The sequence below is a fragment of the Pseudophryne corroboree genome, unplaced genomic scaffold, assembly GCF_028390025.1.
Source record: "Pseudophryne corroboree isolate aPseCor3 unplaced genomic scaffold, aPseCor3.hap2 scaffold_316, whole genome shotgun sequence".
In the NCBI taxonomy this organism is placed as follows: Eukaryota; Metazoa; Chordata; class Amphibia; order Anura; family Myobatrachidae; genus Pseudophryne; species Pseudophryne corroboree.
Window position 1 is genome coordinate 227,600 of NW_026969839.1, and position 133,948 is coordinate 361,547.

A 133,948-nucleotide genomic window follows, 5' to 3' on the forward strand; every position below is an offset into this window, starting at 1 on the left:
ATTAAAATCCAAGCCTCAGAGAATAAACGTAATTAAGTATATACATTTGTGTATGTGGAGCATTTACATTAAAGGCATCCACTATACACAATATGCATTTTTATGTATGTCAATTTTGCTGCAGCAATATATGTTAATAAAATATGATTTATATGTTTTAAAATTTAATAGTAATTAGCCATTTTTTAATTATTTAATGATTATCTCCGATAAATGGTGGGGACAGCGCTACTGATTTCCTACAGAGGGTCACACCTGTGTGGGTAGTTTTTGTGTTTTTTTGTTCAATATAGGGATTGCAATTATCCCTGTATCAGGAGCAGCAGTCTCCGCCATTGTCTAAAATCTCCTTGATCCAGCGGGTACTGGCGCCGGAGAGTGTATACTTCTGTCCACACAAGGTTGGTGTGTGGGCGGTTGTGTACACATCCAGTATCATCTATCCCAAATCATACTTATTTTGCATAGGAGATACTATTGTCATGAAGATTGTTCTCCCAGGGTGAGGTTCATTCATTGCATTCTGGGTATGCTGACCCCTGTGATTTCCCCAAATGTGGGAAACTCGACTGCATTATTTGTGGTAGTGGTGGACTGTGTTTGTGCTTTCCTCTGGTCAGCTCTGGTAAAAGTCAGATTTCTTTGTCTCAGATCTTCCTCTAGCCTTGTTCTTCTTTTGAGAGTTCCCTTGTGCTGCCTCAGTTGGATCTCCTTCACTTGAAAGGTAGTGCCCGAGCAGCGACCCTCCCCAGCTCTAGCCCAACTCCTACTAACCTGCCAGGTGAGATACTATGATCATGAAGGTGCTTCTCCCAGGGCAAGGCTCACCCATTGCACTCTGGGTGTGCTGCCCCTTGCGATTTCCCCAAATGTGGGAAACTTGACTGCATAATTTGTGTTTCCCCTGGACGGCTCTCGTATAATTCAGATCTCTTTGTCTCAGGTCTCTCTCCAGCCTAGTATGCTGTCTGTTTCCACTTCTCTTTTCTTGAGCCCATCCCTTCTATAACATTGTGCACTATCCTGACTTCTCCTCCCGTCTGCTTACTTTGTGCCTTCCAATGCACAATGCAAACTACAGGTAGTGCTGCAGGGCCCACACCCTTTTACTTGCCTTACAGAGCAGCTCTGGAGCTGTTACAGTACCCAGCTGCTGCAAGAAATCAGCTTGAATGCTTTAGGGGCTGGGGCATGGCCAACATGAGCCCCACACCGAAGGAGGGTGGGGGTGTTTATTGCGAACTAGGGGTCATCCAAGCGTCGCAAAAGGCCGCCATGCCCTGCATATCCCTTTTCTCTTTTCATAAGCAGACGAGGGATGAAGCCAACTTTGACCCACTGCTTGGATGACATCACTTGCTGCCTTTCCAATGAAGCAAGTTTAATTTAGTAATAGGTGAAAAACCATCCCTACAAAGGTGTTAATCAGATACTTGGCTTTGTGGACACTTTTCAGAGAACAAATTTGTTAGCATAAAAATAAAGCCAGAAAATGAAGAGCTGTTTAATCACTCAATTGGATTTTTCTGCAAGCGTATTTCTTTTTCTCTGCAACCCACTGCTAAGTTGTGCTTCCTAGCTGTTCTTTTATAAAATCACTTAATCAAATCTAACTCTGATTACATCAGAGAAGGCCAGGTACCCTACACCATAAGAGGGGGTTTGAAATTTTGACTTGTCTACTTAAAGATCACCAAAATCTGATAACAAAGTAAATTACGTCCCTGGGTAGGATTGAACCACCAACCTTTTGGTTAATAACCGAACACGCTAACTGATTGCGCCACAGAGACACATTGCAAAAGCATATACTGACAAAGGCTAATAAGCATTCATCTAGAACGTTTCCTAGAAAAACTTTAAAAAGTCAATAATCTGGAGAGTTTTTGTAAGATGTTTCTTCCATCAACCAATGAAGAAACACATTGGTACTTTCCCATGATGAGTGAGTGCTTCAGGATCTCTTGCACTTACATGTGCAGCAGAGTACTGCAATGGAAGCATGCTGGGCCCATAACCCAGAGGTAGGCAGATTGAAACTATCCTCTGCTATATGCATTTTTTTTTTGTTAATTAAAGTAATCCAAAACTGGGATTGATATTTTTGCTCTTTTATTTTTACTTAAAGTACAATAACTTTTATTATTTTAATTTGTTTTAATAGTATATTGACAGTATTGTTTTCTTTCAAAAATCCACTTAATTTTCTTTACCCTATTATTCAAATGGTAATTGACAAAAACAAACTACATTGTCACCAGAAGAGCAATACAAAATGTACAAGTGATATATTAAAATCATCTTTCCAGCTTGAATTTCAATGATGCATTGGGGCAACGATTTTGTGAGAAACCTCTTCACCCTTAAATAAAGATTTTCTTAATTCCTTACCTGTGTGCTAATTAGATATCACCTTGTTTTCACATTAAACAGACTTCCACATGAGAAAGCAGCAAGGATGCAGTGGCGTTAATGTTTCCTGGTGTCAACCTGTATTATTTCAGTAGATATTGAAATGAGGATGCATCTTGCTGCCTTTCCAATGAAGCATGTTTAATTTAGTAATAGGTGAAAAACCATCCCTACAAAGGTGTTAATCAGATACTTGGCTTTGTGGACTCTTTTCAGAGAACAAATTTGTTAGCATAAAAATAAAGCCAGAAAATGAAGAGCTGTTTAATCACTCAATTGGATTTTTCTGCCAGCATATTTCTTTTTCTCTGCAACCCACTGCTAAATTGTGCTTCCTAGCTGTTTTTTTTATAAAATCACTTAATCAAATCTAACTGATTACATCAGAGTAGGCCAGGTACCCTACACTATAAGAGAGGGTTTGAAATTTTGACTTGTCTACTTAAATATCACCAAAATCTGATCACAAGGTCAATTACGTCCCTGGGTGGGATTGAACCACCAACTTTTTGGTTAATAGCCGTACACACTAACTGATTGCGCTACAGCGACACTTTGTGAAAGTACATACTGACAAAGGCTAATAAGCATTCATCTAGAACGTTTCCTAGAAAAACTTTAAATAGTCAATAATCTGGAGAGTTTTTGTAAGATGTTTCTTCCATCAACCAATGAAGAAACACATTGGTACTTTCCCATGATGAGTGAGTGCTTCAGGATCTCTTGCACTTACTGTACATGTGCAGCAGAGTACTGTAATGGAAGCATGCTGGGTCCATAACCCAGAGGTAGGCAGATTGAAATTATCCTCTGCTATATGCATTTTTTTTTGTTAATTAAAGTAATCCAAAACTGGGATTGATATTTTTGCTCTTTTTATTTTACTTAAAGTACAATAACTTTTACCTTTTTAATTTGTTTTAATAGTATATAGACAGTATTGTTTTCTTTCAAAAATCCACTTAATTTTCTTTACCCGATTATTAAAATGGTAATTGACAAAAACAAACTACATTGTCACCAGAAGAGCAATACAAAATGTACAAGTGATATATTAAAATCATCTTTCCAGCTTGAATTTCAATGATGCATTGGGGCAACGATTTTGTGAGAAACATCTTACCCTTAAATAAAGATTTTCTTAATTCCTTACCTGTGTGCTAATTAGATATCACCTTGTTTTCACATTAAACAGACTTCCACATGAGAAAGCAGCAAGGATGCAGTGGCGTTAATGTTTCCTGGTGTCAACCTGTATTATTTCAGTAGATATTGAAATGAGGATGCATCTTGCTGCCTTTCCAATGAAGCAAGTTTAATTTAGTAATAGGTGAAAAACCATCCCTACAAAGATGTTAATCCGATACTTGGCTTTGTGGACACTTTTCAGAGAATAAATTAGTTAGCATAAAAATAAAGCCAGAAAATGAAGAGCTGTTTAATCACTCAATTGGATTTTTCTGCCAGCATATTTCATTTTCTCTGCAAACCACTGCTAAATTGTGCTTCCTAGCTGTTTTTTGATAAAATCACTTAATCAAATCTAACTCTGATTACATCAGAGTAGGCCAGGTACCCTACACCATAAGAGGGGGTTTGAAATTTTGACTTGTCTACTTAAAGATCACCAAAATCTGATGACAAGGTCAATAACATCCCTGGGTGGGATTGAACCACCAACCCTTTGGTTAATAACCAAACACACTAACCGATTGCACCACAGAGACACTTTGCAAAAGTCCATACTGACAAAGGTTAATAAGCATTCATCTAGAACGTTTCCTAGAAAACTTTAAAAAGTCAATAATCTGGAGAGTTTTTGTAAGATGTTTCTTCCATCAACCAATGAAGAAACACATTGGTACTTTCCCATGATGAGTGAGTGCTTCAGAATCTCTTGCACTTACATGTGCAGCAGAGTACTGCAATGGAAGCATGCTGGGCCCCTTAACCCAGAGGTAGGCAGATTGAAACTATCCTCTGCTATATGCATTTTTTTTTTTGTTAATTAAAGTAATCCAAAACTGGGATTGATATTTTTGCTCTTTTATTTTTACTTAAAGTACAATAACTTTTACCATTTTAATTTGTTTTAATAGTATATTGACAGTATTGTTTTCTTTCAAAAATCCACTTAATTTTCTTTACCCTATTATTAAAATGGTAATTGACAAAAACAAACTACATTGTCACCAGAAGAGCAATACAAAATGTACAAGTGATATATTAAAATCATCTTTCCAGCTTGAATTTCAATGATGCATTGGGGCAACGATTTTGTGAGAAACATCTTCACCCTTAAATAAAGATTTTCTTAATTCCTTACCTGTGTGCTAATTAGATATCACCTTGTTTTCACATTAAACAGACTTCCACATGAGAAAGCAGCAAGGATGCAGTGGCGTTAATGTTTCCTGGTGTCAACCTGTATTATTTCCGTAGATATTGAAATGAGGATGCATCTTGCTGCCTTTCCAATAAAGCAAGTTTAATTTAGCAATAGGTGAAAAACCATCCCTACAAAGATGTTAATCAGATACTTGGCTTTGTGGACACTTTTCAGAGAACAAATTTGTTAGCATAAAAATAAAGCCAGAAAATGAAGAGCTGTTTAATCACTCAATTGGATTTTTTTGCCAGCATATTTCTTTTTCTCTGCAAACCGCTGCTAAATTGTGCTTCCTAGCTGTTTTTATAAAATCACTGAATCAAATCTAACTCTGATTACATCAGAGAAGGCCAGGTACCCTACACCATAACAGGGGTTTTTGAAATTTTGACTTGTCTACTTAAAGATCACCAAAATCTGATAACAAGGTCAATTACATCCCTGGGTGGGATTGAACCACCAACCTTTTGGTTAATAGCCGTACACACTAACTGATTGCGCCACAGCGACACTTTGCAAAAGTACATACTGACAAAGGCTAATAAGCATTCATCTAGAACGTTTCCTAGAAAAACTTTAAATAGTCAATAATCTGGAGAGTTTTTGTAAGATGTTTCTTCCATCAACCAATGAAGAAACACATTGGTACTTTCCCATGATGAGTGAGTACTTCAGGATCTCTTGCAATTACATGTGCAGCAGAGTACTGTAATGGAAGCATGCTGGGTCCATAGCCCAGAGGTAGGCAGATTGAAACTATCCTCTGCTATATGCGTTTTTTTTTGTTAATTAAAGTAATCCAAAACTGGGATTGATATTTTTGCTCTTTTATTTTTACTTAAAGTACAATAACTTTTACCATTTTCATTTGTTTTAATAGTATATTGACAGTATTGTTTTCTTTCAAAAATCCACTTAATTTTCTTTACCCGATTATTAAAATGGTAATTGACAAAAACAAACTACATTGTCACCAGAAGAGCAATACAAAATGTACAAGTGATATATTAAAATCATCTTTCCAGCTTGAATTTCAATGATGCATTGGGGCAACGATTTTGTGAGAAACATCTTCACCCTTAAATAAAGATTTTCTTAATTCCTTACCTGTGTGCTAATTAGATATCACCTTGTTTTCACATTAAACAGACTTCCACATGAGAAAGCAGCAAGGATGCAGTGGCGTTAATGTTTCCTGGTGTCAACCTGTATTATTTCAGTAGATATTCAAATGAGGATGCATCTTGCTGCCTTTCCAATGAAGCAAGTTTAATTTAGTAATAGGTGAAAAACCATCCCTACAAAGGTGTTAATCAGAAACTTGGCTTTGTGGACACTTTTCAGAGAACAAATTTGTTAGCATAAAAATAAAGCCAGAAAATGAAGAGCTGTTTAATCACTCAATTGGATTTTTTTGCCAGCATATTTCTTTTTCTCAGCAACCCACTGCTAAATTGTGCTTCCTAGCTGTTTTTATAAAATCACTGAATCAAATCTAACTCTGATTACATCAGAGAAGGCCAGGTACCCTACACCATAAGAGGGGGTTTGAAATTTTGACTTGTCTACATAAAGATCACCAAAATCTGATAACAAGGTCAATTACATCCCTGGGTGGGATTGAACCACCAACCTTTTGGTTAATAGCCTTACACAGTAACTGATTGCGCCACAGCAACACTTTGCAAAAGTCCATACTGACAAAGGCTAATAAGCATTCATCTAGAACGATTCCTAGAAACATTTTAAAAAGTCAATAATGTGGAGAGTTTTTGTAAGATGTTTCTTCCATCAACCAATGAAGAAACACATTGGTACTTTCCCATGATGAGTGAGTGCTTCAGGATCTCTTGCACTTACATGTGCAGCAGAGTACTGTAATGGAAGCATGCTGGGTCCATAACCCAGAGGTAGGCAGATTGAAACTATCCTCTGCTATATGCATTTTTTTTGTTAATTAAAGTAATCTAAAACTGGGATTGATATTTTTGCTCTTTTATTTTTACTTAAAGTACAATAACTTTTACCATTTTAATTTGTTTTAATAGTATATTGACAGTATTGTTTTCTTTCAAAAATCCAATTAATTTTCTTTACCCGATTATTAAAATGGTAATTGACAAAAACAAACTACATTGTCACCAGAAGAGCAATACAAAATGTACAAATGATATATTAAAATCATCTTTCCAGCTTGAATTTAAATGATGCATTGGGGCAACGATTTTGTGAGAAACATCTTCACCCTTAAATAAACATTTTCTTAATTCCTTACCTGTGTGCTAATTAGATATCACCTTGTTTTCACATTAAACAGACTTCCACATGAGAAAGCAGCAAGGATGCAGTGGCGTTAATGTTTCCTGGTGTCAACCTGTATTATTTCAGTAGATATTGAAATGAGGATGCATCTTGTTGCCTTTCCAATGAAGCAAGTTTAATTTAGTAATAGGTGAAAAACCATCCCTACAAAGATGTTAATCAGATACTTGGCTTTGTGGACACTTTTCAGAGAACAAATTTGTTAGCATAAAAATAAAGCCAGAAAATGAAGAGCTATTTAATCACTCAATTGGATTTTTTTGCCAGCATATTTCTTTTTCTCTGCAACCCACTGCTAAATTGTGCTTCCTAGCTGTTTTTATAAAATCACTGAATCAAATCTAACTCTGATTACATCAGAGAAGGCCAGGTACCCTACACCATAACAGGGGTTTTCGAAATTTTGACTTGTCTACATAAAGATCACCAAAATCTGATAACGAGGTCAATTACGTCCCTGGGTGGGATTGAACCACCAACCTTTTGGTTAATAGCCTTACACAGTAACTGATTGCACCACAGCAACACTTTGCAAAAGTCCATACTGACAAAGGCTAATAAGCATTCATCTAGAACGATTCCTAGAAACATTTTAAAAAGTCAATAATGTGGAGAGTTTTTGTAAGATGTTTCTTCCATCAACCAATGAAGAAACACATTGGTACTTTCCCATGAGGAGTGAGTGCTTCAGGATCTCTTGCACTTACATGTGCAGCAGAGTACTGTAATGGAAGCATGCTGGGTCCATAACCCAGAGGTAGGCAGATTGAAACTATCCTCTGCTATATGCATTTTTTTTGTTAATTAAAGTAATCCAAAACTGGGATTGATATTTTTGCTCTTTTATTTTTACTTAAAGTACAATAACTTTTACCATTTTAATTTGTTTTAATAGTATATTGACAATATTGTTTTCTTTCAAAAATCCACTTAATTTTCTTTACCCGATTATTAAAATGGTAATTGACAAAAACAAACTACATTATCACCAGAAGAGCAATATAAAATGTTCAAGTAATATATTAAAATCATCTTTCCAGCTTGGATTTCAATGATGCATTGGGGCAACGATTTTGTGAGAAACATCTTCACCCTTAAATAAAGATTTTCTTAATTCCTTACCTGTGTGCTAATTAGATATCACCTTGTTTTCACATTAAACAGACTTCCACATGAGAAAACAGCAAAGATGCAGTGGCGTTAATGTTTCATGGTGTCAACCTGTATTATTTCCGTAGATATTGAAATGAGGATGCATCTTGCTGCCTTTCCAATGAAGCAAGTTTAATTTAGTAATAGGTGAAAAACCATCCCTACAAAGATGTTAATCAGATACTTGGCTTTGTGGACACTTTTCAGAGAACAAATTTGTTATCATAAAAATAAAGCCAGAAAATGAAGAGCTGTTTAATCACTCAATTGGATTTTTCTGCCAGCATTTTTCTTTTTCTCTGCAACTCACTGCTAAATTGTGCTTCCTAGCTGTTTTTTTATAAAATCACTTAATCAAATCTAACTCTGATTACATCAGAGAAGGCCAGGTACCCTACACCATAAGAGGGGGTTTGCAATTTTGACTTGTCTACTTAAATATCACCAAAATCTGATCACAAGGTCAATCACGTCCCTGGGTGGGATTGAACCACCAACCTTTTGATTAATAGCTGAACACACTAACCGATTGCGCCACAGAGACACTTTGCAAAAAGTAAATACTGACAAAGACTAATAAGCATTCATCTAGAACGTTTCCTAGAAAAACTTTAAAAAGTCAATAATCTGGAGAGTTTTTGTAAGATGTTTCTTCCAGCAACCAATGAAGAAACACATTGGTACTTTCGCATGATGAGTGAGTGCTTCAGGATCTCTTGCACTTACATGTGCAGCAGAGTACTGTAATGGAAGCATGCTGGGTCCATAACCCAGAGGTAGGCAGATTGAAACTATCCTTTGCTATATGCATTTTTTTTTGTTCATTAAAGTAATCCAAAACTGGGATTGATATTTTAGCATTTATTTTTACTTAAAGTACAATAACTTTTACCATTTTAATTTGTTTTAATAGTATATTGACAGTATTGTTTTCTTTCAAAAATCCACTTAATTTTCTTTACCCTATTATTAAAATGGTAATTGACAAAAACAAACTACATTGTCACCAGAAGAGCAATACAAAATGTACAAGTGATATATTAAAATCATCTTTCCAGCTTGAATTTCAATGATGCATTGGGGCAACGATTTTGTGAGAAACATCTTCACCCTTAAATAAAGATTTTCTTAATTCCTTACCTGTGTGCTAATTAGATATCACCTTGTTTTCACATTAAACAGACTTCCACATGAGAAAGCAGCAAGGATGCAGTGGCGTTAATGTTTCCTGGTGTCAACCTGTATTATTTCAGTAGATATTGAAATGAGGATGCATCTTGCTGCCTTTCCAATGAAGCAAGTTTAATTTAGTAATAGGTGAAAAACCATCCCTACAAAGATGTTAATCAGATATTTGGCTTTGTGGAAACTTTTCAGAGAACAAATTTGTTAGCATAAAAGTAAAGCCAGAAAATGAAGAGCTGTTTAATCACTCAATTGGATTTTTTTGCCAGCATATTTCTTTTTCTCTGCAAACCACTGCTAAATTGTGCTTCCTAGCTGTTTTTATAAAATCACTGAATCAAATCTAACTCTGATTACATCAGAGAAGGCCAGGTACCCTACACCATAAGAGGGGTTTTTGAAATTTTGACTTGTCTACTTAAAGATCACCAAAATCTGATAACAAGGTCAATTACGTCCCTGGGTGGGATTGAACCACCAACCTTTTGGTTAATAGCCTTACACACTAACTGATTGCGCCACAGCGACACTTTGCAAAAGTACATACTGACAAAGGCTGATAAGCATTCATCTAGAACGTTTCCAAGAAAAACTTTAAATAGTCAATAATCTGGAGAGTTTTTGTAAGATGTTTCTTCCATCAACCAATGAAGAAACACATTGGTACTTTCCCATGATGAGTGAGTGCTTCAGGATCTCTTGCAATTACATGTGCAGCAGAGTACTGTAATGGAAGCATGCTGGGTCCATAGCCCAGAGGTAGGCAGATTGAAACTATCCTCTGCTATATGCATTTTTTTTTGTTAATTAAAGTAATCCAAAACTGGGATTGATATTTTTGCTCTTTTATTTTTACTTAAAGTACAATAACTTTTACCATTTTAATTTGTTTTAATAGTATATTGACAGTATTGTTTTCTTTCAAAAATCCACTTAATTTTCTTTACCCGATTATTAAAATGGTAATTGACAAAAATAAACTGATGAGGATACTACTGCAGTCTTTGTTTCGTCTGTACCCGCTGAAAGAGCAGCAAAAGGTGGAGATCTTGATGGGACAGTTGAAAGGGCTTGCACTTAGAGAGGTTACTTCCTGGCCTACTGAAGAGAAGAAGACTGTGGACCAGATCCTCAACAGGCTTGCTACCACATTTGACACAAGGACAGTGTCAGAACTTAAAATGCACTTCTTTGCTCGAAAGCAACAACCAGGAGAGTCACTCACGGGCTATGCCCTCAGCTTTCAGGAAGCACTCAGAGATGTTCAGCAAGCAGACCCTGAGGAAGTGCATGACAAAGAGAAAATGTTATTGGACCAGTTCACTGAAGTTGCAAGGGGCGAATTTGTAAAAACTCAGCTGCGACTATTGAGATTGCAGAAGCCTGGAAGCACATTCCTGGATTTTAAAGAGGCTGCGATTAAAGTTCTAGGCTCCAGTCTTACTTCAGGGGCTGTTCCACAAGAGTCTATTCCAGAGATGCCACGGTATCAAGAGAATTCTGATGCCCAGGAGTCAAGTTTTAAAGGAGCTACTTACCCACCTACAGTAAAAGGAGTGACAGTGCCATGTTCAAAGACATGCATATTTGACTCTTCTAGTGAGTTACGAAGTCTGCTGGCTGAACTGACACGTGGTGTGACAGAGATGCGCAGAGACCTGCAGATTCTGAAGAGACAGCAGGCACTGCTCCATGAAGAAATGGAATGGTGCCAGGAGAGGAGACCACTGAACAGTTCCCAATGGGACCTACATAGAAACAGGGAGACACTTTTTTCCAGCCACTTTGCCTCCCAAAGGCGACCCATTTTTCAAAGCTGTGAAGGAAGCGGACAAATTAAGAGAGAATTTGAGCAGCCAGATCATTTAAACTCCAAATTCATGTGGTTAACCCGTTATGTTAGCCAATGCCCGGTGGTTCAAGTTTGCATCAATGGAGTCTCAATGCCCGCTCTCTTAGACACTGGATCACAAGTGACCACAATACAAGCAACACAGTTTGAGCAGCATTGGACTGAGGAACAGATGTTTCCGTCAACTTCCACATTGATAAACCCGATTGCAAGCAATGGGCACTGCATCCCTTGCAAAGGATACTGGGAAGCTGAAATTCAAATCGGACGAACAGTGCTACCACAGCAAGGCTTCATCATCACCACTGCCCAAGATGATGGATTGCCTCCAGTGATAGTGGGCATGAATGTGTTGCGGAACTGCTGTGAGGAGCTCGTAGCAGCACTCCAAGGAGAGTTTCAAACTGACAAGCTCCAGGAGAAACAAGGCCTTCAACCTGGGATAGCCAAACAAAAGGGAAGAATGATAACAGAATTATCTGTAAGAGAGGAACATGAAAAAAATAAGGCTAGCCAAATAATGATAGAAATGCCCATCTCCAGTGTCCAGATTATCCGAAAGAATGCTTCAATGTTAGGCATGAATAATATAGCATCCAGTTCTAGAAACTGTGAGCAACCTATTCAAGGAACCAGTTTTGACCACCTGCAAGATAAAAGTCAGATGATAAGACACCTCAAAGCCTTACTGAAGATTGGGAAATACCTGACCAAGCGACAAAGGCAAGAATCCTCGCCAGAACTCCTGAAGTTGTTGAGACAGCGAGAAAGGCTGTTTGAAGAGAAAGGACAGTTGGTTCGATGTAGTGTGGATCCTAATACTCATTATAGGATCAGTCAACTTGTAATTCCAAGACAAAGTGCTTGTTATGTGCTTGAAGAATATCACGACAAGTCAGGTCACCCTGGGTGCAAAAGGATGGAAACAAGCATCTGGAAAAAGTTCTTTTGGGTTGAAATGAGGGAAGACATCAAGAGATGGTGCCGAAACTGTCCAACCTGTTCTGTAAGAAGAACCTTGCTGCCTCTTTCTCTCCAGAATCCATTGTCCCAAACCAGCTGTGATACTGAATCCCAAGATGGAATGGAAGAGGCTCATAAAATGTATTTACAGCAGACTAAGGTGGTTTGTCACCGACAAGGAGGCAAGAAGACTAGGGCTTGCAAAACAGAAAACCACCATAGTCAGCTGCAGTTTTGTACAGCATGTCCCAAAGACAGTTTAGAAAGAGTTCAATACTCATCCATGGCAGGGGGGTTGAGGTTTCCTAGACAAACTTTTCAAGACCATATACTGTCCAGATTTCAACCGATTGCTCCAGGAGCATGTGTTAATGTACTATAGCACAAAAGGAATTATACCTATCAGATACTGATGTTAAAAATGTTGATAAATGTTAATGTTTCAGACATAATCTGTGTTCACTAATGAATGTGACTGGATATAGTGAGAAGTTTATATAGGGATAAAACCAAAATGCGTGAGGACACGCATGTTTTTGGGGGGGGGCACGTGTGATATCCCATAACAACAAGGACATTTTTGACAACAGTGTAGTTGCCTGTGCCATTTTAAATAAAGTTTATTTAAAAGAAAATTGAACAGCAGTTTGAGAAGTCAGTTGGAGCCATGGTGAGGAAAGAGCTGGCGACGCCATTACGCAGAGATGAGCAGCTGAGAGAGGGGAGACAAATAAGCTGAAAATTGCATGAGAGAGTAAGCAGTAGTGCAAAATACAGCAGTGGAAGTGCAGCAATTAACAAGTAAGAACGCCATGACACTCTCAGCCAAGAGAGTGCACAGCAAGTGTCAGAGACAGGAGAGTATAAAGCCTTTATACCAATGCTGACTGGCCTACATCTGAGGGGAAACTGCCTCAGAAACATCTATTGACTGGGTGAGATAAATCCATATTTATACTGAAACCTACTCCACTGCAAAGGACATTATCCTATATTTACTATACCTATGCAGCGATTTACATGGGAAGCAGCTCCAGTTTGTTTTAAACAATCATCTTTACTACACAGAGCTACAATATTTTGTTCACAGCTAAAGGAGACAATAGCTGCATATAACTATGTAACAACATAACCGGGCCCCAACGTGCACATAGAGACTCCCTGCAGTGACACCAATGTTATCTGGGACTTAAATATTGTCTGCATAAGTTGATTTCTATTACTAAGCAACATAGTATTAATCTCAGATTTAGTTATATTACCATTTGTGTAATGACTTAAAGTGTATATGGTGTCTGTGTTTAAGTTGCTTGAATCAAATCTTTCCCTTCCCTACTGTAATCAGTTCCTTTTCTGAGTTATGTGGTAAACCATTTATTCTTTCATACAAAGCCCTGCCTGCCTTTCTTTGTGTCTGGGGAAACCTTGCCTCTCTGCCAGGAATAGAGAAGAGCTGCTGCTGAAGGAGGAATAGTCCATCAAGGTATCCCTGACCTGTTCCACATAGTTTACACACTTGTTATACCGGGGTGTTACATTGTGTGTGACTGACCTTAGGAAGAAACCGGAGCCTCCGCTGCAGTGACCCAGCAACCAGGGCACGGGAGTATACAGTGCCGCTGGGAGTGATGAAGCTGCAGTAAAGATGTCTATTAGACCTAGCCTGCTGCAGCCCTTGTAGATTCTCATAAAAAAAGTTCTTCTTTTCTTGTCAAAATTAATAGCTAAGAATAGGCTGCTTGAGGCAGGCCCCTGTTAAGTGGCCTGCTACTGAAGGCAACAACTACAAACTGAGCTCCCTGTTCATGGAAGCGGGGTTATAGAGGAGAATGCGCTGAGCATCTTGGGAACAGTCAAAAGCTTTGAGCCGGTTGGTGCCTCAGATCAAGATCCTACTCTACACCCCAATGTGAATCCTTGTGGAGTCCAGTGTACCCCACAGAAGAAATTAATGTGTCACACCCATTGGCAGCAACCTTAGAATAGCTGCTGATGGGCACAATTGAGAAAGGAAGGGGGGGGACATTTGAATCCAGCACATAGATGCAATTCAAATATGTAATTTGAACCTTCCTATTTTAAAATATAATGGATGAACCTCACCCTGTGAGAACAATCTTCATGATATAGAGATCTCATATGCAAAATAAGTATGAGTTGGGATAGGGCTGGGGAGGGTGGCTGCTCGGGCAGCCCCTCCCCCGTCAAGTTAAGGAGATTCAACTGAGGAAGCACAAGGGAACTCTCGTCTGGGGACAACAACTGCAGGGAGACCACATCTTTTCAGATGAACATGGGAGGGCGGAAGGCTGCCTAATACTGAAGCACCATCAAATATCAAACCATATGCAATAACTAGTACAAGCATTCCTGGGGGAAGGTCTGCAGGAGACGAATTTGCATACGGTGATGTCATCCAAGCAGTGGGCCAAAGTTGGCTGGAACCCTCATCTGCATATGAAAAGAGAAAAGGGTTATGCAGGGCATGGCGGCATTTTGCGGCGCTTGGATGACCCCTAGTTCGCATTAAACACCTCCACCCTCCTTCGGTGTGGGGCTCATGTTGACTATGCCCCAGCCCCTGAAGCATTCAAGCTGATTTCTTGCAGCAGCTGGGCACTGTAACAGCTCCAGAGCTGCTCTGTAAGGCAAATAAAAGGGTGTGGGCCCTGCAGCACTACCTGTAGTTCGCATTGTGCGTTGGAAGGCACAAAGTAAGCAGACGGGAGAAGTCAGGATAGTGCGCAAGGGCATAGAAGGGAGCGGCTCAAGAATAGAGAAGTGGAAACAGACAGCAAACTAGGCTGGAGAGAGACCTGAGACAAAGAGATCTGAATTATACGAGAGCCGACCAGGGGAAACACAAATTATGCAGTCAAGTTTCCCACATTTGGGGAAATCGCAGGGGCAGCACAGCCAGAGTGCAATGGGTGAGCCTTGCCCTGGGAGAAGCACCTTCAAGATCATAGTATCTCACCTGGCAGGTAAATAGGAGTTGGGCTAGAGCTGGGGAGGGTCGCTGCTCGGGCACCCCCCTGTCAAGTGAAGGAGATCCAACTGAGGCAGCACAATGGAACTCTCGAAAGAAGAACAAGGCTAGAGGAAGATCTGAGACAAAGAAATCTGACTTTTACCAGAGCTGACCAGTGGAAAACACAAACACAGTCCCCCACTACCACAAATAATGCAGGCGAGTTTCCCACATTTGGGGAAATCACAGGGGTCAGCATACCCAGAATGCAATGAATGAACCTCACCCTGGGTGAACAATCTTCATGACCATGGTGTCTCCTATGCAAAATAAGTATGATTTGGGATAGGGCTGGGGAGGGCCGCTGCTCAGGCACATCTCTGTCAAGTAAAGGAAATTCAACTGAGGCAGCACAAGGGAACTCTCATCTGGGGACAACAACTGCAGGGAGAACACATATTTTCAGATGAACATGGGAGGGCAGAAGGCTGCCTAATACTGAAGCACCCCCAAACAACAAACCAAATGCAACAACTAGTGCAAGCATTCCTGGGGGAAGGCCTGCAGCAGATGGATTTGCATATGGCGATGTTATCCAAGCAGTGGGTCAAAGTTGGCTTCAACCCTCATCTGCATATGAAAAGAGAAAAGGGGCGTGCAGGGCATGGCGGCCTTTTGCGCTGCTTGGATGACCCCTAGATCGCATTAAACACCCCCACCCTCCTTTGGTGTGGGGCTCATGTTGGCCATGCCCCATCCCATGAAGCATTCAAGCTGATTTCTTGCAGCAGCTGGGCACTGTAACAGCTCCAGAGCTGCTCTGTAAGGCAAGTAAAAGGGTGTGGGCCCTGCAGCACTACCTGTAGTTTGCATTGTGCATTGGAAGGCACAAAGTAAGCAGACGGGAGGAGAAGTCAGGATAGTGCACAAGGGTATAGAAGGGAGGGGCTCAAGAAAATAGAAGTGGAAACAGACAGCAAACTAGGCTGGAGAGAGACCTGAGACAAAGAGATCTGAATTATACGAGAGCCGACCAGGGGAAACACAAATTATGCAGTCAAGTTTCCCACATTTGGGGAAATTGCAGGGGCAGCACACCCAGAGTGCAATGGGTGAGCCTTGCCCTGGGAGAAGCACCTTCATGATCATAGTATCTCACCTGGCAGGTAAGTAGGAGTTGGGCTAGAGCTGGGGAGGGTCGCTGCTCGGGCACCCCCCTGTCAAGTGAAGGAGATCCAACTGAGGCAGCACAAAGGAACTCTCGAAAGAAGAACAAGGCTAGAGGAAGATCTGAGACAAAGAAATCTGACTTTTACCAGAGCTGACCAGAGGAAAGCACAAACACAGTCCACCACTACCACAAATAATGCAGTCGAGTTTCCCACATTTGGGGAAATCACAGGGGTCAGCATACCCAGAGTGCAATGAATGAACCGCACCCTGGGAGAACAATCTTCATAACAATGGTATCTCCTATGCAAAATAAGTATGATTTGGGATATGGCTGGGGAGGGCCGCTGCTCAGGCACATCTCTGTCAAGTAAAGGAGATTCAACTGAGGCAGCACAAGGGAACTCTCATCTGGGGACAACAACTGCAGGGAGAACACATATTTTCAGATGAACATGGGAGGGCAGAAGGCTGCCTAATACTGAAGCACCCCCAAACAACAAACCAAATGCAACAACTAGTGCAAGCATTCCTGGGGGAAGGCCTGCAGCAGATGGATTTGCATATGGCGATGTTATCCAAGCAGTGGGTCAAAGTTGGCTTCAACCCTCATCTGCATATGAAAAGAGAAAAGGGGCGTGCAGGGCATGGCGGCCTTTTGCGCTGCTTGGATGACCCCTAGATCGCATTAAACACCCCCACCCTCCTTCGGTGTGGGGCTCATGTTGGCTATGCCCCAGCCCCTGAAGCATTCAAGCTGATTTCTTGCAGCAGCTGGGCACTGTAACAGCTCCAGAGCTGCTCTGTAAGGCAAGTAAAAGGGTGTGGGCCCTGCAGCACTACCTGTAGTTCGCATTGTGCGTTGGAAGGCACAAAGTAAGCAGAAAGGAGGAGAAGTCAGGATAGTGCGCAAGGGCATAGAAGGGAGCGGCTCAAGAAAAGAGAAGTGGAAACAGACAGCAAACTAGGCTGGAGAGAGACCTGAGACAAAGAGATCTGAATTATACGAGACCTGACCAGGGGAAACACAAATTATGCAGTCAAGTTTCCCACATTTGGGGAAATCGCAGGGGCAGCACACCCAGAGTGCAATGGGTGAGCCTTGCCCTGGGAGAAGCACCTTCATGATCATAGTATCTCACCTGGCAGGTAAGTAGGAGTTGGGCTAGAGCTGGGGAGGGTCGCTGCTCGGGCACCCCCCTGTCAAGTGAAGGAGATCCAACTGAGGCAGCACAAGGAAACTCTCGAAAGAAGAACAAGGCTAGAGGAAGATCTGAAACAAAGAAATCTGACTTTTACCAGAGATCAGAGGAAAACACAAACACAGTCCCCCACTACCAACAAATAAAGCAGTCACGTTTCCCACATTTGGGGAAATCACAGGGGTCAGCATACCCAGAATGCAATGAATGAACCTCACCCTGGGAGAGTAATCTTCATGACCATGGTATCTCCTATGCAAAATAAGTATGATTTGGGATAGGGCTGGGGAGGGCCGCTGCTCATGCACATCTCTGTCAAGTAAAGGAGATTCAACTGAGGCAGCACAAGGGAACTCTCATCTGGGGACAACAACTGCAGGGAGAACACATATTTTCAGATGAACATGGGAGGGCAGAAGGCTGCCTAATACTGAAGCACCCCCAAACAACAAACCAAATGCAACAACTAGTGCAAGCATTCCTGGGGGAAGTTCTGCAGAAGACGGATTTGCATATGGTGATGTCATCCAAGCAGTGGGTCAAAGTTGGCTTCAACCCTCATCTGCATATGAAAAGAGAAAAGGGGCGTGCAGGGCATGGCGGCCTTTTGCGGTGCTTGGATGACCCCTAGTTCGCATTAAACACCCCACCCTCCTTTGGTGTGGGGCTCATGTTGGCCATGCCCCATCCCCTGAAGCATTCAAGCTGATTTATTGCAGCAGCTGGGCACTGTAACAGCTCCAGAGCAGCTCTGAACGGCAAGTAAAAGGGTGTGGGCCCTGCAGCACTACCTGTAGTTTGCATTGTGCATTGGAAGGCACAAAGTAAGCAGACGGGAGAAGTCAGGATAGTGCGCAAGGGCATAGAAGGGAGCGGCTCAAGAAAAGAGAAGTTGAAACAGACAGCAAACTAGGCTGGAGAGAGACCTGAGACAAAGAGATCTGAATTATACGAGAGCCGACCAGGGGAAACACAAATTATGCAGTCAAGTTTCCCACATTTGGGGAAATCGCAGGAGCAGCACACCCAGAGTGCAATGGGTGAGCCTTGCCCTGGGAGAAGCACCTACATGATCATAGTATCTCACCTGCCAGGTAAGTAGAAGTTGGGCTAGAGCTGGGGAGGGTCGCTGCTCGGGTACCCCCCTGTCAAGTGAAGGAGATCCAACTGAGGCAGCACAAGGGAACTCTCGAAAGAAGAACAAGGCTAAAGGAAGATCTGAGACAAAGAAATCTGACTTTTACCAGAGCTGACCAGAGGAAAGCACAAACACAGTCCCCCACTACCACAAATAAAGCAGTCGAGTTTCCCACATTTGGGGAAATCACAGGGGTCAGCATACCCAGAATGCAATGAATGAACCTCACCGTGGGAGAACAATCTTCATGACCATGGTATCTCCTATGCAAAATAAGTATGATTTGGGATAGGGCTGGGGAGGGCCGCTGCTCAGGCACATCTCTGTCAAGTAAAGGAGATTCAACTGAGGCAGCACAAGGGAACTCTCATCTGGGGACAACAACTGCAGGGAGAACACATATTTTCAGATGAACATGGGAGGGCAGAAGGCTGCCTAATACTGAAGCACCCCCAAACAACAAACCAAATGCATCAACTAGTGCAAGCATTCCTGGGGGAAGGCCTGCAGCAGATGGATTTGCATATGGTGATGTCATCCAAGCAGTGGGTCAAAGTTGGCTTCAACCCTCGTCTGCATATGAAAAGAGAAAAGGGGCGTGCAGGGCATGGTGGCCTTTTGCGGCACTTGGCTGACCCCTAGTTTGCATTAAACACCTCCACCCTCCTTCGGTGTGGGGCTCATGTTGGCTATGCCCCAGCCCCTGAAGCATTCAAGCTGATTTCTTGCAGCAGCTGGGCACTGTAACAGCTCCAGAGCTGCTCTGTAAGGCAAGTAAAAGGGTGTGGGCCCTGCAGCACTACCTGTAGTTCGCATTGTGCGTTGGAAGGCACAAAGTAAGCAGAAAGGAGGAGAAGTCAGGATAGTGCGCAAGGGCATAGAAGGGAGCGGCTCAAGAAAAGAGAAGTGGAAACAGACAGCAAACTAGGCTGGAGAGAGACCTGAGACAAAGATATCAGAATTATACGAGACCTGACCAGGGGAAACACAAATTATGCAGTCAAGTTTCCCACATTTGGGGAAATCGCAGGAGCAGCACACCCAGAGTGCAATGGGTGAGCCTTGCCCTTGGAGAAGCACCTTCATGATCATAGTATCTCACCTGGCAGGTAAGTAGGAGTTGGGCTAGAGCTGGGGAGGGTCGCTGCTCGGGCACCCCCCTGTCAAGTGAAGGAGATCCAACTGAGGCAGCACAAAGGAACTCTCGAAAGAAGAACAAGGCTAGAGGAAGATCTGAGACAAAGAAATCTGACTTTTACCAGAGCTGACCAGAGGAAAGCACAAACACAGTCCACCACTACCACAAATAATGCAGTCGAGTTTCCCACATTTGGGGAAATCACAGGGGTCAGCATACCCAGAGTGCAATGAATGAACCGCACCCTGGGAGAACAATCTTCATAACAATGGTATCTCCTATGCAAAATAAGTATGATTTGGGATATGGCTGGGGAAAGCCGCTGCTCAGGCACATCTCTGTCAAGTAAAGGAGATTCAACTGAGGCAGCACAAGGGAACTCTCATCTGGGGACAACAACTGCAGGGAGAACACATATTTTCAGATGAACATGGGAGGGCAGAAGGCTGCCTAATACTGAAGCACCCCCAAACAACAAACCAAATGCAACAACTAGTGCAAGCATTCCTGGGGGAAGGCCTGCAGCAGATAGATTTGCATATGGTGATGTCATCCAAGCAGTGGGTCAAAGTTGGCTTCAACCCTCGTCTGCATATGAAAAGAGAAAAGGGGCGTGCAGGGCATGGTGGCCTTTTGCAGCACTTGGCTGACCCCTAGTTTGCATTAAACACCTCCACCCTCCTTCGGTGTGGGGCTCATGTTGGCTATGCCCCAGCCCCTGAAGCATTCAAGCTGATTTCTTGCAGCAGCTGGGCACTGTAACAGCTCCAGAGCTGCTCTGTAAGGCAAGTAAAAGGGTGTGGGCCCTGCAGCACTACCTGTAGTTCGCATTGTGCGTTGGAAGGCACAAAGTAAGCAGAAAGGAGGAGAAGTCAGGATAGTGCGCAAGGGCATAGAAGGGAGCGGCTCAAGAAAAGAGAAGTGGAAACAGACAGCAAACTAGGCTGGAGAGAGACCTGAGACAAAGAGATCTGAATTATACGAGACCTGACCAGGGGAAACACAAATTATGCAGTCAAGTTTCCCACATTTGGGGAAATCGCAGGGGCAGCACACCCAGAGTGCAATGGGTGAGCCTTGCCCTGGGAGAAGCACCTTCATGATCATAGTATCTCACCTGGCAGGTAAGTAGGAGTTGGGCTAGAGCTGGGGAGGGTCGCTGCTCGGGCACCCCCCTGTCAAGTGAAGGAGATCCAACTGAGGCAGCACAAGGAAACTCTCGAAAGAAGAACAAGGCTAGAGGAAGATCTGAAACAAAGAAATCTGACTTTTACCAGAGATCAGAGGAAAACACAAACACAGTCCCCCACTACCAACAAATAAAGCAGTCACGTTTCCCACATTTGGGGAAATCACAGGGGTCAGCATACCCAGAATGCAATGAATGAACCTCACCCTGGGAGAGTAATCTTCATGACCATGGTATCTCCTATGCAAAATAAGTATGATTTGGGATAGGGCTGGGGAGGGCCGCTGCTCATGCACATCTCTGTCAAGTAAAGGAGATTCAACTGAGGCAGCACAAGGGAACTCTCATCTGGGGACAACAACTGCAGGGAGAACACATATTTTCAGATGAACATGGGAGGGCAGAAGGCTGCCTAATACTGAAGCACCCCCAAACAACAAACCAAATGCAACAACTAGTGCAAGCATTCCTGGGGGAAGTTCTGCAGAAGACGGATTTGCATACGGTGATGTCATCCAAGCAGTGGGTCAAAGTTGGCTTCAACCCTCATCTGCATATGAAAAGAGAAAAGGGGCGTGCAGGGCATGGCGGCCTTTTGCGGTGCTTGGATGACCCCTAGTTCGCATTAAACACCCCACCCTCCTTTGGTGTGGGGCTCATGTTGGCCATGCCCCATCCCCTGAAGCATTCAAGCTGATTTATTGCAGCAGCTGGGCACTGTAACAGCTCCAGAGCAGCTCTGAACGGCAAGTAAAAGGGTGTGGGCCCTGCAGCACTACCTGTAGTTTGCACTGTGCAATGGAAGGCACAAAGTAAGCAGACGGGAGAAGTCAGGATAGTGCGCAAGGGCATAGAAGGGAGCGGCTCAAGAAAAGAGAAGTTGAAACAGACAGCAAACTAGGCTGGAGAGAGACCTGAGACAAAGAGATCTGAATTATACGAGAGCCGACCAGGGGAAACACAAATTATGCAGTCAAGTTTCCCACATTTGGGGAAATCGCAGGAGCAGCACACCCAGAGTGCAATGGGTGAGCCTTGCCCTGGGAGAAGCACCTACATGATCATAGTATCTCACCTGCCAGGTAAGTAGAAGTTGGGCTAGAGCTGGGGAGGGTCGCTGCTCGGGTACCCCCCTGTCAAGTGAAGGAGATCCAACTGAGGCAGCACAAGGGAACTCTCGAAAGAAGAACAAGGCTAAAGGAAGATCTGAGACAAAGAAATCTGACTTTTACCAGAGCTGACCAGAGGAAAGCACAAACACAGTCCCCCACTACCACAAATAAAGCAGTCGAGTTTCCCACATTTGGGGAAATCACAGGGGTCAGCATACCCAGAATGCAATGAATGAACCTCACCGTGGGAGAACAATCTTCATGACCATGGTATCTCCTATGCAAAATAAGTATGATTTGGGATAGGGCTGGGGAGGGCCGCTGCTCAGGCACATCTCTGTCAAGTAAAGGAGATTCAACTGAGGCAGCACAAGGGAACTCTCATCTGGGGACAACAACTGCAGGGAGAACACATATTTTCAGATGAACATGGGAGGGCAGAAGGCTGCCTAATACTGAAGCACCCCCAAACAACAAACCAAATGCATCAACTAGTGCAAGCATTCCTGGGGGAAGGCCTGCAGCAGATGGATTTGCATACGGTGATGTCATCCAAGCAGTGGGTCAAAGTTGGCTTCAACCCTCATCTGCATATGAAAAGAGAAAAGGGGCGTGCAGGGCATGGCGGCCTTTTGCGGCGCTTGGATGACCCCTAGTTCGCATTAAACACCTCCACCCTCCTTCGGTGTGGGGCTCATGTTGGCTATGCCCCAGCCCCTGAAGCATTCAAGCTGATTTCTTGCAGCAGCTGGGCACTGTAACAGCTCCAGAGCTGCTCTGTACGGCAAGTAAAAGGGTGTGGGCCCTGCAGCACTACCTGTAGTTTGCATTGTGCATTGGAAGGCACAAAGTAAGCAGACAGGAGGAGAAGTCAGGATAGTGCACAAGGGTATAAAAGGGAGGGGCTCATGAAAAAAGAAGTGGAAACAGACAGCAAACTAGGCTGGAGAGAGACCTGAGACAAAGAGATCTGAATTATACGAGAGCCGACCAGGGGAAACACAAATTATGCAGTCAAGCTTCCCACATTTGGGGAAATCAGAGTGCAATGGGTGAGCCTTGCCCTGGGAGAAGCACCTTCATGATCATAGTATCTCACCTGGCAGGTAAGTAGGAGTTGGGCTAGAGCTGGGGAGGGTCGCTGCTCGGGCACCCCCCTGTCAAGTGAAAGAGATCCAACTGAGGCAGCACAAGGAAACTCTCGAAAGAAGAACAAGGCTAGAGGAAGATCTGAGACAAATAAATCTGACTTTTACCAGAGCTGACCAGAGGAAAGCACAAACACAGTCCCCCACTACCACAAATAATGCAGTCGAGTTTCCCACATTTGGGGAAATCACAGGGGTCAGCATACCCAGAATGCAATGAATGAACCTCACCCTGGGAGAACAATCTTCATGACCATGGTATCTCCTATGCAAAATAAGTATGATTTGGGATAGGGCTGGGGAGGGTCGCTGCTCAGGCACATCTCTGTCAAGTAAAGGAGATTCAACTGAGGCAGCACAAGGGAACTCTCATCTGGGGACAACAACTGCAGGGAGAACACATATTTTCAGATGAACATGGGAGGGCAGAAGGCTGCCTAATACTGAAGCACCCCCAAACAACAAACCAAATGCAACAACTAGTGCAAGCATTCCTGGGGGAAGGCCTGCAGCAGATGGATTTGCATACGGTGATGTCATCCAAGCAGTGGGTCAAAGTTGGCTTCAACCCTCGTCTGCATATGAAAAGAGAAAAGGGGCGTGCAAGGCATGGCGGCCTTTTGCGGTGCTTGGATGACCCCTAGTTCACATTAAACACCTCCACCCTCCTTCGGTGTGGGGCTCATGTTGGCTGTGCCCCAGCCCCTGAAGCATTCAAGCTGATTTCTTGCAGTAGCTGGGCACTGTAACAGCTCCAGAGCTGCTCTGTACGGCAAGTAAAAGGGTGTGGGCCCTACAGCACTACCTGTAGTTTGCATTGTGCATTGGAAGGCACAAAGTAAGCAGACAGGAGGAGAAGTCAGGATAGTGCACAAGGGTATAAAAGGGAGGGGCTCATGAAAAAAGAAGTGGAAACAGACAGCAAACTAGGCTGGAGAGAGACCTGAGACAAAGAGATCTGAATTATACGAGAGCCGACCAGGGGAAACACAAATTATGCAGTCAAGCTTCCCACATTTGGGGAAATCGCAGGGGCACCACACCCAGAGTGCAATGGGTGAGCCTTGCCCTGGGAGAAGATCCTTCATGATCATAGTATCTCACCTGGCAAGTAAGTAGGAGTTGGGCTAGAGCTGGGGAGGGTCGCTGCTCGGGCACCCCCCTGTCAAGTTAAAGAGATCCAACTGAGGCAGCACAAGGGAACTCTCGAAAGAAGAACAAGGCTAGAGGAAGATCTGAGACAAAGAAATCTGACTTTTACCAGAGCTGTCCAGAGGAAAGCACAAACACAGTCCCCCACTACCACAAATAATGCAGTCGAGTTTCCCACATTTGGGGAAATCACAGGGGTCAGCATACCCAGAATGCAATGAATGAACCTCACCCTGGGAGAACAATCTTCATGACCATGGTATCGCCTATGCAAAATAAGTATGATTTGGGATAGGGTTGGGAAGGGCCGCTGCTCAGGCACATCTCTGTCAAGTAAAGGAGATTCAACTAAGGCAGCACAAGGGAACTCTCATCTGGGGACAACAACTGCAGGGAGAACACATATTTTCAGATAAACATGGGAGGGCAGAAGGCTGCCTAATACTGAAGCACCCCCAAACAACAAACCAAATGCAACAACTAGTACAAGCATTCCTGGGGGAAGGCCTGCAGCAGATGGATTTGCATATAGTGATGTCATCCAAGCAGTGGGTCAAAGTTGGCTTCAACCCTCGTCTGCATATGAAAAGAGAAAAGGGGCGTGCAGGGCATGGCGGCCTTTTGCGGCGCTTGGATAACCCCTAGTTCGCATTAAACACCTCCACCCTCCTTCGGTGTGGGGCTCATGTTGGCTATGCCCCAGCCCCTGAAGCATTCAAGCTGATTTCTTGCAGCAGCTGGGCACTGTAACAGCTCCAGAGCTGCTCTGAACGGCAAGTAAAAGGGTGTGGGCCCTGCAGCACTACCTGTAGTTTGCATTGTGCATTGGAAGGCACAAAGTAAGCAGACGGGAGAAGTCAGGATAGTGCGCAAGGGCATAGAAGGGAGCGGCTCAAGAAAAGAGAAGTTGAAACAGACAGCAAACTAGGCTGGAGAGAGACCTGAGACAAAGAGATCTGAATTATACGAGAGCCGACCAGGGGAAACACAAATTATGCAGTCAAGTTTCCCACATTTGGGGAAATCGCAGGAGCAGCACACCCAGAGTGCAATGGGTGAGCCTTGCCCTGGGAGAAGCACCTACATGATCATAGTATCTCACCTGCCAGGTAAGTAGAAGTTGGGCTAGAGCTGGGGAGGGTCGCTGCTCGGGTACCCCCCTGTCAAGTGAAGGAGATTCAACTGAGGCAGCACAAGGGAACTCTCGAAAGAAGAACAAGGCTAGAGGAAGATCTGAGACAAATAAATCTGACTTTTACCAGAGCTGACCAGAGGAAAGCACAAACACAGTCCTCCACTACCACAAATAATGCAGTCGAGTTTCCCACATTTGGGGAAATCACAGGGGTCAGCATACCCAGAATGCAATGAATGAACCTCACCCTGGGAGAACAATCTTCATGACCATGGTATCTCCTATGCAAAATAAGTATGATTTGGGATAGGGCTGGGGAGGGCCGCTGCTCAGGCACATCTCTGTCAAGTAAAGGAGATTCAACTGAGGCAGCACAAGGGAACTCTCATCTGGGGACAACAACTGCAGGGAGAACACATATTTTCAGATGAACATGGGAGGGCAGAAGGCTGCCTAATAATGAAGCACCCCCAAACAACAAACCAAATGCAACAACTAGTGCAAGCATTCCTGGGGGAAGGCCTGCAGCAGATGGATTTGCATACGGTGATGTCATCCAAGCAGTGGGTCAAAGTTGGCTTCAACCCTCGTCTGCATATGAAAAGAGAAAAGGGGCGTGCAGGGCATAGCGGCCTTTTGCGGCGCTTGGATGACCCCTAGTTCGCATTAAACACCTCCACCCTCCTTCGGTGTGGGGCTCATGTTGGCTATGCCCCAGCCCCTGAAGCATTCAAGCTGATTTCTTGCAGCAGCTGGGCACTGTAACAGCTCCAGAGCTGCTCTGTACGGCAAGTAAAAGGGTGTGGGCCCTGCAGCACTACCTGTAGTTTGCATTGTGCATTGGAAGGCACAAAATAAGCAGACAAGAGGAGAAGTCAGGATAGTGCACAAGGGTATAAAAGGGAGGGGCTCATGAAAAAAGAAGTGGAAACAGACAGCAAACTAGGCTGGAGAGAGACCTGAGACAAAGAGATCTGAATTATACGAGAGCCGACCAGGGGAAACACAAATTATGCAGTCAAGCTTCCCACATTTGGGGAAATCGCAGGGGCACCACACCCAGAGTGCAATGGGTGAGCCTTGCCCTGGGAGAAGCACCTTCATGATCATAGTATCTCACCTGGCAGGTAAGTAGGAGTTAGGCTAGAGCTGGGGAGGGTCGCTACTCGGGCACCCCCCTGTCAAGTGAAGGAGATCCAACTGAGGCAGCACAAGGGAACTCTCGAAAGAAGAACAAGGCTAGAGGAAGATCTGAGACAAATAAATCTGACTTTTACCAGAGCTGACTAGAGGAAAGCACAAACACAGTCCCCCACTACCACAAATAATGCAGTCGAGTTTCCCACATTTGGGGAAATCACAGGGGTCAGCATACCCAGAATGCAATGAATGAACCTCACCCTGGGAGAACAATCTTCATGACCATGGTATCGCCTATGCAAAATAAGTATGATTTGGGATAGGGCTGGGGAGGGCCGCTGCTCAGGCACATCTCTGTCAAGTAAAGGAGATTCAGCTGAGGCAGCACAAGGGAACTCTCATCTGGGGACAACAACTGCAGGGAGAACACATATTTTCAGATAAAAATCTTGGTCATGCTCTGGTTTCTCTTCAGAACGAACAAATCTTTCGCCTCTTACTAAAGATTTCCGTGGAGAGGAGCAAAACCGAGTTTTATCTCAATTTTTGCATGCCCCATCTTTTTGGGGTTTCTTTTACCGGTTTAAAGATAGAATGAGTGTGCTTTAATGTAAGCTCATTTGCATAGAAATGACAGTAAATGTTTATTTATGTTCAAACAGAACTTTCTTGACCATGCTACTTGCTTTAAAGATCTGGGAGCACATGGAATACAGTACAAACCATGCTTATAGCAAGGAGAAGCCAGGTGAGAAATCTGCTTTCTTTCAAATTGGGCGCTCACTTTGATCTGAATGAGGACTGCTGGCACAGCACTCAGGCGACAGGTGGAATCTTGGTCATGCTCTGGTTTCTCTTCAGAATGAACAAATCTTTCGCCTTTTATTAAAGATTATCCGTGGAGAGGAGCAAAACTGAGTTTTATCTCAATTTTTGCATGCCCCATATTATTGGGGTTTCTTTTATCAGTTTAAAGACAGAACAAGTGTGCTTTCTTGTTAGCTTTAATGTAAGTTTATTTGCATAACAATGACAATAAATGTCTGTTTCTTTTCAAGCAGAACTTTCTTGACCATACTAATTGCTTGAAAGATCTGGGAGCACATGGAAAAGAGTACAAACCATGTTTATAGCAAGGGGAAGCCTGGTGAGAAATCTGCTTTCTTTCTTTCAAATTGGGTGCTCACTTTGAGCTGAATGAGGACTGCTGGCATGGCACTCAGGCGACAGGTGGAATCTTGGTCATGCTCTGGTTTCTCTTCAGAACGAACAAATCTTTCGCCTTTTACTAAAGATTTCCGTGGAGAGGAGCAAAACTGAGTTTTATCTCAATTTTTGCATGCCCCATATCATACCTCCCAACTGTCCCGATTTTCGCGGGACAGTCCCGTTTTTTGGGGACTGTCCCGCTGTCCCACCTGCGGGCCGCAGTGTCCCGCGGTGGGGAGGACAGTTGGGAGGCTCTGTCTGTCGCTGCCCTGCTTAGCAGAGCAGCGGTGAATAGTCGCTGTGCGCACAGCGTCTATTCACTGAAGTCAGAGGGAGAGGTGGCATGCCAGCGGCTCACAGAGCGCTGGGCATGCCCCCTCAGTGCCGAAAACGGGGGCGTGACTCGCGATCGCGGGTCCTCCCGCGAAGCCATGCCCCTTTTTACTTAGGCCACGCCCTTTTTGGGAGCGCGTGCGACTTCGCCGCGCGTGTGTCCCTCTTTGCGAGCCGACAAAGTTGGGAGGTATGCCCATATTATTGGGGTTTCTTTTATCAGTTTAAAGACAGAACGAGTGTGCTTTCTGGTTAGCTTTAATGTAAGTTTATTTGCATAACAATGACAGTAAATGTTTGTTTCTTTTCAAACAGAACTTTCTTGACCATGCTACTTGCTTGAAAGATCTGGGAGCACATGGAAAACAGTACAAACCATGCAGTATCACAAGAGCCTTTATTTGATCTTTCATGAAGATAGAGCAGAATTGGGGACACGTCAACAATTTCTGCCGAAGGTGGTTCATCTTTCCACATGGTGCCTTTGGCCACTGACACCTTCGTTGAGTCAAAGTCTCTGGCTGTGGTCAGAACTTTGAAAATTTATGTCACCAGAACGGTTCAGATTAGGAAAACAGAGGCTCTGTTTGTCCTGTATGCTCCCAACAGGATTGGGTGTCCTGCTTCCATGTAGACCATTATGCGCTGGATCTGTGGTAAGATTCAGCATGCTCATTCCATGGCAGGATTGCCGTTACTGAATTAGGTGAAGACCCATTCTACTAGAAAGGTGGGTTCATCCTGGGCAGCTGGTCGGGGAGTCTCGGCATTGCAACTTTGCCGAGCAGCTATTTAGTAAACACTTTTGCTAAGTTTTACAAGTTTGATACCTTGGCCGATGATAACTTCAAGTTGGGTAATTCGGTGCTGCAGAGTCGTACGCACTCTTCCACCCGTTCAAGAGCTTTGGTATAACCCCATGGTTCTTAATGTGACCCCAGCATCCTCTAGGTCGTATGAGAAAATAGGATTTTAATACCTACCGGTAAATCCTTTTCTCTTAGTCTGTAGAGGATGCTGGGCACCCGTCCCAGTCCATACTGTGTCTGCAGTTATTACTTGTGGTTATACACATGTTGTGTTATGGTTCTGGTCAGCTTTTTGCTGCAATTATTCATGCCGTTGGCTTGTGTTCTGTTGAATGCCACGTTCTGCGGCATGCTTAAGGTGTGAGCTGGTAAGATGCTCACCTTAGTTTAACAATAAATCCTTTCCTCGAAATGTCCGTCTCCATGGGCACAGTTCCTATAACTGGAGTCTGGAGGAGGGGCATAGAGGGAGGAGCCAGTTCACACCCTTTGATAGTCTTAAAGTGCCCATGTCTCTTGCGGATCCCGTCTATACCCCATGGTTCTTAATGTGACCCCAGCATCCTCTACGGACTAAGAGAAAAGGATGCCCTTGCGCACTATCCTGACTTCTCCTCCCGTCTGCTTACTTTGTGCCTTCCAACGCACAATGCAAACTACAGGTGGTGCTGCAGGGCCCACACCCTTTTACTTGCCTTACAGAACAGCTCTGGAGCTGTTACAGTGCCCAGCTGCTGCAAGAAATCAGCTTGAATGCTTCAGGGGATGGGGCATGGCCAACATGAGCCCCACACCAAAGGAGGGTGGGGGTGTTTAATGAGAACTAGGGGTCATCCAAGCACTGCAAAAGGCCGCCATGCCCTGCACGCCCCTTTTCTCTTTTCATATGCAGATGAGGGTTCCAGCCAACTTTGGCCCACTGCTTGAATAACATCACTGTATGCAAATCCGTCTGCTGCAGACCTTCCCCCAGGAAGGCTTGTACTAGATGTTGCATATGGTTTGATATTTGATGGTGCTTCAGTATTAGGCAGCCTTCCGCCCTCCCATGTTCATCTGAAAAGATGTGGTCTCCCTGCAGTTGTTGTCCCCAGACGAGAGTTCCCTTGTGCTTCCTCAGTTGAATCTCCTTAACTTGACGGGGGAGGGGCTGCCCGAGCAGCCACCCTCCCCAGCCCTATCCCAACTCATACTTATTTTGCATATGTGATCTCTTGATCATGAAGATTGTTCTCACAGGGTGAGGTTCATCCATTATATTTTAAAATAGGAAGGTACAAATTACATATTTGAATTGCATTTATGTGCTGGATTCAAATGTCCCCCCCCCCCCTTCCTTTCTCAATTGTGCCCGTCAGCAGCTATTCTAAGGTTGCTGCCAATGGGTGTGACACATTAATTTCTTCTGTGGGGTACACTGGACTCCACAAGGATTCACATTGGGGTGTAGAGTAGGATCTTGATCTGAGGCACCAACCGGCTCAAAGCTTTTGACTGTTCCCAAGATGCTCAGTGCATTCTCCTCTATAACCCCGCTTCCATGAACAGGGAGCTCAGTTTGTAGTTGGTGCCTTCAGTAGCAGGCCACTTAACAGGGGCCTGCCTCAGGCAGCCTATTCTTAGCTATAAATTTTGACAAGAAAAGAAGAACTTGTTTTATGAGAATCTACAAGGGCTGCAGCAGGCTAGGTCTAATAGACATCTTTACTGCAGCTTCATCACTCCCAGCGGCGCTGTATACTCCCGTGCCCTGGTTGCTGGGTCACTGCAGCGGAGGGTCCGGTTTCATCCTAAGGTCAGTCACACACACACCACCCTTCCGGATCACGAGGCCGCTGATGAAGGGGAGCGTGGCCGTAGGGGGTGGACCGTGTGCGCACTGGCGTGGACACTGATTACTGGGCAGCCGCTCCACTAGCCACCAGGTACAGTTAAGGAGCACAGGTCTGGGGGTTTTTCTCCTATATTAACCCAATTTTGTACTGCCCGCAGCGCATTGTGATAGGTAATAGGGCCTGATTCAGGTTGGATTGCAATCACAATAAGCGATCCAACTGCAAAAATTGCTAAGAGCATACGCATGTGCCTGCATTTTCTGCGGCACCGCGCAGAGAATGCGATCGCCTCTGCCTGTCAATCGGGGCGGGGGGGGATAGGTGGGTCAGCAACACTCCATTTCCAAGTCAGGGATGGAGCGGTGCGGGGGCAAGGCTTCAAAATGGGGTCTGCAACGGAGTAGACACAGGGGGCGTGGTCACAGCGGCTGTATGACATCACATTCAGCCGCTGTGATCACAAAAATGGTGGCGGCTTCCTGCGCGCACATACAGTCTGCACCAGCAGGAGGCTACACCATTTTTTATGATCACGCTGAACTGCAGTGCGACTGCAATTACAGCATGGTCAAGAAGGGAGGCGTCATGCTGGGTGGCCATGCCCTTTCACTGTGCAGGAGCCAGCACCGCTCACACACTAGTCCCCGGGTGCAGCCCCCAACCCCCGGGACACCCGGAGCAACAAAATGTAGATTCAGGCCACCAGGCCACGCCCCTACCTATGAAACCATGCCTCCTTTTTACCATTGCGCTGCTTATCTGCGCGCACTGCATTACAATCTCCCTCGCCACCTCTCTGGGTGTCACCAGTGATAGTGACACCTCTGCCATGCTTGTAGCAGCTGGTCCTAAGATCTACGCCTCAAGCCCTGAGTGTTTGCCCTTGTGACTTGTTGATCATCATAGCGAAGCAGATGCTTACAGAAAACTGCAGGGGCTTAGATTGAAAATAAAAAAAATTGATTGGTATAAGGTAGAGAGGAGCGGGTTCGGTTCTCCGAGAACCGAATTCCCCACGAACTCCACGTTGTTTACACTGGTCCGAGGCAGGCTCGGTTGTTCCCGCCTGACTCGCAAAACCTGAACAAGGGAAAATGTCATCATCCCGCTGTCGGATTCTCGCGAGATTCGGATTCCATATAAAGAGCTGCGCGTTGCCGCCATTTTTACTCGTGCATTGAAGAGAGAGCGGAATGGACGTGGCTATGTTCTCTCAGTGGAAATCTCAATATCAGTGCTCAGTATCAGTGGTTACTTATTGCTGCTCAGTAATACTAGTAGTGTGTCTCTCCTGCTCAGTGTCAGTTCTCAGTAGTATCCTCATCAGTGCTCAGTATCACTGCTCATTGTCTTGTGCTGCATTGTGGTGCTCAGCATACTACAGTACATTACTAATAGTCCAGTGCTGCATCTTGCTGCTCAGTGTCAGTTCTAGTATCCTCATCAGTGCTCACTATCACTGTTCATTGCATTTTGGTTTTCTGTATACTACAGTAACATAGTAATATAGTAACATATAGTAACATAGTTTTTGAGGTTGAATAGAGGCAAATTGCCCATCGTGTTCAACCTGTTTTAAGTTGTGATGATTCTACATACTTGCTGAATAATGTTTTATGACTAGTTAGCTACTATAACTCATGTTACCCCCGGATTAACCATGTTGATATTTTAAGTATTATAACCTTAGATAGCTTTTTCATTCAGAAATGTATCCATTCCTTTTTTAAATCCAATTACAGAGTCCGCCATTACCACCTTCCCTGGCAGGGAATTCCACATCCTGATTGCCCTAACAGTGAAGATCATAGTATCTCACCTGGCAGGTAAGTAGGAGTTGGGCTAGAGCTGTGGAGGATTGCTGCTCGGGCACCCCCTGTCAAGTGAAGGAGATCCAACTGAGGCAGCACAAGGGAACTCTCGAAAGAAGAACAAGGCTAGAGGAAGATCTGAGACAAAGAAATCTGACTTTTACCAGAGCTGACCAGAGGAAAGCACAAACACAGTCCCCCACTACCACAAATAATGCAGTCGAGTTTCCCACGTTGGGGAAATCACAGGGGTCAGCATACCCAGAATGCAATGAATGAACCTCACCCTGGGAGAACAATCTTCATGACCATGGTATCTCCTATGCAAAATAAGTATGATTTGGGATAGGGCTGGGGAGGGCCGCTGCTCAGGCACATCTCTGTCAAGTAAAGGAGATTCAACTGAGGCAGCACAAGGGAACTCTCATCTGGGGACAACAACTGCAGGGAGAACACATATTTTCAGATGAAAATCTTGGTCATGCTCTGGTTTCTCTTCAGAACGAACAAATCTTTCGCCTTTTACTAAAGATTTCCGTGGAGAGGAGCAAAACTGAGTTTTACCTCAATTTTTGCATGCCCCATCTTTTTGGATTTTCTTTTATCGGTTTAAAGATAGAATGAGTGTGCTTTAATGAAAGCTCATTTGCATAGAAATTACAGTAAATGTTTGTTTCTTTTCAAACAGAACTTTCTTGACCATGCTACTTGCTTGAAAGATCTGGGAGCACATGGAATACAGTACAAACCATGCTTATAGCAAGGAGAAGCCAGGTGAGAAATCTGCTTTCTTTCAAATTGGGCGCTCACTTTGATCTGAATGAGGACTGCTGGCATGGCACTCAGGCGACAGGTGGAATCTTGGTCATGCTCTGGTTTCTCTTCAGAATGAACAAATCTTTCGCCATTTATTAAAGATTTCCGTGGAGAGGAGCAAAACTGAGTTTTATCTCAATTTTTGCATGCCCCATATTATTGGGGTTTCTTTTATCAGTTTAAGGACAGAATGAGTGTGCTTTCTTGTTGGCTTTAATGTAAGTTTATTTGTATAACAATGACAGTAAATGTCTGTTTCTTTTCAAACAGAACTTTCTTGACCATGCTACTTGCTTGAAAGATCTGGGAGCACATGGAAAAGAGTACAAACCATGCTTATAGCAAGGGGAAGCCTGGTGAGAAATCTGCTTTCTTTCTTTCAAATTGGGTGCTCACTTTGAGCTGAATGAGGACTGCTGGCATGGCACTCAGGCGACAGGTGGAATCTTGGTCATGCTCTGGTTTCTCTTCAGAACGAACAAATCTTTCGCCTTTTACTAAAGATTTCCGTGGAGAGGAGCAAAACTGAGTTTTATCTCAAATTTTGCATTCCCCATCTTATTGGGGTTTTATTTTATCTGTTTAAAGATAGAACGAGTGTGCTTTAATGTAAGCTCATTTGCATAGAAATGACAGTAAATGTTTGTTTCTTTTCAAACAGAACTTTCTTGACTATACTAATTGCTTGAAAGATCTGGGAACACATGGAAAAGAGTACAAACCATGTTTATAGCTAGGGGAAGCCTGGTGAGAAATCTGCTATCTTTCTTTCAAATTGGGTGCTCACTTTGAGCTCAATGAGAACTGCTGGCATGGCACTCAGGCGACAGGTGGAATCTTGGTCATGCTCTGGTTTCTCTTCAGAACTAACAAATATTTCGCCTTTTATTAAAGATTTCCGTGGAGAGGAGCAAAACTGAGTTTTATCTCAATTTTTGCATGCCCCATATTTTTGGGGTTTCTTTTATCAGTTTAAAGACAGAACGAGTGTGCTTTCTTGTTAGCTTTAATGTAAGTTGCCATAGATGCAGTGAAACACACGTGTAGGGCACGGCGTGTCCGCGTGTATTTGACTCATGTGAAATGTTATAAAACAAAAATATATGATTATGATGTTAGCTGTTAGTCTCCACTAATAGGGAATAGAAGCTGAGCTATAAGAAAGGAATACACTAGATATGATGTCACTTAGCAGATACAATGTCTAAAGTGCATACAGATAGCTACTAATAACTCTTGATAAGAAAGTATATCAGTGTGGGTATATTTATATGATGGGATATTGGGACTAGTGAATATATATCACTCCTGCTGTCCAGATTGGCAATAACCAGACAATTATGATAAGAGTAGAGATGTCACATGGGCTGCTATAGATATTAATTTAATGCTGTATGTGTCATGTGTTACAAATGGATACATTTTCTATGAGTCAGCCTAGCAGCTGCATGTTCTAACAGAACACTATCCTCACACAGAATCTGCTAACCTTGAGATAACTAAATGACAGTGTGTAACAGTCTCTTTACTATAAGACTGTTACAAAGTAATATATATATTTGAAGTCAGTCTAGCAGCTGTGTGTTCCAGCAGTTTATAAGACAAAGAAAATCTCCTATTGTGGAATCTAGACACATGGGACTGCTGGCCTGTGTCATACTATTTCTATGTAATACCAGTAACATGTATATAACTGTTACATAATTGTTACAAATGGATAAATCTTTGAGTCAGCCTAGCAGCTGCATGTCCTAACAGGACACCATAAATCCTTTACAGTGTAACAAATTGATTGGTAACACTTAAAGGCTGGAGAGCAGTTATATGCCTTACTAGCATACTCAATATACCACATTATTACACCAGTTACCACGATTATTGACAGCGCATTTGATATATTATATTACCCTCACACTGAGTCTGTTTACCTTTAGATAACTAAGTGACCGAATATGTAACAGTTTCTCTATCATAAGACTGTTACAAAGTGAGATAGATATATTTGGAAGTCAGTCAAACAGCTGTGTGTTTCAGCGGTTTATAAGAAAATTCCTCATTGTGGAATCTGGACCACTAAGGGTTATTATATATATAGCACATGGAATTGCCACATCTCCCTATATGATAATTTCATTACACTGTAACATAATAAGAATTAACTCTTTAACAGTGTAAATAGAGAGTAATGAATCTCTGACACATGGAATATATTATTTCTTAGATGAATTGGATAAACCATTATGACAGACACTTTGCTTCCTAATAAGAATTGAGGTGGCTATACCTCTAAGGAAAGCATTATTGCCTACGCCTAGATCAGATTAAATAAGATCTGGCTGAATATATGAAGGAAGGTTGCTATTTATATGAGAATTGGAATTGCTATATTCCTTAAGGCAACCCCACCGATTGATATATGTTGTCAATTAAGTATATCTGAACGGCTATATCTGGACCAGATTTAATAAGATCTGGCTGATTATATGAAGGAGGGCTGCTATTTATATTGGAATTGCCATATTCCTTAAGGCAACCGCACCTGTTGGTATATCTCGCCAATTAACTATATCTAAACAGCTAAATTAAAGCTATTCATCATTTTTTTAGTTTGGATATTAATAAATATGATCTTTCCATGATGCATAGAGATTTCCCTATCAAGTGATTCCTTATCCGATATAGAAAGCTATCCCCCTGTGGTATTGAATTTAGGAATATAGTCTTAGGGGACACAGAGAAATAAGTGATCCCCATCTACCTAAGCACCCCACAAATTGGAGGTTAGCTTACCGGTTATACTCAATCACCCCCACAAATTCGCCAATGGGGATGGCTTCCCGGGAGGTAACCCCTATTGAGTGAAGGGAGTATATAGGATACGACCCAGTGGTACCTGACGACATAGATACTAACAGCTATTTAATAACATTACGCTAGAAAGTGATTATTAGCAACATATATATCTATATAAACAACCCCGCCAGGGTTGTGCCTTCAAAAATAATCACACACGGACACGCTTTTTAAACCTTTTTTTCACATCTCTTTATTCTTCTTATGCACATGTATGTTAGTTCTGTGATTTTAACCTTTATGTTTCACTGCAGTTTGGGATAATAATATTAATATTTATCCAATTTTAATACATACTTAATAAAGGTTATATTTTATGATTCATTCATTCTGTCCAGTGCGTCAACAGTGCAGATTTCTTCTTGTTTTTTCTCCCAAATTCTATAACAATGACAGTAAATGTTGTTTCTTTTCAAACAGAACTTTCTTGACCATGCTACTTGCTTGAAAGATCTGGGAGCACATGGAAAACAGTACAAACCATGCAGTATCACAAGAGCCTTTATTTGATCTTTCATGAAGATAGAGCAGAATTGAGGACACGTCAACAATTTCTGCCGAAGGTGGTTCATCTTTCCACATGGTGCCTTTGGCCACTGACACCTTCGTTGAGTCAAAGTCTCTGGCTGTGGTCAGAACTTTGAAAATTTATGTCACCAGAACGGTTCAGATTAGGAAAACAGAGGCTCTGTTTGTCCTGTATGCTCCCAACAGGATTGGGTGTCCTGCTTCCATGTAGACCATTATGCGCTGGATCTGTGGTAAGATTCAGCATGCTCATTCCATGGCAGGATTGCCGTTACTGAATTAGGTGAAGACCCATTCTACTAGAAAGGTGGGTTCATCCTGGGCAGCTGGTCGGGGAGTCTCGGCATTGCAACTTTGCCGAGCAGCTATTTAGTAAACACTTTTGCTAAGTTTTACAAGTTTGATACCTTGGCTGATGATAACCTCAAGTTGGGTCATTCGGTGCTGCAGAGTCGTACGCACTCTCCCACCCGTTCAAGAGCTTTGGTATAACCCCATGGTTCTTAATGTGACCCCAGCATCCTCTAGGTCGTATGAGAAAATAGGATTTTAATACCTACCGGTAAATCCTTTTCTCTTAGTCCGTAGAGGATGCTGGGCACCCGTCCCAGTCCATACTGTGTCTGCAGTTATTACTTGTGGTTATACACATGTTATGTTATGGTTCTGGTCAGCTTTTTGCTGCAATTGTTCATGCCGTTGGCTTGTGTTCTGTTGAATGCCACGTTCTGCGGCATGCTTAAGGTGTGAGCTGGTAAGATGCTCACCTTAGTTTAACAATAAATCCTTTCCTCGAAATGTCCGTCTCCCTGGGCACAGTTCCTATAACTGGAGTCTGGAGGAGGGGCATAGAGGGAGGAGCCAGTTCACACCCTTTGAAAGTCTTAAAGTGCCCATGTCTCTTGCGGATCCCGTCTATACCCCATGGTTCTTAATGTGACCCCAGCATCCTCTACGGACTAAGAGAAAAGGATGCCCTTGCGCACTATCCTGACTTCTCCTCCCGTCTGCTTACTTTGTGCCTTCCAACGCACAATGCGAACTACAGGTGGTGCTGCAGGGCCCACACCCTTTTACTTGCCTTACAGAACAGCTCTGGAGCTGTTACAGTGCCCAGCTGCTGCAAGAAATCAGCTTGAATGCTTCAGGGGATGGGGCATGGCCAACATGAGCCCCACACCAAAGTAGGGTGGGGGTGTTTAATGCGAACTAGGGGTCATCCAAGCACCGCAAAAGGCCGCCATGCCCTGCATGCCCCTTTTCTCTTTTCATATGCAGATGAGGGTTCCAGCCAACTTTGGCCCACATCTTGGATGACATCACCGTATGCAAATCCGTCTTCTGCAGACCTTCCCCCAGGAATGCTTGTACTAGTTGTTGCATATGGTTTGATATTTGATGGTGCTTCAATATTAGGCAGCCTTCCACCCTCCCATGTTCATCTGAACAGATGTGGTCTCCCTGCAGTTGTTGTCCCCAGACGAGAGTTCCCTTGTGCGTCCTCAGTTGAATCTCCTTAACTTGACGGGGGAGGGGCTGCCCGAGCAGCCACCCTCCCCAGCCCTATCCCAACTCATACTTATTTTGCATATGAGATCTCTTGATCATGAAGATTGTTCTCACAGGGTGAGGTTCATCCATTATATTTTAAAATAGGAAGGTACAAATTACATATTTGAATTGCATCTATGTGCTGGATTCAAATGTCCCCCCCCCCCCTTCCTTTCTCAATTGTGCCCGTCAGCAGCTATTCTAAGGTTGCTGCCAATGGGTGTGACACATTAATTTCTTCTGTTGGGTACACTGGACTCCACAAGGATTCACATTGGGGTGTAGAGTAGGATCTTGATCTGAGGCACCAACCGGCTCAAAGCTTTTGACTGTTCCCAAGATGCTCAGCGCATCCTCCTCTATAACCCCGCTTCCATGAACAGGGAGCTCAGTTTGTAGTTGGTGCCTTCAGTAGCAGGCCACTTAACAGGGGCCTGCCTCAGGCAGCCTATTCTTAGCTATTAATTTTGACAAGAAAAGAAGAACTTGTTTTATGAGAATCTACAAGGGCTGCAGCAGGCTAGGTCTAATAGACATCTTTACTGCAGCTTCATCACTCCCAGCGGCGCTGTATACTCCCGTGCCCTGGTTGCTGGGTCACTGCAGCGGAGGCTCCAGTTTCTTCCTAAGGTCAGTCACACACACACCGCCCTTCCGGATCACGAGGCCGCTGATGAAGGGGAGCGTGGCCGTAGGGGGTGGACCGTGTGCGCACTGGCGTGGACACTGATTACTGGGCAGCCGCTCCACTAGCCACCAGGTACAGTTAAGGAGCACAGGTCTGGGAGTTTTACTCCTATATTAACCCAATTTTGTACTGCCCGCAGCGCATTGTGATAGGTAATAGGGCCTGATTCAGGTTGGAATGCAATCACAATAAGCGATCCAACTGCAAAAATTGCTAACAGCATACGCATGTGCCTGCATTTTCTGCGGCACCCCGCAGAGAATGCGATCGCCTCTGCCTGTCAATCGGGGCGGGGGGGGGAGAGGGGGGTCAGCAACACTCCATTTCCAAGTCAGGGATGGAGCGGTGCGGGGGCAAGGCTTCAAAATGGGGTCTGCAACGGAGGAGACACAGGGGGCGTGGTCACAGCGGCTGTATGACATCACATTCAGCCGCTGTGATCACAAAAATGGTGGCGGCTTCCTGCGCGCACATACAGTTTGCACCAGCAGGAGGCTACACCATTTTTTATGATCACGCTGAACTGCAGTGCGACTGCAATTACAGCATGGTCAAGAATGGAGGCGTCATGCTGGGTGGCCATGCCCTGTCACTGTGCAGGAGCCAGCACCGCACACACACTAGTCCCCGGGTGCAGCCCCCAACCCCCGGGACACCCGGAGCAACAAAATGTAGATTCGGGCCACCAGGCCACGCCCCTACCTATGAAACCATGCCTCCTTTTTACCATTGCGCTGCTTATCTGCGCGCACTGCATTACAATCTCCTTCGCCACCTCTCTGGGTGTCACCAGTGATAGTGACACCTCTGCCATGCTTGTAGCAGCTGGTCCTAAGATCTACGCCTCAAGCCCTGAGTGTTTGCCCTTGTGACTTGTTGATCATCATAGCGAAGCAGATGCTTACAGAAAACTGCAGGGGCTTAGATTGAAAATAAAAAAATTGATGGGTATAAGGTAGAGAGGAGCGGGTTCGGTTCTCCGAGAACCGAATTCCCGACGAACTCCATGTGGTTTACACTGGTCCGAGGCAGGCTCGGTTGTTCCCGCCTGACTCGGAAAACCTGAACAAGGGAAAATGTCATCATCCCGCTGTCGGATTCTCTCGAGATTCGGATTCCATATAAAGAGCTGCGCGTTGCCGCCATTTTTACTCGTGCATTGAAGAGAGAGCGGAGAGGACGTGGCTATGTTCTCTCAGTGGAAATCTCAATATCAGTGCTCAGTATCAGTGGTTACTTATTGCTGCTCAGTAATACTAGTAGTGTGTCTCTCCTGCTCAGTGTCAGTTCTCAGTAGTATCCTCATCAGTGCTCAGTATCACTGCTCATTGTCTTGTGCTGCATTGTGGTGCTCAGCATACTACAGTACATTACTAATAGTCCAGTGCTGCATCTTGCTGCTCAGTGTCAGTTCTAGTATCCTCATCAGTGCTCACTATCACTGCTCATTACATTGTGGTGTTCTGTATACTACAGTAACATAGTAATATAGTAACATATAGTAACATAGTTTTTGAGGTTGAATAGAGGCAAATTGCCCATCGTGTTCAACCTGTTTTAAGTTGTGATGATTCTACATACTTGCTGAATAATGTTTTATGACTAGTTAGCTACTATAACTCATGTTACCCCCGGATTAACCATGTTGATATTTTAAGTATTATAACCTTGGATAGCTTTTTCATTCAGAAATGTATCCATTCCTTTTTTAAATCCAATTACAGAGTCCGCCATTACCACCTTCCCTGGCAGGGAATTCCACATCCTGATTGCCCTAACAGTGAACATCATAGTATCTCACCTGGCAGGTAAGTAGGAGTTGGGCTAGAGCTGTGGAGGATTGCTGCTCGGGCACCCCCTGTCAAGTGAAGGAGATCCAACTGAGGCAGCACAAGGGAACTCTCGAAAGAAGAACAAGGCTAGAGGAAGATCTGAGACAAAGAAATCTGACTTTTACCAGAGCTGACCAGAGGAAAGCACAAACGCAGTCCCCCACTACCACAAATAATGCAGTCGAGTTTCCCACATTTGGGGAAATCACAGGGGTCAGCATACCCAGAGTGCAATGAATGAACCTCACCCTGGGAGAACAATCTTCATGACCATGGTATCTCCTATGCAAAATAAGTATGATTTGGGATAGGGCTGGGGAGGGCCGCTGCTCAGGCACATCTCTGTCAAGTAAAGGAGATTCAACTGAGGCAACACAAGGGAACTCTCATCTGGGGACAACAACTGCAGGGAGAACACATATTTTCAGATGAACATGGGAGGGCAGAAGGCTGCCTAACACTGAAGCACCCCCAAACAACAAACCAAATGCAACTACTAGTGCAAGCATTCCTGGGGGAAGGCCTGCAGCAGATGGATTTGCATATGGTGATGTCATCCAAGCAGTGGGTCAAAGTTGGCTTCAACCCTCGTCTGCATATGAAAATAAAAAAGGGGTGTGCAGGGCATGGCGGCCTTTTGCGGCGCTTGGATGACCCCTAGTTTGCATTAAACACCTCCACCTTCCTTCGGTGTGGGGCTCATGTTGGCTATGCCCCAGCCCCTGAAGCATTCAAGCTGATTTCTTGCAGCAGCTGGGCACTGTAACAGCTCCAGAGCTGCTCTGTAAAGCAAGTAAAAGGGTGTGGGCCCTGCAGCACTACCTGTAGTTTGCATTGTGCGTTGGAAGGCACAAAGTAAGCAGACGGGAGAAGTCAGGATAGTGCACAAGGGCATAGAAGGGAGCGGCTCAAGAAAAGAGAAGTGGAAACAGACAGCAAACTAGGCTGGAGAGAGACCTGAGACAAAGAGATCTGAATTATACGAGAGCCGACCAGAGGAAACACAAATTATGTAATCAAGTGTCCCACATTTGGGGAAATCGTAGGAGCAGCACACCCAGAGTGCATTGGGTGAGCCTTGCCCTGGGAGAAGCACCTTCCTGATCATAGTATCTCACCTGGCAGGTAAGTAGGAGTTGGGCTAGAGCTGGGGAGGGTCGCTGTTCGGGCACCCCCCTGTCAAGTGAAGGAGATCCAACTGAGGCAGCACAAGGAAACTCTCGAAAAAAGAACAAGGCTAGAGGAAGATCTGAGACAAAGAAATCTGACTTTTACCAGAGCTGACCAGAGGAAAGCACAAACACAGTCCCCCACTACCACAAATAATGCAGTCGAGTTTCCCACATTTGGGGAAATGACAGGGGTCAGCATACCCAGAATGCAATGAATGAACCTCACCCTGGGAGAACAATCTTCATGACAATGGTATCTCCTATGCAAAATAAGTATGATTTGGGATAGGGCTGGGGAGGGCCGCTGCTCAGGCACATCCCTGTCAAGTAAAGGAGATTCAACTGAGGCAGCACAAGGGAACTCTCATCTGGGGACAACAACTGCAGGGAGAACACATATTTTCAGATGAACATGGGAGAGCAGAAGGCTGCCTAATACTGAAGCACCCCCAAACAACAAACCAAATGCAACAACTAGTACAAGCATTCCTGGGAAAAGGTCTGCAGAAGACGGATTTGCATACGGTGATGTCATCCAAGCAGTGGGCCAAAGTTGGCTGGAACCCTCATCTGCATATGAAAAGAGAAAAGGGGTATGCAGGGCATGGCGGCCTTTTGCGGCGCTTGGATGACCCTTAGTTCGCATTAAACACCTCCACCCTCCGTCGGTGTGGGGCTCATGTTGGCTATGCCCCAGCCCCTGAAGCATTCAAGCTGATTTCTTGCAGCAGCTGGGCACTGTAACAGCTCCAGAGCTGCTCTGTAAGGCAAGTAAAAGGGTGTTGGCCCTGCAGCACTACCTGTAGTTTGCATTGTGCGTTGGAAGGCACAAAGTAAGCAGACAGGAGAAGTCAGGAGAGTGCACAAGGGCAAGGGCAGGGGCTCAAGAAAAGAGAAGTGGAAACAGACAGCAAACTAGGCTGGAGAGAGACCTGAGACAAAGAGATCTGAATTATACGAGTAGCCGACCAGAGGAAACACAAATTATGTAGTCAAGTGTCCCACATTTGGGGAAATCGTAGGAGCAGCACACCCAGAGTGCAATGGGTGAGCCTTGCCCTGGGAGAAGCACCTTCCTGATCATAGTATCTCACCTGGCAGGTAAGTAGGAGTTGGGCTAGAGCTGGGGAGGGTCGCTGCTCGGGCACCCCCCTGTCAAGTGAAGGAAATCCAACTGAGGCAGCACAAGGAAACTCTCAAAAAAAGAACAAGGCTAGAGGAAGATCTGAGACAAAGAAATCTGACTTTTACCAGAGCTGACCAGAGGAAAGCACAAACACAGTCCCCCACTACCACAAATAATGCAGTCGAGTTTCCCACATTTGGGGAAATCACAGGGGTCAGCATACCCAGAATGCAATGAATGAACCTCACCCTGGAAGAACAATCTTCATGACCATGGTATCTCCTATGCAAAATAAGTATGATTTGGGATAGGGCTGGGGATGGCCGCTGCTCAGGCACATCTCTGTCAAGTAAAGGAGATTCAACTGAGGCAGCACAAGAGAACTCTCATCTGGGGACAACAACTGCAGGGAGAACACATATTTTCAGATGAACATGGGAGAGCAGAAGGCTGCCTAATACTGAAGCACCCCAAACAACAAACCAAATGCAACAACTAGTACAAGCATTCCTGGGGGAAGGTCTGCAGAAGACGTATTTGCATACGGTGATGTCATCCAAGCAGTGGGCCAAAGTTGGCTGGAACCCTCATCTGCATATGAAAAGAGAAAAGGGGTATGCAGGGCATGGCGGCCTTTTGCGGCGCTTGGATGACCCTTAGTTCGCATTAAACACCTCCACCCTCCGTCGGTGTGGGGCTCATGTTGGCTATGCCCCAGCCCCTGAAGCATTCAAGCTGATTTCTTGCAGCAGCTGGGCACTGTAACAGCTCCAGAGCTGCTCTGAAAGGCAAGTAAAAGGGTGTGGGCCCTGCAGCACTACCTGTAGTTTGCATTGTGCGTTGGAAGGCACAAAGTAAGCAGACAGGAGAAGTCAGGAGAGTGCACAAGGGCATAGAAGGCAGCGGCTCAAGAAAAGAGAAGTGGAAACAGACAGCAAACTAGGCTGGAGAGAGACCTGAGACAAAGAGATCTGAATTATACGAGAGCCGACCAGGGGAAACGCAAATTATGCAGTCAAGTTTCCCACATTTGGGGAAATCGCAGGAGCAGCACACCCAGAGTGCAATGGGTGAGCCTTGCCCTGGGAGAAGCACCTTCATGATCATAGTATCTCACCTGGCAGTTATGTAGGAGTTGGGCTAGAGCTGGGGAGGGTCGCTGCTCGGGTACCCCCCTGTCAAGTGAAGGAGATCAAACTGAGGCAGCACAATGGAACTCTCGAAAGAAGAACAAGGCTAGAGGAAGATCTGAGACAAAGAAATCTGACTTTTACCAGAGCTGACCAGAGGAAAACACAAACACAGTCCCCCACTACCACAAATAATGCAGTTGAGTTTCCCACATTTGGGGAAATCACAGGGGTCAGCATACCCAGAATGCAATGAATGAACCTCACCCTGGGAGAACAATCTTTATGACCATGGTATCTCCTATGCAAAATAAGTATGATTTGGGATAGGGCTGGGGAGGGCCGCTGCTCAGGCACATCTCTGTCAAGTAAAGGAGATTCAACTGAGGCAGCACAAGGGAACTCTCATCTGGGGACAACAACTGCCGGGAGAACACATATTTTCAGATGAACATGGGAGGGCAGAAGGCTGCCTAATACTGAAGCACCCCCAAACAACAAACCAAATGCAACAACTAGTACAAGCATTCCTGGGGGAAGGTCTGCAGAAGACGGATTTGCATACAGTGATGTCATCCAAGCAGTGGGCCAAAGTTGGCTGGAACCCTCATCTGCATATGAAAAGAGAAAAGGGGTATGCAGGGCATGGCGGCCTTTTGCGGCGCTTGGATGACCCTTAGTTCGCATTAAACACCCCCACCCTACTTCGGTGTGGGGCTCATGTTGGCCATGCCCCAGCCCCTGAAGCATTCAAGCTGATTTCTTGCAGCAGCTTGGCACTGTAACAGCTCCAGAGCTGCTCTGTAAGGCAAGTAAAAGGGTGTGGGCCCTGCAGCACTACCTGTAGTTTGCATTGTGCATCGGAAGGCACAAAGTAAGCAGACAGGAGGAGAAGTCAGGATAGTGCACAAGGGTATAGAAGGGAGGGGCTCAAGAAAAAAGAAGTGGAAACAGACAGCAAACTAGGCTGGAGAGAGACCTGAGACAAAGAGATCTGAATTATATGAGAGCCGACTAGGGGAAACACAAATTATGCAATCAAGTTTCCCATATTTGGGGAAATCGCAGGGGCAGCACACCCAGAGTGCAATGGGTGAGCCTTGCCCTGGGAGAAGCAACTTCATGATCATAGTATCTCACCTGGCAGGTAAGTAGGAGTTGGGCTAGAGCTGGGGAGGGTCGCTGCTCGGGCACCCCCCTGTCAAGTGAAGGAGATCCAACTGAGGCAGCACAAGGGAACTCTTGAAAGAAGAACAAGGCTAGAGGAAGATCTGAGACAAAGAAATCTGACTTTTACCAGAGCTGACCAGAGTAAAGCACAAACACAGTCCCCCACTACCACAAATAATGCAGTTGAGTTTCCCACATTTGGGGAAATCACAGAGGTCAGCATACCCAGAACGCAATGAATGAACCTAACCCTGGGAGAACAATCTTCATGACCATGGTATCTCCTATGCAAAATAAGTATGATTTGGGATAGGGCTGGGGAGGGCCGCTGCTCAGGCACATCTCTGTCAAGTAAAGGAGATTCAACTGAGGCAGCACAAGGGAACTCTCATCTGGGGACAACAACTGCAGGGAGAACACATATTTTCAGATGAACATGGGAGGGCAGAAGGCTGCCTAATACTGAAGCACCCCCAAACAACAAACCAAATGCAACAACTAGTGCAAGCATTCCTGGGGGAAGGCCTGCCGCAGATGGATTTGCATATGGTGCTGTCATCCAAGCAGTGGGTCAAAGTTGGCTTCAACCCTCGTCTGCATATGAAAAGAGAAAAGGGGCATGCAGGGCATGGCGGCCTTTTGCGGCGCTTGGCTGACCCCTAGTTTGCATTAAACACCTCCACCCTCCGTCGGTGTGGGGCTCATGTTGGCTATGCCCCAGCCCCTGAAGCATTCAAGCTGATTTCTTGCTGCAGCTGGGCACTGTAACAGCTCCAGAGCTGCTCTGTAAGGCAAGTAAAAGGGTGTGGGCCCTGCAGCACTACCTGTAGTTTGCATTGTGCGTTGGAAGGCACAAAGTAAGCAGACAGGAGAAGTCTGGAGAGTGCACAAGGGCATAGAAGGCAGCGGCTCAAGAAAAGAGAAGTGGAAACAGACAGCAAACTAGGCTGGAGAGAGACCTGAGACAAAGAGATCTGAATTATACGAGAGCCGACCAGGGGAAACACAAATTATGCAGTCAAGTTTCCCACAGGAGTATATAGGATACGACCCAGTGGTACCTGACGACATAGATACTAACAGCTATTTAATAACATTACGCTAGAAAGTGATTATTAGCAACATATATATCTATATAAACAACCCCGCCAGGGTTGTGCCTTCAAAAATAATCACACACGGACACGCTTTTTAAACCTTTTTTTCACATCTCTTTATTCTTCTTATGCACATGTATGTTAGTTCTGTGATTTTAACCTTTATGTTTCACTGCAGTTTGGGATAATAATATTAATATTTATCCAATTTTAATACATACTTAATAAAGGTTATATTTTATGATTCATTCATTCTGTCCAGTGCGTCAACAGTGCAGATTTCTTCTTGTTTTTTCTCCCAAATTCTATAACAATGACAGTAAATGTTGTTTCTTTTCAAACAGAACTTTCTTGACCATGCTTCTTGCTTGAAAGATCTGGGAGCACATGGAAAACAGTACAAACCATGCAGTATCACAAGAGCCTTTATTTGATATTTCATGAAGATAGAGCAGAATTGAGGACACGTCAACTATTTCTGCCGAAGGTGGTTCATCTTTCCACATGGTGCCTTTGGCCACTGACACCTTCGTTGAGTCAAAGTCTCTGGCTGTGGTCAGAACTTTGAAAATTTATGTCACCAGAACGGTTCAGATTAGGAAAACAGAGGCTCTGTTTGTCCTGTATGCTCCCAACAGGATTGGGTGTCCTGCTTCCATGTAGACAATTATGCGCTGGATCTGTGGTAAGATTCAGCATGCTCATTCCACGGCAGGATTGCCGTTACTGAATTAGGTGAAGACCCATTCTACTAGAAAGGTGGGTTCATCCTGGGCAGCTGGTCGGGGAGTCTCGGCATTGCAACTTTGCCGAGCAGCTATTTAGTAAACACTTTTGCTAAGTTTTACAAGTTTTAGAGTAAAGGAGATTCAACTGAGGCAGCACAAGGGAACTCTCATCTGGGGACAACAACTGCAGTGAGAACACATATTTTCAGATGAACATGGGAGGGCAGAAGGCTGCCTAATACTGAAGCACCCCCAAACAACAAACCAAATGCAACAACTAGTACAAGCATTCCTGGGGGAAGGTCTGCAGAAGACGGATATGCATATAGTGATGTCATCCAAGCAGTGGGCCAAAGTTGGCTGGAACCCTCATCTGCATATGAAAAGAGAAAAGGGGTATGCAGGGCATGGCGGCCTTTTGCGGCGCTTGGATGACCCTTAGTTCGCATTAAACACCCCCACCCTCCTTCGGTGTGGGGCTCATGTTGGCCATGCCCCAGCCCCTGAAGCATTCAAGCTGATTTCTTGCAGCAGCTTGGCACTGTAACAGCTTCAGAGCTGCTCTGTAAGGCAAGTAAAAGGGTGTGGGCCCTGCAGCACTACCTGTAGTTTGCATTGTGCATTGGAAGGCACAAAGTAAGCAGACAGGAGGAGAAGTCAGGATATTCCACAAGGGTATAGAAGGGAGGGGCTCAAGAAAAAAGAAGTGGAAACAGACAGCAAACTAGGCTGGAGAGAGACCTGAGACAAAGAGATCTGAATTATATGAGAGCCGACCAGGGGAAACACAAATTATGCAGTCAAGTTTCCCACATTTGGGGAAATCGCAGGGGCAGCACACCCAGGTGAGATACTATAATCAGGAAGGTGCTTCTCCCAGGGCAAGGCTCACCCATTGTACACTGGGTGTGCTGCTCCTACGATTTCCCCAAATGTGGGACACTTGACTGCATAATTTGTGTTTCCTCTGGTCGGCTCTCGTATAATTCAGATCTCTTTGTCTCAGGTCTCTCTCCAGCCTAGTTTGCTCTCTGTTTCCACTTCTTTTTTCTTGAGCCCCTCCCTTCTATACCCTTGTGCACTATCCTGACTTCTCCTCCCGTCTGCTTACTTTGTGCCTTCCAATGCACAATGCAAACTACAGGTAGTGCTGCAGGGCCCACACCCTTTTACTTGCCTTACAGAGCAGCTCTGGAGCTGTTACAGTGCCCAGCTGCTGCAAGAAATCAACTTGAATGCTTCATGGGATGGGGCATGGCCAACATGAGCCCCACACCAAAGGAGGGTGGGGGTGTTTAATGCGATCTAGGGGTCATCCAAGCACCACAAAAGGCCGCCATGCCCTGCACGCCCCTTTTCTCTTTTCATATGCAGATGAGGGTTGAAGCCAACTTTGACCCACTGCTTGGATAACATCACCATATGCAAATCCATCTGCTGCAGGCCTTCCCCCAGGAATGCTTGCACTAGTTGTTGCATTTGGTTTGTTGTTTGGGGGTGCTTCAGTATTAGGCAGCCTTCTGCCCTCCCATGTTCATCTGAAAATATGTGTTCTCCCTGCAGTTGTTGTCCCCATATGAGAGTTCCCTTGTGCTGCCTCAGTTGAATCTCCTTTACTTGACAGAGATGTGCCTGAGCAGCGGCCCTCCCCAGCCCTATCCCAAATCATACTTATTTTGCATAGGAGACACCATGGTCATGATAATTGTTCACCCAGGGTGAGGTTCATTCATTGCATTCTGGGTATGCTGACCCCTGTGATTTACCCAAATGTGGGAAACTCGCCTGCATTATTTGTGGTAGTTGGGGACTGTGTTTGTGTTTTCCGCTGGTCAGCTCTGGTAAAAGTCAGATTTCTTTGTCTCAGATCTTCCTCTAGCCTTGTTCTTCTTTCGAGAGTTCCATTGTGCTGCCTCAGTTGGATCTCCTTCACTTGACAGGGGGGTGCCCGAGCAGCGACCCTCCCCAGCTCTAGCCCAACTCCTACTTACCTGCCAGGTGAGATACTATGATCTTGAAGGTGCTTCTCCCAGGGCAAGGCTCAACCATTGCACTCTGGGTGTGCTGCCCCTGCGATTTCCCCAAATATGGGAAACTTGACTGCATAATTTGTGTTTCCCCTGGTCGGCTCTCGTATAATTCAGATCTCTTTGTCTCAGGTCTCTCTCCAGCCTAGTTTGCTGTCTGTTTCCACTTCTCTTTTCTTGAGCCGCTCCCTTCTATGCCCTTGCGCACTATCCTGACTTCTCCCGTCTGCTTACTTTGTGCCTTCCAACGCACAATGCGAACTACAGGTAGTGCTGCAGGGCCCACACCCTTTTATTTGCCTTACAGAGCAGCTCTAGAGCTGTTACAGTGCCCAGCTGCTGCAAGAAATCAGCTTGAATGCTTCAGGGGCTGGGGCATAGCCAACATGAGCCCCACACCGAAGGAGGGTGGAGGTGTTTAATGCGAACTAGGGGTCATCCAAGCGCCGCAAAAGGCCGCCATGCCCTGCATAACCCTTTTCTCTTTTCATATGCAGATGAGGGTTCCAGCCAACTTTGGCCCACTGCTTGGATGACATCACCGTATGCAAATTTGTCTCCTGCAGACCTTCCCCCAGGAATGCTTGTACTAGTTATTGCATATGGTTTGATATTTGATGGTGCTTCAGTATTAGGCAGCCTTCCGCCCTCCCATGTTCATCTGAAAAAATGTGGTCTCCCTGCAGTTGTTGTCCCCAGACGAGAGTTCCCTTGTGCTTCCTCAGTTGAATCTCCTTAACTTGACGGGGGAGGGGCTTGCCCGAGCAGCCACCCTCCCCAGCCCTATCCCAACTCATACTTATTTTGCATATGAGATCTCTATATCATGAAGATTGTTATCACAGGGTGAAGTTCATCCATTATATTTTAAAATAGGAAGGTTCAAATTACATATTTGAATTGCATCTATGTGCTGGATTCAAATGTCCCCCCCCCTTCCTTTCTCAATTGTGCCCGTCAGCAGCTATTCTAAGGTTGCTGCCAATGGGTGTGACACATTAATTTCTTCTGTGGGGTACACTGGACTCCACAAGGATTCACATTGGGGTGTAGAGTAGGATCTTGATCTGAGGCACCAACCGGCTCAAAGCTTTTGACTGTTCCCAAGATGCTCAGCGCATTCTCCTCTATAACCCCGCTTCCATGAACAGGGAGCTCAGTTTGTAGTTGGTGCCTTCAGTAGCAGGCCACTTAACAGGGGCCTGCCTCAGGCAGCCTATTCTTAGCTATTAATTTTGACAAGAAAATAAGAACTTTTTTTATGAGAATCTACAAGGGCTGCAGCAGGCTAGGTCTAATAGACATCTTTACTGCAGCTTCATCACTCCCAGCGGCGCTGTATACTCCCGTGCCCTGGTTGCTGGGTCACTGCAGCGGAGGCTCCGGTTTCTTCCTAAGGTCAGTCACACACGCACCGCCCTTCCGGATCACGAGGCCGCTGATGAAGGGGAGCGTGGCCGTAGGGGGTGGACCGTGTGCGCACTGGCGTGGACACTGATTACTGGGCAGCCGCTCCACGAGCCACCAGGTACAGTTAAGGAGCACAGGTCTGGGGTTTTTTCTCCCATATTAAACCAATTTTGTACTGCCCGCAGCGCATTGTGATAGGTAATAGGGCCTGATTCAGGTTGGATTGCAATCACAGTAAGCGATCCAACTGCAAAAATTGCTAAGAGCATACGCATGTGCCTGCATTTTCTGCGGCACCCCGCAGAGAATGCGATCGCCTCTGCCTGTCAATCGGGGCAGGGGGGGAGAGGGGGGTCAGCAACACTCCATTTCCAAGTCAGGGATGGAGCGGTGCGGGGGCAAGGCTTCAAAATGGGGTCTGCAACGGAGGAGACACAGGGGGCGTGGTCACAGCGGCTGTATGACATCACATTCAGCCGCTGTGATCACAAAAATGGTGGCGGCTTCCTGCGCGCACATACAGTCTGCACCAGCAGGAGGCTACACCATTTTTTATGATCACGCTGAACTGCAGTGCGACTGCAATTACAGATTGGTCAAGAAGGGAGGCGTCATGCTGGGTGGCCATGTCCTGTCACTGTGCAGGAGCCAGCACCGCTCACACACTAGTCCCCGGGTGCAGCCCCCAACCCCCGGGACACCCGGAGCAACAAAATGTAGATTCAGGCCACCAGGCCACGCCCCTACCTATGAAACCATGCCTCCTTTTTACCATTGCGCTGCTTATCTGCGCGCACTGCATTACAATCTCCTTCGCCACCTCTCTGGGTGTCACCAGTGATAGTGACACCTCTGCCATGCTTGTAGCAGCTGGTCCTAAGATCTACGCCTCAAGCCCTGAGTGTTTGCCCTTGTGACTTGTTGATCATCATAGCGAAGCAGATGCTTACAGAAAACTGCAGGGGCTTAGATTGAAAATAAAAAAATATATGGGTATAAGGTAGAGAGGAGCGGGTTCGGTTCTCCGAGAACCGAATTCCCCACGAACTCCACGTGGTTTACACTGGTCCGAGGCAGGCTCGGTTGTTCCCGCCTGACTCGGAAAACCTGAACAAGGGAAAATGTCATCATCCCGCTGTCGGATTCTCGCGAGATTCGGATTTCATATAAAGAGCTGCGCGTTGCCGCCATTTTTACTCGTGCATTGAAGAGGGAGCGGAGAGGACGTGGCTATGTTCTCTCAGTGGAAATCTCAATATCAGTGCTCAGTATCAGTGGTTACTTATTGCTGCTCAGTAATACTAGTAGTGTGTCTCTCCTGCTCAGTGTCAGTTCTCAGTAGTATCCTCATCAGTGCTCAGTATCACTGCTCATTGTCTTGTGCTGCATTGTGGTGCTCAGCATACTACAGTACATTAGTAATAGTCCAGTGCTGCATCTTGCTGCTCAGTGTCAGTTCTAGTATCCTCATCAGTGCTCACTATCACTGCTCATTACATTGTGGTGTTCTGTATACTACAGTAACATAGTAATATAGTAACATATAGTAATATAGTTTTTGAGGTTGAAAAGAGGCAAATTGCCCATCGTGTTCAACCTGTTTTAAGTTGTGATGATTCTACATACTTGCTGAATAATGTTTTATGACTAGTTAACTACTACAACTCATGTTACCCCCGGATTAACCATGTTGATATTTTAAGTATTATAACCTTGGATAGCTTTTTCATTCAGAAATGTATCCATTCCTTTTTTAAATCCAATTACAGAGTCCGCCATTACCACCTTCCCTGGCAGGGAATTCCACATCCTGATTGCCCTAACAGTGAAGATCATAGTATCTCACCTGGCAGGTAAGTAGGAGTTGGGCTAGAGCTGTGGAGGATTGCTGCTTGGGCACCCCCTGTCAAGTGAAGGAGATCCAACTGAGGCAGCACAAGGGAACTCTCGAAAGAAGAACAAGGCTAGAGGAAGATCTGAGACAAAGAAATCTGACTTTTACCAGAGCTGACCAGAGGAAAGCACAAACACAGTCCCCCACTACCACAAATAATGCAGTCGAGTTTCCCACATTTGGGGAAATCACAGGGGTCAGCATACCCAGAATGCAATGAATGAACCTCACCCTGGGAGAACAATCTTCATGACCAAGGTATCTCCTATGCAAAATAAGTATGATTTGGGATAGGGCTGGGGAGGGCCGCTGCTCAGGCACATCTCTGTCAAGTAAAGGAGATTCAACTGAGGCAGCACAAGGGAACTCTCATCTGGGGACAACAAGTGCAGTGAGAACACATATTTTCAGATGAACATGGGAGGGCAGAAGGCTGCCTAATACTGAAGCACCCCCAAACAACAAACCAAATGCAACAACTAGTACAAGCATTCCTGGGGGAAGGTCTGCAGAAGACGGATATGCATATAGTGATGTCATCCAAGCAGTGGGCCAAAGTTGGCTGGAACCCTCATCTGCATATGAAAAGAGAAAAGGGGTATGCAGGGCATGGCGGCCTTTTGCGGCGCTTGGATGACCCTTAGTTCGCATTAAACACCCCCACCCTCCTTCGGTGTGGGGCTCATGTTGGCCATGCCCCAGCCCCTGAAGCATTCAAGCTGATTTCTTGCAGCAGCTTGGCACTGTAACAGCTTCAGAGCTGCTCTGTAAGGCAAGTAAAAGGGTGTGGGCCCTGCAGCACTACCTGTAGTTTGCATTGTGCATTGGAAGGCACAAAGTAAGCAGACAGGAGGAGAAGTCAGGATATTCCACAAGGGTATAGAAGGGAGGGGCTCAAGAAAAAAGAAGTGGAAACAGACAGCAAACTAGGCTGGAGAGAGACCTGAGACAAAGAGATCTGAATTATATGAGAGCCGACCAGGGGAAACACAAATTATGCAGTCAAGTTTCCCACATTTGGGGAAATCGCAGGGGCAGCACACCCAGGTGAGATACTATAATCAGGAAGGTGCTTCTCCCAGGGCAAGGCTCACCCATTGCACACTGGGTGTGCTGCTCCTACGATTTCCCCAAATGTGGGACACTTGACTGCATAATTTGTGTTTCCTCTGGTCGGCTCTCGTATAATTCAGATCTCTTTGTCTCAGGTCTCTCTCCAGCCTAGTTTGCTCTCTGTTTCCACTTCTTTTTTCTTGAGCCCCTCCCTTCTATACCCTTGTGCACTATCCTGACTTCTCCTCCCGTCTGCTTACTTTGTGCCTTCCAATGCACAATGCAAACTACAGGTAGTGCTGCAGGGCCCACACCCTTTTACTTGCCTTACAGAGCAGCTCTGGAGCTGTTACAGTGCCCAGCTGCTGCAAGAAATCAACTTGAATGCTTCATGGGATGGGGCATGGCCAACATGAGCCCCACACCAAAGGAGGGTGGGGGTGTTTAATGCGATCTAGGGGTCATCCAAGCACCGCAAAAGGCCGCCATGCCCTGCACGCCCCTTTTCTCTTTTCATATGCAGATGAGGGTTGAAGCCAACTTTGACCCACTGCTTGGATAACATCACCATATGCAAATCCATCTGCTGCAGGCCTTCCCCCAGGAATGCTTGCACTAGTTGTTGCATTTGGTTTGTTGTTTGGGGGTGCTTCAGTATTAGGCAGCCTTCTGCCCTCCCATGTTCATCTGAAAATATGTGTTCTCCCTGCAGTTGTTGTCCCCATATGAGAGTTCCCTTGTGCTGCCTCAGTTGAATCTCCTTTACTTGACAGAGATGTGCCTGAGCAGCGGCCCTCCCCAGCCCTATCCCAAATCATACTTATTTTGCATAGGAGACACCATGGTCATGAAAATTGTTCACCCAGGGTGAGGTTCATTCATTGCATTCTGGGTATGCTGACCCCTGTGATTTACCCAAATGTGGGAAACTCGCCTGCATTATTTGTGGTAGTTGGGGACTGTGTTTGTGTTTTCCGCTGGTCAGCTCTGGTAAAAGTCAGATTTCTTTGTCTCAGATCTTCCTCTAGCCTTGTTCTTCTTTCGAGAGTTCCATTGTGCTGCCTCAGTTGGATCTCCTTCACTTGACAGGGGGGTGCCCGAGCAGCGACCCTCCCCAGCTCTAGCCCAACTCCTACTTACCTGCCAGGTGAGATACTATGATCTTGAAGGTGCTTCTCCCAGGGCAAGGCTCAACCATTGCACTCTGGGTGTGCTGCCCCTGCGATTTCCCCAAATATGGGAAACTTGACTGCATAATTTGTGTTTCCCCTGGTCGGCTCTCGTATAATTCAGATCTCTTTGTCTCAGGTCTCTCTCCAGCCTAGTTTGCTGTCTGTTTCCACTTCTCTTTTCTTGAGCCGCTCCCTTCTATGCCCTTGCGCACTATCCTGACTTCTCCCGTCTGCTTACTTTGTGCCTTCCAACGCACAATGCGAACTACAGGTAGTGCTGCAGGGCCCACACCCTTTTATTTGCCTTACAGAGCAGCTCTGGAGCTGTTACAGTGCCCAGCTGCTGCAAGAAATCAGCTTGAATGCTTCAGGGGCTGGGGCATAGCCAACATGAGCCCCACACCGAAGGAGGGTGGAGGTGTTTAATGCGAACTAGGGGTCATCCAAGCGCCGCAAAAGGCCGCCATGCCCTGCATAACCCTTTTCTCTTTTCATATGCAGATGAGGGTTCCAGCCAACTTTGGCCCACTGCTTGGATGACATCACCGTATGCAAATTCGTCTCCTGCAGACCTTCCCCCAGGAATGCTTGTACTAGTTATTGCATATGGTTTGATATTTGATGGTGCTTCAGTATTAGGCAGCCTTCCGCCCTCCCATGTTCATCTGAAAAAATGTGGTCTCCCTGCAGTTGTTGTCCCCAGACGAGAGTTCCCTTGTGCTTCCTCAGTTGAATCTCCTTAACTTGACGGGGGAGGGGCTTGCCCGAGCAGCCACCCTCCCCAGCCCTATCCCAACTCATACTTATTTTGCATATGAGATCTCTATATCATGAAGATTGTTATCACAGGGTGAAGTTCATCCATTATATTTTAAAATAGGAAGGTTCAAATTACATATTTGAATTGCATCTATGTGCTGGATTCAAATGTCCCCCCCCCTTCCTTTCTCAATTGTGCCCGTCAGCAGCTATTCTAAGGTTGCTGCCAATGGGTGTGACACATTAATTTCTTCTGTGGGGTACACTGGACTCCACAAGGATTCACATTGGGGTGTAGAGTAGGATCTTGATCTGAGGCACCAACCGGCTCAAAGCTTTTGACTGTTCCCAAGATGCTCAGCGCATTCTCCTCTATAACCCCGCTTCCATGAACAGGGAGCTCAGTTTGTAGTTGGTGCCTTCAGTAGCAGGCCACTTAACAGGGGCCTGCCTCAGGCAGCCTATTCTTAGCTATTAATTTTGACAAGAAAATAAGAACTTTTTTTATGAGAATCTACAAGGGCTGCAGCAGGCTAGGTCTAATAGACATCTTTACTGCAGCTTCATCACTCCCAGCGGCGCTGTATACTCCCGTGCCCTGGTTGCTGGGTCACTGCAGCGGAGGCTCCGGTTTCTTCCTAAGGTCAGTCACACACGCACCGCCCTTCCGGATCACGAGGCCGCTGATGAAGGGGAGCGTGGCCGTAGGGGGTGGACCGTGTGCGCACTGGCGTGGACACTGATTACTGGGCAGCCGCTCCCGAGCCACCAGGTACAGTTAAGGAGCACAGGTCTGGGGTTTTTTTCTCCCATATTAAACCAATTTTGTACTGCCCGCAGCGCATTGTGATAGGTAATAGGGCCTGATTCAGGTTGGATTGCAATCACAGTAAGCGATCCAACTGCAAAAATTGCTAAGAGCATACGCATGTGCCTGCATTTTCTGCGGCACCCCGCAGAGAATGCGATCGCCTCTGCCTGTCAATCGGGGCAGGGGGGGAGAGGGGGGTCAGCAACACTCCATTTCCAAGTCAGGGATGGAGCGGTGCGGGGGCAAGGCTTCAAAATGGGGTCTGCAACGGAGGAGACACAGGGGGCGTGGTCACAGCGGCTGTATGACATCACATTCAGCCGCTGTGATCACAAAAATGGTGGCGGCTTCCTGCGCGCACATACAGTCTGCACCAGCAGGAGGCTACACCATTTTTTATGATCACGCTGAACTGCAGTGCGACTGCAATTACAGATTGGTCAAGAAGGGAGGCGTCATGCTGGGTGGCCATGTCCTGTCACTGTGCAGGAGCCAGCACCGCTCACACACTAGTCCCCGGGTGCAGCCCCCAACCCCCGGGACACCCGGAGCAACAAAATGTAGATTCAGGCCACCAGGCCACGCCCCTACCTATGAAACCATGCCTCCTTTTTACCATTGCGCTGCTTATCTGCGCGCACTGCATTACAATCTCCTTCGCCACCTCTCTGGGTGTCACCAGTGATAGTGACACCTCTGCCATGCTTGTAGCAGCTGGTCCTAAGATCTACGCCTCAAGCCCTGAGTGTTTGCCCTTGTGACTTGTTGATCATCATAGCGAAGCAGATGCTTACAGAAAACTGCAGGGGCTTAGATTGAAAATAAAAAAATATATGGGTATAAGGTAGAGAGGAGCGGGTTCGGTTCTCCGAGAACCGAATTCCCCACGAACTCCACGTGGTTTACACTGGTCCGAGGCAGGCTCGGTTGTTCCCGCCTGACTCGGAAAACCTGAACAAGGGAAAATGTCATCATCCCGCTGTCGGATTCTCGCGAGATTCGGATTTCATATAAAGAGCTGCGCGTTGCCGCCATTTTTACTCGTGCATTGAAGAGGGAGCGGAGAGGACGTGGCTATGTTCTCTCAGTGGAAATCTCAATATCAGTGCTCAGTATCAGTGGTTACTTATTGCTGCTCAGTAATACTAGTAGTGTGTCTCTCCTGCTCAGTGTCAGTTCTCAGTAGTATCCTCATCAGTGCTCAGTATCACTGCTCATTGTCTTGTGCTGCATTGTGGTGCTCAGCATACTACAGTACATTAGTAATAGTCCAGTGCTGCATCTTGCTGCTCAGTGTCAGTTCTAGTATCCTCATCAGTGCTCACTATCACTGCTCATTACATTGTGGTGTTCTGTATACTACAGTAACATAGTAATATAGTAACATATAGTAATATAGTTTTTGAGGTTGAAAAGAGGCAAATTGCCCATCGTGTTCAACCTGTTTTAAGTTGTGATGATTCTACATACTTGCTGAATAATGTTTTATGACTAGTTAACTACTACAACTCATGTTACCCCCGGATTAACCATGTTGATATTTTAAGTATTATAACCTTGGATAGCTTTTTCATTCAGAAATGTATCCATTCCTTTTTTAAATCCAATTACAGAGTCCGCCATTACCACCTTCCCTGGCAGGGAATTCCACATCCTGATTGCCCTAACAGTGAAGATCATAGTATCTCACCTGGCAGGTAAGTAGGAGTTGGGCTAGAGCTGTGGAGGATTGCTGCTTGGGCACCCCCTGTCAAGTGAAGGAGATCCAACTGAGGCAGCACAAGGGAACTCTCGAAAGAAGAACAAGGCTAGAGGAAGATCTGAGACAAAGAAATCTGACTTTTACCAGAGCTGACCAGAGGAAAGCACAAACACAGTCCCCCACTACCACAAATAATGCAGTCGAGTTTCCCACATTTGGGGAAATCACAGGGGTCAGCATACCCAGAATGCAATGAATGAACCTCACCCTGGGAGAACAATCTTCATGACCAAGGTATCTCCTATGCAAAATAAGTATGATTTGGGATAGGGCTGGGGAGGGCCGCTGCTCAGGCACATCTCTGTCAAGTAAAGGAGATTCAACTGAGGCAGCACAAGGGAACTCTCATCTGGGGACAACAAGTGCAGGGAGAACACATATTTTCAGATGAACATGGGAGGGCAGAAGGCTGCCTAAAACTGAAGCACCCCCAAACAACGAACCAAATGCAACTACTAGTGCAAGCATTCCTGGGGGAAGGCCTGCAGCAGATGGATTTGCATATGGTGATGTCATCCAAGCAGTGGGTCAAAGTTGGCTTCAACCCTCGTCTGCATATGAAAAGAAAAAAGGGGTGTGCAGGGCATGGCGGCCTTTTGCGGCGCTTTGATGACCCCTAGTTCGCATTAAACACCTCCACCCTCCTTCGGTGTGGGGCTCATGTTGGCTATGCCCCAGCCCCTGAAGCATTCAAGCTGATTTCTTGCAGCAGCTGGGCACTGTAACAGCTCCAGAGCTGCTCTGTAAAGCAAGTAAAAGGGTGTGGGCCCTGCAGCACTACCTGTAGTTTGCATTGTGCGTTGGAAGGCACAAAGTAAGCAGATGGGAGAAGTCAGGATAGTGCACAAGGGTATAGAAGGGAGGGGCTCAAGAAAAAAGAAGTGGAAACAGACAGCAAACTAGGGCTGGAGAGAGACCTGAGACAAAGAGATCTGAATTATATGAGAGCCGACCAGGGGAAACACAAATTATGCAGTCAAGTTTCCCACATTTGGGGAAATCGCAGGGGCAGCACAGCCAGAGTGCAATGGGTGAGCCTTGCCCTGGGAGAAGCATCTTCATGATCATAGTATCTCACCTGGCAGGTAAGTAGGAGTTGGGCTAGAGCTGGGGAGGGTCGCTGCTCGGGCACCCCCCTGTCAAGTGAAGGAGATCCAACTGAGGCAGCACAAGGGAACTCTCGAAAGAAGAACAAGGCTAGAGGAAGATCTGAGACAAAGAAATCTGACTTTTACCAGAGCTGACCAGAGGAAAGCACAAACACAGTCCCCCACTACCACAAATAATGCAGTTGAGTTTCCCACATTTGGGGAAATCACAGGGGTCAGCATACCCAGAATGCAATGAATGAACCTAACCCTGGGAGAACAATCTTCATGACCATGGTATCTCCTATGCAAAATAAGTATGATTTGGGATAGGGCTGGGGAGGGCCGCTGCTCAGGCACATCTCTGTCAAGTAAAGGAGATTCAACTGAGGCAGCACAAGGGAACTCTCATCTGGGGACAACAACTGCAGGGAGAACACATATTTTCAGATGAACATGGGAGGGCAGAAGGCTGCCTAATACTGAAGCACCCCCAAACAACAAACCAAATGCAACAACTAGTGCAAGCATTCCTGGGGGAAGGCCTGCAGCAGATGGATTTGAATATGGTGATGTCATCCAAGCAGTGGGTCAAAGTTGGCTTCAACCCTCGTCTGCATATGAAAAGAATAAAGGGGTGTGCAGGGCATGGCGGCCTTTTGCGGCGCTTGGATGACCCCTAGTTCGCATTAAACACCTCCACCCTCCTTCGGTGTGGGGCTCATGTTGGCTATGCCCCAGCCCCTGAAGCATTCAAGCTGATTTCTTGCAGCAGCTGGGCACTGTAACAGCTCCAGAGCTGCTCTGTAAAGCAAGTAAAAGGGTGTGGGCCCTGCAGCACTACCTGTAGTTTGTATTGTGCGTTGGAAGGCACAAAGTAAGCAGACGGGAGAAGTCAGGATAGTGCACAAGGGTATAGAAGGGAGGGGCTCAAGAAAAAAGAAGTGGAAACAGACAGCAAACTAGGCTGGAGAGAGACCTGAGACAAAGAGATCTGAATTATATGAGAGCCGACCAGGGGAAACACAAATTATGCAGTCAAGTTTCCCACATTTGGGGAAATCGCAGGGGCAGCACACCCAGAGTGCAATGGGTGAGCCTTGCCCTGGGAGAAGCATCTTCATGATCATAGTATCTCACCTGGCAGGTAAGTAGGAGTTGGGCTAGAGCTGGGGAGGGTCGCTGCTCGGGCACCCCCCTGTCAAGTGAAGGAGATCCAACTGAGGCAGCACAAGGGAACTCTCGAAAGAAGAACAAGGCTAGAGGAAGATCTGAGACAAAGAAATCTGACTTTTACCAGAGCTGACCAGAGGAAAGCACAAACACAGTCCCCCACTACCACAAATAATGCAGTTGAGTTTCCCACATTTGGGGAAATCACAGGGGTCAGCATACCCAGAATGCAATGAAATAACCTAACCCTGGGAGAACAATCTTCATGACCATGGTATCTCCTATGCAAAATAAGTATGATTTGGGATAGGGCTGGGGAGGGCCGCTGCTCAGGCACATCTCTGTCAAGTAAAGGAGATTCAACTGAGGCAGCACAAGGGAACTCTCATCTGGGGACAACAACTGCAGGGAGAACACATATTTTCAGATGAACATGGGAGGGCAGAAGGCTGCCTAATACTGAAGCACCCCCAAACAACAAACCAAATGCAACAACTAGTGCAAGCATTCCTGGGGGAAGGCCTGCCGCAGATGGATTTGCATATGGTGATGTCATCCAAGCAGTGGGTCAAAGTTGGTTCAAACACCTTTGCAAAGTTCTATAAGTTTGATACCCTGGCTGAGGAGGACCTCCTGTTTGCTCAATCGGTGCTGCAAAGTCATCCGCACTCTCCTGCCCGTTTGGGAGCTTTGGTATAATCCCCATGGTCCTTACGGAGTCCCCAGCATCCTCTAGGACGTAAGAGAAAATAAGATTTTAAACCTACCGGTAAATCTTTTTCTCGTAGTCCGTAGAGGATGCTGGGTGCCCGTCCCAAGTGCGGTCTACTTCTGCAAGACTTGTATATAGTTATTGCTTACATAAGGGTTATATGTTAGTTTTCATCGGTCTTGGACTGATGCTATGTTGTTTTCATACTGTTAACTGGGTAGTATATCACAAGTTATACGGTGTGATTGGTGTGGCTGGTATGAATCTTGACCTTGGATTAACAAAAATCCTTTCCTCGTACTGTCCGTCTCCTCTGGGCACAGTTTCTCTAACTGAGGTATGGAGGAGGGGCATAGAGGGAGGAGCCAGTGCACACCCAGATCTAAAGTCTTTCTTAAAGTGCCCATGTCTGCTGCGGAGCCCGTCTATCCCCCATGGTCCTTACGGAGTCCCCATCATCCTCTACGGACTACGAGAAAAAAAAATTACCGGTAGGTTTAAAATGTTATTTTTTTCTCTGCAACCCACTGCTAAATTGTGCTTCCTAGCTGTTTTTTTATAAAATCACTTAATTAAATCTAACTCTGATTACGTCAGAGAAGGCCAGGTACCCTACACCATAAGAGGGGGTTTGAAATTTTGACTTGTCTACTTAAAGATCACCAAAATCTGATGACAAGGTCAATTACATCCCTGGGTGGGATTGAACCACCAACCTTTTGGTTAATAGCCCATGTAAGTGCAAGAAATCCTGAAGCACTCACTCATCATGGGAAAGTACCAATGTGTTTCTTACAAAAATTCTCCAGATTATTGACTTTTTAAAGTTTTTCTAGGAAACGTTCTAGATGAATGCTTATTAGCCTTTGTCAGTATTGACTTTTGCAAGGTGTCTCTGTGGCGCAATCGGTTAGCATGTTTGGCTATTAACCAAAAGGTTGGTGGTTCAATCCCACCCAGGGATGTAATTGACCTTGTAATCAGATTTTGGTGATCTTTAAGTAGACAAGTCAAAATTTCAAAAACCCCCCTTATGGTGTAGGGTACCTGGCCTTCTCTGATGTAATCAGAGTTAGATTTGATTAAGTGATTTTATAAAAAAACAGCTAGGAAGCACAATTTAGCAGTGAGTTGCAGAGAAAAAAAATTATGCTGGCAGAAAAGTCCAATTGAGTGATTAAACAGCTCTTCATTTTCTGATTTTATGTTTATGCTAACAAATTTGCTCTCTGAAAAGTGTCCACAAAGCCAAGTCTCTGATTAACACCTTTGTAGGAATGGTTTTTCACCTATTACTGAATTAAACTTGCTTCATTGGAAAGGCATCAAAGATGCATCCTCATTTCAATGTCTACTGAAATAATACAGGTTGACACCAGGAAACGTCACTGCATCCTTGCTGCTTCCTCATGGGGAAGTCTGTTTAATGTGAAAACAAGGTGATATCTAATCAGCACACAGGTAAGGAATTAAGAAAATCTTTCTTTATGGGTGAAGATGTTTCTCACAAATTGTTGTCCCAATGCATCATTGAAATTCAAGATGGAAGATGATTTTCATATATCACTTGTACATTTTGCATTGCTCTTCTGGTGACAATGTAGTTTGTTTTTGTCAATTACCATTTCAGTAATAGGGTAAAGAAAATTAAGTGGATTTTTTAAAGAAAACAATGCTGTCAATATACTATTAAAACAAATTAAAATGATAAAAGTTATTGTACTTTAAGTAAAAATAAAAGTGCCAAAATATCAATCCCAGTTTTTGATTACTTTAATTATAAAAAAAAAAATGCACATAGCAGAGGATAGTTTCGATCAATCGACCTCTGGGTTATGGGCCCAGCATGCTTCCATTGCACTACTCTGCTGCTCATGGAAGTGTCAGAGATCCTGAAGACTAAATTGATTAAAGGCCTTAAAGTACTGGACTATAAGGAAAGACTTACTAGGCTGAATATTTATACACTAGAAAAGAGGTGCCTAAGAGGAGATATTATTAATATCTTCAAATATGTAAAGATACATAACAAAGAGTTATCAGAGGAATTATTTATTAAAAGAACACGTGGTCACTCGCTGCGACTGGAGGAAAGTTCAGAACGCAATGGAGGAAAGGTTTCTTCACTGTTAGGGCAATCAGGATGTGGAATTCCCTGCCAGGGAAGGTGGTAATGGCGGACTCTGTAATTGGATTTAAAAAAGGAATGGATACATTTCTGAATGAAAAAGCTATCCAAGGTTATAATACTTAAAATATCAACATGGTTAATCCGGGGGTAACATGAGTTATAGTAGCTAACTAGTCATAAAACATTATTCAGCAAGTATGTAGAATCATCACAACTTAAAACAGGTTGAACACGATGGGCAATTTGCCTCTATTCAACCTCAAAAACTATGTTACTATATTACTATGTTATTGTAGTATACAGAACACCACAATGCAATGAGCAGTGATAGTGAGCACTGATGAGGATACTAGAACTGACACTGAGCAGCAAGATGCAGCACTGGACTATTAGTAATGTACTGTATTATGCTGAGCAACACAATGCAGCACAAGACAATGAACAGTGATACTGAGCACTGATGAGGATACTACTGAGAACTGACACTGAGCAGGAGAGACACACTACTAGTATTACTGAGCAGCAATAAGTAACCACTGATACTGAGCACTGATATTGAGATTTCCACTGAGAGAACATAGCCACGTCCTCTCCGCTCTCTCTTCAATGCACGAGTAAAAATGGCAGCAACGCGCAGCTCTTTATATGGAATCCGAATCTCGCGAGAATCCGACAGCGGGATGATGACATTTTCCCTTGTTCAGGTTTTCCGAGTCAGGCGGGAACAACCGAGCCTGCCTCGGACCAGTGTAAACCACGTGGAGTTCGTGGGGAATTCGGTTCTCGGAGAACCGAACCCGCTCCTCTCTACCTTATACCCTATCAATTTTTTTATTTTCAATCTAAGCCCCTGCAGTTTTCTGTAAGCATCTGCTTCGCTATGATGATCAACAAGTCACAAGGGCAAACACTCAGGGTTTGAGGCGTAGATCTTAGGACCAGCTGCTACAAGCATGGCAGAGGTGTCACTATCACTGGTGACACCCAGAGAGGTGGCGAGGGAGATTGTAATGCAGTGCGCGCAGATAAGCAGTGCAATGGTAAAAAGGAGGCATGGTTTCATAGGTAGGGGCGTGGCCTGGTGGCCTGAATCTACATTTTGTTGCTCCGGGTGTCCCGGGGGTTGGGGGCTGCACCCGGGGACTAGTGTGTGAGCGGTGCTGGCTCCTGCAAAGTGACAGGGCATGGCCACCCAGCATGACGCCTCCCTTCTTGACCATGCTGTAATTGCAGTCGCACTGCAGTTCAGCGTGATCATAAAAAATGGTGTAGGCTCCTGCTGGTGCAGACTGTATGTGCGCGCAGGAAGCCGCCACCATTTTTGTGATCACAGCGGCTGAATGTGATGTCATACAGTCGCTGTGACCACGCCCCCTGTGTCTCCTCCGTTGCAGACCCCATTTTGAAGCCTTGCCCCCGCACCGCTCCATCCCTGACTTGGAAATGGAGTGTTGCTGACCCACCTCTCCCCCCCTTCCCCGCCCCGATTGACAGGCAGAGGCGATCACATTCTCTGCGGGGTGCCGCAGAAAATGCAGGCACATGCGTATGCTCTTAGCAATTTTTGCAGTTGGATCGCTTATTGTGATTGCAATCCAACCTGAATCAGGCCCTATTACCTATCACAATGCGCTGCGGGCAGTACAAAATTGGGTTAATATAGGAGAAAAACCCCCAGACCTGTGCTCCTTAACTGTACCTGGTGGCTAGTGGAGCGGCTGCCCAGTAATCAGTGTCCACCGCAGTGCGCACACGGCCCACCCCCTACGGCCTCGCTCCCCTTCAGCAGCGGCCTCGTGATCCGGAAGGGTGGTGTGTGTGTGACTGACCTTAGGATGAAACCGGAGCCTCCGCTGCAGTGACCCAGCAACCAGGGCACGGGAGTATACAGCGCCGCTGGGAGTGATGAAGCTGCAGTAAAGATGTCTATTAGACCTAGCCTGCTGCAGCCCTTGTAGATTCTCATAAAACAAGTTCTTCTTTTCTTGTCAAAATTAATAGCTAAGAATAGGCTGCCTGAGGCAGGCCCCTGTTAATTGGCCTGCTACTGAAGGCACCAACTACAAACTGAGCTCCCTGTTCATGGAAGCGGGGTTATAGAGGAGAATGCACTGAGCTTCTTGGGAACAGTCAAAAGCTTTGAGCCGGTTGGTGCCTCAGATCAAGATCCTACTCTACACCCCAATGTGAATCCTTGTGGAGTCCAGTGTACCCCACAGAAGAAATTAATGTGTCACACCCATTGGCAGCAACCTTAGAATAGCTGCTGACGGGCACAATTGAGAAAGGAAGGGGGGGGGGGACATTTGAATCCAGCACATAGATGCAATTCAAATATGTAATTCGTACCTTCCTATTTTAAAATATAATGGATGAACCTCACCCTGTGAGAACAATCTTCATGATCAAGAGATCTCATATGCAAAATAAATATGAGTTGGGATAGGGCTGGGGAGGGCTGCTCGGGCAGCACCTCCCCCGTCAAGTTAAGGAGATTCAACTGAGGAAGCACAAGGGAACTCTCGTCTGGGGACAACAACTGCAGGGAGACCACATCTTTTCAGATGAACATGGGAGGGCGGAAGGCTGCCTAATACTGAAGCACCATATGCAACAACTAGTACAAGCATTCCTGGGGGAAGGTCTGCAGCAGACGGATTTGCATACGGTGATGTTATCCAAGCAGTGGGCCAAAGTTGACTGGAACCCTCATCTGCATATGAAAAGAGAAAAGGGGCATGCAGGGCATGGCGGCCTTTTGCAGTGCTTGGATGACCCCTAGTTCACATTAAACACCCCCACCCTCCTTTGGTGTGGGGCTCATGTTGGCCATGCCCCATCCCCTGAAGCATTCAAGCTGATTTCTTGCAGCAGCTGGGCACTGTAACAGCTCCAGAGCTGTTCTGTAAGGCAAGTAAAAGGGTGTGGGCCCTGCAGCACCACCTGTAGTTCGCATTGTGCGTTGGAAGGCACAAAGTAAGCAGACGGGAGGAGAAGTCAGGATAGTGCGCAAGGGCATTCTTTTCTCTTAGTCCGTAGAGGATGCTGGGGTCACATTAAGAACCATGGGGTATAGACGGGATCCGCAAGAGACATGGGCACTTTAAGACTTTCAAAGGGTGTGAACTGGCTCCTCCCTCTATGCCCCTCCTCCAGACTCCAGTTATAGGAACTGTGCCCAGGGAGACGGACATTTCGAGGAAAGGATTTATTGTTAAACTAAGGTGAGCATCTTACCAGCTCACACCTTAAACATGCCGCAGAACGTGGCATTCAACAGAACACAAGCCAACGGCATGAACAATTGCAGCAAAAAGCTGACCAGAACCATAACACAACATGTGTATAACCACAAGTAATAACTGCAGACACAGTATGGACTGGGACGGGTGCCCAGCATCCTCTACAGACTAAGAGAAAAGGATTTACCGGTAGGTATTAAAATCCTATTTTCTCATACGACCTAGAGGATGCTGGGGTCACATTAAGAACCATGGGGTTATACCAAAGCTCTTGAACGGGTGGGAGAGTGCGTACGACTCTGCAGCACCGAATGACCCAACTTAAGGTTATCATCAGCCAAGGTATCAAACTTGTAAAACTTAGCAAAAGTGTTTACTAAATAGCTGCTCGGCAAAGTTGCAATGTCGAGACTCCCCGACCAGCTGCCAAGGATGAACCCACCTTTCTAGTAGAATGGGTCTTCACCTACTTCAGTAACGGCAATCCTGCCGTGGAACGAGCATGCTGAATCTTACCACAGATCCAGCGCATAATGGTCTGCATGGAAGCAGGACACCAAATCCTGTTGGGAGCATACAGGACAAACAGAGCCTCTGTTTTCCTAATCTGAACCGTTCTGGTGACATACATTTTCAAAGTTCTGACCACAGCCAGAGACTTTGACTCAACGAAGGTGTCAGTGGCCAAAGGCACCATGTGGAAAGATGAACCACCTTCGGCAGAAATTGTTGACGTGTCCTCAATTCTGCTCTATCTTCATGAAAGATCAAATAAAGGCTCTTGTGATACTGCATGGTTTGTACTGTTTTCCATGTGCTCCCAGACCTTTAAGCAAGTAGCATGGTCAAGAAAGTTCTGTTTGAAAAGAAACAACATTTACTGTCATTGTTATGCAAATAAACTTACATTAAAGCTAACAAGAAAGCACACTCGTTCTGTCTTTAAACTGATAAAAGAAACCCCAATAATATGGGGCATGCAAAAATTGAGATAAAACTCAGTTTTGCTCCTCTCCACGGAAATCTTTAATAAAAGGCGAAATATTTGTTAGTTCTGAAGAGAAACCAGAGCATGACCAAGATTCCACCTGTCGCCTGAGTGCCATGCCAGCAGTTCTCATTCAGCTGAAAGTGAGCACCCAATTTGAATGAAAGAAAGCAGATTTCTCACCAGGCTTCCCCTTGCTATAAACATGGTTTGTACTCTTTTCCATGTGCTCCCAGATCTTTCAAGCAATTAGTGTGGTCAAGAAAGTTCTGTTTGAAAAGAAACAAACATTTACTGTCATTTCTATGCAAATGAGCTTACATTAAAGCACACTCGTTCTATCTTTAAACCGATAAAATAAAACCCCAATAAGATGGGGCATGCAAAAATTGAGATAAAACTCAGTTTTGCTCCTCTCCACGGAAATCTTTAGTAAAAGGCGAAAGATTTGTTCGTTCTGAAGAGAAACCAGAACATGACCAAGATTCCACCTGTCGCCTGAGTGCCATGCCAGCAGTCCTCATTCAGCTCAAAGTGAGCACCCAATTTGAAAGAAAGAAAGCAGATTTCTCACCAGGCTTCCCCTTGCTATAAACATGGTTTGTACTCTTTTCCATGTGCTCCCAGATCTTTCAAGCAATTAGTATAGTCAAGAAAGTTCTGTTTGAAAAGAAACAAACATTTACTGTCATTTCTATGCAAATGAGCTTACATTAAAGCACACTCGTTCTATCTTTAAACCGATAAAAGAAACCCCAATAAGACGGAGCATGCAAAAATTGAGATAAAACTCAGTTTTGCTCCTCTCCACGGAAATCTTTAGTAAAAGGCGAAAGATCTGTTCGTTTTGAAGAGAAACCAGAGCATGACCAAGATTCCACCTGTCGCCTGAGTGCCATGCCAGCAATCCTCATTCAGCTCAAAGTGAGCACCCAATTTGAAAGAAAGAAAGCAGATTTCTCACCAGGCTTCCCCTTGCTATAAACATGGTTTGTACTCTTTTCCATGTGCTCCCAGATCTTTCAAGCAATTAGTGTGGTCAAGAAAGTACTGTTTGAAAAGAAACAAACATTTACTGTCATTTCTATGCAAATGAGCTTACATTAAAGCACACTCGTTCTATCTTTAAACCGATAAAATAAAATCACAATAAGATGGGGCATGCAAAAATTGAGATAAAACTCAGTTTTGCTCCTCTCCACGGAAATCTTTAGTAAAAGGCGAAAGATTTGTTCGTTCTGAAGAGAAACCAGAACATGACCAAGATTCCACCTGTCGCCTGAGTGCCATGCCAGCAGTCCTCATTCAGCTCAAAGTGAGCACCCAATTTGAAAGAAAGAAAGCAGATTTCTCACCAGGCTTCCCCTTGCTATAAACATGGTTTGTACTCTTTTCCATGTGCTCCCAGATCTTTCAAGCATTTAGTATAGTCAAGAAAGTTCTGTTTGAAAAGAAACAAACATTTACTGTCATTTCTATGCAAATGAGCTTACATTAAAGCACACTCGTTCTATCTTTAAACCGATAAAAGAAACCCCAATAAGACGGAGCATGCAAAAATTGAGATAAAACTCAGTTTTGCTCCTCTCCACGGAAATCTTTAGTAAAAGGCGAAAGATCTGTTCGTTTTGAAGAGAAACCAGAGTATGACTAAGATTCCACCTGTCGCCTGAGTGCCATGCCAGCAGTCCTCATTCAGCGCAAAGTGAGCACCCAATTTGAAAGAAAGAAAGCAGATTTCTCACCAGGCTTCCCCTTGCTATAAGCATGGTTTGTACTCTTTTCCATGTGCTCCCAGATCTTTCAAGCAATTAGAATGGTCAAGAAAGTTCTGCTTGAAAAGAAACAGACATTTATAGTCATTGTTATGCAAATAAACTTACATTAAAGCTAACAAGAAACTGATAAAAGAAACCCCAATAATATGGGGCATGCAAAAATTGAGATAAAACTCAGTTTTGCTCCTCTCCACAGAAATCTTTAATAAAAGGCGAAAGATTTGTTCGTTCTGAAGAGAAACCAGAGCATGACCAAGATTCCACCTGTCGCCTAAATGCTGTGCCAGCAGTCCTCATTCAGATCAAAGTGAGCGCCCAACTTGAAAGTAAGCAGATTTCTCACCTGGCTTCTCCTTGCTATAAGCATGGTTTGTACTGTATTCCATGTGCTCCCAGATCTTTCAAGCAAGTAGCATGGTCAAGAAAGTTCTGTTTGAAAAGAAACAAACATTTACTGTCATTTCTATGCAAATGAGCTTACATTAAAGCACACTCATTCTATCTTTAAACCGATAAAAGAAACCCCAAAAAGATGGGGCATGCAAAAATTGAGATAAAACTCGGTTTTGCTCCTCTCCACGGAAATCTTTAATAAAAGGCGAAAGATTTGTTCGTTCTGAAGAGAAACCAGAGCATGACCAAGATTTTTATCTGAAAATATGTGTTCTCCCTGCAGTTGTTGTCCCCAGATGAGAGTTCCCTTGTGCTGCCTCAGTTGAATCTCCTTTACTTGACAGAGATGTGCCTGAGCAGCGGCCCTCCCCAGCCCTATCCCAAATCATACTTATTTTGCATAGGAGATACCATGGTCATGAAGATTGTTCTCCCAGGGTGAGGTTCATTCATTGCATTCTGGGTATGCTGACCCCTGTGATTTTCCCAAATGTGGGAAACTCGCTTTTATACCCTTGTGCACTATCCTGACTTCTCCTCCTGTCTGCTTACTTTGTGCCTTCCAATGCACAATGCAAACTACAGGTAGTGCTGCAGGGCCCACACCCTTTTACTTGCCTTACAGAGCAGCTCTGGAGCTGATACAGTGCCAAGCTGCTGCAAGAAATCAGCTTGAATGCTTCAGGGGATGGGGCATGGCCAACATGAGCCCCACACCGAAGGAGGGTGGGGGTGTTTAATGCGAACTAAGGGTCATCCAAGCGCCGCAAAAGGCCGCCATGCCCTGCATACCCCTTTTCTCTTTTCATATGCAGATGAGGGTTCCAGCCAACTTTGGCCCACTGCTTGGATGACATCACCGTATGCAAATCCGTCTTCTGCAGAACTTCCCCCAGGAATGCTTGCACTAGTTGTTGCATTTGGTTTGTTGTTTGGGGGTGCTTCAGTATTAGGCAGCCTTCTGCCCTCCCATGTTCATCTGAAAATATGTGTTCTCCCTGCAGTTGTTGTCCCCAGATGAGAGTTCCCTTGTGCTGCCTCAGTTGAATCTCCTTTACTTGACAGAGATGTGCATGAGCAGCGGCCCTCCCCAGCCCTATCCCAAATCATACTTATTTTGCATAGGAGATACCATGGTCATGAAGATTGTTCTCCCAGGGTGAGGTTCATTCATTGCATTTTGGGTATGCTGACCCCTGTGATTTACCCAAATGTGGGAAACTCAACTGCATTATTTGTGGTAGTGGGGGACTGTGTTTGTGCTTTCCTCTGGTCAGCTCTGTTAAAACTCAGATTTCTTTGTCTCAGATTTTCCTCTAGCCTTGTTCTTCTTTCGAGAGTTCCCTTGTGCTGCCTCAGGTGGATCTCCTTCACTTGACAGGGGGGTGCCCGAGCAGCGACCCTCCCCAGCTCTAGCCCAACTCCTACTTACCTGCCAGGTGAGATACTATGATCAGGAAGGTGCTTCTCCCAGGGCAAGGCTCACCCATTGCACTCTGGGTGTGCTGCTCCTACGATTTCCCCAAATGTGGGACACTTGACTGCATAATTTGTGTTTCCTCTGGTCGGCTCTCGTATAATTCAGATCTCTTTGTCTCAGGTCTTTCTCCAGCCTAGTTTGCTGTCTGTTTCCACTTCTTTTATCTTGAGCCCCTCCCTTCTATACCCTTGTGCACTATCCTGACTTCTCCTCCCGTCTGCTTACTTTGTGCCTTCCAATGCACAATGCAAACTACAGGTAGTGCTGCAGGGCCCACACAATCTTTTACTTGCCTTAAAGAGCAGCTCTGGAGCTGTTACAGTGCCCAGCTGCTGCAAGAAATCAGCTTGAATGCTTCAGGGGATGGGGCATGGCCAACATGAGCCCCACACCAAAGGTGGGTGGGGGTGTTTAATGCGAACTAGGGGTAATCCAAGCACCGCAAAAGGCCGCCATGCATTTTGGCTAAACCTCACCGAATTTTTTTTGTCGGATTCGGGTGTGTTTTGGATTCGGGTGTTTTGGGGAAATCACAGGGGTCAGCATACCCAGAATGCAATGAATGAACCTCACCCTGGGAGAACAATCTTCATGACAATAGTATCTCCTATGCAAAATAAGTATGATTTGGGATAGGGCTGGGGAGGGCCGTTGCTCAGGCACATCTCTGTCAAGTAAAGGAGATTCAACTGAGGCAGCACAAGGGAACTCTCATCTGGGGACAACAACTGCAGGGAGAACACATATTTTCAGATGAACATGGGGTGGCAGAAGGCTGCCTAATACTGAAGCACCCCCAAACAACAAACCAAATGCAACAACTAGTGCAAGCATTCCTGGGGGATGGCCTGCAGCAGATGGATTTGAATATGGTGATGTCATCCAAGCAGTGGGTCAAAGTTGGCTTCAACCCTCGTCTGCATATGAAAAGAGAAAAGGAGCGTGCAGGGCATGGAGGCCTTTTGTGGTGCTTGGATGACCCCTAGTTCACATTAAGCACCCCCACCCTCCTTCGGTGTGGGGCTCATGTTGGCCATTCCCCAGCCCCTGAAGCATTCAAGCTTATTTCTTGCAGCAGCTGGGCACTGTAACAGCTCCAGAGCTGCTCTGTAAAGCAAGTAAAAGGGTGTGGGCCCTGCAGCACTACCCGTAGTTTGCATTGTGCATTGGGAGGCACAAAGTAAGCAGACGGGAGGAGAAGTCAGGATAGTGCACAAGGGTATAGAAGGGAGGGGCTCAAGAAAAAAGAAGTGGAACCAGACAGCAAACTAGGCTGGAGAGAGACCTGAGACAAAGAGATCTGAATTACATGAGAGCCGACCAGGGAAAACTCAAATTATGCAGTCAAGTTTCCCACATTTGGGGAAATCGCAGGGGCAGCACACCCAGAGTGCAATGGGTGAGCCTTGCCCTGGGAGAAGCAACTTCATGATCATAGTATCTCACCTGGCAGGTAAGTAGGAGTTGGGCTAGAGCTGGGGAGGGTCGCTGCTCGGGCACCCCCCTGTCAAGTGAAGGAGATCCAACTGAGGCAGCACAAGGGAACTCTCGAAAGAAGAACAAGGCTAGAGGAAGATCTGAGACAAAGAAATCTGAATTTTACCAGAGCTGACCAGAGGAAAGCACAAATACAGTCCCCCACTACCACAAATAATGCAGTCGAGTTTCCCACATTTGGGGAAATCACAGGGGTCAGCATACCCAGAATGCAATGAATGAACCTAACCCTGGGAGAACAATCTTCATGACCATGGTATCTCCTATGCAAAATAAGTATGATTTGGGATAGGGCTGGGGAGGGCCGTTGCTCAGGCACATCTCTGTCAAGTAAGTTGCATTTGATTTGTTGTTTGGGGGTGCTTCAGTATTAGGCAGCCTTCTGCCCTACCATGTTCATCTGAAAATATGTGTTCTCCCTGCAGTTGTTGTCCCCAGATGAGAGTTCCCTTGTGCTGCCTCAGTTGAATCTCCTTTTGGAGAAGACCTCAATAAGATTGTAGCTGATCTGGCTACTGCTAAAACAGCTTGCCTACCTAGTATGACTCCTACCACGCAGAAGGCTAAAAGTACTTTTCTTGGCCCTTTCATCCTCCAGGTAAAGCGTACCCAAGGTCAGGCATACCCAAAGCAAGCTCATGTTTCCAGACCTGCCAAGCCCAGACTGAAGCAATCCTGGGCTGCCCATCAGCCTGCTTCCAAAACGGACAAGCCTGCCGCATGACGGTGCAGGCCTCCCTCTGGGGGATCCCAGGGTGGGGGACCCGACTTCTAGGTTTGGCAAAGAAAGGTATAATTCTAAGCTAGAGAATTCTGTTTGGAGCTCACCTTGTACTTTGTGAAGAAATAATCAGCATTGTGGCTGAGCAGATACATGTAGTGTGTGGCTGCAAACTGCATGGATCTGCTGCGTTGTAATGCTGATTCTTTTTTTTTGCAAAGTACCAATAGCTTCATATAATGTTCACAATTTTTATGCAGGATCAAATAGCTCAATAGGTAGGGTGTTTGATTAGAATTCAACAGGTTATAGGTTTGAATCCTGGGTATGGTAGTTTGAGATGTGTTATTTAATAAAGTATGTTGTTCTGACTGCCGGCATCCTATCACCTGGGATATCATACTAAATAAATGGAGTTGATCAAATTTTTTTTTTTTAACTAGGGACAATTTCCAGATACTTCCCTTTATAACTGAGATTGCCCCCTGGAACTTCACATCAGTTGACAACTATGCATGAGTGGGCAGTGCTTGCCCTGGATCTGTCCACCCATTTATGTGCCGCCATAAAATAAAGCATGACTAACAGTTATCCTGGGCGTACACTACACAATTATCTGTCAGGCTATCTATCCAGTCTGGATGGTTGGAATGAAAATCTGGTAATGTATAGGAGCAAATGTCAATTAACCATTTGCTCCCAAACACTAGAAAAGTGGTCAAAAATGGTCATTACACAAATTGGTTAAACCCAAAATTTAACCAATTTGTTTAGGGGACCATTTTTGTCCATTTTTTAGTGTTTGAGAGTAAATCGTTGATGGTCATTTGCTCACATAGATAACCGGATTTCTATTCCAACCAGCCAGTGTTGGAGAGATGGTCTGCCAGATTACATAATGCATACCAGAGCCATAACTAGACTTTTTGGTGCCCTGTGACAGAGAATTATATGCCCTCCCCCCCATTTTTGCAATATGGACAAAAGGCGCATGCCTTGTGGGGAAGGGGCATAACAAGATTGGTCTCAGAGAAAGCACATGAGATATGAAGATATATCTAGTATACTTGACACTCAATGGTTTGTGGTATTGCAGGGGTGCCCTCCTTAAATGCATATACAGTCACACATGGCATGTTTGTGTAAATGGCATATCAGCAGTCAGCACTAACTGGTGACATGCCATTTGTACAAGTAAGCCATGTGTGACTAATATATAAACATACTTTATTAAATAACACCTCAAACTATCATACCCAGGATTCAAACCTAAAACCTGTTAAATTCTAATCAAACACCCTACCCATTGAGCTACTTGATCCTGCATCTATTCTAACCTCCAAAAACAGATTCAGTTGCATTTTCCAGCGTGTTTTGTTTGCGCCTTTGCAAATGTCTTACATCGACAAACTTATTTAGTACTATTTTGCAAATAGGGTTACATTGTCGCAACATTGTGTTCCCTAATTGCTTGATTTTTTAAATGCAAAAATTGATAAAGACACCTGATAATTGCTCTGTGGAGTCTTCTTTTGTGTCTACTTCTTATCTACATTTAATTCCCTACCTATAATCAAGGCATTTTTAAATGCTGGGTGCTGCCAGGACGTGAGGCCTACCTAGTCTTTAGATCTGAATTTGAATGTACTTGTGAACTAACTTAATTTCCTACTTCTAAATTCATTCCTAAATTCACTACTTACATTAATCCTGTAGTTGGGCATTTTGAGCCTTCAATTGTGGGCATTGTTTTGTGTCCAGACCAGCAGCTGGTGGTGTGCATTTGCTGGAAAGGCATCGAAGACCTCCGATATGCTGCATCTCCTGATGTGTGTCTGCCTCAAGTGGCTGTCAGCAAATGCATGCTAGACACCCCATTCCAAGCTGATTGTGACATCACGGAACATGCATCATAGAACAGGCATGCTAGAACATGGGTCTTCAACCTGCGACCCTCCAGCTGCTGTGGAACTACATATCCCAGCATGCCCTGCCTCAGTTTTAGCATACCTTAAAAGCAAAACTGTGGCAGGGCATGCTGGGATGTGTAGTTTCACAGCAGCTGGAGGGCCACAGGATGAAGACCCATGTGCTAGAACCAAACCGCAGGTACATTGAATGCTAGCAAGCTGAATGTTTAAATCCTTTTTGTTCCGCAGCATTCCAATGCGGAAGATTCCATGGAACCAGAGATTATTCCATTGAGAAGGACATGCTGCCTGGATGACTGCACTGTGCAAATTAAATCACGGAGCCAGTTGGCTTGTGGGTGGCTCTGGTGACTGGGTGGTTGGGTGGGCGGTGTGTCGGAGGTGGAGCACATGCAAATGAATGTGTATCATCCAGCTAGTGAGAGAGAAAACTCATGTAGGAGTGTGCCTGCTTGTCAGTGAGTTATGCACCTTGCCAGACGTCAAATCTACATGGAGCAACTGGAGGGGACAAGAGCAGGTTTGGAAAATATAGACAGAAGAGCATATATGCTGGCGCATTCTCCATGATTGTGTCAGCTTATGTTTTGGTGCACTGCACTTTCCTCCACTAAGTTTTAGCCATTTTGTTTAAACGCAAGTGTAGTTGCTTCTCGCTCTTTTGGCTGTGATATTGTATTGTGGTTGAAGAGCCTGCTGGAGGGATTGTTTTCTTCATTGGCGAGAGACTGAAGATATTCCAGGATGGAAGGCTTGGGAACACTATCCGTTTTTCAGTTGTGGAAGAGTTGAAAGACCGGATTGGACTACATTCTATAGTAAAGGGTATCTTTGTATTTATTAATCCTCCCTTTATATGTGTCTGTCTTTCAATAAAGCTTTGGGCTTGTGATTCCGTCACCCTCTTACACTCCACACCCATAGCCTTATTAACTATTGTATTGTTTAAATGTATAGTGCAGTTCATGATTTATAGTGTAGGCTGACCTGTGCTGTAGTTCTTGAACTGTACTATACCGACAGCATTTGTATTGTGTTTTGGCTGTGCTGCAACACAGTACTTATGTGTGTAATGTTTATGTATGTTTTTTTGCTTCTTTATGTCAATAAAGACTGCTTTTTCAATCCAATATCTGAAAACAATCAATGTTTATCTTTGATGGCAATAGAAGTGGTATGATATTTGCTGCTTTTGAAAGGCAATATCTGATATGTCCCCTATCTGGGAACCATATATTAAATGGCTTTTCAGAAAAGGGAGATGGGAGAAGAGCTTTCAGTACTTGTAGGACCGATGCACATTTCCTATTCTAGCCTCCAAAAACAGATTCAGTTGCATTTTCCAGCGTGTTTTGGATGCGCCTTTGCAAATGTCTTACATCGACAAACTTATTTAGTACTATTTTGCAAATAGGGTTACATTGTTGCAACATTGTGTTCCCTAATTGCTTGATTTTTTAAATGCAACAATTGATAAAAACACCTGATAACTGCTCTGCGGAGTCTTATTTTGTGTCTACTTCTTATCTACATTTAATTCCGTACCTCTAATCAAGGCATTTTTAAATGCTGGCGGCTGCCAGGACGTGAGGCCTACCTAGACTTTAGATCTGAATTTGAATGTACTTGTGTACTAACTTAATTTCCTACTTCTAAATTCATTCCTAAATTCACTACTTACATGAATCCTGTAGTTGGGCATTTTGGGACTTCGATTGTGGGCATTGTTTTGTGTCCAGACCAGCAGCAGGTGGTGTGCATTTGCTGGAAAGGCATCGAAGACCTCCGATATGCTGCATCTCCTGATGTGTGTCTCCCTCAAGTGGCTGTCAGCAAATGCCTGCTAGACACCCCATTCCAAGCTGATTGTGACATCACGGAACATGCATCATAGAACAGGCATGCTAAAACATGGGTCTTCAACCTGCGACCCTCCAGCTGCTGTGGAACTACACATCCCAGCATGCCCTGCCTCAGTTTTAGCATACCTTATAGCAAAACTGTGGCAGGGCATGCTGGGATGTGTAGTTTCACAGCAGCTGGAGGGCCACAGGATGAAGACCCATGTGCTAGAGCCAAGCCGCAGGTACATTGAATGCTAGCAAGCTGAATATTTAAATCCTTTTTGTTCCGCAGCATTCCAATGCGGAAGATTCCATGGAACCAGAGATCCTTCCATTGAGAAGGACATGCTGCCTGGATGACTACACTGTGCAAATTAAATCACGGAGCCAGTTGGCTTGTGGGTGGCTCTGGTGACTGGGTGGTTGGGTGGGTGGTGTGTCGGAGGTGGAGCACATGCAAATGATTGTGTATCATCCAGCTAGTGAGAGTGAAAACTCATGCAGGAGTGTGCCTGCTTGTCAGTGGGTTATGCACCTTGCCAGACGTTAAATCTACATAGAGCAGCTGGAGGGGACAAGAGCAGGTTTGCAAAATATAGATAGAAGAGCATATATGCTGGCGCATTCTCCATGATTGTGTCAGCTTATGTTTTGGTGCACTGCACTTTCCTCCACTAAGTTTTAGCCATTTTTGTTAAGCTCAAGTGTAGTTGCTTCTCGGCCTTTTGGCTGTGATCTTGTATTGTGGTTGAAGGGTCTGCTGGAGGGAGGGATTGCTTTCTTCATTGGCAAAAGACCAAAGATATTCCAGGATGGAAGGCTTGGGAACACTATCCGTTTTTCAATTGTGGAAGAGTTGAAAGACCGGATTGGACTACATTCTATAGTAAAGGATGTCTTTCTATTTATTAATCCTCCCCTTATATGTGTCAGTCTTTCAATAAAGCTTCGGGCTTGTGATTCCCTCACCCTCTTACACTCCACACCCATAGCCTTATTAACTGTTGTATTATTGTACAGTTTAAATGTATAGTGCAGTTCATGATTTATAGTGTAGGCTGGCCTGTGCTGTAGTTCTTGAACTGTACTATACCGTCAGCATTTCTATTGTGTTTTGGCATTGCCGCAACGCGGTACTTATGTGTGTAATGTTTATGTATGTTTTTTTGCTTCTTTATGTGCATCGGTCCTACAAGTACTGAAAGCTCTTCTCCCATCTCCCTTTTCTTAAAAGCCATTTAATATATGGTTCCCAGATAGGGGACATATCAGATATTGCCTTTCAAAAGCATCAAATATCATACCACTTTTATTGCCATCAAAGATAAACATTGATTGTTTTCAGATATTGGCTTGAAAAAGCAGTTTTTATTGACATTAAAAAAACATACATAAACATTACACACATAAGTACAGTGTTGCAGCACAGCCAAAACACAATACAAATGCTGACGGTATAGTACAGTTCCAGAACTACAGCACAGGCCAGCCTACACTATAAATCATGAACTGCACTATACATTTAAACTATACAATAATACAACAGTTAATAAGGCTATGGGTGTGGAGTGTAAGAGGGTGAGGGATTCACAAAACCGAAGCTTTATTGTAACACAGACACATATAAGGGGAGGGTCAATAAATAGAAAGATATCCTTTACTATAGAATGTAGTCCAATCCGACCTCTGTGCTCTTCCACAACTGAAAAACAGATAGTGTTCCCAAGCCTTCCATCCTGGAATATCTTTGGTCTTTCGCCAATGAAGAAAACAATCCCTCCCTCCAGCAGACCCTTCAACCACGATACAAGATCACAGCCAAAAGGCCGAGAAGCAACTACACTTGAGCTTAACAAAAATGGCTAAAACTTAGTGGAGGAAAGTGCAGTGCACCAAAACATAAGCTGACACAATCATGGAGAATGCGCCAGCATATATGCTCTTCTATCTATATTTTGCAAACCTGCTCTTGTCCCCTCCAGCTGCTCTATGTAGATTTAACGTCTGGCAAGGTGCATAACCCACTGACAAGCAGGCACACTCCTGCATGAGTTTTCTCTCTCACTAGCTGGATGATACACAATCATTTGCATGCGCTCCACTTCCGACACACCACCCACCCAACCACCCAGTCACCAGAGCCACCCACAAGCCAACTGGCTCCGTGATTTAATTTGCACAGTGTAGTCATCCAGGCAGCATGTCCTTCTCAATGGAAGGATCTCTGGTTCCATGGAATCTTCCGCATTGGAATGCTGCGGAACAAAAAGGATTTAAATATTCAGCTTGCTAGCATTCAATGTACCTGCGGCTTGGCTCTAGCACATGGGTCTTCATCCTGTGGCCCTCCAGCTGCTGTGAAACTACACATCCCAGCATGCCCTGCCACAGTTTTGCTATTAAGGTATGCTAAAACTGAGGCAGGGCATGCTGGGATGTGTAGTTCCACAGCAGCTGGAGGGTCGCAGGTTGAAGACCCATGTTTTAGCATGCCTGTTCTATGATGCATGTTCCATGATGTCACAATCAGCTTGGAATGGGGTGTCTAGCAGGCATTTGCTGACAGCCACTTGAGGGAGACACACATCAGGAGATGCAGCATATCGGAGGTCTTCGATGCCTTTCCAGCAAATGCACACCACCTGCTGCTGGTCTGGACACAAAACAATGCCCACAATCGAAGTCCCAAAATGCCCAACTACAGGATTCATGTAAGTAGTGAATTTAGGAATGAATTTAGAAGTAGGAAATTAAGTTAGTTCACAAGTACATTCAAATTCAGATCTAAAGACTAAACACAAAACACAAAATAAGACTCCACAGAGCAATTATCAGGTGTCTTTATCAATTGTTGCATTTAAAAAATCAAGCAATTAGGGAACACAATGTTGCGACAATGTAACCCTATTTGCAAAATAGTACTAAATAAGTTTGTCGATGTAAGACATTTGCAAAGGCGCAAACAAAACACGCTGGAAAATGCAACTGAATCTGTTTTTGGAGGTTAGAAAAGATGCAGGATCAAGTAGCTCCATGGGTAGGGTGTTTGATTAGAATTCAACAGGTTATAGGTTTGAATCCAGGGTATGATAGTTTGAGGTGTTATTTAATAAAGTATGTTTATATATTAGTCACACATGGCTTACTTGTACAAATGGCATGTCACCAGTTAGTGCTGACTGCTGATATGCCTTTTGCACTATAACAAATTAAAATGGTAAAAGTTATTGTACTTTAAGTAAAAATAAAAGCTAAAATATCAATCCCAGTTTTGGATTACTTTAATGAACAAAAAAAAAATGCATATAGCAAAGGATAGTTTCAATCTGCCTACCTCTGGGTTATGGGCCCAGCATGCTTCCATTGCAGTACTCTGCTGCACATGTAAGTGCAAGAGATCCTGAAGCACTCACTCATCATGCGAAAGTACCAATGTGTTTCTTCATTGGTTGCTGGAAGAAACATCTTACAAAAACTCTCCAGATTATTGACTTTTTAAAGTTTTTCTAGGAAACGTTCTAGATGAATGCTTATTAATCTTTGTCAGTATGTACTTTTTGCAAAGTGTCTCTGTGGCGCAATCGGTTAGTGTGTTCAGCTATTAATCAAAAGGTTGGTGGTTCAATCCCACCCAGGGACGTAATTGACCTTGTAATCAGATTTTGGTGATATTTAAGTAGACAAGTCAAAATTGCAAACCCCCTCTTATGGTGTAGGGTACCTGGCCTTCTCTGATGTAATCAGAGTTAGATTTGATTAAGTGATTTTATAAAAAAAACAGCTAGGAAGCACAATTTAGCAGTGGGTTGCAGAGAAAAAGAAAAATGCTGGCAGAAAAATCCAATTGAGTGATTAAACAGCTCTTCATTTTCTGGGTTTATTTTTATGATAACAAATTTGTTCTCTGAAAAGTGTCCACAAAGCCAAGTATCTGATTAACATCTTTGTAGGGATGTTTTTTCACCTATTACTAAATTAAACTTGCTTCATTGGAAAGGCAGCAAGATGCATCCTCATTTCAATATCTACGGAAATAATACAGGTTGACACCAGGAAACATTAACGCCACTGCATCTTTGCTGTTTTCTCATGTGGAAGTCTGTTTAATGTGAAAACAAGGTGATATCTAATTAGCACACAGGTAAGGAATTAAGAAAATCTTTATTTAAGGGTGAAGATGTTTCTCACAAAATCGTTGCCCCAATGCATCATTGAAATTCAAGCTGGAAAGATGATTTTAATATATCACTTGTACATTTTGTATTGCTCTTCTGGTGACAATGTAGTTTGTTTTTGTCAATTACCATTTTAATAATCGGGTAAAGAAAATTAATTGGATTTTTGAAAGAAAACAATACTGTCAATATACTATTAAAACAAATTAAAATGGTAAAAGTTATTGTACTTTAAGTAAAAATAAAAGAGCAAAAATATCAATCCCAGTTTTGGATTAATTTAATTAACAAAAAAAAATGCATATAGCAGAGGATAGTTTCAATCTGCCTACCTCTGGGTTATGGACCCAGCATGCTTCCATTACAGTACTCTGCTGCACATGTAAGTGCAAGAGATCCTGAAGCACTCACTCGTCATGGGAAAGTACCAATGTGTTTCTTCATTGGTTGATGGAAGAAACATCTTACAAAAACTCTCCACATTATTGACTTTTTAAAATGTTTCTAGGAATCGTTCTAGATGAATGCTTATTAGCCTTTGTCAGTATGTACTTTTGCAAAGTGTCGCTGTGGCGCAATCAGTTAGTGTGTAAGGCTATTAACCAAAAGGTTGGTGGTTCAATCCCACCCAGGGACTTAATTGACCTTGTTATCAGATTTTGGTGATCTTTAAGTAGACAAGTCAAAATTTCAAACCCCCTGTTATGGTGTAGGGTACCTGGCCTTCTCTGATGTAATCAGAGTTAGATTTGATTCAGTGATTTTATAAAAACAGCTAGGAAGCACAATTTAGCAGTGGGTTGCAGAGAAAAAGAAATATGCTGGCAGAAAAATCCAATTGAGTGATTAAACAGCTCTTCATTTTCTGGCTTTATTTTTATGCTAACTAATTTGTTCTCTGAAAAGTGTCCACAAAGCCAAGTATCTGATTAACATATTTGTAGGGATGGTTTTTCACCTATTACTAAATTAAACTTGCTTCATTGGAAAGGCAGCAAGATGCATCCTCATTTCAATATCTACTGAAATAATACAGGTTGACACCAGGAAACATTAACGCCACTGCATCCTTGCTGCTTTCTCATGTGGAAGTCTGTTTAATGTGAAAACAAGGTGATATCTAATTAGCACACAGGTAAGGAGTTAAGAAAATCTTTATTTAAGGGTGAAGATGTTTCTCACAAAATCGTTGCCCCAATGCATCATTGAAATTCAAGCTGGAAAGATGATTTTAATATATCACTTGTACATTTTGTATTGCTCTTCTGGTGACAATGTAGTTTGTTTTTGTCAATTACCATTTTAATAATAGGGTAAAGAAAATTAAGTGGATTTTTGAAAGAAAACAATACTGTCAATATACTATTAAAACAAATTAAAATGGTAAAAGTTATTGTACTTTAAGTAAAAATAAAAGCTAAAATATCAATCCCAGTTTTGGATTACTTTAATGAACAAAAAAAAAATGCATATAGCAAAGGATAGTTTCAATCTGCCTACCTCTGGGTTATGGGCCCAGCATGCTTCCATTGCAGTACTCTGCTGCACATGTAAGTGCAAGAGATCCTGAAGCACTCACTCATCATGCGAAAGTACCAATGTGTTTCTTCATTGGTTGCTGGAAGAAACATCTTACAAAAACTCTCCAGATTATTGACTTTTTAAAGTTTTTCTAGGAAACGTTCTAGATGAATGCTTATTAGTCTTTGTCAGTATGGACTTTTTGCAAAGTGTCTCTGTGGCGCAATCGGTTAGTGTGTTCAGCTATTAGTCAAAAGGTTGGTGGTTCAATCCCACCCAGGGACGTAATTGACCTTGTGATCAGATTTTGGTGATATTTAAGTAGACAAGTCAAAATTGCAAACCCCCTCTTATGGTGTAGGGTACCTGGCCTTCTCTGATGTAATCAGAGTTAGATTTGATTAAGTGATTTTATAAAAAATCAGCTAGGAAGCACAATTTAGCAGTGGGTTGCAGAGAAAAAGAAAAATGCTGGCAGAAAAATCCAATTGAGTGATTAAACAGCTCTTCATTTTCTGGCTTTATTTTTATGATAACAAATTTGTTCTCTGAAAAGTGTCCACAAAGCCAAGTATCTGATTAACATCTTTGTAGGGATGGTTTTTCACCTATTACTAAATTAAACTTGCTTCATTGGAAAGGCAGCAAGATGCATCCTCATTTCAATATCTACGGAAATAATACAGGTTGACACCAGGAAACATTAACGCCACTGCATCTTTGCTGTTTTCTCATGTGGAAGTCTGTTTAATGTGAAAACAAGGTGATATCTAATTAGCACACAGGTAAGGAATTAAGAAAATCTTTATTTAAGGGTGAAGATGTTTCTCACAAAATCGTTGCCCCAATGCATCATTGAAATTCAAGCTGGAAAGATGATTTTAATATATCACTTGTACATTTTGTATTGCTCTTCTGGTGACAATGTAGTTTGTTTTTGTCAATTACCATTTTAATAATCGGGTAAAGAAAATTAATTGGATTTTTGAAAGAAAACAATACTGTCAATATACTATTAAAACAAATTAAAATGGTAAAAGTTATTGTACTTTAAGTAAAAATAAAAGAGCAAAAATATCAATCCCAGTTTTGGATTACTTTAATTAACAAAAAAAATGCATATAGCAGAGGATAGTTTCAATCTGCCTACCTCTGGGTTATGGACCCAGCATGCTTCCATTACAGTACTCTGCTGCACATGTAAGTGCAAGAGATCCTGAAGCACTCACTCATCATGGGAAAGTACCAATGTGTTTCTTCATTGGTTGATGGAAGAAACATCTTACAAAAACTCTCCACATTATTGACTTTTTAAAATGTTTCTAGGAATCGTTCTAGATGAATGCTTATTAGCCTTTGTCAGTATATAGTTTTGCAAAGTGTCGCTGTGGCGCAATCAGTTAGTGTGTAAGGCTATTAACCAAAAGGTTGGTGGTTCAATCCCACCCAGGGACTTAATTGACCTTGTGATCAGATTTTGGTGATCTTTAAGTAGACAAGTCAAAATTTCAAACCCCCTGTTATGGTGTAGGGTACCTGGCCTTCTCTGATGTAATCAGAGTTAGATTTGATTCAGTGATTTTATAAAAACAGCTAGGAAGCACAATTTAGCAGTGGGTTGCAGAGAAAAAGAAATATGCTGGCAGAAAAATCCAATTGAGTGATTAAACAGCTCTTCATTTTCTGGCTTTATTTTTATGCTAACTAATTTGTTCTCTGAAAAGTGTCCACAAAGCCAAGTATCTGATTAACATATTTGTAGTGATGGTTTTTCACCTATTACTAAATTAAACTTGCTTCATTGGAAAGGCAGCAAGATGCATCCTCATTTCAATATCTACTGAAATAATACAGGTTGACACCAGGAAACATTAACGCCACTGCATCCTTGCTGCTTTCTCATGTGGAAGTCTGTTTAATTTGAAAACAAGGTGATATCTAATTAGCACACAGGTAAGGAATTAAGAAAATCTTTATTTAAGGGTGAAGATGTTTCTCACAAAATCGTTGCCCCAATGCATCATTGAAATTCAAGCTGGAAAGATGATTTTAATATATCACTTGTACATTTTGTATTGCTCTTCTGGTGACAATGTAGTTTGTTTTTGTCAATTACCATTTTAATAATCGGGTAAAGAAAATTAATTGGATTTTTGAAAGAAAACAATACTGTCAATATACTATTAAAACAAATTAAAATGGTAAAAGTTATTGTACTTTAAGTAAAAATAAAAGCTAAAATATCAATCCCAGTTTTGGATTACTTTAATGAACAAAAAAAAATGCATATAGCAAAGGATAGTTTCAATCTGCCTACCTCTGGGTTATGGGCCCAGCATGCTTCCAGTGCAGTACTCTGCTGCACATGTAAGTGCAAGAGATCCTGAAGCACTCACTCATCATGCGAAAGTACCAATGTGTTTCTTCATTGGTTGCTGGAAGAAACATCTTACAAAAACTCTCCAGATTATTGACTTTTTAAAGTTTTTCTAGGAAACGTTCTAGATGAATGCTTATTAGTCTTTGTCAGTATGAACTTTTTGCAAAGTGTCTCTGTGGCGCAATCGGTTAGTGTGTTCAGCTATTAATCAAAAGGTTGGTGGTTCAATCCCACCCAGGGACGTAATTGACCTTGTGATCAGATTTTGGTGATATTTAAGTAGACAAGTCAAAATTTCGAAAACCCCTGTTATGGTGTAGGGTACCTGGCCTTCTCTGATGTAATCAGAGTTAGATTTGATTCAGTGATTTTATAAAAACAGCTAGGAAGCACAATTTAGCAGTGGGTTGCAGAGAAAAAGAAATATGCTGGCAAAAAAATCCAATTGACTGATTAAACAGCTCTTCATTTTCTGGCTTTATTTTTATGCTAACAAATTTGTTCTCTGAAAAGTGTCCACAAAGCCAAGTATCTGATTAACATCTTTGTAGGGATGGTTTTTCACCTATTACTAAATTAAACTTGCTTCATTGGAAAGGCAGCAAGATGCATCCTCATTTCAATATCTACTGAAATAATACAGGTTGACACCAGGAAACATTAACGCCACTGCATCCTTGCTGCTTTCTCATGTGGAAGTCGGTTTAATGTGAAAACAAGGTGATATCTAATTAGCACACAGGTAAGGAATTAAGAAAATCTTTATTTAAGGGTGAAGATGTTTCTCACAAAATCGTTGCCCCAATGCATCATTGAAATTCAAGCTGGAAAGATGATTTTAATATATCACTTGTACATTTTGTATTGCTCTTCTGGTGACAATGTAGTTTGCTTTTGTCAATTACCATTTTAATAATCGGGTAAAGAAAATTAATTGGATTTTTGAAAGAAAACAATACTGTCAATATACTATTAAAACAAATTAAAATGGTAAAAGTTATTGTACTTTAAGTAAAAATAAAAGAGCAAAAATATCAATCCCAGTTTTGGATTACTTTAATTAACAAAAAAAAAATGCATATAGCAGAGGATAGTTTCAATCTGCCTACCTCTGGGTTATGGACCCAGCATGCTTCCATTACAGTACTCTGCTGCACATGTAAGTGCAAGAGATCCTGAAGCACTCACTCATCATGGGAAAGTACCAATGTGTTTCTTCATTGGTTGATGGAAGAAACATCATACAAAAACTCTCCACATTATTGACTTTTTAAAATGTTTCTAGGAATCGTTCTAGATGAATGCTTATTAGCCTTTGTCAGTATGTACTTTTGCAAAGTGTCGCGGTGGCGCAATCAGTTAGTGTGTAAGGCTATTAACCAAAAGGTTGGTGGTTCAATCCCACCCAGGGACTTAATTGACCTTGTTATCAGATTTTGGTGATCTTTAAGTAGACAAGTCAAAATTTCAAACCCCCTGTTATGGTGTAGGGTACCTGGCCTTCTCTGATGTAATCAGAGTTAGATTTGATTCAGTGATTTTATAAAAACAGCTAGGAAGCACAATTTAGCAGTGGGTTGCAGAGAAAAAGAAAAATGCTGGCAGAAAAATCCAATTGAGTGATTAAACAGCTCTTCATTTTCTGGCTTTATTTTTATGCTAACTAATTTGTTCTCTGAAAAGTGTCCACAAAGCCAAGTATCTGATTAACATATTTGTAGGGATGGTTTTTCACCTATTACTAAATTAAACTTGCTTCATTGGAAAGGCAGCAAGATGCATCCTCATTTCAATATCTACTGAAATAATACAGGTTGACACCAGGAAACATTAACGCCACTGCATCCTTGCTGCTTTCTCATGTGGAAGTCTGTTTAATGTGAAAACAAGGTGATATCTAATTAGCACACAGGTAAGGAATTAAGAAAATCTTTATTTAAGGGTGAAGATGTTTCTCACAAAATCGTTGCCCCAATGCATCATTGAAATTCAAGCTGGAAAGATGATTTTAATATATCACTTGTACATTTTGTATTGCTCTTCTGGTGACAATGTAGTTTGTTTTTGTCAATTACCATTTTAATAATAGGGTAAAGAAAATTAAGTGGATTTTTGAAAGAAAACAATACTGTCAATATACTATTAAAACAAATTAAAATGGTAAAAGTTATTGTACTTTAAGTAAAAATAAAAGCTAAAATATCAATCCCAGTTTTGGATTACTTTAATGAACAAAAAAAAATGCATATAGCAAAGGATAGTTTCAATCTGCCTACCTCTGGGTTATGGACCCAGCATGCTTCCATTGCAGTACTCTGCTGCACATGTAAGTGCAAGAGATCCTGAAGCACTCACTCATCATGCGAAAGTACCAATGTGTTTCTTCATTGGTTGCTGGAAGAAACATCTTACAAACACTCTCCAGATTATTGACTTTTTAAAGTTTTTCTAGGAAACGTTCTAGATGAATGCTTATTAGTCTTTGTCAGTATATACTTTTTGCAAAGTGTATCTGTGGCGCTATCGGTTAGTGTGTTCAGCTATTAATCAAAAGGTTGGTGGTTCAATCCCACCCAGGGACGTAATTGACCTTGTGATCAGATTTTGGTGATATTTAAGTAGACAAGTCAAAATTGCAAACCCCCTCTTATGGTGTAGGGTACCTGGCCTTCTCTGATGTAATCAGAGTTAGATTTGATTCAGTGATTTTATAAAAACAGCTAGGAAGCACAATTTAGCAGTGGGTTGCAGAGAAAAAGAAATATGCTGGCAGAAAAATCCAATTGAGTGATTAAACAGCTCTTCATTTTCTGGCTTTATTTTTATGCTAACTAATTTGTTCTCTGAAAAGTGTCCACAAAGCCAAGTATCTGATTAACATATTTGTAGTGATGGTTTTTCACCTATTACTAAATTAAACTTGCTTCATTGGAAAGGCAGCAAGATGCATCCTCATTTCAATATCTACTGAAATAATACAGGTTGACACCAGGAAACATTAACGCCACTGCATCCTTGCTGCTTTCTCATGTGGAAGTCTGTTTAATGTGAAAACAAGGTGATATCTAATTAGCACACAGGTAAGGAATTAAGAAAATCTTTATTTAAGGGTGAAGATGTTTCTCACAAAATCGTTGCCCCAATGCATCATTGAAATTCAAGCTGGAAAGATGATTTTAATATATCACTTGTACATTTTGTATTGCTCTTCTGGTGACAATGTAGTTTGTTTTTGTCAATTACCATTTTAATAATCGGGTAAAGAAAATTAATTGGATTTTTGAAAGAAAACAATACTGTCAATATACTATTAAAAAAAATTAAAATGGTAAAAGTTATTGTACTTTAAGTAAAAATAAAAGCTAAAATATCAATCCCAGTTTTGGATTACTTTAATGAACAAAAAAAAATGCATATAGCAAAGGATAGTTTCAATCTGCCTACCTCTGGGTTATGGGCCCAGCATGCTTCCAGTGCAGTACTCTGCTGCACATGTAAGTGCAAGAGATCCTGAAGCACTCACTCATCATGCGAAAGTACCAATGTGTTTCTTCATTGGTTGCTGGAAGAAACATCTTACAAAAACTCTCCAGATTATTGACTTTTTAAAGTTTTTCTAGGAAACGTTCTAGATGAATGCTTATTAGTCTTTGTCAGTATGTACTTTTTGCAAAGTGTCTCTGTGGCGCAATCGGTTAGTGTGTTCAGCTATTAATCAAAAGGTTGGTGGTTCAATCCCACCCAGGGACGTAATTGACCTTGTGATCAGATTTTGGTGATATTTAAGTAGACAAGTCAAAATTTCGAAAACCCCTGTTATGGTGTAGGGTACCTGGCCATCTCTGATGTAATCAGAGTTAGATTTGATTCAGTGATTTTATAAAAACAGCTAGGAAGCACAATTTAGCAGTGGGTTGCAGAGAAAAAGAAATATGCTGGCAAAAAAATCCAATTGACTGATTAAACAGCTCTTCATTTTCTGGCTTTATTTTTATGCTAACAAATTTGTTCTCTGAAAAGTGTCCACAAAGCCAAGTATCTGATTAACATCTTTGTAGGGATGGTTTTTCACCTATTACTAAATTAAACTTGCTTCATTGGAAAGGCAGCAAGATGCATCCTCATTTCAATATCTACTGAAATAATACAGGTTGACACCAGGAAACATTAACGCCACTGCATCCTTGCTGCTTTCTCATGTGGAAGTCTGTTTAATGTGAAAACAAGGTGATATCTAATTAGCACACAGGTAAGGAATTAAGAAAATCTTTATTTAAGGGTGAAGATGTTTCTCACAAAATCGTTGCCCCAATGCATCATTGAAATTCAAGCTGGAAAGATGATTTTAATATATCACTTGTACATTTTGTATTGCTCTTCTGGTGACAATGTAGTTTGCTTTTGTCAATTACCATTTTAATAATCGGGTAAAGAAAATTAATTGGATTTTTGAAAGAAAACAATACTGTCAATATACTATTAAAACAAATTAAAATGGTAAAAGTTATTGTACTTTAAGTAAAAATAAAAGAGCAAAAATATCAATCCCAGTTTTGGATTACTTTAATTAACAAAAAAAAAATGCATATAGCAGAGGATAGTTTCAATCTGCCTACCTCTGGGTTATGGACCCAGCATGCTTCCATTACAGTACTCTGCTGCACATGTAAGTGCAAGAGATCCTGAAGCACTCACTCATCATGGGAAAGTACCAATGTGTTTCTTCATTGGTTGCTGGAAGAAACATCTTACAAAAACTCTCCAGATTATTGACTTTTTAAAGTTTTTCTAGGAAACGTTCTAGATGAATGCTTATTAGTCTTTGTCAGTATGGACTTTTTGCAAAGTGTCTCTGTGGCGCAATCAGTTAGTGTGTTCAGCTATTAGTCAAAAGGTTGGTGGTTCAATCCCACCCAGGGACGTAATTGACCTTGTGATCAGATTTTGGTGATATTTAAGTAGACAAGTCAAAATTGCAAACCCCCTCTTATGGTGTAGGGTACCTGGCCTTCTCTGATGTAATCAGAGTTAGATTTGATTAAGTGATTTTATAAAAAATCAGCTAGGAAGCACAATTTAGCAGTGGGTTGCAGAGAAAAAGAAAAATGCTGGCAGAAAAATCCAATTGAGTGATTAAACAGCTCTTCATTTTCTGGCTTTATTTTTATGATAACAAATTTGTTCTCTGAAAAGTGTCCACAAAGCCAAGTATCTGATTAACATCTTTGTAGGGATGGTTTTTCACCTATTACTAAATTAAACTTGCTTCATTGGAAAGGCAGCAAGATGCATCCTCATTTCAATATCTACGGAAATAATACAGGTTGACACCAGGAAACATTAACGCCACTGCATCTTTGCTGTTTTCTCATGTGGAAGTCTGTTTAATGTGAAAACAAGGTGATATCTAATTAGCACACAGGTAAGGAATTAAGAAAATCTTTATTTAAGGGTGAAGATGTTTCTCACAAAATCGTTGCCCCAATGCATCATTGAAATTCAAGCTGGAAAGATGATTTTAATATATCACTTGTACATTTTGTATTGCTCTTCTGGTGACAATGTAGTTTGTTTTTGTCAATTACCATTTTAATAATCGGGTAAAGAAAATTAATTGGATTTTTGAAAGAAAACAATACTGTCAATATACTATTAAAACAAATTAAAATGGTAAAAGTTATTGTACTTTAAGTAAAAATAAAAGAGCAAAAATATCAATCCCAGTTTTGGATTACTTTAATTAACAAAAAAAATGCATATAGCAGAGGATAGTTTCAATCTGCCTACCTCTGGGTTATGGACCCAGCATGCTTCCATTACAGTACTCTGCTGCACATGTAAGTGCAAGAGATCCTGAAGCACTCACTCATCATGGGAAAGTACCAATGTGTTTCTTCATTGGTTGATGGAAGAAACATCTTACAAAAACTCTCCACATTATTGACTTTTTAAAATGTTTCTAGGAATCGTTCTAGATGAATGCTTATTAGCCTTTGTCAGTATATAGTTTTGCAAAGTGTCGCTGTGGCGCAATCAGTTAGTGTGTAAGGCTATTAACCAAAAGGTTGGTGGTTCAATCCCACCCAGGGACTTAATTGACCTTGTTATCAGATTTTGGTGATCTTTAAGTAGACAAGTCAAAATTTCAAACCCCCTGTTATGGTGTAGGGTACCTGGCCTTCTCTGATGTAATCAGAGTTAGATTTGATTCAGTGATTTTATAAAAACAGCTAGGAAGCACAATTTAGCAGTGGGTTGCAGAGAAAAAGAAATATGCTGGCAGAAAAATCCAATTGAGTGATTAAACAGCTCTTCATTTTCTGGCTTTATTTTTATGCTAACTAATTTGTTCTCTGAAAAGTGTCCACAAAGCCAAGTATCTGATTAACATATTTGTAGTGATGGTTTTTCACCTATTACTAAATTAAACTTGCTTCATTGGAAAGGCAGCAAGATGCATCCTCATTTCAATATCTACTGAAATAATACAGGTTGACACCAGGAAACATTAACGCCACTGCATCCTTGCTGCTTTCTCATGTGGAAGTCTGTTTAATGTGAAAACAAGGTGATATCTAATTAGCACACAGGTAAGGAATTAAGAAAATCTTTATTTAAGGGTGAAGATGTTTCTCACAAAATCGTTGCCCCAATGCATCATTGAAATTCAAGCTGGAAAGATGATTTTAATATATCACTTGTACATTTTGTATTGCTCTTCTGGTGACAATGTAGTTTGTTTTTGTCAATTACCATTTTAATAATCGGGTAAAGAAAATTAATTGGATTTTTGAAAGAAAACAATACTGTCAATATACTATTAAAACAAATTAAAATGGTAAAAGTTATTGTACTTTAAGTAAAAATAAAAGCTAAAATATCAATCCCAGTTTTGGATTACTTTAATGAACAAAAAAAAATGCATATAGCAAAGGATAGTTTCAATCTGCCTACCTCTGGGTTATGGGCCCAGCATGCTTCCAGTGCAGTACTCTGCTGCACATGTAAGTGCAAGAGATCCTGAAGCACTCACTCATCATGCGAAAGTACCAATGTGTTTCTTCATTGGTTGCTGGAAGAAACATCTTACAAAAACTCTCCAGATTATTGACTTTTTAAAGTTTTTCTAGGAAACGTTCTAGATGAATGCTTATTAGTCTTTGTCAGTATGTACTTTTTGCAAAGTGTCTCTGTGGCGCAATCGGTTAGTGTGTTCAGCTATTAATCAAAAGGTTGGTGGTTCAATCCCACCCAGGGACGTAATTGACCTTGTGATCAGATTTTGGTGATATTTAAGTAGACAAGTCAAAATTTCGAAAACCCCTGTTATGGTGTAGGGTACCTGGCCTTCTCTGATGTAATCAGAGTTAGATTTGATTCAGTGATTTTATAAAAACAGCTAGGAAGCACAATTTAGCAGTGGGTTGCAGAGAAAAAGAAATATGCTGGCAAAAAAATCCAATTGACTGATTAAACAGCTCTTCATTTTCTGGCTTTATTTTTATGCTAACAAATTTGTTCTCTGAAAAGTGTCCACAAAGCCAAGTATCTGATTAACATCTTTGTAGGGATGGTTTTTCACCTATTACTAAATTAAACTTGCTTCATTGGAAAGGCAGCAAGATGCATCCTCATTTCAATATCTACTGAAATAATACAGGTTGACACCAGGAAACATTAACGCCACTGCATCCTTGCTGCTTTCTCATGTGGAAGTCTGTTTAATGTGAAAACAAGGTGATATCTAATTAGCACACAGGTAAGGAATTAAGAAAATCTTTATTTAAGGGTGAAGATGTTTCTCACAAAATCGTTGCCCCAATGCATCATTGAAATTCAAGCTGGAAAGATGATTTTAATATATCACTTGTACATTTTGTATTGCTCTTCTGGTGACAATGTAGTTTGCTTTTGTCAATTACCATTTTAATAATCGGGTAAAGAAAATTAATTGGATTTTTGAAAGAAAACAATACTGTCAATATACTATTAAAACAAATTAAAATGGTAAAAGTTATTGTACTTTAAGTAAAAATAAAAGAGCAAAAATATCAATCCCAGTTTTGGATTACTTTAATTAACAAAAAAAAAATGCATATAGCAGAGGATAGTTTCAATCTGCCTACCTCTGGGTTATGGACCCAGCATGCTTCCATTACAGTACTCTGCTGCACATGTAAGTGCAAGAGATCCTGAAGCACTCACTCATCATGGGAAAGTACCAATGTGTTTCTTCATTGGTTGCTGGAAGAAACATCTTACAAAAACTCTCCAGATTAATGACTTTTTAAAGTTTTTCTAGGAAACGTTCTAGATGAATGCTTATTAGTCTTTGTCAGTATGGACTTTTTGCAAAGTGTCTCTGTGGCGCAATCGGTTAGTGTGTTCAGCTATTAGTCAAAAGGTTGGTGGTTCAATCCCACCCAGGGACGTAATTGACCTTGTGATCAGATTTTGGTGATATTTAAGTAGACAAGTCAAAATTGCAAACCCCCTCTTATGGTGTAGGGTACCTGGCCTTCTCTGATGTAATCAGAGTTAGATTTGATTAAGTGATTTTATAAAAAATCAGCTAGGAAGCACAATTTAGCAGTGGGTTGCAGAGAAAAAGAAAAATGCTGGTAGAAAAATCCAATTGAGTGATTAAACAGCTCTTCATTTTCTGGCTTTATTTTTATGATAACAAATTTGTTCTCTGAAAAGTGTCCACAAAGCCAAGTATCTGATTAACATCTTTGTAGGGATGGTTTTTCACCTATTACTAAATTAAACTTGCTTCATTGGAAAGGAAGCAAGATGCATCCTCATTTCAATATCTACGGAAATAATACAGGTTGACACCAGGAAACATTAACGCCACTGCATCTTTGCTGTTTTCTCATGTGGAAGTCTGTTTAATGTGAAAACAAGGTGATATCTAATTAGCACACAGGTAAGGAATTAAGAAAATCTTTATTTAAGGGTGAAGATGTTTCTCACAAAATCGTTGCCCCAATGCATCATTGAAATTCAAGCTGGAAAGATGATTTTAATATATCACTTGTACATTTTGTATTGCTCTTCTGGTGACAATGTAGTTTGTTTTTGTCAATTACCATTTTAATAATCGGGTAAAGAAAATTAATTGGATTTTTGAAAGAAAACAATACTGTCAATATACTATTAAAACAAATTAAAATGGTAAAAGTTATTGTACTTTAAGTAAAAATAAAAGAGCAAAAATATCAATCCCAGTTTTGGATTACTTTAATTAACAAAAAAAATGCATATAGCAGAGGATAGTTTCAATCTGCCTACCTCTGGGTTATGGACCCAGCATGCTTCCATTACAGTACTCTGCTGCACATGTAAGTGCAAGAGATCCTGAAGCACTCACTCATCATGGGAAAGTACCAATGTGTTTCTTCATTGGTTGATGGAAGAAACATCTTACAAAAACTCTCCACATTATTGACTTTTTAAAATGTTTCTAGGAATCGTTCTAGATGAATGCTTATTAGCCTTTGTCAGTATATAGTTTTGCAAAGTGTCGCTGTGGCGCAATCAGTTAGTGTGTAAGGCTATTAACCAAAAGGTTGGTGGTTCAATCCCACCCAGGGACTTAATTGACCTTGTTATCAGATTTTGGTGATCTTTAAGTAGACAAGTCAAAATTTCAAACCCCCTGTTATGGTGTAGGGTACCTGGCCTTCTCTGATGTAATCAGAGTTAGATTTGATTCAGTGATTTTATAAAAACAGCTAGGAAGCACAATTTAGCAGTGGGTTGCAGAGAAAAAGAAATATGCTGGCAGAAAAATCCAATTGAGTGATTAAACAGCTCTTCATTTTCTGGCTTTATTTTTATGCTAACTAATTTGTTCTCTGAAAAGTGTCCACAAAGCCAAGTATCTGATTAACATATTTGTAGTGATGGTTTTTCACCTATTACTAAATTAAACTTGCTTCATTGGAAAGGCAGCAAGATGCATCCTCATTTCAATATCTACTGAAATAATACAGGTTGACACCAGGAAACATTAACGCCACTGCATCCTTGCTGCTTTCTCATGTGGAAGTCTGTTTAATGTGAAAACAAGGTGATATCTAATTAGCACACAGGTAAGGAATTAAGAAAATCTTTATTTAAGGGTGAAGATGTTTCTCACAAAATCGTTGCCCCAATGCATCATTGAAATTCAAGCTGGAAAGATGATTTTAATATATCACTTGTACATTTTGTATTGCTCTTCTGGTGACAATGTAGTTTGTTTTTGTCAATTACCATTTTAATAATCGGGTAAAGAAAATTAATTGGATTTTTGAAAGAAAACAATACTGTCAATATACTATTAAAACAAATTAAAATGGTAAAAGTTATTGTACTTTAAGTAAAAATAAAAGCTAAAATATCAATCCCAGTTTTGGATTACTTTAATGAACAAAAAAAAATGCATATAGCAAAGGATAGTTTCAATCTGCCTACCTCTGGGTTATGGGCCCAGCATGCTTCCAGTGCAGTACTCTGCTGCACATGTAAGTGCAAGAGATCCTGAAGCACTCACTCATCATGCGAAAGTACCAATGTGTTTCTTCATTGGTTGCTGGAAGAAACATCTTACAAAAACTCTCCAGATTATTGACTTTTTAAAGTTTTTCTAGGAAACGTTCTAGATGAATGCTTATTAGTCTTTGTCAGTATGTACTTTTTGCAAAGTGTCTCTGTGGCGCAATCGGTTAGTGTGTTCAGCTATTAATCAAAAGGTTGGTGGTTCAATCCCACCCAGGGACGTAATTGACCTTGTGATCAGATTTTGGTGATATTTAAGTAGACAAGTCAAAATTTCGAAAACCCCTGTTATGGTGTAGGGTACCTGGCCTTCTCTGATGTAATCAGAGTTAGATTTGATTCAGTGATTTTATAAAAACAGCTAGGAAGCACAATTTAGCAGTGGGTTGCAGAGAAAAAGAAATATGCTGGCAAAAAAATCCAATTGACTGATTAAACAGCTCTTCATTTTCTGGCTTTATTTTTATGCTAACAAATTTGTTCTCTGAAAAGTGTCCACAAAGCCAAGTATCTGATTAACATCTTTGTAGGGATGGTTTTTCACCTATTACTAAATTAAACTTGCTTCATTGGAAAGGCAGCAAGATGCATCCTCATTTCAATATCTACTGAAATAATACAGGTTGACACCAGGAAACATTAACGCCACTGCATCCTTGCTGCTTTCTCATGTGGAAGTCTGTTTAATGTGAAAACAAGGTGATATCTAATTAGCACACAGGTAAGGAATTAAGAAAATCTTTATTTAAGGGTGAAGATGTTTCTCACAAAATCGTTGCCCCAATGCATCATTGAAATTCAAGCTGGAAAGATGATTTTAATATATCACTTGTACATTTTGTATTGCTCTTCTGGTGACAATGTAGTTTGCTTTTGTCAATAACCATTTTAATAATCGGGTAAAGAAAATTAATTGGATTTTTGAAAGAAAACAATACTGTCAATATACTATTAAAACAAATTAAAATGGTAAAAGTTATTGTACTTTAAGTAAAAATAAAAGAGCAAAAATATCAATCCCAGTTTTGGATTACTTTAATTAACAAAAAAAAAATGCATATAGCAGAGGATAGTTTCAATCTGCCTACCTCTGGGTTATGGACCCAGCATGCTTCCATTACAGTACTCTGCTGCACATGTAAGTGCAAGAGATCCTGAAGCACTCACTCATCATGGGAAAGTACCAATGTGTTTCTTCATTGGTTGATGGAAGAAACATCATACAAAAACTCTCCACATTATTGACTTTTTAAAATGTTTCTAGGAATCGTTCTAGATGAATGCTTATTAGCCTTTGTCAGTATGTACTTTTGCAAAGTGTCGCGGTGGCGCAATCAGTTAGTGTGTAAGGCTATTAACCAAAAGGTTGGTGGTTCAATCCCACCCAGGGACTTAATTGACCTTGTTATCAGATTTTGGTGATCTTTAAGTAGACAAGTCAAAATTTCAAACCCCCTGTTATGGTGTAGGGTACCTGGCCTTCTCTGATGTAATCAGAGTTAGATTTGATTCAGTGATTTTATAAAAACAGCTAGGAAGCACAATTTAGCAGTGGGTTGCAGAGAAAAAGAAAAATGCTGGCAGAAAAATCCAATTGAGTGATTAAACAGCTCTTCATTTTCTGGCTTTATTTTTATGCTAACTAATTTGTTCTCTGAAAAGTGTCCACAAAGCCAAGTATCTGATTAACATATTTGTAGGGATGGTTTTTCACCTATTACTAAATTAAACTTGCTTCATTGGAAAGGCAGCAAGATGCATCCTCATTTCAATATCTACTGAAATAATACAGGTTGACACCAGGAAACATTAACGCCACTGCATCCTTGCTGCTTTCTCATGTGGAAGTCTGTTTAATGTGAAAACAAGGTGATATCTAATTAGCACACAGGTAAGGAATTAAGAAAATCTTTATTTAAGGGTGAAGATGTTTCTCACAAAATCGTTGCCCCAATGCATCATTGAAATTCAAGCTGGAAAGATGATTTTAATATATCACTTGTACATTTTGTATTGCTCTTCTGGTGACAATGTAGTTTGTTTTTGTCAATTACCATTTTAATAATAGGGTAAAGAAAATTAAGTGGATTTTTGAAAGAAAACAATACTGTCAATATACTATTAAAACAAATTAAAATGGTAAAAGTTATTGTACTTTAAGTAAAAATAAAAGCTAAAATATCAATCCCAGTTTTGGATTACTTTAATGAACAAAAAAAAATGCATATAGCAAAGGATAGTTTCAATCTGCCTACCTCTGGGTTATGGACCCAGCATGCTTCCATTGCAGTACTCTGCTGCACATGTAAGTGCAAGAGATCCTGAAGCACTCACTCATCATGCGAAAGTACCAATGTGTTTCTTCATTGGTTGCTGGAAGAAACATCTTACAAACACTCTCCAGATTATTGACTTTTTAAAGTTTTTCTAGGAAACGTTCTAGATGAATGCTTATTAGTCTTTGTCAGTATATACTTTTCGCAAAGTGTCTCTGTGGCGCAATCGGTTAGTGTGTGCAGCTATTAATCAAAAGGTTGGTGGTTCAATCCCACCCAGGGACGTAATTGACCTTGTGATCAGATTTTGGTGATATTTAAGTAGACAAGTCAAAATTGCAAACCCCCTCTTATGGTGTAGGGTACCTGGCCTTCTCTGATGTAATCAGAGTTAGATTTGATTCAGTGATGTTATAAAAACAGCTAGGAAGCACAATTTAGCAGTGGGTTGCAGAGAAAAAGAAATATGCTGGCAGAAAAATCCAATTGAATGATTAAACAGCTCTTCATTTTCTGGCTTTATTTTTATGCTAACTAATTTGTTCTCTGAAAAGTGTCCACAAAGCCAAGTATCTGATTAACATATTTGTAGTGATGGTTTTTCACCTATTACTAAATTAAACTTGCTTCATTGGAAAGGCAGCAAGATGCATCCTCATTTCAATATCTACTGAAATAATACAGGTTGACACCAGGAAACATTAACGCCACTGCATCCTTGCTGCTTTCTCATGTGGAAGTCTGTTTAATGTGAAAACAAGGTGATATCTAATTAGCACACAGGTAAGGAATTAAGAAAATCTTTATTTAAGGGTGAAGATGTTTCTCACAAAATCGTTGCCCCAATGCATCATTGAAATTCAAGCTGAAAAGATGATTTTAATATATCACTTGTACATTTTGTATTGCTCTTCTGGTGACAATGTAGTTTGTTTTTGTCAATTACCATTTTAATAATCGGGTAAAGAAAATTAATTGGATTTTTGAAAGAAAACAATACTGTCAATATACTATTAAAAAAAATTAAAATGGTAAAAGTTATTGTACTTTAAGTAAAAATAAAAGCTAAAATATCAATCCCAGTTTTGGATTACTTTAATGAACAAAAAAAAAATGCATATAGCAAAGGATAGTTTCAATCTGCCTACCTCTGGGTTATGGGCCCAGCATGCTTCCAGTGCAGTACTCTGCTGCACATGTAAGTGCAAGAGATCCTGAAGCACTCACTCATCATGCGAAAGTACCAATGTGTTTCTTCATTGGTTGCTGGAAGAAACATCTTACAAAAACTCTCCAGATTATTGACTTTTTAAAGTTTTTCTAGGAAACGTTCTAGATGAATGCTTATTAGTCTTTGTCAGTATGTACTTTTTGCAAAGTGTCTCTGTGGCGCAATCGGTTAGTGTGTTCAGCTATTAATCAAAAGGTTGGTGGTTCAATCCCACCCAGGGACGTAATTGACCTTGTGATCAGATTTTGGTGATATTTAAGTAGACAAGTCAAAATTTCGAAAACCCCTGTTATGGTGTAGGGTACCTGGCCTTCTCTGATGTAATCAGAGTTAGATTTGATTCAGTGATTTTATAAAAACAGCTAGGAAGCACAATTTAGCAGTGGGTTGCAGAGAAAAAAGAAATATGCTGGCAAAAAAATCCAATTGACTGATTAAACAGCTCTTCATTTTCTGGCTTTATTTTTATGCTAACATGAAGGTGCTTCTCCCAGGGCAAGGCTCACCCATTGCACTCTGGGTGTGCTGCCCCTGCGATTTCCCCAAATGTGGGAAACTTGACTGCATAATTTGTGTTTCCCCTGGTCGGCTCTCGTATAATTCAGATCTCTTTGTCTCAGGTCTCTCTCCAGCCTAGTTTGCTGTCTGTTTCCACTTCTCTTTTCTTCAGCCGCTCCCTTCTATACCCTTGTGCACTATCCTGACTTCTCCTCCAGTCTGCTTACTTTGTGCCTTCCAATGCACAATGCAAACTACAGGAAGTGCTGCAGGGCCCACACCCTTTTACTTGCCTTACAGAGCAGCTCTGGAGCTGTTACAGTGCCCAGCTGCTGCAAGAAATCAGCTTGAATGCTTCAGGGGATGGGGCATGGCCAACATGAGCCCCACACTAAAGGAGGGTGGAGGTGTTTAATGCGAACTAGGGGTCATCCAAGCACCGCAAAAGGCCGCCATGCCCTGCACGCCCATTTTCTCTTTTCATATGCAGATGAGGGTTGAAGCCAACTTTGACCCACTGCTTGGATGACATCACCGTATGCAAATCCGTCTTCTGCAGAACTTCCCCCAGGAATGCTTGCACTAGTTGTTGCATTTGGTTTGTTGTTTGGGGGTGCTTCAGTATTAGGCAGCCTTCTGCCCTCCCATGTTCATCTGAAAATATGTGTTCTCCCTGCAGTTGTTGTCCCCAGATGAGAGTTCCCTTGTGCTGCCTCAGTTGAATCTCCTTTACTTGACAGAGATGTGCATGAGCAGCGGCCCTCCCCAGCCCTATTCCAAATCATACTTATTTTGCATAGGAGATACCATGGTCATGAAGATTGTTCTCCCAGGGTGAGGTTCATTCATTGCATTTTGGGTATGCTGACCCCTGTGATTTCCCCAAATGTGGGAAACTTGACTGCATTATTTGTGGTAGTGGGGGACTGTGTTTGTGCTTTCCTCTGGTCAGCTCTGGTAAAAGTCAGATTTCTTTGTCTCAGATTTTCCTCTAGCCTTGTTCTTCTTTCGAGAGTTCCCTTGTGCTGCCTCAGTTGGATCTCCTTCACTTTACAGGGGGGTACCCGAGCAGCGACCCTCCCCAGCTCTAGCCCAACTTCTACTTACCTGCCAGGTGAGATACTATGATCATGAAGGTGCTTCTCCCAGGGCAAGGCTCACCCATTGCACTCTGGGTGTGCTGCCCCTGCGATTTCCCCAAATGTGGGAAACTTGACTGCATAATTTGTGTTTCCCTTGGTCGGCTCTCGTATAATTCAGATCTCTTTGTCTCAGGTCTCTCTCCAGCCTAGTTTGCTGTCTGTTTCCACTTCTCTTTTCTTCAGCCGCTCCCTTCTATACCCTTGTGCACTATCCTGACTTCTCCTCCCGTCTGCTTACTTTGTGCCTTCCAATGCACAATGCAAACTACAGGTAGTGCTTCAGGGCCCACACCCTTTTACTTGCCTTACAGAGCAGCTCTGGAGCTGTTACAGTGCCCAGCTGCTGCAAGAAATCAGCTTGAATGCTTCAGGGGATGGGGCATGGCCAACATGAGCCCCACACCAAAGGAGGGTGGGGGTGTTTAATGCGAACTAGGGGTCATCCAAGCACTGCAAAAGGCCGCCATGCCCTGCATGCCCCTTTTCTCTTTTCATATGCAGATGAGGGTTCCAGTCAACTTTGGCCCACTGCTTGGATAACATCACCATATGCAAATCCGTCTGCTGCAGACCTTCCCCCAGGAGTGCTTGTACTAGTTGTTGCATATGGTTTGATATTTGATGGTGCTTCAGTATTAGGCAGCCTTCCGCCCTCCCATGTTCATCTGAAAAGATGTGGTCTCCCTGCAGTTGTTGTCCCCAGATGAGAGTTCCCTTGTGCTGCCTCAGTTGAATCTCCTTTGCTTGACAGAGATGTGCCTGAGCAGCGGCCCTCACCAGCCCTATCCCAAATCATACTTATTTTGCATAGGAGATACCATGGTCATGAAGATTGTTCTCCCAGGGTGAGGTTCATTCATTGCATTCTGGGTATGCTGACCCCTGTGATTTTCCCAAATGTGGGAAACTCGACTGCATTATTTGTGGTAGTGGGGGACTGTGTTTGTGCTTTCCTCTGGTCAGCTCTGGTAAAAGTCAGATTTCTTTGTCTCAGATCTTCCTCTAGCCTTGTTCTTCTTTCGAGAGTTCCCTGGTGCTGCCTCAGTTGGATCTCCTTCACTTCACAGGGGGGAACCCGAGCAGCGACCCTCCCCAGCTCTAGCCCAACTCCTACTTACCTGCCAGGTGAGATACTATGATCATGAAGGTGCTTCTCCCAGGGCAAGGCTCACCCATTGCACTCTGGGTGTGCTGCCCCTGCGATTTCCCCAAATGTGGGAAACTTGACTGCATAATTTGTGTTTCCCCTGGTCGGCTCTCGTATAATTCAGATCTCTTTGTCTCAGGTCTCTCTCCAGCCTAGTTTGCTGTCTGTTTCCACTTCTCTTTTCTTCAGCCGCTCCCTTCTATACCCTTGTGCACTATCCTGACTTCTCCTCCCGTCTGCTTACTTTGTGCCTTCCAATGCACAATGCGAACTACAGGTAGTGCTGCAGGGCCCACACCCTTTTACTTGCCTTACAGAGCAGCTCTGGAGCTGTTACAGTGCCCAGCTGCTGCAAGAAATCAGCTTGAATGCTTCAGGGGCTGGGGCATAGCCAACATGAGCCCCACACCAAAGGAGGGTGGAGGTGTTTAATGCAAACTAGGGGTCAGCCAAGCGCCGCAAAAGGCCACCATGCCCTGCACGCCCCTTTTCTCTTTTCATATGCAGACGAGGGTTGAAGCCAACTTTGACCCACTGCTTGGATGACATCACCATATGCAAATCCATCTGCGGCAGGCCTTCCCCCAGGAATGCTTGCACTAGTTGTTGCATTTGGTTTGTTGTTTGGGGGTGCTTCAGTATTAGGCAGCCTTCTGCCCTCCCATGTTCATCTGAAAATATATGTTCTCCCTGCAGTTGTTGTCCCAAGATGAGAGTTCCCTTGTGCTGCCTCAGTTGAATCTCCTTTACTTGACAGAGATGTGCATGAGCAGCGGCCCTCCCCAGCCCTATTCCAAATCATACTTATTTTGCATAGGAGATACCATGGTCATGAAGATTTTTCTCCCAGGGTGAGGTTCATTCATTGCATTTTGGGTATGCTGACCCCTGTGATTTCCCCAAATGTCGGAAACTTGACTGCATTATTTGTGGTAGTGGGAGACTGTGTTTGTGCTTTCCTCTGGTCAGCTCTGGTAAAAGTCAGATTTCTTTGTCTCAGATTTTCCTTTAGCCTTGTTCTTCTTTCGAGAGTTCCCTTGTGCTGCCTCAGTTGGATCTCCTTCACTTTACAGGGGGGTACCCGAGCAGCGACCCTCCCCAGCTCTAGCCCAACTCCTACTTACCTGCCAGGTGAGATACTATGATCATGAAGGTGCTTCTCCCAGGGCAAGGCTCACCCATTGTACTCTGGGTGTGATGCTCCTGCGATTTCCCCAAATGTGGGAATCTTGACTGCATAATTTGTGTTTCCCCTGGTCGGCTCACGTATAATTCAGATCTCTTTGTCTCAGGTCTCTCTCCAGCCTAGTTTGCTGTCTGTTTCCACTTCTCTTTTCTTCAGCCGCTCCCTTCTATACCCTTGTGCACTATCCTGACTTCTCCTCCCATCTGCTTACTTTGTGCCTTCCAATGCACAATGCAAACTACAGGTAGTGCTGCAGGGCCCACACCCTTTTACTTGCCTTACAGAGCAGCTCTGGAGCTGTTACAGTGCCCAGCTGCTGCAAGAAATCAGCTTGAATGCTTCAGGGGCTGGGGCATAGCCAACATGAGCCCCACACCGAAGGAGGGTGGAGGTGTTTAATGCGAACTAGGGGTCATCCAAGCACCGCAAAAGGCCGCCATGCCCTGCACGCCCCTTTTCTCTTTTCATATGCAGATGAGGGTTGAAGCCAACTTTGACCCACTGCTTGGATGACATCACCGTATGCAAATCCATCTTCTGCAGAACTTCCCCCAGGAATGCTTGCACTAGTTGTTGCATTTGGTTTGTTGTTTGGGGGTGCTTCAGTATTAGGCAGCCTTCTGCCCTCCCATGTTCATCTGAAAATATGTGTTCTCCCTGCAGTTGTTGTCCCCAGATGAGAGTTCCCTTGTGCTGCCTCAGTTGAATCTCCTTTACTTGACAGAGATGTGCATGAGCAGCGGCCCTTCCCAGCCCTATTCCAAATCATACTTATTTTGCATAGGAGATACCATGGTCATGAAGATTGTTCTCCCAGGGTGAGGTTCATTCATTGCATTTTGGGTATGCTGACCTCTGTGATTTCCCCAAATGTGGGAAACTTGACTGCATTATTTGTGGTAGTGGGGGACTGTGTTTGTGCTTTCCTCTGGTCAGCTCTGGTAAAAGTCAGATTTCTTTGTCTCAGATCTTCCTCTAGCCTTGTTCTTCTTTCGAGAGTTCCCTTGTGCTGCCTCAGTTGGATCTCCTTCACTTTACAGGGGGGTACCCGAGCAGCGACCCTCCCCAGCTCTAGCCCAACTCCTACTTACCTGCCAGGTGAGATACTATGATCATGAAGGTGCTTCTCCCAGGGCAAGGCTCACCCATTGCACTCTGGGTGTGCTGCTCCTGCGATTTCCCCAAATGTGGGAAACTTGACTGCATAATTTGTGTTTCCCCTGGTCGGCTCTCGTATAATTCAGATCTCTTTGTCTCAGGTCTCTCTCCAGCCTAGTTTGCTGTCTGTTTCCACTTCTCTTTTCTTGAGCCGCTCCCTTCTATGCCCTTGCGCACTATCCTGACTTCTCCTCCTGTCTGCTTACTTTGTGCCTTCCAACGCACAATGCGAACTACAGGTAGTGCTGCAGGGCCCACACCCTTTTACTTGCCTTACAGAGCAGCTCTGGAGCTGTTACAGTGCCCAGCTGCTGCAAGAATTCAGCTTGAATGCTTCAGGGGCTGGGGCATAGCCAACATGAGCCCCACACCAAAGGAGGGTGGAGGTGTTTAATGCAAACTAGGGGTCAGCCAAGCGCCGCAAAAGGCCACCATGCCCTGCACGCCCCTTTTCTCTTTTCATATGCAGACGAGGGTTGAAGCCAACTTTGACCAACTGCTTGGATGACATCACCATATGCAAATCCATCTGCGGCAGGCCTTCCCCCAGGAATGCTTGCACTAGTTGTTGCATTTTGGTTTGTTGTTTGGGGGTGCTTCAGTATTAGGCAGCCTTCTGCCCTCCCATGTTCATCTGAAAATATATGTTCTCCCTGCAGTTGTTGTCCCAAGATGAGAGTTCCCTTGTGCTGCCTCAGTTGAATCTCCTTTACTTGACAGAGATGTGCATGAGCAGCGGCCCTCCCCAGCCCTCTTCCAAATCATACTTATTTTGCATAGGAGATACCATGGTCATGAAGAGTTTTCTCCCAGGGTGAGGTTCATTCATTGCATTTTGGGTATGCTGACCCCTGTGATTTCCCCAAATGTGGGAAACTCGACTGCATTATTTGTGGTAGTGGGAGGCTGTGTTTGTGATTTCTTCTGGTCAGCTCTGGTAAAAGTCAGATTTCTTTGTTTCAGATTTTCCTTTAGCCTTGTTCTTCTTTCGAGAGTTCCCTTGTGCTGCCTCAGTTGGATCTCCTTCACTTAACAGGGGGGTGCCCGAGCAGCGACCCTCCCTAGCTCTAGCCCAACTCCTACTTACCTGCCAGGTGAGATACTATGATCATGAAGGTGCTTCTCCCAGGGCAAGGCTCACCCATTGCACTCTGGGTGTGCTGCCCCTGCGATTTCCCCAAATGTGGGAAACTTGACTGCATAATTTGTGTTTCCCCTGGTCGGCTCTCGTATAATTCAGATCTCTTTGTCTCAGATCTCTCTCCAGCCTAGTTTGCTGTCTGTTTCCACTTCTCTTTTCTTCAGCCGCTCCCTTCTATACCCTTGTGCACTATCCTGACTTCTCCTCCCGTCTGCTTACTTTGTGCCTTCCAATGCACAATGCAAACTACAGGTAGTGCTGCAGGGCCCACACCCTTTTACTTGCCTTACAGAGCGTCTCTGGAGCTGTTACAGTGCCCAGCTGCTGCAAGAAATCTGCTTGAATGCTTCAGGGGATGGGACATGGCCAACATGAGCCCCACACCAAAGGAGGGTGGAGCAGAAGGCTGCCTAATACTGAAGCACCCCCAAACAACAAACCAAATGCAATAACTAGTGCAAGCATTCCTGGGGGAAGGCCTGCCGCAGATGGATTTGCATATGGTGATGTCATCCAAGCAGTGGGTCAAAGGTGGCTTCAACCCTCGTCTGCATATAAAAACAGAAAAGGGGCGTGCAGGGCATGGTGGCCTTTTGCGGCGCTTGACTGACCCCTAGTTTGCATTAAACACCTCCACCCTCCTTCGGTGTGGGGCTCATGTTGGCTATGCCCCAGCCCCTGAAGCATTCAAGCTGATTTCTTGCAGCAGCTGGCCACTGTAACAGCTCCAGAGCTGCTCTGTAAGGCAAGTAAAAGGGTGTGGGCCCTGCAGCACTACCTGTAGTTTGCATTGTGCATTGGAAGGCACAAAGTAAGCAGACGGGAGAAGTCAGGATAGTGCACAAGGGTATAGAAGGGAGCGGCTGAAGAAAAGAGAAGTGGAAACAGACAGCAAACTAGGCTGGAGAGAGACCTGAGACAAAGAGATCTGAATTATACGAGAGCCGACCAGGGGAAACACAAATTATGCAGTCAAGTTTCCCACATTTGGGGAAATCGCAGGAGCAGCACACCCAGAGTACAATGGGTGAGCCTTGCCCTGGGAGAAGCACCTTCATGATCATAGTATCTCACCTGGCAGGTAAGTAGGAGTTGGGCTAGAGCTGGGGAGGGGCGCTGCTCGGGTACCCCCCTGTAAAGTGAAGGAGATCCAACTGAGGCAGCACAAGGGAACTCTCGAAAGAAGAACAAGGCTAAAGGAAAATCTGAGACAAAGAAATCTGACTTTTACCAGAGCTGACCAGAAGAAATCACAAACACAGCCTCCCACTACCACAAATAATGCAGTCAAGTTTCCCACATTTGGGGAAATCACAGGGGTCAGCATACCCAAAATGCAATGAATAAACCTCACCCTGGGAGAAAAATCTTCATGACCATGGTATCTCCTATGCAAAATAAGTATGATTTGGAATAGGGCTGGGGAGGGCCGCTGCTCATGCACATCTCTGTCAAGTAAAGGAGATTTAACTGAGGCAACACAAGGGAACTCTCATCTGGGGACAACAACTGCAGGGAGAACATATATTTTCAGATGAACATGGGAGGGCAGAAGGCTGCCTAATACTGAAGCACCCCCAAACAACAAACCAAATGCAACAACTAGTGCATGCATTCCTGGGGGAAGGCCTGCCGCAGATGGATTTGCATATGGTGATGTCATCCAAGCAGTGGGTCAAAGTTGGCTTCAACCCTCGTCTGCATATGAAAAGAGAAAAGGGGCGTGCAGGGCATGGCGGCCTTTTGCGGTGCTTGGATGACCCCTAGTTCGCATTAAACACCTCCACCCTCTTTTGGTGTGGGGCTCATGTTGGCCATGCCCCATCCCCTGAAGCATTCAAGCAGATTTCTTGCAGCAGCTGGGCACTGTAACAGCTCCAGAGCTGCTCTGTAAGGCAAGTAAAAGGGTGTGGGCCCTGCAGCACTACCTGTAGTTTGCATTGTGCATTGGAAGGCACAAAGTAAGCAGACGGGAGGAGAAGTCAGGATAGTGCACAAGGTTATAGAAGGGAGCGGCTGAAGAAAAGAGAAGTGGAAACAGACAGCAAACTAGGCTGGAGAGAGACCTGAGACAAAGAGATCTGAATTATACGAGAGCCGACCAGGGGAAACACAAATTATGCAGTCAAGTTTCCCACATTTGGGGAAATCGCAGGGGCAGCACACCCAGAGTGCAATGGGTGAGCCTTGCCCTGGGAGAAGCACCATCATGATCATAGTATCTCACCTGGCAGGTAAGTAGGAGTTGGGCTAGAGCTGGGGAGGGTCTCTGCTCGGGCACCCCCCTGTCAAGTGAAGGAGATCCAACTGAGGCAGCACAAGGGAACTCTCAAAAGAAGAACAGGGCTAGAGGAAGATCTGAAACAAAGAAATCTGACTTTTACCAGAGCTGACCAGAGGAAAACACAAACACAGTCCCCCACTACCACAAATAAAGCAGTCGAGTTTCCCACATTTGGGGAAATCACAGGGGTCAGCATACCCAGAATGCAATGAATGAACCTCACCCTGGGAGAATAATCTTCATGACCATGGTATGTCCTATGCAAAATAAGTATGATTTGGGATAGAGCTGGGGTGGGCCGCTGCTCAGGCACATCTCTGTCAAGTTAAGGAGATTCAACTGAGGCAGCACAAGGGAACTCTCATCTGGGGACAACAACTGCAGGGAGACCACATCTTTTCAGATGAACATGGGAGGGCAGAAGGCTGCCTAATACTGAAGCACCCCCAAACAACAAACCAAATGCAACAACTAGTGCAAGCATTCCTGGGGGAAGTTCTGCAGAAGACGGATTTGCATACGGTGATGTCATCCAAGCAGTGGGTCAAAGTTGGCTTCAACCCTCATCTGCATATGAAAAGAGAAAAGGGGCGTGCAGGGCATGGCGGCTTTTTGCGGTGCTTGGATGACCCCTAGTTCGCATTAAACACCTCCACCTTCCTTTGGTGTGGGGCTCATGTTGGCCATGCCCCATCCCCTGAAGCATTCAAGCTGATTTCTTGCAGCAGCTGGGCACTGTAACAGCTCCAGAGCTGCTCTGTAAGGCAAGTAAAAGGGTGTGGGCCCTGCAGCACTACCTGTAGTTTGCATTGTGCATTGGAAGGCACAAAGTAAGCAGACGGGAGGAGAAGTCAGGATAGTGCACAAGGGTATAGAAGGGAGCGGCTGAAGAAAAGAGAAGTGGAAACAGACAGCAAACTAGGCTGGAGAGAGACCTGAGACAAAGAGATCTGAATTATACGAGAGCCGACCAGGGGAAACACAAATTATGCAGTCAAGTTTCCCACATTTGGGGAAATCGCAGGAGCAGCACACCCAGAGTACAATGGGTGAGCCTTGCCCTGGGAGAAGCACCTTCATGATCATAGTATCTCACCTGGCAGGTAAGTAGGAGTTGGGCTAGAGCTGGGGAGGGTCGCTGCTCGGGTACCCCCCTGTAAAGTGAAGGAGATCCAACTGAGGCAGCACAAGGGAACTCTCGAAAGAAGAACAAGGCTAAAGGAAAATCTGAGACAAAGAAATCTGACTTTTACCAGAGCTGACCAGAGGAAAGCACAAACACAGTCTCCCACTACCACAAATAATGCAGTCAAGTTTCCCACATTTGGGGAAATCACAGGGGTCAGCATACCCAAAATGCAATGAATGAACCTCACCCTGGGAGAAAAATCTTCATGACCATGGTATCTCCTATGCAAAATAAGTATGATTTGGAATAGGGCTGGGGAGGGCCGCTGCTCATGCACATCTCTGTCAAGTAAAGGAGATTCAACTGAGGCAGCACAAGGGAACTCTCATCTTGGGACAACAACTGCAGGGAGAACACATATTTTCAGATGAACATGGGAGGGCAGAAGGCTGCCTAATACTGAAGCACCTCCAAACAACAAACCAAATGCAACAACTAGTGCAAGCATTCCTGGGGGAAGGCCTGCCGCAGATGGATTTGCATATGGTGATGTCATCCAAGCAGTGGGTCAAAGTTGGCTTCAACCCTCGTCTGCATATGAAAACAGAAAAGGGGCGTGCAGGGCATGGTGGCCTTTTGCGGCGCTTGTCTGACCCCTAGTTTGCATTAAACACCTCCACCCTCCTTCGGTGTGGGGCTCATGTTGGCTATGCCCCAGCCCCTGAAGCATTCAAGCTGATTTCTTGCAGCAGCTGGGCACTGTAACAGCTCCAGAGCTGCTCTGTAAGGCAAGTAAAAGGGTGTGGGCCCTGCAGCACTACCTGTAGTTTGCATTGTGCATTGGAAGGCACAAAGTAAGCAGACGGGAGGAGAAGTCAGGATAGTGCACAAGGGTATAGAAGGGAGCGGCTGAAGAAAAGAGAAGTGGAAACAGACAGCAAACTAGGCTGGAGAGAGACCTGAGACAAAGAGATCTGAATTATACGAGAGCCGACCAGGGGAAACACAAATTATGCAGTCAAGTTTCCCACATTTGGGGAAATCGCAGGAGCAGCACACCCAGAGTACAATGGGTGAGCCTTGCCCTGGGAGAAGCACCTTCATGATCATAGTATCTCACCTGGCAGGTAAGTAGGAGTTGGGCTAGAGCTGGGGAGGGTCGCTGCTCGGGTACCCCCCTGTAAAGTGAAGGAGATCCAACTGAGGCAGCACAAGGGAACTCTCGAAAGAAGAACAAGGCTAAAGGAAAATCTGAGACAAAGAAATCTGACTTTTACCAGAGCTGACCAGAGGAAAGCACAAACACAGTCTCCCACTACCACAAATAATGCAGTCAAGTTTCCCACATTTGGGGAAATCACAGGGGTCAGCATACCCAAAATGCAATGAATGAACCTCACCCTGGGAGAAAAATCTTCATGACCATGGTATCTCCTATGCAAAATAAGTATGATTTGGAATAGGGCTGGGGAGGGCCGCTGCTCATGCACATCTCTGTCAAGTAAAGGAGATTCAACTGAGGCAGCACAAGGGAACTCTCATCTTGGGACAACAACTGCAGGGAGAACACATATTTTCAGATGAACATGGGAGGGCAAAAGGCTGCCTAATACTGAAGCACCCCCAAACAACAAACCAAATGCAACAACTAGTGCAAGCATTCCTGGGGGAAGTTCTGCAGAAGACGGATTTGCATACGGTGATGTCATCCAAGCAGTGGGTCAAAGTTGGCTTCAACCCTCATCTGCATATGAAAAGAGAAAAGGGGCGTGCAGGGCATGGCGGCCTTTTGCGGTGCTTGGATGACCCCTAGTTCGCATTAAACACCTCCACCCTCCTTTGGTGTGGGGCTCATGTTGGCCATGCCCCATCCCCTGAAGCATTCAAGCTGATTTCTTGCAGCAGCTGGGCACTGTAACAGCTCCAGAGCTGCTCTGTAAGGCAAGTAAAAGGGTGTGGGCCCTGCAGCACTACATGTAGTGTGCATTGTGCATTGGAAGGCACAAAGTAAGCAGACGGGAGGAGAAGTCAGGATAGTGCACAAGGGTATAGAAGGGAGCGGCTGAAGAAAAGAGAAGTGGAAACAGACAGCAAACTAGGCTGGAGAGAGACCTGAGACAAAGAGATCTGAATTATACGAGAGCCGACCAGGGGAAACACAAATTATGCAGTCAAGTTTCCCACATTTGGGGAAATCGCAGGGGCAGCACACTCAGAGTGCAATGGGTGAGCCTTGCCCTGGGAGAAGCACCTTCATGATCATAGTATCTCACCTGGCAGGTAAGTAGGAGTTGGGCTAGAGCTGGGGAAAGTCGCTGTTCGGGCACCCCCCTGTCAAGTGAAAGAGATCCAACTGAGGCAGCACAAGGGAACTCTCGAAAGAAGAACAAGGCTAGAGGAAGATCTGAGACAAAGAAATCTGACTTTTTCCAGAGCTGACCAGAGGAAAGCACAAACACAGTCCCCCACTACCACAAATAATGCAGTCGAGTTTCCCACATTTGGGGAAATCACAGGGGTCAGCATACCCAAAATGCAATGAATGAACCTCACCCTGGGAGAACAATCTTCATGACCATGGTATCTCCTATGCAAAATAAGTATGATTTGGGATAGGGCTGGGGAGGGCCGCTGCTCATGCACATCTCTGTCAAGTAAAGGAGATTCAACTGAGGCAGCACAAGGAAACTCTCATCTGGGGACAACAACTGCAGGGAGAACACATATTTTCAGATGAACATGGGAGGGCAGAAGGCTGCCTAATACTGAAGCACCCCCAAACAACAAACCAAATGCAACAACTAGTACAAGCATTCCTGGGGGAAGTTCTGCAGAAGACGGAATTGCATACGGTGATGTCATCCAAGCAGTGGGCCAAAGTTGGCTGGAACCCTCATCTGCATATGAAAAGAGAAAAGGGGTATGCAGGGCATGGCGGCCTTTTGCGGCGCTTGGATGACCCTTAGTTCGCATTAAACACCTCCACCCTCCTTCGGTGTGGGGCTCATGTTGGCCATGCCCCATCCCCTGAAGCATTCAAGCTGATTTCTTGCAGCAGCTTGGCACTGTAACAGCTCCAGAGCTGTTCAGTAAGGCAAGTAAAAGGGTGTGGGCCCTGCAGCACTACCTGTAGTTTGCATTGCGCATTGGAAGGCACAAAGTAAGCAGACAGGAGGAGAAGTCAGGATAGTGCACAAGGGTATAAAAGGGAGCGGCTCAAGAAAAGAGAAGTTGAAACAGACAGCAAACTAGGCTGGAGAGAGACCTGAGACAAAGAGATCTGAATTATACGAGACCTGACCAGGGGAAACACAAATTATGCAGTCAAGTTTCCCACATTTGGGGAAATCGCAGGGGCAGCACAACCAGAGTGCAATGGGTGAGCCTTGCCCTGGGAGAAGCACCTTCATGATCATAGTATCTCACCTGGCAGGTAAGTAGGAGTTGGGCTAGAGCTGGGGAGGGTCGCTGCTCGGGCACCCCCCTGTCAAGTGAAGGAGATCCAACTGAGGCAGCACAAGGAAACTCTCGAAAGAAGAACAAGGCTAGAGGAAGATCTGAAACAAAGAAATTTGACTTTTACCAGAGCTGACCAGAGGAAAACACAAACACAGTCCCCCACTACCAACAAATAAAGCAGTCGCGTTTCCCACATTTGGGGAAATCACAGGGGTCAGCATACCCAGAATGCAATGAATGAACCTCACCCTGGGAGAGTAATCTTCATGACCATGGTATCTCCTATGCAAAATAAGTATGATTTGGGATAGGGCTGGGGAGGGCCGCTGCTCATGCACATCTCTGTCAAGTAAAGGAGATTCAACTGAGGCAGCACAAGGGAACTCTCATCTGGGGACAACAACTGCAGGGAGAACACATATTTTCAGATGAACATGGGAGGGCAGAAGGCTGCCTAATACTGAAGCACCCCCAAACAACAAACCAAATGCAACAACTAGTGCAAGCATTCCTGGGGGAAGTTCTGCAGAAGACGGATTTGCATACGGTGATGTCATCCAAGCAGTGGGTCAAAGTTGGCTTCAACCCTCATCTGCATATGAAAAGAGAAAAGGGGCGTGCAGGGCATGGCGGCCTTTTGCGGTGCTTGGATGACCCCTAGTTCGCATTAAACACCCCCACCCTCCTTTGGTGTGGGGCTCATGTTTGCCATGCCCCATCCCCTGAAGCATTCAAGCTGATTTATTGCAGCAGCTGGGCACTGTAACAGCTCCAGAGCTGCTCTGAACGGCAAGTAAAAGGGTGTGGGCCCTGCAGCACTACCTGTAGTTTGCATTGTGCATTGGAAGGCACAAAGTAAGCAGACGGGAGAAGTCAGGATAGTGCGCAAGGGCATAGAAGGGAGCGGCTCAAGAAAAGAGAAGTTGAAACAGACAGCAAACTAGGCTGGAGAGAGACCTGAGACAAAGAGATCTGAATTATACGAGAGCCGACCAGGGGAAACACAAATTATGCAGTCAAGTTTCCCACATTTGGGGAAATCGCAGGAGCAGCACACCCAGAGTGCAATGGGTGAGCCTTGCCCTGGGAGATGCACCTTCCTGATTATAGTATCTCACCTGGCAGGTAAGTAGGAGTTGGGCTAGAGCTTGGGAGGGTCGCTGCTCGGGCACCCCCCTGTCAAGTGAAGGAGATCCAACTGAGGCAGCACAAGGAAACTCTCGAAAGAAGAACAAGGCTAGAGGAAGATCTGAGACAAAGAAATCTGACTTTTACCAGAGCTGACCAGAGGAAAGCACAAACACAGTCCCCCACTACCACAAATAATGCAGTCGAGTTTCCCCAAATTTGGGAAAATCACAGGGGTCAGCATACCCAGAATGCAATGAATGAACCTCACCCTGGGAGAACAATCTTCATGACCATGGTATCTCCTATGCAAAATAAGTATGATTTAGGATAGGGCTGAGGAGGGCCGCTGCTCAGGCACATCTCTGTCAAGTAAAGGAGATTCAACTGAGGCAGCACAAGGGAACTCTCATCTGGGGACAACAACTGCAGGGAGAACACATATTTTCAGATGAACATGGGAGGGCAGAAGGCTGCCTAATACTGAAGCACCCCCAAACAACAAACCAAATGCAACAACTAGTGCAAGCATTCCTGGGGGAAGGCCTGCAGCAGATGGATTTGCATACGGTGATGTCATCCAAGCAGTGGGTCAAAGTTGGCTTCAACCCTCGTCTGCATATGAAAAGAGAAAAGGGGCGTGCAGGGCATGGCGGCCTTTTGCGGCGCTTGGATGACCCCTAGTTCGCATTAAACACCTCCACCCTCCTTCGGTGTGGAGCTCATGTTGGCTATGCCCCAGCCCCTGAAGCATTCAAGCTGATTTCTTGCAGCAGCTGGGCACTGTAACAGCTCCAGAGCTGCTCTGTACGGCAAGTAAAAGGGTGTGGGCCCTGCAGCACTACCTGTAGTTTGCATTGTGCATTGGAAGGCACAAAGTAAGCAGACAGGAGGAGAAGTCAGGATAGTGCACAAGGGTATAAAAGGGAGGGGCTCATGAAAAAAGAAGTGGAAACAGACAGCAAACTAGGCTGGAGAGAGACCTGAGACAAAGAGATCTGAATTATACGAGAGCCGACCAGGGGAAACACAAATTATGCAGTCAAGCTTCCCACATTTGGGGAAATCAGAGTGCAATGGGTGAGCCTTGCCCTGGGAGAAGCACCTTTATGATCATAGTATCTCACCTGGCAGGTAAGTAGGAGTTGGGCTAGAGCTGGGGAGGGTCGCTGCTCGGGCACCCCCCTGTCAAGTGAAAGAGATCCAACTGAGGCAGCACAAGGGAACTCTCGAAAGAAGAACAAGGCTAGAGGAAGATCTGAGACAAATAAATCTGACTTTTACCAGAGCTGACCAGAGGAAAGCACAAACACAGTCCCCCACTACCACAAATAATGCAGTCGAGTTTCCCACATTTGGGGAAATCACAGGGGTCAGCATACCCAGAATACAATGAATGAACCTCACCCTGGGAGAACAATCTTCATGACCATGGTATCTCCTATGCAAAATAAGTATGATTTGGGATAGGGCTGGGGAGGGCCGCTGCTCAGGCACATCTCTGTCAAGTAAAGGAGATTCAACTGAGGCAGCACAAGGGAACTCTCATCTGGGGACAACAACTGCAGGGAGAACACATATTTTCAGATGAACATGGGAGGGCAGAAGGCTGCCTAATACTGAAGCACCCCCAAACAACAAACCAAATGCAACAACTAGTGCAAGCATTCCTGGGGGAAGGCCTGCAGCAGATGAATTTTAAAGCCTCCTGTTAGTGCTTCATCTACACGTTATAGCCCTGAATTTTCCAATGCCTATCTCTTTGCAAAAGAGAGATATCGGCAAGGAATAGCTGTATTGTACCTTTGCATTTTTCTCCCAAACGAAAGACACTAGAATGAAAATTTTAAAGCCTCCTGTTAGTGCTTCATCTACACGTTATAGCCCTGAATTTTCCAATGCCTATCTCTGTGCAAAAGAGAGATATCGGCAAGGAAATGCTGTATTGTACCTTTGCATTTTTCTCCCAAACGAAAGACACTAGAATGAAAATTTTAAAGCCTCCTGTTAGTGCTTCATCTACACGTTATAGCCCTGCATTTTCCAATGCCTATCTCTTTGCAAAAGAGAGATATCGGCAAGGAAAAGCTGCATTGTACCTTTGCATTTTTCTCCCAAACGAAAGACACTAGAATGAAAATTGTAAAGCCTCCTGTTAGTGCTTCATCTACACGTTATAGCCCTGCATTTTCCAATGCCTAGCTCTTTGCAAAAGAGAGATATTGGCAAGGAAAAGCTGTATTGTACCTTTGCATTTTTCTCCCAAACGAAGGACACTAGGTTGAAAATTTTAAAGCCTCCTATTAGTGCTTCATCTACACGTTATAGCCCTGAATTTTCCAATGCCTATCTCTTTGCAAAAGAGAGATATCGGCAAGGAAAAGCTGCATTGTACTTTTGCATTTTTCTCCCAAACGAAAGACACTAGAATGAAAATTTTAAAGCCTCCTTTTAGTGCTTCATCTACACGTAATAGTCCTGAATTTTCCAATGCCTATCTCTTTGCAAAAGAGAGATATCGGCAAGGAAATGCTGTATTGTACCTTTGCATTTTTCTCCCAAACGAAAGACACTAGAATGAAAATTTTAAAGCCTCCTGTTAGTGCTTCATCTACACGTTATAGCCCTGCATTTTCCTATGCCTATCTCTTTGCAAAAGAGAGATATCGGCAAGGAAAAGCTGTATTGTACCTTTGCATTTTTCTCCCAAACGAAAGACACTAGAATGAAAATTGTAAAGCCTCCTGTTAGTGCTTCATCTACACGTTATAGCCCTGAATTTTCCAATGCCTATCTCTTTGCAAAAGAGAGATATCGGCAAGGAAAAACTGTATTGTACCTTTGCATTTTTCTCCCAAACGAAAGACACTAGAATGAAAATTTTAAAGCCTCCTGTTAGTGCTTCATCTACACGTTATAGCCCTGAATTTTCCAATGCCTAGCTCTTTGCAAAAGAGAGATATTGGCAAGGAAAAGCTGTATTGTACCTTTGCATTTTTCTCCCAAACGAAGGACACTAGATTGAAAATTTTAAAGCCTCCTATTAGTGCTTCATCTACACGTTATAGCCCTGAATTTTCCAATGCCTATCTCTTTGCAAAAGAGAGATATCGGCAAGGAAAAGCTGCATTGTACTTTTGCATTTTTCTCCCAAACGAAAGACACTAGAATGAAAATTTTAAAGCCTCCTGTTAGTGCTTCATCTACACGTTATAGCCCTGAATTTTCCAATGCCTATCTCTGTGCAAAAGAGAGATATCGGCAAGGAAATGCTGTATTGTACCTTTGCATTTTTCTCCCAAACGAAAGACACTAGAATGAAAATTTTAAAGCCTCCTGTTAGTGCTTCATCTACACGTTATAGCCCTGCATTTTCCAATGCCTATCTCTTTGCAAAAGAGAGATATCGGCAAGGAAATGCTGCATTGTACCTTTGCATTTTTCTCCCAAACGAAAGACACTAGAATGAAAATTGTAAAGCCTCCTGTTAGTGCTTCATCTACACGTTATAGCCCTGCATTTTCCAATGCCTAGCTCTTTGCAAAAGAGAGATATTGGCAAGGAAAAGCTGTATTGTACCTTTGCATTTTTCTCCCAAACGAAGGACACTAGATTGAAAATTTTAAAGCCTCCTATTAGTGCTTCATCTACACGTTATAGCCCTGAATTTTCCAATGCCTATCTCTTTGCAAAAGAGAGATATCGGCAAGGAAAAGCTGCATTGTACTTTTGCATTTTTCTCCCAAACGAAAGACACTAGAATGAAAATTTTAAAGCCTCCTTTTAGTGCTTCATCTACACGTAATAGTCCTGAATTTTCCAATGCCTATCTCTTTGCAAAAGAGAGATATCGGCAAGGAAATGCTGTATTGTACCTTTGCATTTTTCTCCCAAACGAAAGACACTAGAATGAAAATTTTAAAGCCTCCTATTAGTGCTTCATCTACACGTTATAGCCCTGCATTTTCCAATGCCTATCTCTTTGCAAAAGAGAGATATCGGCAAGGAAAAGCTGTATTGTACCTTTGCATTTTTCTCCCAAACGAAAGACACTAGAATGAAAATTGTAAAGCCTCCTGTTAGTGCTTCATCTACACGTTATAGCCCTGAATTTTCCAATGCCTATCTCTTTGCAAAAGAGAGATATCGGCAAGGAAAAACTGTATTGTACCTTTGCATTTTTCTCCCAAACGAAAGACACTAGAATGAAAATTGTAAAGCCTCCTGTTAGTGCTTCATCTACACGTTATAGCCCTGCATTTTCCAATGCCTATCTCTTTGCAAAAGAGAGATATCGGCAAGGAAAAGCTGTATTGTACCTTTGCATTTTTCTCCCAAACGAAAGACACTAGAATGAAAATTGTAAAGCCTCCTGTTAGTGCTTCATCTACACGTTATAGCCCTGAATCTTCCAATGCCTATCTCTTTGCAAAAGAGAGATATCGGCAAGGAAAAACTGTATTGTACCTTTGCATTTTTCTCCCAAACGAAAGACACTAGAATGAAAATTTTAAAGCCTCCTGTTAGTGCTTCATCTACACGTTATAGCCCTGAATTTTCCAATGCCTAGCTCTTTGCAAAAGAGAGATATCGGCAAGGAAAAGCTGCATTGTACTTTTGCATTTTTCTCCCAAACGAAAGACACTAGAATGAAAATTTTAAAGCCTCCTTTTAGTGCTTCATCTACACGTAATAGTCCTGAATTTTCCAATGCCTATCTCTTTGCAAAAGAGAGATATCGGCAAGGAAATGCTGTATTGTACCTTTGCATTTTTCTCCCAAACGAAAGACACTAGAATGAAAATTTTAAAGCCTCCTGTTAGTGCTTCATCTACACGTTATAGCCCTGCATTTTCCAATGCCTATCTCTTTGCAAAAGAGAGATATCGGCAAGGAAAAGCTGTATTGTACCTTTGCATTTTTCTCCCAAACGAAAGACACTAGAATGAAAATTGTAAAGCCTCCTGTTAGTGCTTCATCTACACGTTATAGCCCTGAATTTTCCAATGCCTATCTCTTTGCAAAAGAGAGATATCGGCAAGGAAAAACTGTATTGTACCTTTGCATTTTTCTCCCAAACGAAAGACACTAGAATGAAAATTGTAAAGCCTCCTGTTAGTGCTTCATCTACACGTTATAGCCCTGCATTTTCCAATGCCTAGCTCTTTGCAAAAGAGAGATATTGGCAAGGAAAAGCTGTATTGTACCTTTGCATTTTTCTCCCAAACGAAGGACACTAGATTGAAAATTTTAAAGCCTCCTATTAGTGCTTCATCTACACGTTATAGCCCTGCATTTTCCAATGCCTATCTCTTTGCAAAAGAGAGATATCGGCAAGGAAAAGCTGCAATGTACTTTTGCATTTTTCTCCCAAACGAAAGACACTAGAATGAAAATTTTAAAGCCTCCTTTTAGTGCTTCATCTACACGTAATAGTCCTGAATTTTCCAATGCCTATCTCTTTGCAAAAGAGAGATATCGTCAAGGAAATGCTGTATTGTACCTTTGCATTTTTCTCCCAAACGAAAGACACTAGAATGAAAATTTTAAAGCCTCCTGTTAGTGCTTCATCTACACGTTATAGCCCTGCATTTTCCAATGCCTATCTCTTTGCAAAAGAGAGATATCGGCAAGGAAAAGCTGTATTGTACCTTGGCATTTTTCTCCCAAACGAAAGACACTAGAATGAAAATTGTAAAGCCTCCTGTTAGTGCTTCATCTACACGTTATAGCCCTGAATTTTCCAATGCCTATCTCTTTGCAAAAGAGAGATATCGGCAAGGAAAAATTGTATTGTACCTTTGCATTTTTCTCCCAAACGAAAGACACTAGAATGAAAATTTTAAAGCCTCCTGTTAGTGCTTCATCTACACGTTATTGCCCTGAATTTTCCAATGCCTAGCTCTTTGCAAAAGAGAGATATCGGCAAGGAAAAGCTGTATTGTACCTTTGCATTTTTCTCCCAAACGAAGGACACTAGATTGAAAATTTTAAAGCCTCCTATTAGTGCTTCATCTACACGTTATAGCCCTGAATTTTCCAATGCCTATCTCTTTGCAAAAGAGAGATATCGGCAAGGAAAAGCTGTATTGTACCTTTGCATTTTTCTCCCAAACGAAGGACACTAGAATGAAAATTTTAAAGCCTCCTGTTAGTGCTTCATCTACACGTTATAGCCCTGAATTTTCCAATGCCTATCTCTTTGCAAAAGAGAGATATCGGCAAGGAAAAGCTGTATTGTACCTTTGCATTTTTCTCCCAAACGAAAGACACTAGAATGAAAATTTTAAAGCCTCCTGTTAGTGCTTCATCTACACGTTATAGCCCTGCATTTTCCAATGCCTATCTCTTTGCAAAAGAGAGATATCGGCAAGGAAAAGCTGCATTGTACCTTTGCATTTTTCTCCCAAACGAAAGACACTAGAATGAAAATTGTAAAGCCTCCTGTTAGTGCTTCATCTACACGTTATAGCCCTGAATTTTCCAATGCCTATCTCTTTGCAAAAGAGAGATATCGGCAAGGAAAAGCTGCATTGTACTTTTGCATTTTTCTCCCAAACGAAAGACACTAGAATGAAAATTTTAAAGCCTCCTGTTAGTGCTTCATCTACACGTTATAGCCCTGCATTTTCAAATGCCTATCTCTTTGCAAAAGAGAGATATCGGCAAGGAAAAGCTGTATTGTACCTTTGCATTTTTCTCCCAAACGAAAGACACTAGAATGAAAATTGTAAAGCCTCCTGTTAGTGCTTCATCTACACGTTATAGCCCTGAATTTTCCAATGCCTATCTCTTTGCAAAAGAGAGATATCGGCAAGGAAAAACTGTATTGTACCTTTGCATTTTTCTCCCAAACGAAAGACACTAGAATGAAAATTTTAAAGCCTCCTGTTAGTGCTTCATCTACACGTAATAGTCCTGAATTTTCCAATGCCTATCTCTTTGCAAAAGAGAGATATCGGCAAGGAAATGCTGTATTGTACCTTTGCATTTTTCTCCCAAACGAAAGACACTAGAATGAAAATTTTAAAGCCTCCTGTTAGTGCTTCATCTACACGTTATAGCCCTGCATTTTTCAATGCCTATCTCTTTGCAAAAGAGAGATATCGGCAAGGAAAAGCTGTATTGTACCTTTGCATTTTTCTCCCAAACGAAAGACACTAGAATGAAAATTGTAAAGCCTCCTGTTAGTGCTTCATCTACACGTTATAGCCCTGAATTTTCCAATGCCTATCTCTTTGCAAAAGAGAGATATCGGCAAGGAAAAACTGTATTGTACCTTTGCATTTTTCTCCCAAACGAAAGACACTAGAATGAAAATTTTAAAGCCTCCTGTTAGTGCTTCATCTACACGTTATAGCCCTGAATTTTCCAATGCCTATCTCTTTGCAAAAGAGAGATATCGGCAAGGAAAAGCTGTATTGTACCTTTGCATTTTTCTCCCAAACGAAAGACACTAGAATGAAAATTTTAAAGCCTCCTGTTAGTGCTTCATCTACACGTTATAGCCCTGCATTTTCCAATGCCTATCTCTTTGCAAAAGAGAGATATCGGCAAGGAAAAGCTGCATTGTACCTTTGCATTTTTCTCCCAAACGAAAGACACTAGAATGAAAATTGTAAAGCCTCCTGTTAGTGCTTCATCTACACGTTATAGCCCTGAATTTTCCAATGCCTATCTCTTTGCAAAAGAGAGATATCGGCAAGGAAAAGCTGCATTGTACTTTTGCATTTTTCTCCCAAACGAAAGACACTAGAATGAAAATTTTAAAGCCTCCTTTTAGTGCTTCATCTACACGTAATAGTCCTGAATTTTCCAATGCCTATCTCTTTGCAAAAGAGAGATATCGGCAAGGAAATGCTGTATTGTACCTTTGCATTTTTCTCCCAAACGAAAGACACTAGAATGAAAATTTTAAAGCCTCCTGTTAGTGCTTCATCTACACGTTATAGCCCTGCATTTTCCAATGCCTATCTCTTTGCAAAAGAGAGATATCGGCAAGGAAAAGCTGCATTGTACCTTTGCATTTTTCTCCCAAACGAAAGACACTAGAATGACAATTGTAAAGCCTCCTGTTAGTGCTTCATCTACACGTTATAGCCCTGAATTTTCCAATGCCTATCTCTTTGCAAAAGAGAGATATCGGCAAGGAAAAGCTGCATTGTACTTTTGCATTTTTCTCCCAAACGAAAGACACTAGAATGAAAATTTTAAAGCCTCCTGTTAGTGCTTCATCTACACGTTATAGCCCTGAATTTTCCAATGCCTATCTCTTTGCAAAAGAGAGATATCGGCAAGGAAAAGCTGTATTGTACCTTTGCATTTTTCTCCCAAACGAAAGACACTAGAATGAAAATTTTAAAGCCTCCTGTTAGTGCTTCATCTACACCTTATAGCCCTGCATTTTCCAATGCCTATCTCTTTGCAAAAGAGAGATATCGGCAAGGAAAAGCTGCATTGTACCTTTGCATTTTTCTCCCAAACGAAAGACACTAGAATGAAAATTGTAAAGCCTCCTGTTAGTGCTTCATCTACACGTTATAGCCCTGAATTTTCCAATGCCTATCTCTTTGCAAAAGAGAGATATCGGCAAGGAAAAGCTGCATTGTACTTTTGCATTTTTCTCCCAAACGAAAGACACTAGAATTAAAATTTTAAAGCCTCCTTTTAGTGCTTCATCTACACGTAATAGTCCTGAATTTTCCAATGCCTATCTCTTTGCAAAAGAGAGATATCGGCAAGGAAATGCTGTATTGTACCTTTGCATTTTTCTCCCAAACGAAAGACACTAGAATGAAAATTTTAAAGCCTCCTGTTAGTGCTTCATCTACACGTTATAGCCCTGCATTTTCCAATGCCTATCTCTTTGCAAAAGAGAGATATCAGCAAGGAAAAGCTGTATTGTACCTTTGCATTTTTCTCCCAAACGAAGGACACTAGAATGAAAATTTTAAAGCCTCCTGTTAGTGCTTCATCTACACGTTATAGCCCTGAATTTTCCAATGCCTATCTCTTTGCAAAAGAGAGATATCGGCAAGGAAAAGCTGTATTGTACCTTTGCATTTTTCTCCCAAACGAAAGACACTAGAATGAAAATTTTAAAGCCTCCTGTTAGTGCTTCATCTACACGTTATAGCCCTGAATTTTCCAATGCCTATCTCTGTGCAAAAGAGAGATATCGGCAAGGAAATGCTGTATTGTACCTTTGCATTTTTCTCCCAAACGAAAGACACTAGAATGAAAATTTTAAAGCCTCCCGTTAGTGCTTCATCTACACGTTATAGCCCTGCATTTTCCAATGCCTATCTCTTTGCAAAAGAGAGATATCGGCAAGGAAAAGCTGCATTGTACCTTTGCATTTTTCTCCCAAACGAAGGACACTAGATTGAAAATTTTAAAGCCTCCTATTAGTGCTTCATCTACACGTTATAGCCCTGAATTTTCCAATGCCTATCTCTTTGCAAAAGAGAGATATCGGCAAGGAAAAGCTGCATTGTACTTTTGCATTTTTCTCCCAAACGAAAGACACTAGAATGAAAATTTTAAAGCCTCCTGTTAATGCTTCATCTACACGTTATAGCCCTGAATTTTCCAATGCCTATCTCTGTGCAAAAGAGAGATATCGGCAAGGAAATGCTGTATTGTACCTTTGCATTTTTCTCCCAAACGAAAGACACTAGAATGAAAATTTTAAAGCCTCCTGTTAGTGCTTCATCTACACGTTATAGCCCTGCATTTTCCAATGCCTATCACTTTGCAAAAGAGAGATATCGGCAAGGAAAAGCTGCATTGTACCTTTGCATTTTTCTCCCAAACGAAAGACACTAGAATGAAAATTGTAAAGCCTCCTGTTAGTGCTTCATCTACACGTTATAGCCCTGAATTTTCCAATGCCTATCTCTTTGCAAAAGAGAGATATCGGCAAGGAAAAACTGTATTGTACCTTTGCATTTTTCTCCCAAACGAAAGACACTAGAATGAAAATTTTAAAGCCTCCTGTTAGTGCTTCATCTACACGTTATAGCCCTGAATTTTCCAATGCCTATCTCTTTGCAAAAGAGAGATATCGGCAAGGAAAAGCTGTATTGTACCTTTGCATTTTTCTCCCAAACGAAAGACACTAGAATGAAAATTTTAAAGCCTCCTGTTAGTGCTTCATCTACACGTTATAGCCCTGCATTTTCCAATGCCTATCTCTTTGCAAAAGAGAGATATCGGCAAGGAAAAGCTGCATTGTACCTTTGCATTTTTCTCCCAAACGAAAGACACTAGAATGAAAATTGTAAAGCCTCCTGTTAGTGCTTCATCTACACGTTATAGCCCTGAATTTTCCAATGCCTATCTCTTTGCAAAAGAGAGATATCGGCAAGGAAAAGCTGCATTGTACTTTTGCATTTTTCTCCCAAACGAAAGACACTAGAATGAAAATTTTAAAGCCTCCTTTTAGTGCTTCATCTACACGTAATAGTCCTGAATTTTCCAATGCCTATCTCTTTGCAAAAGAGAGATATCGGCAAGGAAATGCTGTATTGTACCTTTGCATTTTTCTCCCAAACGAAAGACACTAGAATGAAAATTTTAAAGCCTCCTGTTAGTGCTTCATCTACACGTTATAGCCCTGCATTTTCCAATGCCTATCTCTTTGCAAAAGAGAGATATCGGCAAGGAAAAGCTGTATTGTACCTTTGCATTTTTCTCCCAAACGAAGGACACTAGAATGAAAATTTTAAAGCCTCCTGTTAGTGCTTCATCTACACGTTATAGCCCTGAATTTTCCAATGCCTATCTCTTTGCAAAAGAGAGATATCGGCAAGGAAAAGCTGTATTGTACCTTTGCATTTTTCTCCCAAACGAAAGACACTAGAATGAAAATTTTAAAGCCTCCTGTTAGTGCTTCATCTACACGTTATAGCCCTGAATTTTCCAATGCCTATCTCTTTGCAAAAGAGAGATATCGGCAAGGAAAAGCTGCATTGTACTTTTGCATTTTTCTCCCAAACGAAAGACACTAGAATGAAAATTTTAAAGCCTCCTGTTAGTGCTTCATCTACACGTTATAGCCCTGCATTTTCAAATGCCTATCTCTTTGCAAAAGAGAGATATCGGCAAGGTAAAGCTGTATTGTACCTTTGCATTTTTCTCCCAAACGAAAGACACTAGAATGAAAATTGTAAAGCCTCCTGTTAGTGCTTCATCTACACGTTATAGCCCTGAATTTTCCAATGCCTATCTCTTTGCAAAAGAGAGATATCGGCAAGGAAAAACTGTATTGTACCTTTGCATTTTTCTCCCAAACGAAAGACACTAGAATGAAAATTTTAAAGCCTCCTGTTAGTGCTTCATCTACACGTAATAGTCCTGAATTTTCCAATGCCTATCTCTTTGCAAAAGAGAGATATCGGCAAGGAAATGCTGTATTGTACCTTTGCATTTTTCTCCCAAACGAAAGACACTAGAATGAAAATTTTAAAGCCTCCTGTTAGTGCTTCATCTACACGTTATAGCCCTGAATTTTCCAATGCCTATCTCTTTGCAAAAGAGAGATATCGGCAAGGAAAAGCTGTATTGTACCTTTGCATTTTTCTCCCAAACGAAAGACACTAGAATGAAAATTTTAAAGCCTCCTGTTAGTGCTTCATCTACACGTTATAGCCCTGAATTTTCCAATGCCTATCTCTGTGCAAAAGAGAGATATCGGCAAGGAAATGCTGTATTGTACCTTTGCATTTTTCTCCCAAACGAAAGACACTAGAATGAAAATTTTAAAGCCTCCCGTTAGTGCTTCATCTACACGTTATAGCCCTGCATTTTCCAATGCCTATCTCTTTGCAAAAGAGAGATATCGGCAAGGAAAAGCTGCATTGTACCTTTGCATTTTTCTCCCAAACGAAGGACACTAGATTGAAAATTTTAAAGCCTCCTATTAGTGCTTCATCTACACGTTATAGCCCTGAATTTTCCAATGCCTATCTCTTTGCAAAAGAGAGATATCGGCAAGGAAAAGCTGCATTGTACTTTTGCATTTTTCTCCCAAACGAAAGACACTAGAATGAAAATTTTAAAGCCTCCTGTTAATGCTTCATCTACACGTTATAGCCCTGAATTTTCCAATGCCTATCTCTGTGCAAAAGAGAGATATCGGCAAGGAAATGCTGTATTGTACCTTTGCATTTTTCTCCCAAACGAAAGACACTAGAATGAAAATTTTAAAGCCTCCTGTTAGTGCTTCATCTACACGTTATAGCCCTGCATTTTCCAATGCCTATCACTTTGCAAAAGAGAGATATCGGCAAGGAAAAGCTGCATTGTACCTTTGCATTTTTCTCCCAAACGAAAGACACTAGAATGAAAATTGTAAAGCCTCCTGTTAGTGCTTCATCTACACGTTATAGCCCTGAATTTTCCAATGCCTATCTCTTTGCAAAAGAGAGATATCGGCAAGGAAAAACTGTATTGTACCTTTGCATTTTTCTCCCAAACGAAAGACACTAGAATGAAAATTTTAAAGCCTCCTGTTAGTGCTTCATCTACACGTTATAGCCCTGAATTTTCCAATGCCTATCTCTTTGCAAAAGAGAGATATCGGCAAGGAAAAGCTGTATTGTACCTTTGCATTTTTCTCCCAAACGAAAGACACTAGAATGAAAATTTTAAAGCCTCCTGTTAGTGCTTCATCTACACGTTATAGCCCTGCATTTTCCAATGCCTATCTCTTTGCAAAAGAGAGATATCGGCAAGGAAAAGCTGCATTGTACCTTTGCATTTTTCTCCCAAACGAAAGACACTAGAATGAAAATTGTAAAGCCTCCTGTTAGTGCTTCATCTACACGTTATAGCCCTGAATTTTCCAATGCCTATCTCTTTGCAAAAGAGAGATATCGGCAAGGAAAAGCTGCATTGTACTTTTGCATTTTTCTCCCAAACGAAAGACACTAGAATGAAAATTTTAAAGCCTCCTTTTAGTGCTTCATCTACACGTAATAGTCCTGAATTTTCCAATGCCTATCTCTTTGCAAAAGAGAGATATCGGCAAGGAAATGCTGTATTGTACCTTTGCATTTTTCTCCCAAACGAAAGACACTAGAATGAAAATTTTAAAGCCTCCTGTTAGTGCTTCATCTACACGTTATAGCCCTGCATTTTCCAATGCCTATCTCTTTGCAAAAGAGAGATATCGGCAAGGAAAAGCTGTATTGTACCTTTGCATTTTTCTCCCAAACGAAGGACACTAGAATGAAAATTTTAAAGCCTCCTGTTAGTGCTTCATCTACACGTTATAGCCCTGAATTTTCCAATGCCTATCTCTTTGCAAAAGAGAGATATCGGCAAGGAAAAGCTGTATTGTACCTTTGCATTTTTCTCCCAAACCAAAGACACTAGAATGAAAATTTTAAAGCCTCCTGTTAGTGCTTCATCTACACGTTATAGCCCTGAATTTTCCAATGCCTATCTCTGTGCAAAAGAGAGATATCGGCAAGGAAATGCTGTATTGTACCTTTGCATTTTTCTCCCAAACGAAAGACACTAGAATGAAAATTTTAAAGCCTCCCGTTAGTGCTTCATCTACACGTTATAGCCCTGCATTTTCCAATGCCTATCTCTTTGCAAAAGAGAGATATCGGCAAGGAAAAGCTGTATTGTACCTTTGCATTTTTCTCCCAAACGAAAGACACTAGAATGAAAATTGTAAAGCCTCCTGTTAGTGCTTCATCTACACGTTATAGCCCTGAATTTTCCAATGCCTATCTCTTTGCAAAAGAGAGATATCGGCAAGGAAAAATTGTATTGTACCTTTGCATTTTTCTCCCAAACGAAAGACACTAGAATGAAAATTTTAAAGCCTCCTGTTAGTGCTTCATCTACACGTTATTGCCCTGAATTTTCCAATGCCTAGCTCTTTGCAAAAGAGAGATATCGGCAAGGAAAAGCTGTATTGTACCTTTGCATTTTTCTCCCAAACGAAGGACACTAGATTGAAAATTTTAAAGCCTCCTATTAGTGCTTCATCTACACGTTATAGCCCTGAATTTTCCAATGCCTATCTCTTTGCAAAAGAGAGATATCGGCAAGGAAAAGCTGTATTGTACCTTTGCATTTTTCTCCCAAACGAAGGACACTAGAATGAAAATTTTAAAGCCTCCTGTTAGTGCTTCATCTACACGTTATAGCCCTGAATTTTCCAATGCCTATCTCTTTGCAAAAGAGAGATATCGGCAAGGAAAAGCTGTATTGTACCTTTGCATTTTTCTCCCAAACGAAAGACACTAGAATGAAAATTTTAAAGCCTCCTGTTAGTGCTTCATCTACACGTTATAGCCCTGCATTTTCCAATGCCTATCTCTTTGCAAAAGAGAGATATCGGCAAGGAAAAGCTGCATTGTAACTTTGCATTTTTCTCCCAAACGAAAGACACTAGAATGAAAATTGTAAAGCCTCCTGTTAGTGCTTCATCTACACGTTATAGCCCTGAATTTTCCAATGCCTATCTCTTTGCAAAAGAGAGATATCGGCAAGGAAAAGCTGCATTGTACTTTTGCATTTTTCTCCCAAACGAAAGACACTAGAATGAAAATTTTAAAGCCTCCTGTTAGTGCTTCATCTACACGTTATAGCCCTGCATTTTTCAATGCCTATCTCTTTGCAAAAGAGAGATATCGGCAAGGAAATGCTGTATTGTACCTTTGCATTTTTCTCCCAAACGAAAGACACTAGAATGAAAATTTTAAAGCCTCCTGTTAGTGCTTCATCTACACGTTATAGCCCTGCATTTTCCAATGCCTATCTCTTTGCAAAAGAGAGATATCGGCAAGGAAAAGCTGTATTGTACCTTTGCATTTTTCTCCCAAACGAAGGACACTAGAATGAAAATTTTAAAGCCTCCTGTTAGTGCTTCATCTACACGTTATAGCCCTGAATTTTCCAATGCCTATCTCTTTGCAAAAGAGAGATATCGGCAAGGAAAAGCTGTATTGTACCTTTGCATTTTTCTCCCAAACCAAAGACACTAGAATGAAAATTTTAAAGCCTCCTGTTAGTGCTTCATCTACACGTTATAGCCCTGAATTTTCCAATGCCTATCTCTGTGCAAAAGAGAGATATCGGCAAGGAAATGCTGTATTGTACCTTTGCATTTTTCTCCCAAACGAAAGACACTAGAATGAAAATTTTAAAGCCTCCCGTTAGTGCTTCATCTACACGTTATAGCCCTGCATTTTCCAATGCCTATCTCTTTGCAAAAGAGAGATATCGGCAAGGAAAAGCTGTATTGTACCTTTGCATTTTTCTCCCAAACGAAAGACACTAGAATGAAAATTGTAAAGCCTCCTGTTAGTGCTTCATCTACACGTTATAGCCCTGAATTTTCCAATGCCTATCTCTTTGCAAAAGAGAGATATCGGCAAGGAAAAATTGTATTGTACCTTTGCATTTTTCTCCCAAACGAAAGACACTAGAATGAAAATTTTAAAGCCTCCTGTTAGTGCTTCATCTACACGTTATTGCCCTGAATTTTCCAATGCCTAGCTCTTTGCAAAAGAGAGATATCGGCAAGGAAAAGCTGTATTGTACCTTTGCATTTTTCTCCCAAACGAAGGACACTAGATTGAAAATTTTAAAGCCTCCTATTAGTGCTTCATCTACACGTTATAGCCCTGAATTTTCCAATGCCTATCTCTTTGCAAAAGAGAGATATCGGCAAGGAAAAGCTGTATTGTACCTTTGCATTTTTCTCCCAAACGAAGGACACTAGAATGAAAATTTTAAAGCCTCCTGTTAGTGCTTCATCTACACGTTATAGCCCTGAATTTTCCAATGCCTATCTCTTTGCAAAAGAGAGATATCGGCAAGGAAAAGCTGTATTGTACCTTTGCATTTTTCTCCCAAACGAAAGACACTAGAATGAAAATTTTAAAGCCTCCTGTTAGTGCTTCATCTACACGTTATAGCCCTGCATTTTCCAATGCCTATCTCTTTGCAAAAGAGAGATATCGGCAAGGAAAAGCTGCATTGTAACTTTGCATTTTTCTCCCAAACGAAAGACACTAGAATGAAAATTGTAAAGCCTCCTGTTAGTGCTTCATCTACACGTTATAGCCCTGAATTTTCCAATGCCTATCTCTTTGCAAAAGAGAGATATCGGCAAGGAAAAGCTGCATTGTACTTTTGCATTTTTCTCCCAAACGAAAGACACTAGAATGAAAATTTTAAAGCCTCCTGTTAGTGCTTCATCTACACGTTATAGCCCTGCATTTTCAAATGCCTATCTCTTTGCAAAAGAGAGATATCGGCAAGGAAAAGCTGTATTGTACCTTTGCATTTTTCTCCCAAACGAAAGACACTAGAATGAAAATTGTAAAGCCTCCTGTTAGTGCTTCATCTACACGTTATAGCCCTGAATTTTCCAATGCCTATCTCTTTGCAAAAGAGAGATATCGGCAAGGAAAAACTGTATTGTACCTTTGCATTTTTCTCCCAAACGAAAGACACTAGAATGAAAATTTTAAAGCCTCCTGTTAGTGCTTCATCTACACGTAATAGTCCTGAATTTTCCAATGCCTATCTCTTTGCAAAAGAGAGATATCGGCAAGGAAATGCTGTATTGTACCTTTGCATTTTTCTCCCAAACGAAAGACACTAGAATGAAAATTTTAAAGCCTCCTGTTAGTGCTTCATCTACACGTTATAGCCCTGCATTTTTCAATGCCTATCTCTTTGCAAAAGAGAGATATCGGCAAGGAAAAGCTGTATTGTACCTTTTGTATTTTTCTCCCAAACGAAAGACACTAGAATGAAAATTGTAAAGCCTCCTGTTAGTGCTTCATCTACACGTTATAGCCCTGAATTTTCCAATGCCTATCTCTTTGCAAAAGAGAGATATCGGCAAGGAAAAATTGTATTGTACCTTTGCATTTTTCTCCCAAACGAAAGACACTAGAATGAAAATTTTAAAGCCTCCTGTTAGTGCTTCATCTACACGTTATTGCCCTGAATTTTCCAATGCCTAGCTCTTTGCAAAAGAGAGATATCGGCAAGGAAAAGCTGTATTGTACCTTTGCATTTTTCTCCCAAACGAAGGACACTAGATTGAAAATTTTAAAGCCTCCTATTAGTGCTTCATCTACACGTTATAGCCCTGAATTTTCCAATGCCTATCTCTTTGCAAAAGAGAGATATCGGCAAGGAAAAGCTGTATTGTACCTTTGCATTTTTCTCCCAAACGAAGGACACTAGAATGAAAATTTTAAAGCCTCCTGTTAGTGCTTCATCTACACGTTATAGCCCTGAATTTTCCAATGCCTATCTCTTTGCAAAAGAGAGATATCGGCAAGGAAAAGCTGTATTGTACCTTTGCATTTTTCTCCCAAACGAAAGACACTAGAATGAAAATTTTAAAGCCTCCTGTTAGTGCTTCATCTACACGTTATAGCCCTGCATTTTCCAATGCCTATCTCTTTGCAAAAGAGAGATATCGGCAAGGAAAAGCTGCATTGTACCTTTGCATTTTTCTCCCAAACGAAAGACACTAGAATGAAAATTGTAAAGCCTCCTGTTAGTGCTTCATCTACACGTTATAGCCCTGAATTTTCCAATGCCTATCTCTTTGCAAAAGAGAGATATCGGCAAGGAAAAGCTGCATTGTACTTTTGCATTTTTCTCCCAAACGAAAGACACTAGAATGAAAATTTTAAAGCCTCCTGTTAGTGCTTCATCTACACGTTATAGCCCTGCATTTTCAAATGCCTATCTCTTTGCAAAAGAGAGATATCGGCAAGGAAAAGCTGTATTGTACCTTTGCATTTTTCTCCCAAACGAAAGACACTAGAATGAAAATTGTAAAGCCTCCTGTTAGTGCTTCATCTACACGTTATAGCCCTGAATTTTCCAATGCCTATCTCTTTGCAAAAGAGAGATATCGGCAAGGAAAAACTGTATTGTACCTTTGCATTTTTCTCCCAAACGAAAGACACTAGAATGAAAATTTTAAAGCCTCCTGTTAGTGCTTCATCTACACGTAATAGTCCTGAATTTTCCAATGCCTATCTCTTTGCAAAAGAGAGATATCGGCAAGGAAATGCTGTATTGTACCTTTGCATTTTTCTCCCAAACGAAAGACACTAGAATGAAAATTTTAAAGCCTCCTGTTAGTGCTTCATCTACACGTTATAGCCCTGCATTTTTCAATGCCTATCTCTTTGCAAAAGAGAGATATCGGCAAGGAAAAGCTGTATTGTACCTTTGCATTTTTCTCCCAAACGAAAGACACTAGAATGAAAATTGTAAAGCCTCCTGTTAGTGCTTCATCTACACGTTATAGCCCTGAATTTTCCAATGCCTATCTCTTTGCAAAAGAGAGATATCGGCAAGGAAAAACTGTATTGTACCTTTTCATTTTTCTCCCAAACGAAAGACACTAGAATGAAAATTTTAAAGCCTCCTGTTAGTGCTTCATCTACACGTTATAGCCCTGAATTTTCCAATGCCTATCTCTTTGCAAAAGAGAGATATCGGCAAGGAAAAGCTGTATTGTACCTTTGCATTTTTCTCCCAAACGAAATACACTAGAATGAAAATTTTAAAGCCTCCTGTTAGTGCTTCATCTACACGTTATAGCCCTGCATTTTCCAATGCCTATCTCTTTGCAAAAGAGAGATATCGGCAAGGAAAAGCTGCATTGTACCTTTGCATTTTTCTCCCAAACGAAAGACACTAGAATGAAAATTGTAAAGCCTCCTGTTAGTGCTTCATCTACACGTTATAGCCCTGAATTTTCCAATGCCTATCTCTTTGCAAAAGAGAGATATCGGCAAGGAAAAGCTGCATTGTACTTTTGCATTTTTCTCCCAAACGAAAGACACTAGAATGAAAATTTTAAAGCCTCCTTTTAGTGCTTCATCTACACGTAATAGTCCTGAATTTTCCAATGCCTATCTCTTTGCAAAAGAGAGATATCGGCAAGGAAATGCTGTATTGTACCTTTGCATTTTTCTCCCAAACGAAAGACACTAGAATGAAAATTTTAAAGCCTCCTGTTAGTGCTTCATCTACACGTTATAGCCCTGCATTTTCCAATGCCTATCTCTTTGCAAAAGAGAGATATCGGCAAGGAAAAGCTGTATTGTACCTTTGCATTTTTCTCCCAAACGAAGGACACTAGAATGGAAATTGTAAAGCCTCCTGTTAGTGCTTCATCTACACGTTATAGCCCTGAATTTTCCAATGCCTATCTCTTTGCAAAAGAGAGATATCGGCAAGGAAAAGCTGCATTGTACCTTTGCATTTTTCTCCCAAACGAAGGACACTAGATTGAAAATTTTAAAGCCTCCTATTAGTGCTTCATCTACACGTTATAGCCCTGAATTTTCCAATGCCTATCTCTTTGCAAAAGAGAGATATCGGCAATGAAAAGCTGCATTGTACTTTTGCATTTTTCTCCCAAACGAAAGACACTAGAATGAAAATTTTAAAGCCTCCTGTTAGTGCTTCATCTACACGTTATAGCCCTGAATTTTCCAATGCCTATCTCTGTGCAAAAGAGAGATATCGGCAAGGAAATGCTGTATTGTACCTTTGCATTTTTCTCCCAAACGAAAGACACTAGAATGAAAATTTTAAAGCCTCCTGTTAGTGCTTCATCTACACGTTATAGCCCTGCATTTTCCAATGCCTATCTCTTTGCAAAAGAGAGATATCGGCAAGGAAAAGCTGCATTGTACCTTTGCATTTTTCTCCCAAACGAAAGACACTAGAATGAAAATTGTAAAGCCTCCTGTTAGTGCTTCATCTACACGTTATAGCCCTGAATTTTCCAATGCCTATCTCTTTGCAAAAGAGAGATATCGGCAAGGAAAAGCTGCATTGTACTTTTGCATTTTTCTCCCAAACGAAAGACACTAGAATGAAAATTTTAAAGCCTCCTGTTAGTGCTTCATCTACACGTTATAGCCCTGCATTTTCCAATGCCTATCTCTTTGCAAAAGAGAGATATCGGCAAGGAAAAGCTGCATTGTACCTTTGCATTTTTCTCCCAAACGAAAGACACTAGAATGAAAATTGTAAAGCCTCCTGTTAGTGCTTCATCTACACGTTATAGCCCTGAATTTTCCAATGCCTATCTCTTTGCAAAAGAGAGATATCGGCAAGGAAAAGCTGCATTGTACTTTTGCATTTTTCTCCCAAACGAAAGACACTAGAATGAAAATTTTAAAGCCTCCTTTTAGTGCTT

General features: G+C 43.4%; 83 non-coding genes and 6 pseudogenes across 83 annotated transcripts; 28 read left to right on the plus strand and 61 right to left on the minus strand.

Annotated features, from left to right (window-relative positions):
- Window positions 1–451: 451 nt before the first annotated feature.
- LOC135017295 (U1 spliceosomal RNA) lies at window positions 452–615 on the plus strand. Its single transcript, XR_010215125.1, has one exon. It is a non-coding gene; the product is annotated as a U1 spliceosomal RNA (small nuclear RNA).
- A 151-nt stretch (window positions 616–766) lies between these two features.
- On the plus strand, window positions 767–930 carry LOC135017386 (U1 spliceosomal RNA). Its single transcript, XR_010215211.1, has one exon. It is a non-coding gene; the product is annotated as a U1 spliceosomal RNA (small nuclear RNA).
- A 14,174-nt stretch (window positions 931–15,104) lies between these two features.
- Window positions 15,105–15,267, minus strand: LOC135017526 (U1 spliceosomal RNA). Its single transcript, XR_010215337.1, has one exon. It is a non-coding gene; the product is annotated as a U1 spliceosomal RNA (small nuclear RNA).
- A 152-nt stretch (window positions 15,268–15,419) lies between these two features.
- LOC135017351 (U1 spliceosomal RNA) lies at window positions 15,420–15,583 on the minus strand. The gene has a single exon (XR_010215179.1). It is a non-coding gene; the product is annotated as a U1 spliceosomal RNA (small nuclear RNA).
- A 674-nt stretch (window positions 15,584–16,257) lies between these two features.
- Window positions 16,258–16,420, minus strand: LOC135017389 (U1 spliceosomal RNA). The gene has a single exon (XR_010215214.1). It is a non-coding gene; the product is annotated as a U1 spliceosomal RNA (small nuclear RNA).
- Window positions 16,421–16,572: 152 nt separating this feature from the next.
- LOC135017311 (U1 spliceosomal RNA) lies at window positions 16,573–16,736 on the minus strand. The gene has a single exon (XR_010215140.1). It is a non-coding gene; the product is annotated as a U1 spliceosomal RNA (small nuclear RNA).
- Window positions 16,737–17,410: 674 nt separating this feature from the next.
- On the minus strand, window positions 17,411–17,573 carry LOC135017409 (U1 spliceosomal RNA). The gene has a single exon (XR_010215234.1). It is a non-coding gene; the product is annotated as a U1 spliceosomal RNA (small nuclear RNA).
- Window positions 17,574–17,722: 149 nt separating this feature from the next.
- On the minus strand, window positions 17,723–17,887 carry LOC135017484 (U1 spliceosomal RNA). The gene has a single exon (XR_010215304.1). It is a non-coding gene; the product is annotated as a U1 spliceosomal RNA (small nuclear RNA).
- A 670-nt stretch (window positions 17,888–18,557) lies between these two features.
- On the minus strand, window positions 18,558–18,720 carry LOC135017372 (U1 spliceosomal RNA). Its single transcript, XR_010215200.1, has one exon. It is a non-coding gene; the product is annotated as a U1 spliceosomal RNA (small nuclear RNA).
- A 152-nt stretch (window positions 18,721–18,872) lies between these two features.
- Window positions 18,873–19,036, minus strand: LOC135017308 (U1 spliceosomal RNA). Its single transcript, XR_010215137.1, has one exon. It is a non-coding gene; the product is annotated as a U1 spliceosomal RNA (small nuclear RNA).
- A 690-nt stretch (window positions 19,037–19,726) lies between these two features.
- Window positions 19,727–19,873, minus strand: LOC135017500 (U1 spliceosomal RNA; annotated as a pseudogene).
- Window positions 19,874–20,025: 152 nt separating this feature from the next.
- LOC135017312 (U1 spliceosomal RNA) lies at window positions 20,026–20,189 on the minus strand. The gene has a single exon (XR_010215141.1). It is a non-coding gene; the product is annotated as a U1 spliceosomal RNA (small nuclear RNA).
- Window positions 20,190–20,863: 674 nt separating this feature from the next.
- LOC135017410 (U1 spliceosomal RNA) lies at window positions 20,864–21,026 on the minus strand. Its single transcript, XR_010215235.1, has one exon. It is a non-coding gene; the product is annotated as a U1 spliceosomal RNA (small nuclear RNA).
- A 149-nt stretch (window positions 21,027–21,175) lies between these two features.
- On the minus strand, window positions 21,176–21,340 carry LOC135017485 (U1 spliceosomal RNA). The gene has a single exon (XR_010215305.1). It is a non-coding gene; the product is annotated as a U1 spliceosomal RNA (small nuclear RNA).
- A 670-nt stretch (window positions 21,341–22,010) lies between these two features.
- On the minus strand, window positions 22,011–22,173 carry LOC135017373 (U1 spliceosomal RNA). The gene has a single exon (XR_010215201.1). It is a non-coding gene; the product is annotated as a U1 spliceosomal RNA (small nuclear RNA).
- A 152-nt stretch (window positions 22,174–22,325) lies between these two features.
- Window positions 22,326–22,489, minus strand: LOC135017309 (U1 spliceosomal RNA). Its single transcript, XR_010215138.1, has one exon. It is a non-coding gene; the product is annotated as a U1 spliceosomal RNA (small nuclear RNA).
- Window positions 22,490–23,461: 972 nt separating this feature from the next.
- LOC135017302 (U1 spliceosomal RNA) lies at window positions 23,462–23,625 on the minus strand. The gene has a single exon (XR_010215132.1). It is a non-coding gene; the product is annotated as a U1 spliceosomal RNA (small nuclear RNA).
- A 674-nt stretch (window positions 23,626–24,299) lies between these two features.
- LOC135017547 (U1 spliceosomal RNA) lies at window positions 24,300–24,462 on the minus strand. The gene has a single exon (XR_010215349.1). It is a non-coding gene; the product is annotated as a U1 spliceosomal RNA (small nuclear RNA).
- A 152-nt stretch (window positions 24,463–24,614) lies between these two features.
- On the minus strand, window positions 24,615–24,778 carry LOC135017276 (U1 spliceosomal RNA). The gene has a single exon (XR_010215106.1). It is a non-coding gene; the product is annotated as a U1 spliceosomal RNA (small nuclear RNA).
- A 671-nt stretch (window positions 24,779–25,449) lies between these two features.
- On the minus strand, window positions 25,450–25,612 carry LOC135017374 (U1 spliceosomal RNA). The gene has a single exon (XR_010215203.1). It is a non-coding gene; the product is annotated as a U1 spliceosomal RNA (small nuclear RNA).
- A 152-nt stretch (window positions 25,613–25,764) lies between these two features.
- LOC135017269 (U1 spliceosomal RNA) lies at window positions 25,765–25,928 on the minus strand. Its single transcript, XR_010215099.1, has one exon. It is a non-coding gene; the product is annotated as a U1 spliceosomal RNA (small nuclear RNA).
- A 674-nt stretch (window positions 25,929–26,602) lies between these two features.
- On the minus strand, window positions 26,603–26,765 carry LOC135017519 (U1 spliceosomal RNA). The gene has a single exon (XR_010215330.1). It is a non-coding gene; the product is annotated as a U1 spliceosomal RNA (small nuclear RNA).
- Window positions 26,766–26,917: 152 nt separating this feature from the next.
- LOC135017274 (U1 spliceosomal RNA) lies at window positions 26,918–27,081 on the minus strand. The gene has a single exon (XR_010215104.1). It is a non-coding gene; the product is annotated as a U1 spliceosomal RNA (small nuclear RNA).
- A 144-nt stretch (window positions 27,082–27,225) lies between these two features.
- On the plus strand, window positions 27,226–27,341 carry LOC135017573 (U5 spliceosomal RNA). Its single transcript, XR_010215371.1, has one exon. It is a non-coding gene; the product is annotated as a U5 spliceosomal RNA (small nuclear RNA).
- Window positions 27,342–27,611: 270 nt separating this feature from the next.
- On the plus strand, window positions 27,612–27,728 carry LOC135017597 (U5 spliceosomal RNA). The gene has a single exon (XR_010215394.1). It is a non-coding gene; the product is annotated as a U5 spliceosomal RNA (small nuclear RNA).
- Window positions 27,729–28,014: 286 nt separating this feature from the next.
- On the plus strand, window positions 28,015–28,127 carry LOC135017595 (U5 spliceosomal RNA). Its single transcript, XR_010215392.1, has one exon. It is a non-coding gene; the product is annotated as a U5 spliceosomal RNA (small nuclear RNA).
- Window positions 28,128–32,941: 4,814 nt separating this feature from the next.
- On the minus strand, window positions 32,942–33,104 carry LOC135017575 (U1 spliceosomal RNA). Its single transcript, XR_010215373.1, has one exon. It is a non-coding gene; the product is annotated as a U1 spliceosomal RNA (small nuclear RNA).
- A 144-nt stretch (window positions 33,105–33,248) lies between these two features.
- On the plus strand, window positions 33,249–33,364 carry LOC135017578 (U5 spliceosomal RNA). The gene has a single exon (XR_010215376.1). It is a non-coding gene; the product is annotated as a U5 spliceosomal RNA (small nuclear RNA).
- Window positions 33,365–33,634: 270 nt separating this feature from the next.
- Window positions 33,635–33,750, plus strand: LOC135017585 (U5 spliceosomal RNA). The gene has a single exon (XR_010215382.1). It is a non-coding gene; the product is annotated as a U5 spliceosomal RNA (small nuclear RNA).
- Window positions 33,751–34,036: 286 nt separating this feature from the next.
- On the plus strand, window positions 34,037–34,152 carry LOC135017568 (U5 spliceosomal RNA). The gene has a single exon (XR_010215366.1). It is a non-coding gene; the product is annotated as a U5 spliceosomal RNA (small nuclear RNA).
- A 275-nt stretch (window positions 34,153–34,427) lies between these two features.
- On the plus strand, window positions 34,428–34,543 carry LOC135017588 (U5 spliceosomal RNA). The gene has a single exon (XR_010215385.1). It is a non-coding gene; the product is annotated as a U5 spliceosomal RNA (small nuclear RNA).
- Window positions 34,544–41,170: 6,627 nt separating this feature from the next.
- Window positions 41,171–41,334, minus strand: LOC135017262 (U1 spliceosomal RNA). Its single transcript, XR_010215093.1, has one exon. It is a non-coding gene; the product is annotated as a U1 spliceosomal RNA (small nuclear RNA).
- A 671-nt stretch (window positions 41,335–42,005) lies between these two features.
- Window positions 42,006–42,168, minus strand: LOC135017544 (U1 spliceosomal RNA). The gene has a single exon (XR_010215348.1). It is a non-coding gene; the product is annotated as a U1 spliceosomal RNA (small nuclear RNA).
- Window positions 42,169–42,320: 152 nt separating this feature from the next.
- On the minus strand, window positions 42,321–42,484 carry LOC135017321 (U1 spliceosomal RNA). The gene has a single exon (XR_010215150.1). It is a non-coding gene; the product is annotated as a U1 spliceosomal RNA (small nuclear RNA).
- Window positions 42,485–43,152: 668 nt separating this feature from the next.
- LOC135017504 (U1 spliceosomal RNA) lies at window positions 43,153–43,316 on the minus strand. The gene has a single exon (XR_010215318.1). It is a non-coding gene; the product is annotated as a U1 spliceosomal RNA (small nuclear RNA).
- A 152-nt stretch (window positions 43,317–43,468) lies between these two features.
- On the minus strand, window positions 43,469–43,632 carry LOC135017614 (U1 spliceosomal RNA). Its single transcript, XR_010215411.1, has one exon. It is a non-coding gene; the product is annotated as a U1 spliceosomal RNA (small nuclear RNA).
- Window positions 43,633–44,302: 670 nt separating this feature from the next.
- Window positions 44,303–44,465, minus strand: LOC135017538 (U1 spliceosomal RNA). Its single transcript, XR_010215346.1, has one exon. It is a non-coding gene; the product is annotated as a U1 spliceosomal RNA (small nuclear RNA).
- Window positions 44,466–44,617: 152 nt separating this feature from the next.
- Window positions 44,618–44,781, minus strand: LOC135017612 (U1 spliceosomal RNA). The gene has a single exon (XR_010215409.1). It is a non-coding gene; the product is annotated as a U1 spliceosomal RNA (small nuclear RNA).
- A 702-nt stretch (window positions 44,782–45,483) lies between these two features.
- LOC135017528 (U1 spliceosomal RNA) lies at window positions 45,484–45,618 on the minus strand (annotated as a pseudogene).
- Window positions 45,619–45,770: 152 nt separating this feature from the next.
- On the minus strand, window positions 45,771–45,934 carry LOC135017350 (U1 spliceosomal RNA). The gene has a single exon (XR_010215178.1). It is a non-coding gene; the product is annotated as a U1 spliceosomal RNA (small nuclear RNA).
- A 2,361-nt stretch (window positions 45,935–48,295) lies between these two features.
- On the plus strand, window positions 48,296–48,451 carry LOC135017557 (U1 spliceosomal RNA). Its single transcript, XR_010215355.1, has one exon. It is a non-coding gene; the product is annotated as a U1 spliceosomal RNA (small nuclear RNA).
- Window positions 48,452–49,125: 674 nt separating this feature from the next.
- Window positions 49,126–49,289, plus strand: LOC135017378 (U1 spliceosomal RNA). The gene has a single exon (XR_010215207.1). It is a non-coding gene; the product is annotated as a U1 spliceosomal RNA (small nuclear RNA).
- Window positions 49,290–49,441: 152 nt separating this feature from the next.
- LOC135017523 (U1 spliceosomal RNA) lies at window positions 49,442–49,604 on the plus strand. Its single transcript, XR_010215334.1, has one exon. It is a non-coding gene; the product is annotated as a U1 spliceosomal RNA (small nuclear RNA).
- A 3,303-nt stretch (window positions 49,605–52,907) lies between these two features.
- Window positions 52,908–53,071, minus strand: LOC135017270 (U1 spliceosomal RNA). Its single transcript, XR_010215100.1, has one exon. It is a non-coding gene; the product is annotated as a U1 spliceosomal RNA (small nuclear RNA).
- Window positions 53,072–53,828: 757 nt separating this feature from the next.
- LOC135017556 (U1 spliceosomal RNA) lies at window positions 53,829–53,984 on the plus strand. The gene has a single exon (XR_010215354.1). It is a non-coding gene; the product is annotated as a U1 spliceosomal RNA (small nuclear RNA).
- A 674-nt stretch (window positions 53,985–54,658) lies between these two features.
- Window positions 54,659–54,822, plus strand: LOC135017369 (U1 spliceosomal RNA). Its single transcript, XR_010215197.1, has one exon. It is a non-coding gene; the product is annotated as a U1 spliceosomal RNA (small nuclear RNA).
- Window positions 54,823–54,974: 152 nt separating this feature from the next.
- Window positions 54,975–55,137, plus strand: LOC135017524 (U1 spliceosomal RNA). Its single transcript, XR_010215335.1, has one exon. It is a non-coding gene; the product is annotated as a U1 spliceosomal RNA (small nuclear RNA).
- Window positions 55,138–58,440: 3,303 nt separating this feature from the next.
- Window positions 58,441–58,604, minus strand: LOC135017271 (U1 spliceosomal RNA). The gene has a single exon (XR_010215101.1). It is a non-coding gene; the product is annotated as a U1 spliceosomal RNA (small nuclear RNA).
- Window positions 58,605–59,297: 693 nt separating this feature from the next.
- Window positions 59,298–59,439, minus strand: LOC135017511 (U1 spliceosomal RNA; annotated as a pseudogene).
- A 152-nt stretch (window positions 59,440–59,591) lies between these two features.
- Window positions 59,592–59,755, minus strand: LOC135017416 (U1 spliceosomal RNA). The gene has a single exon (XR_010215241.1). It is a non-coding gene; the product is annotated as a U1 spliceosomal RNA (small nuclear RNA).
- A 692-nt stretch (window positions 59,756–60,447) lies between these two features.
- Window positions 60,448–60,589, minus strand: LOC135017445 (U1 spliceosomal RNA; annotated as a pseudogene).
- Window positions 60,590–60,741: 152 nt separating this feature from the next.
- Window positions 60,742–60,905, minus strand: LOC135017449 (U1 spliceosomal RNA). Its single transcript, XR_010215270.1, has one exon. It is a non-coding gene; the product is annotated as a U1 spliceosomal RNA (small nuclear RNA).
- A 6,745-nt stretch (window positions 60,906–67,650) lies between these two features.
- LOC135017590 (U5 spliceosomal RNA) lies at window positions 67,651–67,766 on the minus strand. The gene has a single exon (XR_010215387.1). It is a non-coding gene; the product is annotated as a U5 spliceosomal RNA (small nuclear RNA).
- Window positions 67,767–68,041: 275 nt separating this feature from the next.
- LOC135017566 (U5 spliceosomal RNA) lies at window positions 68,042–68,157 on the minus strand. Its single transcript, XR_010215364.1, has one exon. It is a non-coding gene; the product is annotated as a U5 spliceosomal RNA (small nuclear RNA).
- A 274-nt stretch (window positions 68,158–68,431) lies between these two features.
- Window positions 68,432–68,547, minus strand: LOC135017576 (U5 spliceosomal RNA). Its single transcript, XR_010215374.1, has one exon. It is a non-coding gene; the product is annotated as a U5 spliceosomal RNA (small nuclear RNA).
- Window positions 68,548–68,822: 275 nt separating this feature from the next.
- LOC135017582 (U5 spliceosomal RNA) lies at window positions 68,823–68,938 on the minus strand. The gene has a single exon (XR_010215379.1). It is a non-coding gene; the product is annotated as a U5 spliceosomal RNA (small nuclear RNA).
- Window positions 68,939–69,212: 274 nt separating this feature from the next.
- LOC135017570 (U5 spliceosomal RNA) lies at window positions 69,213–69,328 on the minus strand. Its single transcript, XR_010215368.1, has one exon. It is a non-coding gene; the product is annotated as a U5 spliceosomal RNA (small nuclear RNA).
- A 264-nt stretch (window positions 69,329–69,592) lies between these two features.
- LOC135017583 (U5 spliceosomal RNA) lies at window positions 69,593–69,708 on the minus strand. Its single transcript, XR_010215380.1, has one exon. It is a non-coding gene; the product is annotated as a U5 spliceosomal RNA (small nuclear RNA).
- Window positions 69,709–69,978: 270 nt separating this feature from the next.
- On the minus strand, window positions 69,979–70,094 carry LOC135017574 (U5 spliceosomal RNA). The gene has a single exon (XR_010215372.1). It is a non-coding gene; the product is annotated as a U5 spliceosomal RNA (small nuclear RNA).
- A 144-nt stretch (window positions 70,095–70,238) lies between these two features.
- Window positions 70,239–70,366, plus strand: LOC135017555 (U1 spliceosomal RNA; annotated as a pseudogene).
- Window positions 70,367–70,959: 593 nt separating this feature from the next.
- Window positions 70,960–71,123, plus strand: LOC135017489 (U1 spliceosomal RNA). Its single transcript, XR_010215309.1, has one exon. It is a non-coding gene; the product is annotated as a U1 spliceosomal RNA (small nuclear RNA).
- Window positions 71,124–71,275: 152 nt separating this feature from the next.
- On the plus strand, window positions 71,276–71,438 carry LOC135017436 (U1 spliceosomal RNA). Its single transcript, XR_010215261.1, has one exon. It is a non-coding gene; the product is annotated as a U1 spliceosomal RNA (small nuclear RNA).
- Window positions 71,439–72,629: 1,191 nt separating this feature from the next.
- Window positions 72,630–72,792, minus strand: LOC135017491 (U1 spliceosomal RNA). Its single transcript, XR_010215311.1, has one exon. It is a non-coding gene; the product is annotated as a U1 spliceosomal RNA (small nuclear RNA).
- Window positions 72,793–72,944: 152 nt separating this feature from the next.
- On the minus strand, window positions 72,945–73,108 carry LOC135017483 (U1 spliceosomal RNA). Its single transcript, XR_010215303.1, has one exon. It is a non-coding gene; the product is annotated as a U1 spliceosomal RNA (small nuclear RNA).
- Window positions 73,109–100,736: 27,628 nt separating this feature from the next.
- Window positions 100,737–100,900, plus strand: LOC135017607 (U1 spliceosomal RNA). Its single transcript, XR_010215404.1, has one exon. It is a non-coding gene; the product is annotated as a U1 spliceosomal RNA (small nuclear RNA).
- A 152-nt stretch (window positions 100,901–101,052) lies between these two features.
- On the plus strand, window positions 101,053–101,215 carry LOC135017431 (U1 spliceosomal RNA). The gene has a single exon (XR_010215256.1). It is a non-coding gene; the product is annotated as a U1 spliceosomal RNA (small nuclear RNA).
- Window positions 101,216–101,889: 674 nt separating this feature from the next.
- On the plus strand, window positions 101,890–102,053 carry LOC135017394 (U1 spliceosomal RNA). Its single transcript, XR_010215219.1, has one exon. It is a non-coding gene; the product is annotated as a U1 spliceosomal RNA (small nuclear RNA).
- A 152-nt stretch (window positions 102,054–102,205) lies between these two features.
- LOC135017398 (U1 spliceosomal RNA) lies at window positions 102,206–102,368 on the plus strand. The gene has a single exon (XR_010215223.1). It is a non-coding gene; the product is annotated as a U1 spliceosomal RNA (small nuclear RNA).
- Window positions 102,369–103,042: 674 nt separating this feature from the next.
- Window positions 103,043–103,206, plus strand: LOC135017367 (U1 spliceosomal RNA). The gene has a single exon (XR_010215195.1). It is a non-coding gene; the product is annotated as a U1 spliceosomal RNA (small nuclear RNA).
- A 152-nt stretch (window positions 103,207–103,358) lies between these two features.
- On the plus strand, window positions 103,359–103,510 carry LOC135017542 (U1 spliceosomal RNA; annotated as a pseudogene).
- Window positions 103,511–104,195: 685 nt separating this feature from the next.
- Window positions 104,196–104,359, plus strand: LOC135017286 (U1 spliceosomal RNA). Its single transcript, XR_010215116.1, has one exon. It is a non-coding gene; the product is annotated as a U1 spliceosomal RNA (small nuclear RNA).
- Window positions 104,360–104,511: 152 nt separating this feature from the next.
- On the plus strand, window positions 104,512–104,674 carry LOC135017415 (U1 spliceosomal RNA). Its single transcript, XR_010215240.1, has one exon. It is a non-coding gene; the product is annotated as a U1 spliceosomal RNA (small nuclear RNA).
- A 675-nt stretch (window positions 104,675–105,349) lies between these two features.
- LOC135017355 (U1 spliceosomal RNA) lies at window positions 105,350–105,513 on the plus strand. Its single transcript, XR_010215183.1, has one exon. It is a non-coding gene; the product is annotated as a U1 spliceosomal RNA (small nuclear RNA).
- Window positions 105,514–105,665: 152 nt separating this feature from the next.
- Window positions 105,666–105,828, plus strand: LOC135017399 (U1 spliceosomal RNA). Its single transcript, XR_010215224.1, has one exon. It is a non-coding gene; the product is annotated as a U1 spliceosomal RNA (small nuclear RNA).
- Window positions 105,829–106,653: 825 nt separating this feature from the next.
- LOC135017459 (U1 spliceosomal RNA) lies at window positions 106,654–106,816 on the minus strand. The gene has a single exon (XR_010215280.1). It is a non-coding gene; the product is annotated as a U1 spliceosomal RNA (small nuclear RNA).
- A 152-nt stretch (window positions 106,817–106,968) lies between these two features.
- LOC135017339 (U1 spliceosomal RNA) lies at window positions 106,969–107,132 on the minus strand. The gene has a single exon (XR_010215167.1). It is a non-coding gene; the product is annotated as a U1 spliceosomal RNA (small nuclear RNA).
- A 674-nt stretch (window positions 107,133–107,806) lies between these two features.
- On the minus strand, window positions 107,807–107,969 carry LOC135017443 (U1 spliceosomal RNA). Its single transcript, XR_010215266.1, has one exon. It is a non-coding gene; the product is annotated as a U1 spliceosomal RNA (small nuclear RNA).
- Window positions 107,970–108,121: 152 nt separating this feature from the next.
- On the minus strand, window positions 108,122–108,285 carry LOC135017349 (U1 spliceosomal RNA). Its single transcript, XR_010215177.1, has one exon. It is a non-coding gene; the product is annotated as a U1 spliceosomal RNA (small nuclear RNA).
- A 674-nt stretch (window positions 108,286–108,959) lies between these two features.
- LOC135017461 (U1 spliceosomal RNA) lies at window positions 108,960–109,122 on the minus strand. Its single transcript, XR_010215282.1, has one exon. It is a non-coding gene; the product is annotated as a U1 spliceosomal RNA (small nuclear RNA).
- Window positions 109,123–109,274: 152 nt separating this feature from the next.
- LOC135017330 (U1 spliceosomal RNA) lies at window positions 109,275–109,438 on the minus strand. The gene has a single exon (XR_010215159.1). It is a non-coding gene; the product is annotated as a U1 spliceosomal RNA (small nuclear RNA).
- A 674-nt stretch (window positions 109,439–110,112) lies between these two features.
- LOC135017462 (U1 spliceosomal RNA) lies at window positions 110,113–110,275 on the minus strand. Its single transcript, XR_010215283.1, has one exon. It is a non-coding gene; the product is annotated as a U1 spliceosomal RNA (small nuclear RNA).
- Window positions 110,276–110,427: 152 nt separating this feature from the next.
- LOC135017331 (U1 spliceosomal RNA) lies at window positions 110,428–110,591 on the minus strand. Its single transcript, XR_010215160.1, has one exon. It is a non-coding gene; the product is annotated as a U1 spliceosomal RNA (small nuclear RNA).
- Window positions 110,592–111,265: 674 nt separating this feature from the next.
- On the minus strand, window positions 111,266–111,428 carry LOC135017498 (U1 spliceosomal RNA). The gene has a single exon (XR_010215315.1). It is a non-coding gene; the product is annotated as a U1 spliceosomal RNA (small nuclear RNA).
- Window positions 111,429–111,580: 152 nt separating this feature from the next.
- Window positions 111,581–111,744, minus strand: LOC135017610 (U1 spliceosomal RNA). Its single transcript, XR_010215407.1, has one exon. It is a non-coding gene; the product is annotated as a U1 spliceosomal RNA (small nuclear RNA).
- A 674-nt stretch (window positions 111,745–112,418) lies between these two features.
- Window positions 112,419–112,581, minus strand: LOC135017473 (U1 spliceosomal RNA). Its single transcript, XR_010215293.1, has one exon. It is a non-coding gene; the product is annotated as a U1 spliceosomal RNA (small nuclear RNA).
- Window positions 112,582–112,733: 152 nt separating this feature from the next.
- Window positions 112,734–112,898, minus strand: LOC135017428 (U1 spliceosomal RNA). Its single transcript, XR_010215253.1, has one exon. It is a non-coding gene; the product is annotated as a U1 spliceosomal RNA (small nuclear RNA).
- Window positions 112,899–113,569: 671 nt separating this feature from the next.
- LOC135017515 (U1 spliceosomal RNA) lies at window positions 113,570–113,732 on the minus strand. The gene has a single exon (XR_010215327.1). It is a non-coding gene; the product is annotated as a U1 spliceosomal RNA (small nuclear RNA).
- A 152-nt stretch (window positions 113,733–113,884) lies between these two features.
- On the minus strand, window positions 113,885–114,049 carry LOC135017472 (U1 spliceosomal RNA). The gene has a single exon (XR_010215292.1). It is a non-coding gene; the product is annotated as a U1 spliceosomal RNA (small nuclear RNA).
- A 972-nt stretch (window positions 114,050–115,021) lies between these two features.
- On the minus strand, window positions 115,022–115,185 carry LOC135017602 (U1 spliceosomal RNA). The gene has a single exon (XR_010215399.1). It is a non-coding gene; the product is annotated as a U1 spliceosomal RNA (small nuclear RNA).
- Between the last annotated feature and the right edge of the window lie 18,763 nt (window positions 115,186–133,948).